Here is a 126034-nt window from a genome sequence, read left to right as displayed (position 1 = left end):
GTCAGAGGTCATCATCCAAGCAAAGGCACAATGTGACCTGACAGGGCTGCAGCCTGCATCACACTCTGATGCCTCACATTGCAAAGCAGAAAGAAAGAAAGAAAGAAAGAAAGACAGCAGTCGTTCTTACACTCCCTGAGAAGCACAGTTCCTCTCATCCTGCTTTAGCGTCTTTTATTGGGACGTCTGCTGCTGAGAACTGAACAAAGTGGATTTAAAATAAAACACATGACATCAGCTCCTCCAAACACTTTCCCTTTTCATTTTCCCAGATTGTTGCGTCTGTCTGGCTGTTGCGTCATGTGACCATTAAATGTGGAGACAGCGTCTGTGCCTGTGGTGCCTGCTGCCTCCTCGGGCCCTGAAGGAATCACCCGGCCCTCATCAATCTGCCTCCACATTCCACAATAGCTGACAAAGGGACTCCACTCTGTCAGCGGCAGATGGCCTCGCCTTGGGCTGTCCACGCCAAGCGCCCATTGTTTAGGCTCCGGGGTTTGATGCAAGGACCTTTGCTCCTCCTCCTTCGGTGTCACAAGAGGATACTGGGGTGCAGAAGTTGAATTCTGGAAATAAACAATGTCTGGATTTTCATGTATGATTGAATATAAGATGCACTGCATACTGCCATAATATAAAGATTTTTTTTTGATTCTATGCAAAATACTGTGGGTTATAAAAAGAACGAAAAATGTCTGTGCTGTGACAAAAAGCTGTGATCTCTGTGGATTATCCTGATTCCCACAGGGATACAGGAGGTAAGCGTGGCCCCAGCAGACGAACAGCTACAGGCCTCCACAGCTCGTTATCACACAGGAAGCCATGTTTTCTTTTGTTGTCTGGAACCAAGAAACACAGAATCAAATTTTAAGAAAAAATAATAATAACAGTGTTTAATGGTAAATTACAATGAGTCAGTGCATGAATTATCTGCCACGAAAGTGATAGGATCAATTCTTTGTATTGATCCATTCATCAATACTCAAAACAAGACTATGTGGTATTGATTCTGGCCTAATATGAAGTAACAGCGATCCAAACATCTCAGAAACAAGGTTCGGTTGTAGTTTTAAGCCCAGATAAAGTTACACACTGGCTCTTTGTGAGATCTGAAGGTGCAGTTTGGTTAAAGGTCTTGTAACAATTTTATGGCCCCTCTTCTTTTTTTGCCGTTCTCTTTTTTTCCTGGAAGTGGAGGGAAGTGAAGTCTTCTTTTATGACGTGAGATTCTTTGAACGTGCTCACCAAAAGCTTGCAGCAGCAGCAGCAGCTTTGACTGACTCCATTCAGCAATTAACATAAAGCTGCCTCTCCATTAGAGAGCATGCAGCCTGGCTCTCTGGGCTTTTTGTGAGGCGAGCTGGCTTGGTTTAACACATCTGTTGTCTCCCATGTCTGAGCAACCCACAGACAGGTCCGTTCACAGTGATCCTTTTATTTGGCCCTGAAAGGACCTATAGGGGCTCCTGATAGATGGCCTTCGTTCCAATGGGAGTGAAAAGCCGGATAATGGAAAGAATGGTGAGCCACCACTCCTGCGCACCCCCTGCTCCAAGCCCCTAAACATCCTTTTAAAGGGCTCCTCTTAAACAGTCTGCTGCTGAGCGTAATCATGTTGGACCAAGAGACCATGTCTAAGCAAGTTTAAATTCCCGCCTTTATAACGAGGCTTTTTTGCGTTTCTTTAACATGTCAACAATTAAATTAAAATGAAAGGTTATGAAAATCTAAAAAGAAAACTGGTCCAAAGTCAATTTTCTGTTGAGATTTTAGTAAAACAAGTTCTCAAAACATCTAAAAACTACAACTTTTCCACATTTGTTTTGTGATATCAGAACTTTTTACCAATATTTGTGGTGTTTTTTTGTTTGTTTTTTGATGCACAAATTAAAAATGTGCATAACTGACTTGAAAATAAAGCACTTAGTTTGCAGTGAGTCAGAGGTTCAAAAGTAAATGTAAATTGTCAGCATGAAGTTTAAAGTAAATTCAAATTGATATCATATTAACCACATATTTTCTATAATGCACTTGGGGCTTAAATCACCGATAGTTGGATTTGAATAGATGAGACGAGAACGTGGAGGTCAGAGTTTCATCCCTCGGAGTGAGGGGGGGGGGGTGTCAGAGGATGTTTACTGCAGTGTTTCAGCATCAGTGATCAGGACAGCACAGGGATGGAAAGACAATAGACAAAACAATGTCCTATTTAAAGATGGGTCACTGCTATTTATAAACCAGTGAAGAGGCCCGAGGAGGTGGGATGGAGAGTGAAGACAACTTTTCACGCTGTCAGTTCAGGAAATGTCTCATTTGTTTTTGTACATTCAGCACTATTTTGGGGTGTGCTCATGACATGTGTCAGGTTCTGTATGGTTGTTGTCCTGTTGTGGCTCTGTCTTACCAAAGACTAATCCAATGACGTTATCAGTGTAAATCCAAGGATCCGGTGCTCTTTCATTCGTCTCACTGAGCTTTTACTTTGACATCTTTAAGAGGCTCAATAGAGCCACTTACATCAGTCAGAAACACAGCGGCCTTTGCGGGACATCTTTGAAATCAGCTGCAGTGGTGTCTAGTTGTGTGGTTTCTTTTTATTTTGCAGAGAGCATGAAGTGTGCCTGCATCTCAAAGGTGCACACTCTGCAGAGCAGGATAACTTTCTGCTGATGTGCAGTCCTCAACCTGTCCTGTGTGATATTCCTGGTATTCCCTCTGCATTGTCTTTCTGCTTGTGAGATCTCTTTTACATCAAAATAGACACTTGTGGCCAAACACAATGGGCAGCATTGTCTGTCCGTGAAAGGAGAGCATGTGCTTTGCTAATGCCGCACTTGCAGCAGCCAACCTCCGGGACAACCTCTACATTCAGCCTTTGATTAAGGAGCGCAGTTATGCATGGATGACTTCCTCCAAGGTGCCTGGAGGTTGTGGGAAAGGGCCAGCGAGTGGGTGTGGCCTCAGTCAGAGGGGGGGGCCGTTCCTGCCTCGGTGAATGGACCACAGAGACTGGGCTGAGTCCAGCTGAGTCGGTCAGCGATGAGGGGGCGGCGGCTACACTGTACATCACATGACCACCACCGTCAGAAAGATTATGCAAATTGTACCTATGTGTGTGTGTGTGTGTGTGTGTGTGTGTGTGGTTTTAAACAAACATGTATGCAAACTAAAATCATCCACATTCACATGAACAAATGTGCAGCGTGTTTCTTCATTTGCATGCGTTGTGATTTTTGTTGCAGCATGTATGTTGTCACATTGCTGAAGCTGTTCTGAGAATTTTCAGTGTGTTTGTGTCTTTTCCTGGGTTTAAAGTTTGTGTGTAAAGTTGTAGAGGTAAATTCATGCAAAACCGCTGATGCACGTTTCCGTCTTGGGCAGTTTGTTCGGCAAGCAGTCGCTCCATTTACCTCTAAAACAACTCCGTCTCGTAACGTTCCATTATTATCTCATAGCGTGGTGAATGTGCAGGTCACAACTTGTCCACGAGAGCGTTTTGGAGTTGTTGGATTGTGTATGTGACGAGTTTGATGAAGGAAACCAAGAAATCCCATGAGCCTCCGTAGCGTAGCTCTGAGCAGCTCGCGGCTCTGCTGCGCCGTTCTAAAAATAGCTTGCACCGGCAATTAAAAGTAACGAACCTACTCCTAAAACTATAGCAATGGGCCAATTTGCCAAAATGTTGAACTATCCCTTTAATTATCTTAAGGCCAAATGCAAGAATAACACATTAATCATAGACTGAGGAGGTTTTCTGTCTGCAGTCAACACATTATCAATATCATCAACATGAAGATACAAACTATGTGTCCAGAAATAGACCCAACGGTGCAGGGCCTGCAGGTCTTTGAGCGGGAACCGGACGCTGATCTGGGGTCAGGGCTGTTTGTGCCCAGCCTGATCTCAGTCGGCACATCTGTGTGGGGCGTGAGGACTCGATCGCAGGCGGCCTCCTTTTAAACAGCAGCGATTAGCGAGGCGCCTGCATGGAGGCCTTGAGGACGACGGCGTCGGCTGCCTTCTGAAGGAGATTAAAATACAAGAGCTCAGGCAGGGAGGAGCACCTGCCGCCCGTCGCCTCAAAGACAGGCGGAGCACGAGATCTAACACCGACCGTGTTTTGAGGTGCAGTCTTCCAGAAGTGGAAATGACATTTAATCATGTGATAAATTCTGGGTTCAGACTTGTGAAGTATCTGGATAACGTCTGAGAGTAAATACAGACAGTGTGCTGGCTGGGTGAACCTTACACTCTTCACATGATCTTTACTGATATCTGTAACGTGATCTCGTCTATCCCGGTCATGCCATGCAGCGTTCATATCCCAACCTAACCTGCTCCTGTCATGGATGTCTCCCATGGGAAATCAAAAGGCCTGTAAAGCATTGCTAATGCTACAGTTTCCCACGGATACTCCAAGAGCTAAAAAGGCACTGATACCCAGAGAGGTCAGCTAAGAATCATGTTTCTGCATGGCACCAGGCTGCAGAGACGATGCACTTACTTTAGAAGTGGCGGTGTGAACAGGTTAAGGAGTAGCCTACATTTCCAATTTGAAATTCAGCCGAAGGGGGTAAAAAAAAAAATGCTAACATGCTAAATCCCTATTCTTTTCATGAGCTCCTGACAGTAGAACAAGGACTCTGCTAATCCATTTAATATGAGAGGATCAGCTCAGTTGGACCCACCACAAGGAATAAACCGCTGCTCTGTGGGATGGAAGCTGCTCTTGTTCCCTCGGCTGGAGCTGGGCCAAGGCCGGTGCCAGAAATTAATCCCAGTGACAAACAGCTCAGCTGACCAGGTTGGACAGTCTGGGAAGAAGGTGTATGTGTGTGTGTATGTGTGTGTGTGTTTATGTGTGTGTTGGTGGAGACGGTAATGATGCGGGATTTCCTGACAGGTGGTATGTTGATTATACGCCAATATCAACCCCTGCTTAGCCTTCATCCTTTAATGCGGTGTCCTCCTGCTATCATTTAACACCGTTTCCCCCGGTTTCAATAGCAATTAACGGATCATGGGAATAAAGAGCAGCTTTCAGAGGTGGAGAAATAATGAGAGATGACAGAAAAATGACAACTTCATGGATTTATACCATCGTAAAGCAACTTTGGTTTAAAATTTTTAAGTAATAATTGAACAATTTAGCGAAGAGGCTCATTTTCAAGGGAAGAAAAACGCATATAATAGCCAGCCAATTAATTTATGCTATGGCTGAGCTAACCACCATATTTATCACACAGACTGAGTAGGGTCAAGAAAGTCATAAAATGGCAGAAACAGCTTCATCATGTAATTTGAATCTCTTTACATTAAGAGAGAAAAGGAAATAATCTGTTCTATCTGCTTTAAATTAAGCACTGTATGCCTCACCAATTACCAGAGTGTCTTTAGCAATTAACCAGGATTTACTATATTGTCTCACACTGTTGTCACATGGGAGTAAAGTAATTTAGCTGCCACATCTGCCGCGGTCACATCTGCTTTTCATTGTCATGGCTCCTTAACTTGTCTGGCCTCTCGTGTTGCCGTATATCACCCTGAGCTCCCTGCAGAGCTGGCTCTTGGTAAACAATAAGCCATGACTGAACTTTGCCACTCTGCATTACCAAAAACAGGGTTTAAAAATCCTCACGAGTCATAAAAGCAACAAGGACAAGGTTTTGGATCTCATTGCGTATGAAATCGATGTTGGGTAACTCATCCTTCGAGTTGTCTAGTAGTTAATAGACCTCTGGGTGGCAGAGCAAACACTCATTAACATGCTAAATAGCAACAGATGTGATGTAATGTATAATATACCGTAGGGGCGGTTGACCAGTGTTGTGGTGTCAGAGGAGAGAAACACTCTGAAATATTTGCCTCTTCGCTGATGGGAGATGTTTGTGGTATATTTACCAGTTCACAACATTAACAATGTGACAATGTGTTACTAGTACTCAGCCTTTTTTCTGAATATTTCATCACAGTGTAATTCTTTACAGCATATTTGTGACAAATTCACATTTGTTGTGTATAAGTGAAGTGAAGGGGGCATCCGGATTTGAACCGGAGACCTCTTGATCTGCAGTCAAATGCTCTACCCCTGAGCTATACCCCCACACACATTGGTGACTGGACACCACACAGAGATGTTGTTACATCAATGACAATGATCTATTGTCACTGAATGTTTTCCTCTTTTTCAGGTTGGCAGTCCATACAGTCTAACTCAAGTCATTTTCTCTGATTCTGTTGTAACATCTGCAGACATCTGGCCCCAGTGAAAGATAAAAAGAAAAAAAAAGATGAATTTCACGGTCAAAGAAAAAGGTCATTATGAAATGATGATGAAGTAAGAATTAAGTGATTAGAGGTGAACTGAAAATAAAAACACTCAAAATACTGTTCTATTGAGAAAATACTAATTAGGGTTAAGGTTAGTAAAACGTTTGGATGAAAAAGTCCAAGTTCAACAGAAAGAATGTCAAACGCTGATTAACAATTGTCAAAGTTTGGACTTGTTTAGTAAAAATGTATGAGCCAAAAAGTCACTGACACAAGATTTAAAACTCAAATGAAAGAATTTAATGTTTTATTTATAAGATTTTTGTCATGAAAATGTCGTGAGTGTTTTTAATCAGAAATGCTCTTTCACAGATCTGCTTCCAGGATAAAGAGAAATTACACAATGTGCGTAACACCCACACAACACTCCCAGAGTGTAACCTCAGCAGTTTCCCACCACAGCCTCTCTCACTGCAAGCTCCTCTCTGCCGGCCGTCCCGTGAGAGTCTGACACATCAGACTGCTCTGTCATTTTCACTGTATCAGATCCCACAGCCCTATTCTTCCACCATAATACACACAGATCATATCTCTGCACCTCTCCACGTTCCACAACAGAGAGCCCTCCCCGTAACGCTGGTGAGAAAGGACACAACAAATAGGAAGCCATGCCACTCCCCCCCACCACCCATCATTCATAATTCAGCCTGTCTCATGCAATTTCTCTCTCTCGTTTTTTTTTTTTGTCCTGTGAGGAGCCACACTATAAAGACCAGACTAGACTACAGTCCTCCCAATTTAATGTGTCAGTCATTTGAAGTTCCCACAACAACAAGGGCCGACACAAAGAGAGAGTGCTGGGAAGCATTAGGCTGACAGAGTGGAAGTAGGCCAGGAGCAGGGGGTGACGAGCAGGTCTGAACAGTTATGCAAATAGCTGGTGTTCGCCTGGTTATAGAGAGGACAGTGAAAGGGAACAATTATGATTTGGTGGTGGGGAGGGGGTCACTTCACTAAAATAGGACATCAGCTCAGCAGCCATGAGTTTCCTGTTTTGGTTGGATACGCAGGCAGTGATGTGTCTCTCTCCTCTATCTCGCCTCACAGCACTGAAATTGTTTATTTAGCCAAGAAACTGAGAATAAACTTTATCGCTACTGAGAGATCCTTCAAAATAAAATTGAAAAAATAAAAAAGTCAACAACTCGAACTCTTGTTATTACAGAGGAAAAACAAATCAGATTGTGCACACCCCCTCTCTGCGATGGCTCACACATTAAACACGTTTAAATAAGAAAGAGCAACAATGAGAGGACACAACACACAATTAAAAGAAGCTCAATGACTCCAGTGTCTTGTCTTTGTCTGCTGGACCTCCCCATGGGACGTCCCAGCAAGGTAGCTACAGGCCACAGACAAAAAAAGATCCTTTTATTTGGGGGAAAATGGCCTTTTAGCCCAACACAAGAGACCTTTTCATTGGTTTGTTTTTGGTCATACAACCACCATCTTCCTCCCTTCTTCACATTTACATTATAATATGGAAATAACTCAAATCTGTCAACAGCTTTTAAAGTTCCCCTGATTTGACTATTTGCCCCCATGAGTTTATTGAGCTCTCAGCTGAAATGGAAACCTGAAGGCTCCTCCAGTGAATATCTAGTTTCCAGTAACAATAAGTAGCTTTGTACAGTATAGACGGGTCCAAGCTGCTGCGGCAGAAACAACACTGGTATATGGGGAAAACTGATCTGATATTGGCTTATGTTGCCGAGCGACTCGCATAAGATCACAAAATTTAAAAAAGATGTTTTATAGGTGGTATTTACTGAACAGAAGAAATTGTGTTCAACACGACCGGGCTCTCCAGCGAGTAACCTGAAACCTTAGCTCCTGGTCGACCACTTAGTCTTTTGACAAAACATTTGTTGAAGGTAATCACATGATGGAAATTATTCTTAGCATATAAAGAACATTTCTTCTCCTTTTATGAATAATGAAATAAAATGTTCTATTATGTTGTTTTCTTTATACTCATATACAATTTTCAATCAACTATTTCTGCCTTACCTTAAGGATTTGTACACTTCCTCTGCTCCAGCAGGATGCCATAAAATGTAGTTCCTACAACTATTTGCATCATCTTTATTTGTCTCATCCATAACAGGAACATTTTGTCCTGTATCTCATCTACAGGTCGGGTTGTGTTCTCTGTGTTTACCTGAGGGAGGTCCATTCAGACCTATGGGAACAGTCCCTGCAGATCAATAAAAAATGGGTCGTATTTATTTGTTTCTCGAGCAGCTGCGGTCTGTGGAAAGTTGTGTCCTCTAATGTTGCATGCGGAGAAATTAAGTCAGGGTCTGAGGAGGCCGCCTGGTCCCCTGGCTCTCGCCTCTGGTCTGACCTGTAGTCCCATCAGAGCTAATGTGTCCATGAGGGGAAAATAAACACAACCAAAGACTGATCCCGCCGCCTGGCTCTCATCCACTGATGCACAGAGCCAGTCTTATTCCACTGTCATTCCAGTTCACACTTAGTATAGTCAGTAAAAGACACAACGAGGACAGACTGAATCTCAATGTGTCTTTAAGACCCAACAAGAGTCCATCATGTTTGTTCTCTTCAAACTACAAGAAAATGAAGAGTCTCTGGAGTGTGGATGGATTACCAAGTGGGCATACTGGGCAGAGGCCCAGGGCCCTGAGAGGTCATGGAGCCTGGGGGCCAGAGCTTCTGCATGAAGTGACTGTTAATGTTTAAAAAGCCATAGAGCTCAGTTAAAAGACAAAAAAAACAAACATGAAGAAATGGAAAATGAGCATAGAAGCCAAACAAACACAAGGACTTACATCATTTATGGTCTTTTTGTGTTTTTTTCAGTCTGGGGATGGGGCGGGGCCTTTACCTGGGGTTGCGTTTGGGGACTATTTTCACATAATCCATCAAACCAATGAATGCTGGGAAGTCTGTTAGTATGCTAATCTTGTGTTGTTGGGGACTGGAATGAATCCTTTATTAAACTTAACATATTAAGCTGAAATAACTTGAACTTAATGAAATCTGGAAACACTCAAACGCCATGTCTTTCTATTTAACATTTAAACAAGTATCTATATTTAATAAATGTTTTACAACAAGCTGTTATCTCTGTGAGTTTGGCAGAAAGAAGCGGTTAATCAGAGGAGAACGAGGGCCGAGGGGACGGCCCCCTCTGCCTGGTTTTGCTTTTCAGCGCCTTTCTATGCACACTTTTAAAAGGTGAACAAAAGGCTTCATCAGGAGCCACAAAGCAGAGACGTAACTTATGTCCCCGTGTCCCAGAATCAAAATGAATAAAACACCTGCAGTAGAAAAGAAAAGAAATGAAATGAAAAGAAACCTTTTCTGGTGCAAATGCTCTGGAACAACATATCCACAAGGAGCTGCAAGTAAAGACGGAGAAGTTAACCACAGAGCGGTGAGTGACTGGCCCTTTCTCTCTACCCACCTTGTAAACAACATTCACTTTTTTGGGGGGGGATTTGTCCCAAAGGTGAAGCTCCCCAACCTTCACTGAAAGCAAAAAACAAGACATTTATTTGATGCTAGACTCAATGTGGTGGTCGGTCGCTGCATGGGGAGGTGGGTGTTTTCTGAGGCCCCCAAGCAGCTGCATGTTTAAAATGCCTAAAAAGGAACCCGTGTCTTTTGGTCAGAGTCCCAGCAGCACCAGACGGCACTTGGTTGTGAGAGCCAGAATTTGAATAACAAGTGTTGAGGAATGACCAACTGTTTGGAGTCCACACAAGGTCAGCGAGGAACAATAGAGGCTGTTTCTCTGGTGAACACCCGGCTCGGGCTCAGCCTCACACTCGGCTGGGTTTAAATGACACACCTTGAAAAAAAGAGAGTGAGTGTGTGTGTGTGTGTCTGTGTGTCTGTGTCTGTGTGTTTGTGTCTGTGTGTGTTGAGTCACAGCGTAGGTGTCGGTGATGCAGCTTTTCTCCAGGTGCACACCTTTCCTTCTGAGCACCTGCAGCTTTGTTGCCTTAGGGTCAATATTTTACTTGTATTATCTGCCAAAGGCAAACTGAACTCTGCAGGGGACACACTCACCCACACAGACAAACACACACACACACACACACACACACACACACACACACACACACACACACACACACACACACACACACACACACACACAGAGCCAGAAGTCTAGCCACGCCCCCTTTTCAGCGTCACTGACATGCAGCTGCATACATGCTGCATTCAAGGACCTCCCACGGGGCGTGGTCAGGATGCAAGCTTATATATGTTCCCTCCTAACGCATCTCTTGTTCAATAGTCGGTTACGCGTGCAACAGGACCTTCCATTCATCCTGTTGTATTTTATTTAAAAATATATATATAACATATGGACTTTGCATTGGAGATTCGCGCCGCTTCATAGTTTATAGTTTTTTTATATATATATTTTTTAAAACTTTTAATCATGTTGAATAACGGGAAGAAAACAGCCATCTCCGTAGCCAGCACAGCGTGTCTCTGCCTGCTGCTGCTCCTGGTCGCTGTGCAGCATCACCGGGTCCAGGTGGACGTGGGGACAGGCGGCGAGGAGGACGCAGGGACGCGGTCTCTCCTCCAGCAGAGCGCGGTGGTGGGGGATGCGGCGGAGGAGGAGCAGGAGGGCGGGGGGGAGCCGCAGCCTGCAGGGAGCGCCCAGGACAAGAAGGGATTCTCGGCGTACTTCACCAAGCTGACCCGCGGACGGAGGGACGTGGAGAAGCCCGCACGCTCCTCCGCGTCCGCCGCAGAGCCGCCTCCAGCTGAGGACATCAGCGCCGATGACATCTTCATCGCCGTGAAGACCACCAAGAAGTTCCACCGGTCCAGACTCAACCTGCTCCTGGACACATGGATCTCCAGGAACATGCAACAGGTAAAAGAAAAGTTTAAAAAAATAAATAAATACTTGATCTTATTCATGCATCATTAATTTGGCTTTTATTAACTCTTTTAAAATTAAAAATCTGTGCTTAGGCCTACATAAGCTTGAGAATGAGACTGAGGGAAATGATCTGCTTGTCTGTGGGTTGATGCCATTGTTGCTGAACAATAAGGCAGTGTACACATGCAGGTGATGCCTGTTTGAAGGCTGCTTACAGTGCTGCATTGTCTCCCTTGTCACCAGATGACACAGAGCTACAGCCACACAGCCCCTGTTAACCATGCTGAATTTCCTCGGCTCTGTCACTTTTTATTCTCCTCTGAGTGATGTCCCTGAGAACGGAGGGAGCAGTTTCAGGACTCCCTCTTCTCCCACTCTCAGCCCCCCTCTCTCCCCACTCTCTATTATTCCTCCTCTTTTTGGGTGTCCCAGTGAATGCCCCTGGTGCAATGGATGCTTCACAGCACCGAGTCCAGCGCTGTCCCCCTTCCAGGACTAACAAAGCGTCTTTCTGAAGGGGGAAGAAAAGCTTTTTCCCAGCCCCTTGTTTCCCCTCTCTCCATGGGAACGTGGGAGCTGAGTCTGGGTCAAGCTCACTGGAGGGATGGGAAAACGGGGGGCTTCGTTAAGAGGATGCCTGGGACAAAGAGGTGCATCTATAGGCAAGTTTGTGCTGGGATGTGGCACGCTGAGGATGAATATGTGGCCTTGAGAGCCAAGCTCCTTTAGGGGTTGCATGGATGTGCAGAAAACAGGCCAGTCATGGTGACTTTATCCTGCACCTTGGGGTGCACCATGTGCTTTTTATAAAAGTCATTTTAATTTGCCTCGGGCACTGTCACACACTTTTTTTGAAAACTTGCTCTATTTAATTTCAAACACCAGGGGAGATGGGGACAAGGACTCTACTCTTGAGATGAGTTTAATGTGAGGAAAATAGTCAAAATAATAATAATAATGGGCTGTCACAATCACTTAGTAATTACCTGCATAGCTCTGGTAGATGTCCAATTATCATCTGTTTTTATGGGAACTGATTGTGCTAATTGGCTGTAATTACTGTGCTGGGTGATGTTAGTTAACCCATCCGACAGAGTCAACAGCAGGGCTCACAGGCAGGCAGCTGGCTGGGTAACTGTGGGGACAATGAGGGACAGAGGGAGCACCACAATGCGGGAGGGAGTTCCTGGAGGACGGGTGCCAGGTGGTCGGGAGAGGGCGAACAAAGGGCGGCCTTAATGCCAGCCATATGATGCTCCCAGTTCCCACCGTGTACATATGGCCATCCTCCGTGTTCAGGTTCAGATTCTCACGCTCAGCTGATGAACATCTGTGGAGTTTGGATCACGTCTGTATAGCTGCAGGCACAAGGGACAAAAGTGTTATTAAGACAAAAGCAAGTAGATAGTGGTAGACTTTTTCTTTCTTTTACTCATGCAGATGGAGCTGCTATCTGTTGGTGCAGATCTGGGAGGGTAGATTATCTCTGTGATAGCTGTGTTGACACAATAGTGGTCATGGATCTTTTTAATCTTTGAGCCCATTCAGAGCATAAACAGCATTTTTTTTCTGTTTGGGGAAATCCAGCATCTTGGTAAATGGGTACCCTTTGTGTATAAATTCAACAACTGTTCAACTGTGAATAGGTGGTTTTGAAATAGAAAGTCTATTTTTCATACATACAGTGCCCTTTCCTGTTTTCTATTATCCAACCCCATTCCTCACAGTGGAACAATGCAGCTGAAAGAGAGGGCTTAAAACAAAAGAACAACTCCTCATAATCACAGCCGCCAGTTTAAAATTTAGATCCTACAAATCTGGAGGATCCAACCCCTCCTTCTTCTTCTTCTTCATCTCCCTCTTCCTGGATTGATTTGTAAAAGTGGCATATAGTAGCTGCTTTTATCAAAACCCCAAATTCCTGTTGCGAGTGTCTGGACAGCTGGCACAGACATCTTCATGGTGGTGTGCCATGCATTCCTCTCTTAAGAGTACGATAATTGGCCCAGCTCTCTGTCCCAACAATGAGCGCTTTTAGTATTTAGGAAGAGAGAGAGAGAGGGGGAAAAAAATCACTTTGGCACAGTGTTTGAGTGATTTAAATGGCTGCAGTGCACACTGAAGCAGTAAAGTACAAGTGGTCAGAAAGTGGTTGGGTATCATTCAAGAGGACGGCCTGCTGTTAGGAATCTGTGCATGCTGTTTTAAAAGGGGACAACTTTCCTCCTTCCTTAATCATCTTCTCCCACTGTGTTCCTCTGAAAACTGCATTGGATGTGTGGGACAGAAGGGGAATGGAGTCAGTCAGGGTGGAGGTGGTGGTGGTGGTGGTGCTGGTTGATGGTGGAAGGAGGGGAGCCTCATGCCCTTCCTTCCGGTGGAGCTGGAGACAGCCAGCCAGGCACCACGTTCGGCTCAGACAGGGCCGTGCCAGGCCTTCCTGTGGTCAACAGTGGACCCCCCCCCGCCCCTCCTCCCAATCCCCCCGCCCCTCACTTTGCTCTCATCTGCACCCCCGTGTCCTCTCGCCTCTTATCTCAGCTTCACAAGCCCATATTTTTCCTTTTTTTTCTTTTTTTATGGTATGAATTAGTATTCCATGAAAGTAACTGTTCTTTTTTTCTTTTTTTAGTTTCACTTACGAAACAAAAGACAAAAAAAGAAGAAGAAAAAAAAGAAATCTTCCCCAGGAGGTTTCTCTTTAGTTAACTCCTGCAGCTGTATGCAAATGCTGGCAAACATATTACGAATTTACCCAGTGGAGACTTTACCCAGCATGAAAACTCACAGCATTGTTCTATTCAAGAGGCTCTGGCCGTGTATGTGGAGGAGGGAGGAGGGGGAGGCAGGATGGGGTGGGGGGGGTGAGTGAAGAGGGGGTGAATGGCCACACACGGTTTTCGATTTACTAATCAGCAGTGAGATTCCACCCCTCTCCTCCATCCTCCTCCTCCTCCTCCTCCTCCCTCCCTCGCTCTCTTTCTGTCAGTGCCCTGGCAGCTCTGGCAGCTGCCTCAGTGATTAGGCCGTCTATTCAAGGGGCTTTAAAAGCAAACAGCGCCAGCCTCTGATCCCTTCACCAGCGAAACCACCACCACCACCCTTCCTTAAACAAATACAGGATCATGCCTTTAGCATCAAGCAACATCTGCTCAGTTTTGCTCTACAAACAGTTCCCCCCCGCCTCTGCCGCCACCAACTCGTGCAGAGAAATAAAATATGTGTCATTCATTCTTGCGAGGCCTGTTTGCAGATGCAGATCAGAGTTTCGCAGCAGGGATGATGTGTAGTTACACAGCGCTCTGTCAGCGAGGGTTCAAAAGGCAGCACATCCTGGCGAGTAGAGACACGTGGCGTAGATAAGGCAGCGTGAGGCTGGGCAGGTGCTGCCTCACCTGAGGTGAAGAGTAAACAGACCTCTGGCGGTTACAAAGCCCCGGGGCCGGCTGCTGCCTTTTACTTTGTTTTTTTGTCATCATCACCATTCACCAGCCTGCACCTGCTCAGTGTGAGCTACCACAAAGAGGAGTCTAATCTTACCCTGCCTCCTTTTAAAGTGTGTTCCTGTGAGGTGCCCTTTGTTGTTAACTCCTTTTATGACCGACTGCTACATTTAACAAGCGCCTGCAGCCTCGTGGGTTTCTGATTCTTTCAACCTGTCGAATGTGTCGGACCTGCAGCGGCGAGGAGAAAAGAGATTTTTTTTTTTTTGTGAGTGTGCTTGGCGGTTTATCAGATCTGTGTTGACTGTTGCGTTTCTGTGCCACAGTTTTAGCTGCATTCAACACGTTGAAGGCCGGCAGCAGGTCCAGCAGAGCGCAGGGGCTCAGCCGGGGGATGGGATACACGGATTGGGGTGTGTGGGGGCGGACAGTCTGCCTCCTCCTTTGTTCTATGTCTGGGATGCTTCGGGGTGGCTGCATAGTTGCCATGGAGAGAGTGAAACGCAGGACAAAAGGCCTTTATTAGAGCAGGGGGTTGTTTAACTCACTGTGTTTTCCACTGCATAAAGGACATGTTGATTGATGCTAATCACACCGGGCTTCATAGGGAGGAAGAGGGGGACTTTGGACACACTGTTGAATTTGATCGTGTGACCGCTTTCACATGATCGGCCAAACCAAAGTGGTAGATCTGCGGTGGGTTTAAAGACCACGATCACTCATCTGTGCTTTCCCCCTTGTGTGTTCACAGACGTACATCTTCACAGACGGAGAGGACGAGGAGCTAAAAAAGAAAATTGGTGAGTTTTATGAGGGGGGATTTCATCTCGGGGAACAGAGATGCACTTTGTTTTATTAGAAAAAGAGGCCGACTCTGAATTTATGACAAACCAAATTATGTTTAAAAGGCCAACAAAATTCAGCTCTGAGCATTTTACATCAGTGAAAGATGGTAATCAAATAAATAGAGCCTCTATTGATGAAACCAACTCTTTTCATTGTTGCCACAGGGAGTCACGCAATCAACACCAACTGCTCCGCAGCTCATAGCCGACAAGCTCTGTCTTGTAAGATGGCAGTGGAATATGACAAGTTCATAGAGTCTGGGAAAAAGTAAGTACCACACACACAAAGACACACACACACACATCTGTATTTACTGTGATGCTGTTGTTGCATCAGTCTGAATCTCTCAGTGTCTAATAATTCTCCTGTTTCTGCGTCTTAGGTGGTTCTGTCACGTTGATGACGACAACTACGTGAATGTTCGGACCCTGGTGAAGCACCTGTCCCACTACCCTCACACCCAGGACATGTACATCGGCAAACCCAGTCTGGACCGGCCCATCGAGGCCACGGAGAGACTGGGGGACAATAAGATGGTGTGTATATATAGAAGATTATTAATTTTATTAATCATTTCAAGGGAATATTTACAGCTTATTTATCAGATAAAACTTTATATTGACGCCATATCTCTGTCTCATTTTATAGAAACCAGTCAACTTCTGGTTCGCTACTGGAGGAGCAGGCTTCTGCGTGAGCCGAGGTCTGGCGCTGAAGATGAGTCCGTGGGCCAGGTGAGACTCTCTATAATTACTTAACTCCTTGTCTGTTGCTTTTCCGACACTGTATTGTATGTTTGGAAATGCTGAGGTACCAAACACTACAGTTACTGACCTAGGTGTCTTTATCTTTCCAGTGGCGGCCACTTTATGAACACGGCGGAGAAAATCCGTCTCCCCGACGACTGCACCATCGGTTACATCATCGAGTCGGTCCTCGGGGTCCCGCTGACCCGCAGTAACCTGTTCCACTCCCACCTGGAGAACCTGCAACAGGTGCAGAGAAGTGAGATTCACAAACAGGTGAGATGGTCACGTGATCCTACATCAGACACTTTTCTCTCTCTCTCTGTTTGTCTCGTCTTTTTTCTGTGTGACTCATGTTTTTTGCTCTAACTCTTCCCTACAGATCACTCTCAGTTATGGGATGTTTGAAAACAAAAGCAATATCATCAATTTGAAAGGGGCTTTTCCTGTGGAGGAGGATCCATCCAGGTGAGAGATCTGTCTCTGTTTTATCCCATCAAACAGTTTCTACGTATATCCGCCTTTCTGCAAAGCTGACTCCACCCTCTTCTTCTTTCTTTTTCTCTCTTTCTTCCAGGTTCAAGTCTGTGCACTGTCTCCTGTACCCAGACACCCCGTGGTGTCCCCCTCAGGTTGCCTTTTAGGGCGACCGCTCCTTTCTCATCCTCGTCCCCGTCGTGCCTCGGTATCTGAAAGGCTCAAGGGGACCAGTGTTTCGGTATTAGACCGTGTGGCTGCTGTTGCTGCAGCGGCGCACGGTCTTTAATAGTTTTACTGGGCTGCTGTGCGGCCCGCCTCGGGACTATTTCTTCCTGTCTGGAGCCAGGGAACCCCCCCCCCCACTCCCTTCCCTTCCTCCTCCCCCCATAATGCTCGGGTGGAGGACTCCAGTTCTCAGCAGGAAGTTGCTTTCAGCGTTAAGCTTTGCAGGCAATCAGTTGAGCTTTGATGTGATGTATATGTTGCTTGTAAATGTATCTGCAATTCTCATAGAATGTATTGTCATATATTCAAGCCTTTTGCCAGCTTTACATTAACCTTTAATTTTGTTTTTGTTTTTTGGCTTTTTAAAATGCAAAGCCATTCAGGTCTGAGGACTTTTCTGGCTTTCAACACATATAATTGGCTTTTCTAGGATTTTTTTTTCTTTATTATCTTTAAATTCAAATGACTCCGGACAAACGCTCTAATATGAAGATGTTGTGCTTTTTAGTTAACAGTGTTATTTCTCTCCACAAACCTGAGCTGGCAATAGGCTGATTTCCAAAAGCTTCCTTTGTTGGACCTAATCTGAGGCATATCAGGATAAAGCACTTTTTTTGTTAAACTGACCTAATATTTACATTCTTTAATGACATGCCTCAGATTTGTGTCTAAACCAACAAAAACTAAACAAAAAAATATGTATAACCCCCTTCAAAATCTCAGTATCTATTCAATCTTATGTATTTAATAACGCTCCTTGCATTTGTAACAATCAGGGAAAAAAACATTGAGTGGAAGAGATTTTGATTTGGGGTTACAATCAGCTTTTGAAATGATTCATTTTTTTTGTTTGATAATTGCACAGTTGAGTTTTGAATTGAAGCTGATGTTTTGCTCCTGAGAAGACGTTCACCTCCACAGACTTCAACAGTGGGGAGAGTTACTAACTTTAAACTTGGGAACGAGAACGCCCAAAATAGCAAAGAAAAAGCTCTAGCAACGGCGTCTAAATAATAACCACATGTGTAATCTGAGCCTCAGTCTATAATAGTTTGCACAAAAAGACTGATGAGCTTCTCTGTGTTATTATTGTTATTAACATGAATGTTCTTTATTTACACATAATATTGGCCGATTACTGTTGAGGCCTGTGAGGTGAAAACTTAACAGGAGCAACGTCAGAGTTTCCACATGGAGGTGTTCGTTCCCTCTGTGTCATCTCTCACCCATATTGGGTTTCGCTGTACATCTACATTACAGTATTGTGTACTGTGCCCTTTGTTTAAACGACTAGCTATTGTATATGTTTAGAATGTAATTTCCCCCCCTCTTTGTGGTTTACATATGCTTTTAATGACCCGGACATGATTTTTGTACGGCTTTGAACTGTGCGACTAAATGACTGTGGTGTTTATTCTCCAGTATCTGGAGGGTTTTCAACAGTTCAGTCCCGACGCCGGCTTCTCAGGGATTATGAGCTGAACGTGGTATCAACTACCATGGGACCCATGGTGGGACCTAAAACTTTGAATAAAAGTGCATAACCACTGAGAAACTTAACATATGTGATGTGTTTTTATTTCACTGTCTTCAAAGTTTAAACTTCATTAGAAAATCTGGTGGAAGTTCATCTACTACAAATATTTCAGAGGATACAGATTAACAATTCACACACAAATACGTTAAAGAAAAAAAAAAAAATATATATATATAATCTATAATGGGTATATACATATCTAATGTCATTATAATACATTTCATTTGACTTCATTAAAGTTCATTATATATAAGAAACTGCCAGGGATACAAATGGCAGACTCATCCCATATATATTTTACTATTATAAAATTAGCAGGACTTAGCGTTTGCTCATTGCGATGCCATTATACACATGGGAACCACTTCACTAAAACCTCTCTGGACGTGACGTAGTAAAAGAAGTAAAAAAAAAAAAAAAACTAGCTTCAACAGCAGCCAGAAACTATGAACACTTTAATTATGTAGTCTAGGGTTTACATAGTAAGTGTGAGAAAGCTGCTTCAGACTTCATGGGAGTGTCAATCAGAGTGAAAAATGTTCAATTCTTTCAAGGAATATTTTGACATTTTAGGAATTTTCCCTATTCACTTTCATTAGGAGAGTGAGTTTTACATGAGTTGATTGATTGTTTGTAAGGCAGCTAATCTATCTTAGCATCCATTCTCATCCGTGTTGTGTATGGGGGCTGGAGCCAGTCCCATCGAGGGTGAAGACATGTAGAGACAAACAACCTCACACATTCACATTCACACCTACGGGCAATTTACTGTCGCCACTTATCCTAATGTGCATGTGTTTGGACTGTGGGAAGAAGGCAGAGTTTTTAGCTTTGCATGAAAACTAGAAACAAAAAAACACCTTGACTGGCTCCACCAGGCACCTAAATCTGCTTTAGATAAACCTAAATCAGTTATCAATTGAGAATCAGAAAGTAACTTATTTCCTCAAGCACCAAGGCTTCAAAAACAAAAATGAAAAACACCAATTTCAGAGATCTATAAAAACCGTCTCATGTGATAATGATAAACTTAGTGAAGTATAAAGTCCTAAATTATCAGCAAAAGTAAGTTTAGAAAAAAAAGCGATGTTATCAGCCTCCTGAAACACATGCTGTCTGAGCGCTGGCAGGCCTGTAGCTGAAGATCCATCACCAAAGGCTTCCTCACATGGGAGACAAACTACCCGCAGCAAACATCCCCACCACAAACCTTAATCATAGCTTTGCCCTCCAGAGATGTATAGTGGGAAAAAAAACTGCACTTCTTTTATGTGTCTAAACCTCATGTTCAAACAGACATCAGTCATCTGCGTCTGCTTTCTTCTCCGTTTGACTCACAAAGTGTCTCCACTGAATCTGTTGCAGAAGCTTCCAATCATACTTTGTAATAAAACAGATAAATCGGAGCCGTTTGACTGGCAGCTTCAGTCATTTAGTCGGTGGCAAACGGCTGCTCCACAGCATCTCTCAGCTCGCTAACAAGAGGAAGAGACAGATCCCTCCTCTGGCTCCGCACCCATGGGAAAAAGAGGGCACGCTGCTTAAGAGCATAACTCTTGTGTTATTAAACTGGCGAGCTGTGAACGCACAAACAGTAATCAGCTCAGGAGCAGTTTGATCTTCCCCTACAAGAGGGTTTTTACATAAATAACAAACCATAAAAGCGTTGGTCTAATCTGTCTCTAATCGTTTTAAGCTCAGACTCTCACAACTCTCACTTGTATGTCACATTTTCAAAGTCATAACCAAAGATACATGAATATAATCACCGCTTTTTTTTTTTTTGCTCAATAAAAGCCATCTTTAATTCAGTGGAAGTCTCCATGTGCAGCAGTGAAGTGGGATAAAATAAAAGTACATGAGTTAAATTTGGCTAAACCCATTTCCTCTAGCTCATTTGTAATCCCTCTGAATCAGTAATCCCCCAAACACACCAGTCTGTCACATCTGTGAGCAACTCTGAATGAATGGCACTTGTTATATGTGATTATATGTCCTTTAGTGGTTTCCCACTGTTTGCCTACCCTCAACATTTGCTATTGCAATTATGTCTGTTCCCATACCAGCAGCTGCAGCATAAGAAAATACAGTACATAAGTGTACGCTATTAGCATTTCAATTTACACCCTGAGCTGGGGCCAAGTTTTCAGCCTTACACTTCACAAGAACGGAAAGGAGGGGACAGTTTGGACACAAAATGTGGCAGCAGACAGAAACTGTCAGACATGTTTTATTTCAGTTTTTATACTGATTTACTATGTTGGTGACCTTTAGATGTTGCAGACTGTTTCCCTCCATTTCCAGTAGTTGTGCAATAACTGAGCTAACCCGCTGTGAATAAGAAGTCAGTTTCAGAACTGGGAAAAGTATAACTCTACTGTTCAACTGTGATTAGCTGGTTTTGCATAAGTATGATGTGACAACAGGTGAGATTACAAGAATGCAAACATCCAACTGCAGCTGCAGACACCCACCGCTGCTCCACCACCTGCCTGTCTGTCTGCGCGCTATGATGAAATACGACTGGAGGCTGTTGCTGCGACTGATGATCTGACACTGATAATAGGCTCCAGTCTCCAAAAGTGTCATCGTGTCCTGTTTACAAAACGTAAAAACACCCGCATAAAGCACCCAACCTGTTTCTGTCTTGAGTCACACTGAAGGAGAAATACAGTGTGCCAATGGCCAATGAACTGGCTTATGACCCAAGAAGGCAGTTGAACGGTTTTATGACGGTTTCTTTTCCATTTCCGTTTGAGGAACTGTTTGACCTTTTATTTTTAATGTTTAAATACAAGAAGAAGAAGAAAAAAGATGGTGTGGCCCACCTGAAGTCGATCTGGATCCCCCGTCCTCTTCAGGGTTAATAGATGCAACATAGAAGAATTACTGAACAGCAACCCTGGACCACAACCTCTGCAAAAAGTGATTCAAACATTTACTTTTGAGAGGATAATCAAACAAAGACACACAAAAAATAAGCACAAACATCTACACAGTGACACAAAATAACAACAGAGATGCAAAATAAGAAGCAAAATTGTTAAAAAGGAAGAAAAAGATACAAACAAAGCAAAAGAAAAGTTGTAAAAAAAAAAACATGGTTATCCTTTGAAGTTCAGAACTTTAAATAGTTTATGTTTCTTCTGTTTTGTATTAACCAACATCTTTAACACACTGAGTCTTCACACGTCTTGACAATGACATCGTTTCAGCCTCGTCTTAAGGTGGAATGACAAGAACAACTCTTTTAAGCTTGTTAACAGCTTGTACCCTGCTGATTGAAACACAAACACCTGGGTGTGCTTTCTTGCACCTCCCATCAGTGTTCTGGGTGGAATATGTGAAATTTCACAACACTGTAAAAATCACTGAGTTTGATGAAACTTGAGTTTGAGTGAAAAAACAAAAACAAAAAAACAAAGCAGCAGCTCTGACTGTCAGTGAAGGGGAAAAGCCCCGAGTGGGAGGAGATGGAGGAGCTGCGAGAGGACGTGTTGAGGTGTGGATGGCTGCCACACTGAGGGACATTCCTCAGAGAGCAAGGGGATTACAGAGACGCTGGCCACTCGCACATTGCCTTCATGACTTCCTTTGCTGTATCAGTCAGTCTCCAATTAAGAGGCTGCATTGTCTGCAGGATTAGGAGCGGCGGGACAAGTCCCACTAGCCCGCAGAGAGATCTCACAGCAACTGGCAAAGGCCTTAATCCTGAGCTCCAAGGCAGACCGAGTGGGAGTTTACCATAATCCAGGTATCACATATCCCTGCTATAGAGGGACTTGAACTTCAGGAGTGAGCAGCACTTGAGTGGAGGACTTGAGGAATTTGGAAGAGGACCAACACTTCTGCCTTGAGCTGACCGGCAGCTTTTTTATCCCTCTCCTCTCAGTTGGGAGATGTGCTGCTGCTGCTGCTGCTGCTGCAGGAAATGAGTGATTTTCACATTAAGTGTTCAGATTCAATCCATCCCATCAGGCTCTAACGCAGAAATCTTAGACTTGTGGCCTTCATTTCAAAACTGCCACATTCATGCTTTTAACAGACTGTCAGAGCTGTGAAATGAGACATGTGCAGCACCCTTTTTTTTTTTTTTTTTTTTAAAGGGCATAAGGAGGATAAACAGTCTCATGTTGTACATTGATGTCAGTCAGTGTTAATTTCACAGACATTAACTGCCTCTATTGTGCAATGCTCCACAGAGTCATGCTGGTTGTTGAGAGAGAAACTGACAGTTATGAAGCTTGTCATATAAAAATTATGACACGACTATAAAGATCATTCAAGAAAAAAACTTGTTTCTTTAGTTCATAAATGTTCTATATAAATCCTTAATCCTATATATGAATATATGGGTAGTATATGTTGTACCATTTACTATATATAGTAGGATACATATTAAAATCAGTTTACTGGCTTGTTTATTGCTGAATAATGTTGAAATTGATTAATTACATAAAGGTTATCTGCCTTAAAGAAAAACGACTGAGTCATGGTGGTTTGCGTTAATTCAAATCAGGATGCAAACGATGGCGTGCAACGTTAAGAAGTGAGAACTAAACACTTCTCTGAGACTTTATGATGAAGAGATTTTAAGTTTCAGCACAGTGAGAGCAGCAGAGAAATAAAAGTTTTAGCATCTCCTCATAATCATTTACCAGATGGTTGCTTCTCTGTTGTGTGTAAAGTGTGTTTCTGAGTGTTTACCCTGTAACCGTGGCAATAAGGACAGTTATATTTCCTGCATGAGAGCTGAGACAATGTGGTCAAACTCTAATGTGGTTGGTTTTAAAGGTTGTGGTGAAACCCAGATCATGGAAAAGGAAAAAAAGAAAAAGAGAGATGACTTCAGATAACTTTAAAAGAACAGGAAGGGAAGTGCTTTGAGAAAAGTCATGAAGCATCTCAGTGAGCAGGAGAAGCGATAAAGGTGAGAGGAGAGGGGATAACCAGACAGCCACGGTAAATCCTTCACTGGGTACGTGCTCCCTCTGACTGGTCCTGGCTGATGTGCACAAAGGAGGTGGTGAGGTGTGAATAACGTGAGCGCTGCCTCCCTCTGAGCCAAGTCACAAAAGACACAAACCAGGCAGGCACCCTGTTTCCTTGACTCCCTTTAACTCTTGGAGCAACAAAGAAGCAGGATTCCCTCCAGAAAACAGGACACAGCGACGCTCACGCCCACGATTCATCATCAGCCTCATCTGTCCTGCAAAGACATGCTGAGAAACAGGAGGGAAAAGTAGCAGTGGAAGGAGTAAATAATAGTTTAAAAAAAAAACAAATACTGGAGCTTTATTTCATCTAATTTTCATCTCCCATGAAACACCTCACAACTCATTAAACATATCTGCAAAAAAAAACAAACTTGCTTGTTGTGGAGTATGTTTAAATTGCTGTTTTGGCACTATTTATGTCAGAAAATGATGTAAATACTTCCCCTCTGTCTGCTCAGCTCAGTCTGATTGGCTGCACAGTCACTCTGAGAAGTCTCCATTTCACTTGCTGGACTATAAAAACACATTACTGCCAAATGTTTCAAAGTATAACCATCAAGTTTAATCTCTTTCCATCTCTTGTCTCGACTGTGTCCAAAATACTCCCTGCTGTGTAAAGTAAAAGATAAAAGTCAATGTAACGTCCACTGTGAGTCTCTGTGGTGGGATATGCATACTGTACTGGGACTAATGGAAACTTCAAGCTGCCCGGAAAAAGCAGGGAAACAATCTAAATATTTATGGTATGTTTTGGAAAATGGCAGTCACTAATGATCCCTAAGTTGCTCAAACATGCAAATCCCACTGGTTTATGTTCTGCTACATCATCTGCACCGGGGAGGGGGTTGATACCAGGCGTGTATTTGGACAAAGTGTATGAAGCTATACATCATTTCTGCGAGACGATGCTGCACGTCCTGTGATTTAGGCTGATAAAACATGTGCGTGTTTAGATGGGACGTCTCGCCTTGAGCAGCTTCGTCCGTCTCCTGTGTCTCCTGGCCGCCGTCGTGCAGCTGCCTGGCACCGAGAGGAGAGAGCTGTGGTCTGACCACCTGGCAGGCAGCCCGGCCAGACTCAGGAAGTGTCCTTGGTGTGGGGAGGAGGAGGAGGAGGAGGAGGAGAAGGGGGGTCAGAGGGTGCAGGCACTCACCCCAGTCCGCTCCGTAACCCCCACACCTCCCTCCTCTTCCTCCCCTCTGTCATTCAGCTCCTCACCTCAAAGCATTAGTAATGCATTCCACCAGTCCAGCAACAAGCAGGGTAATTCAATTTCCTCGACAGTGAGACCGTGTGAAATTTCATTTGCATCTCGGGGGCCTGTGTGTGTGTAAGACGGGTTGTAAAAACCTCTCAGCCTCCGTCATGCTTTGTTTGTTTACTGCTTTGTTTAGTTCAGCCCCCACAATAAACAGCAGGGAGTTCAGGAGATTATGTAATCTTTATATTCAACTGTAGAGACAGAGAAACCTCAACATCTTTGCACAGACAGTCAGGAATAGCCTATACAGCAGTCTGAATTTGTAGTTTATGCATAAAAGGACATATTTTGGATCAATACTGAAATATTTAGCAGCTGTATAATAATAATAATAGAGAAGTAACATGTCAGCCTGCCCGGTCCAAACATGTGAATGTCCAGAAGTTAAAAACAGGAGACCGTCCCCCTCTGCGTCTTCTCATATCCCATTCCAGAAGTCAGTGTTTGGGGCGACGGCAGCTGGCTGGCGGTATGAAGGAAGTTGACAAAACCAGACTGGTGGCCCGGTGCTGACACTGACCTCCCGCCTGCTGTCAACCCAGAGAGGTCACAAACACAAAACTGCCTTTATGCTCCACTCAGAGTGGACTGCGTGCAGGGCCTGTGGTCTGTCACTGCACTGCTGCACCAGAAAATACCAACACGTGTAGAATCTCTACAAAAAAAAAAACACCATCACAACTTCCTGCAGAAATCCTGCACATGTACGAAAGAGAAGGTTTTTGAACTCACTTTAAATCTCTGTAAAGCTGAGGAGAGCTGCAGATTCAGGCACACACCTTCTTTCACATTATCTTATTGTTTCATCACTGTCATTTCTACATTTCTTACAAAAAAATACCCTTTATAGCAGCTTTAAAACTATTTGTGGCAAACAACTACCAGGCCAAAACAAACGTCTGTTTCATGAGGAATTTATCCATCCATCTTCCTCTGCTGAGGAAAAGGACGACACAGACAGTCTGGGTTGATGTCCTCAGATTCAAGGCCACTGGTTGTACTGTAATAATAATTATTCAACATAACATTACCTGAACAAGCCACCATATGCTCTATACAAAGAAAAAAAATCTTGTTACCTGCAGGAGTCTTCTGTCATTTCTTGTCTGTAGAAATTCTACAGATAAATGTCAAAGGGTCTGAATGAAGATACACAAGTAAATCACGAATCATCCCATCTATACTGGTTCTAATGTTATTTAATTAGAAACTATTCTGACTCGCATGAATTTAACTGTATATAATCACATACCATCACCTATGTACCTCCTATCAGGTAAGAGATCACTCTGTTTCTCGGGTTTTACTATGTGTTTGAGTAAAATGAACACTTCTGTTTTATTCTATAAACTACTGACAACATTTCTCCCAAATTCAAAAATAAAAAATATTGTCATTTAGTGAATTTATTCGCAGAAAATGACATCTGGTCAAAATAACAAAAAAGATGCAGTGTGCAGGAAACAAGTTCATATTCATTTTTAAACAACACTAATTTTTGAACCTGGGAAGAGTTCAGAAATCAACATTAGTGGAATAACTCCAGTTTTTAACCACAGCAGCGGTTTTCATACTCTTCCTTGTTAAATAAGATCAGGTTCAGGTGATCACCTAATCAATGCCTCATTAAGTAGAACGATGTGTGCTTCTGTTGGAATTCAATAGACGCTGGCTGCATTACACGTGGAGATGCTGATTTATTTATTTAAATTTGGAGTGGTCTCTTAATTTTTTCCAGAGCTGTATATATATTGGCTGAAATTATTGTATATGGCTCCACTCAGAAAGAGCTGTTTTCAGAGTAAAAGTAGTGCTGAACAAGGAGAAGATGACGAGTACCTCGGTCCTCTGGCTGACAACAGTGGCGCTTTGCTGCTACCTAGTGTCTGGTCCTGGTCAGGATCAGAGCGCAGCTTCTCTACAACACACAGCAATCCAAGGAGCAGATTCACAGTTACAGTTAAGGTTTGTTTAATTTTAAAACACAGCATTCAAGCTCCATATAACCACAGGTTTTTACATGTACACATTTTAAAGATTGCAAAAAAATGATGTACAAAATAAAAAAAACACGATTAAATCTACAGTGATTTTTTTCCTTTACCAGAAAACAAACAAAAAAATGAAAACTTAAAATCTATTTACCATATTCACATTAATGAAGCAACACAGATTCTAAAAATGAAAATTTAAAAAACAAATCTAAAAGCAAATCAAATAGAAAAAAAGTGTTTAAAAATGTGAAATAAGGATTTGAAGACAATTAAAAATGAAACGGCAATTTCAGCTATTCTTTTTTTCTTTTTTCTCCGTTTTGTAAATGTTTACAGTTTTACAAACAAAGAGAATATGACCACTACGAAAAACAGAAATAAGACTGCATAAGTGTAATAACGTCTTGCAGAGCATAAATGTTTCATTTTTTTTTTTAAGTCGCAGACGCAAACCAGGAGCTGTCAACTTTACAAACAGGCCTAAAAGTAAAGACATTTAAAAAGATCATTAGATAGCAAGAGTTGTGCTTAACTTGTTGGCACAGACTAAAAAAAAAGAAAGAAAAAAGTAAAGAAGAAAAGAAGAATCACCTGTTGTACTGGTCACAAAGCACATCTAAAGAGAAGCAAGCAGCAGAAGTACAAATATATCATTCCACATTTGAAGGATGGTCATGCTTCAACAGGAACAATTTCCAGTTCATACAGAGAGCAGAGTTATCACAATCCCTTCACAGCATCCACTCACCCTTTTCTACTGCTGTTATAAATGCTAAAACACATTTGTGAGACACACTGCATTGCCAATGCATCAAGTTCCTCTCGGGGGGGAATAGGGCAGGGGGGGAATTGTCTGAGGAACTGTGATATGCATATTTTCCTTCCTGTTGAGATAATCAGTGAGTGGCATTTTGACTCTGAACTGCTGCGTTTGGTTGAGGAGATCGTCGCCTGACGGACTCAGAAGAGACACGAGGGTTTAACAATTCCCACTTCTGTTGAGGGAGCCGAAGCCGAGACGTGGAGAGAATTACAAGCAGTCTGGTGACTTGAGGGCACTGCAAATTATCTTAGAAAAGTCTGGAGTAATGATGCACGAGACATCATAATCTTCTGTATTTCAGTGCTTCACCATCGTCTTCAAAGGGCGTTTAAAAAAAAAAAAAATCAGCTTCCAGTAGTATAAAAACTTCTCTTCAAATTCTTTTTTTTTTATGGATCAACATCATCATCGTCATTCCAGCGCATTTCATTTTCTCATCTTTGTCCTTATCAAATCCTCTGAGAGTATCAAGTTCACAGCTTCACAAGTTACAGTCACTGCTGTGGAAAAAGTGGCTCAAGAAAGTCATGTACTTAAAAAAAAAATGCCACAGGAAATCAAAAGTGTCCCAAGAAAACAAAAATATTTCGATTTCAGAATTTCAGACCTGTACGACGTGCAACGCTGCAGGAAAACTGGTCCCAAACGTCTGAATTAAGACAAAATGCAAACACGAGCCGATGTACACGAGTGATATACAGTATGTCAACATTAAGAGGAGAATAATGCAAATATCAGCTTTGCATTTTTGTTTTTTAAAGTTTCCACGAGCTGAAGGAAAACCTGAGCCACTGAGTTGATGCATTGTGAAATTTATCTACACTACGATGGTTTGATCTATGGTCACTGTGTGGTGTGTGATGTAATGTAATATCTACTCCTCAGCTGGGAGGTAAACTGTCGACTCCTCCTGGATTTATGTGTAAGGCAATGAGGGAGAGGTTGCGGTACAGTACTGTACATAACAAATCAACAACCAGTAGTAATCAGTGTTAGTCTATGAGCACTTCCAGAGTCCTCAACACTGCAATGCCTTGTTAGCTGTGACGGCTATGGTGTCACGGTGCGTTCATGTGTAGAGAAAAATAATAAAAAATAAAAAATGAAATTGGAGTGTGAGAGTCAGTCCAGGCTCTGTCACATCAGAGTGCAGATCAACTCCAAGCACCAGCCGAGGACTGTGGGAACTGGAGGAACAGTAATCTGCATGAGATAACTGAGATGAGCTGTAAATGAAGTCCTCAAGTTTCTTTCTTTTCTGTTTTTTTGTGCTTTAACCAACCAGCACGAAGCGCGTTTGGTTAAAGTCGAATGAGAGAGTAAACGGTGGTGTTGTGAGGAATGAGCGGAGGAGGAGGAGTGATCGAATGTGACTTTAGAGACGTCGGCGCTGCAGGAAGGACGAGTCCAGTGGCGTCTAGTGCGCTGGAGGGGTGGTGTTGGGTTCTGGTCGGCTGTTGGCCAGGTACTTTGCTCGCATGCTGGAGGTGTACTGTGGGAGAGAAACAAGTGACACACAGAAGAAAATGAAAATCGGGATTTTGCTATTTCTAGCTCGTAAAGGGGTAAAATCACTCTCGTCTTTTTTACATTTTTATTTTAAAGACACACAACACAAACTCCATGTAGGATTTGAACTGAAACTGAAAGATAGAGGTTTTACAGCTTTAAAAAAAAGAATCCTCTGTCTGGAATAGCAAACAGATTCAAAGGACCAGCACTTTGTTGAGTTAAGACGTTGGTAAATAAAACATCAAACGCTGCAGTGAAGCAACATCACAGTAAAGTGCCACGGAAAACAATTCACCCGACAGATCAGAGAAAATCCTACACAGATTACCTTCCAAACTATGAACTCCACTAAAGGGGACGTCAACGATTCAAATACAGAAACAACATCACAGCGACAGCTGAGGACGACAAGGACATCAGAGCACAGGGAGCTGAAGAAATACACACCAACGCTAGAGTTGAAATAGTTTCACGTTCTGTGGTAAACCTTCGTGCACGTAAACAGGGCAGGGCATTCATATAACATGTAGGATGCACCCATGCATTTTTTAGATATACACAGGCGGCACAAGCACAAAAGGCTGCATCTCAAAACTTGTGGAGACACTACGTCGACTTTTCAGCTGTTACGTTCTTGTGTTGTGATGAACCGTCAGAGCCGTTCGGACCGGTCAGAGCCTGTGGACGGCTCAACGACACGACTCGACTTACCTGAGAGAAACTGACCTCAACAACATGCTAACACACTGTGGGTCTCCCCACGCACAAACTACAGACCACCGAACCCCCACGCTCCCCACAAGTGTTATTTTAAATTAATGAAATTAGAAGAGCCATGTTGAGTTACTATTAATGCAAAATACATGTCATTTTTATGTGTTGAACTATCAGCACATGTGGATTTGTTTTTACTCTTTCAAACAGGAAGTACAATGTATAAAAGGGCGCCACTAAAACGTGTAATGAAATTCACAAGCTACCATTTGATGTGCAGGTAACTCTCTGGATTAGTCTCCTTCTAAAGAAAAAGGTTCTCGAGTTGTATGTCTTTTGTGTCATGGTCAGCTGGGTGTTGACTCATCATAGCTAGATGATGTATTGTATGTGTATTCTGTGTCTTCTTTGTCCCCTCTATCCCAAACCATCAGGTCTCTTTGCCGTCCTGGATAATCACACTTCACATTTTGAAAACTAGAATATTAAGTGTAAATTTAATGACTCTTGATTTAGAGAGCATAAAACACTGAAAATATAACTGTGCTAACTGTGTACCATTTCCTCAAATATGGCAAAATATATATATATATAAAAGTATATTTATAGTTGAAAGTGGCAGTTGAGAGACTATTGGGAAATAAAAAAGACATGTGGTAACCAGGTGGAATTACAACCTGCTCTGTGTGTATTAAACTGCCTTCATAACAACTAACAGAAAGGCCGTACAAAGAGTGGCACCTTTTTAAGTCGTTATTTCTCTATCACACACCCAATAACTGAACCAAACTAAAGTGTGTCATATCTTGGACCCCCAGAAACAAGACAAAGCAGTTCCACATGATCAGAGAAACACTTCTGGATCTGTCAATTTGTACCTTTCATTTGTTTATGTAAATTGTTGTTGTTTTTTCTTTCTTTCTTTAATTCAGTATCTTTCATTTTGCCATGTTAATTTGTCTTTTTTTCTCTTCTATTTTTTATGTTATGAATTTCTGTATTATCTTATTACTTTAAGACCACCACTGTTGTTGTTTTTGACATAAGGGAGGTATTTTCATAAGCCTTTTTTGGCTTCCACCTCTCCTGCACAATGTTTAATTTCACTATTTTCATTGTTTATGCAGGTTATTTAATGTGCAAATTAAAAAAAAAGTAAAGTAAAGAGAAACAGTTTAACTGCTCGGTCATTTGATAATGACTCAGATCTGAACCGGATCACAGCGAGCCTCGGGGCGGCCTCACGTGTTCCTCCCAGTGCATCTGTGGTGCAGGGGGGGTGTAGGGGGATCATGCAGCCCGGGGCCACAGGAAACAAACATCAGGTGAGACACCAGGTGGGACAGGAGTCAGGACAGAGGGAGGTTGAGGTTGAGGGTGGAGGGAGGAGGGGGTCCAGCAGCCCTGTAAGGACCTGAACAGAGGGTGGAAGTAGAGCTGGGAGTTTGGGAGGTGGTACAGAGGAGGAACAGGCCAGCAGGTGGAGGAGGCGGGCATGTTTTTGTACCTGATAGCTTAGCAGATGAGGTTACCAAAACGATCTTGAACTCTCCGAAGGCTTTAACTGCCAGCAGTGACCGCTGTTACTGTCCGCGGCAGTCAAATACAACTGTATGGATTCGCAGAAAAACAACAAAAAAAACGACAAGAAAGAAGAAGAGGGTAGAGAAGTAACACAAAGCAGCGTCTACTGTAGGTCCCAGCTGACACAGACACAAGGGAAGGCAGGAGATCTGGTGGAGGGGGGTCAGGCCGAGGTGGTGGTGGGGGGAGGGGGCAGGGGCAGGAGGGGAATAACTTGGTGGGCTCTTCATACATTCTCTAACATTGTTGTCAACATCTGCAAACTGTGTCAAATTTGTCGATAAAAAAAATTCTTGCACATCACAAAGTGACAGCTGCATTAGGGTCAAAAACTCTGGACAAACAAACCTGCACTTGAATTCATCCTGCTGACAACGTTTCAGTCCTCAGATTCACATCAGACAAAGTTCATGAAGACAAACAGCAACCAGGAAGTGAAAGGATTTTTTTTCCCCTTACGTACTATATGTACAGTCCTGTTTATCTTTAAAAAAAAAAAACGTTGCTTGCTGAACATTTGATGACTGAAACATCACCAACAGAATGAGTACGAGTGATGGACATGGTGCAGATTGACAAAAAACACTACAAACAAAGCACTTTCAGCTGTCAGGACTGAGTGAGATCATACTATGTTTATCAGAGCTCTGTACGATGGATCTCTGTATATACTGGTTACCCAAATGCCCACTCTCACACTCTCATGGTAGCAATTACCGTTAAAACTATGTTGACATGTTTATGTGTCAGTAGCTGACGAGTTAAGTTTCACAAAAACACACGGTACAGACCGTGGTTCTGTGTTGTTAAACAGGGTGTTTCCCCCACTGGAAATTTCCCAGAGAACCAACAACCTTTAGAGGAACTAAGGAACTAAATCTTTGTTTTTCATTGTTTTTTCATTCTCTACGTTTGTTCCAAGTGCAAAACACTCCCTGGTCTCATACTTTTTCTTTCTGTTAGAGCTATTAGGGGTCGACTGTCACTGACAAGTCAAACACAGTCAGCACGGCAGCTTCAGGTGCAACAGTATATTTGCTCCTCCTTAAGTCATTTGTTCCTTCTGCTATTAGGCTGTTGAATTGAGAGTTGAATTTAAAATTAGTGCAATACAGTAGCCTGCAGCAGTAAAAGTAATCTATGGTGCAAATACTGTTTTATTCATCTACATACAGTATATTTGGTATGTGCGTATTTGTCTTTATGTATGTTTTTATGAATTTATGTTATGCCCTTAATGGATAAATAAAGTTTTCTGTATCTCTATCTGTTTCTGTATCTGTAAAGACAAAAATGAACTTGACGGCGCTGCCGTTGTTTAACTTGCCTGTTCTGTCTTCCTTTGGATGTTTTGGCAACGTAAATAAAAATGTGTAAAGTTTCTGGTTCAGTTCCTTAGTTTAGTTCCTCTAATTCCATAGTTGCCGATTTATTTTGTTCATCAGAAAAAGGGCAGAGGTGCTCCGAAAGTGCTCATATTCTCAGAGGGGTGGCGACACTTACAGAGGGGGGAGGAGACTCTCGTCCGATCAGGGGCGTGTTTTCACAGCGGGAGTTCTGGAAGTTGGCGTTCTGAGCCCTGTTGAATTAAAACACAGTGAGATCAAACACAACGAGGACACAAGTGCAGTGTAAATCCATTTTTACACTGCTTTCCAGATGTGAAACAATATACTGTATACATGAAACTCTCCAAGTCAGCTTTCAGCATACCAACACAGGGCCAGAAACTAGGGGGACAACCCCCTCCCACACTTTCCCTAACAGTGGGCTTCACTCATCTGGCAGAGAGATTTGGGTTTCACAGGCTTCACAACTGGAGAGCAACAGCTGCATCTGCTGGCCGAGCCTGTAGAAGAAAACCGAGCTTCTCTCTGGGGAAGTATAATCTGACTCCTTAGTACATGAAGTATCTAATATCAGCCTCTCTGCCACCAACACGGTCGGTGTTGTGAAAATAAATTAACTGCCTCTTCTGCCTTTCACTTAGCGCTGCTTTCTCCTCGGATGAATCACAGCGTGAAGCAGCCGTGACTTACATGTACTCTGTGACAGGTGCGTTGCTGACGGTGTGGGCGGCGGCGGGGATGGAGGTCTCGCTGCCGTAGCTGCTGCCACAGCTGTACAGACTGGGCATGTGGACCCGATACAGGTTGTCGTGGTTTTGCCGTCCCCCGTGGCTCAGAGACTCGTCCTCGCTGTCCTCCTCGTTCCTGCAGAAACAGACAGACCGCAACACTGTAACACCACCACCCAACACCGCCACCAGAGGGACCCCCTGTCCTAACTGACTGATGATGACAAAGGAGCATTAAAAATGCCATGTGGTCACGTTTTGTGTTTTTTCTCTCAGTCACGTTTTGACTCAGTTTCTTCACCGCCGGAGGGAGAGGAAACAAGATTAATGCTCCGCTGAAACAAAAAAAAAGATGCAGTTTTCCACTGACCTAATGGGCCTGAACAAAGACTGTATAAATAGACTCATCTTACTGGTTCCCTCTCTCCAGGACAATTACTGTTGCATCTTTACAATAAATACATTTGCTTACTGTAAAATAAAGAAAAACTGTATCTTTCATATGTGATTTAACATGCAAATATTGAGGTTCAATAGTGAGAATGAGTCTGGTAACAATACAATAGGCAACAATGATGGAGCCTGTCTGTCTCCCCCTTGTGTTCATGGGAGGCACAGTTCATTTCCGGCATGTCTGATCCATGAGGTCATAGAGTTACATTCGGTGCAGCTTGCAGAACATTTTCAATTGAATATACATGACCAACAAAGTGACCAACTCCTTAATGACTTGATGAGATCAATAAAACCACCGGAGATGATATCATCCATTGTAAAACATTAATGACATGCCATATCAAGCAGTAATTCCAGGTAGGCTCAAAGGCATTGGCTTGAAAGCAGCATAGCAGCCGTACAACAGGACGGGCTTAGCAGCAACCACTGAGAAGAACAGACTGGGAGCGTGTAAGCCTTTGCTTTATAACAGGAAGCTCCAGCTGAGATCAAACTGATCAACATCAACACCCCCTCCTCCTCAAACAGCAGAGAGGGATCAGTTAATTACGTGGTGCAGCTGAGCTGACGGCAGCGGCTGGGAAAACCACTTTTCCTCCTGGGCATCCTGGAAACCCTTATCTGCTGCTGATACAGAATCGTTCTGATTTCACCCCTCTGCCGCCGCCGCCGCGAACGACACCAGCTCAGGCGGTTGGTTGTGATAGATTTAGGACAACCCCTGTACAATTAGTGTGGATAACGGGAAGTAATCTATTTGAGGAAGCAGCTGCAGCCTCCTGGACTCGTCCCACTGGTAAACACAGCCGGTCTTTGAACAGCAAACAAACACAAGTCTTACACAAAAATATTCATGTTCCCCCTATCTGTGTAGAGGTTTTTCTTTTCTAAATTACTTTGTCTTCTTCCCATGTCGTGTCAAAACAAAAGGGTTAGAAGAAATGCTCTGAAGCCATAATTAATTGATAAGCTTATCCTCTTGAATTATTTCTTACTGTACACACGGTCCCGTACACAAAGTCATGTTAAAAGCTTTTATGCCGGCTCCCGTGAGTTTAAGGAGGGTTTACTGTAGGTTCGCGCTGGAAAAGTCTTACCTCTTGCCCCGCCAGGTGTGAGGAACGCTGCAAACAATGGAGCTGAACATGAGAGCGGTGACGAAGGAGAAGAGCACAAGGTAGATGAGGCCTTCCAGTCCGTCGTAACACAGACCCGTCATGGCCTGGACGTAGTCCTGCAACGAGAGGGGGGCACAGATTTAATTATGGCATGTAGAAATAGATCAGAGTCAACATTAAAAGATCTAAAGCATTTTCATAAACATAAGAGGGAAAAGAGCAAAACAAACACGTAGAAGTTGTAAAAAAGCTCGAGCTGCTGTTTCTAAATTTCAGTGTGTGGATTCAAGGGTCTTTAAAATGCATCCGCTGTGAGTTCTCATTTAAACTAGGTCAAACCAATGAGCTCACTGTTGGCAAACTACAGGGAAAACAGTACAGCTTTACCTAGCTTTTGAAAGAAGCACTACGCTGCCTCCACTATCCATTATCGTGGCTGAGAATCTTCATTCTGTATGCACCGCACGGCGGAAAACACATTTCGCATTCGACTGAAGGTAGTCTAATTTTCATGAAATAATAAGCTTCGGCATAATAAAGGGGCAGTGGAGAGAAAGAGAGAGAGAGAGAGAGCAGGAAGAAAAGAGCTCCACTAAACACGTGTGCACTTGGAAGTTTGGAAACCACTGAGGGAAAAATCCTCCACAGCGCAGCGACAGCCAAGTACTCATCATTCAGCCCAGCTTCATAAATGGTACACTGCCAGCACCAATTGGACAAGAGCTTGCATACAAGGAAGCAAATGTTATCTGCGGTGACAGGTGTAGTCAGCTGCACAAGCACAAAAGAGGGGTTATTTTGTAATGCAACTAAGCTGCGCCACAAACATGTCACAACAAATCAATCTCCGGGTCTTTTCTCGTCAGACGTGGTGGGACACCGCTGTCCTCCCTTGTAAGTTTTTCCCCCCTCTCCATGCTCACCATGTGCAGGCTGCGACAGTCCACCAGCGCTGTGAGCTGATGTAGGCTGATCTCCGTGGTGTTCAGTATCCCCTGGATCTCCTCCAAACTTCCCTGGAATTGAAAGAGGAAATAACATTGTTGAAAAAAGGCTCAACTTGAAATCCAACTTTCAGATACTTGGATGTTACAACCACCCGCAACAACAACAAGAACATTGAAAATGAAAACGTTACAAAAAAATGCAACTACAGTCAAGTAGCAGTTTCCTGCTCATGTCAAGAATGAGCTGACATGGTTGCAAAAAAAAGAAAGCAAGCATTTTTTGTTTTTTTTAAGTGATTAATTCACTTATTATCAAGTCTATGCATATTCATCAGGGATGCCTCTTTCATCAATATGCAACAGGACACAGCTGCTCCAGCTGAAAAAGCAGATTTTCATGTCTGATACTGTCTCCCGTCTTCGTCACAGCTTCGGCAGAAAATACGTCCGATTTACCTGATAGGAACGTTTTCCACAACTTCAGCACATTTTTTCTGTGTGGGCATGTGAAGAGAAATATGCCCCCCTCTCCCTCTCTCTCTGTCTCTCTCTGTCTCTCTCTATTCCCAATGTCAGCTCTCATTTGTGCCTCTGTCAACACAGTGTAAGAACCAGCGGTGGACAATGCCACAGTGTTGTATTGACAAGAGCCAGTGAAAGGCCTAATGCGGCTAAATGGACATAAAGCAGGTCCCAGGTGTGGGCTGTCAGCAGATCTTTATGTGGACAGGTGCGCTGCACTCCTCTGCAGCTCAGTCGCTTGGTCCCATTCATTTGGGATATTCTGTCATCACAAATGATACAATAGTACAGGACGGGACAGCTAGTGGTGGCCTGGGCATGAGAGGGGAATAACAGACACCCTGTAACGTGCCATTTGTAATGACGAGTGTATTGATTATGTGGGGGAGAGGGGGGGCGGTGGGTGCAAGCCTTTACCTTGGTTTGCTTGTACTCTCTGGTGGCAGAGCGGAGCAGTTCGGACACATCATCCTGCATCTCCACTAATGCTTTGTGGCTCCCGGAAAGCTTCTGAAATAAAAACATAAATACTGTAGCAGCACAGAACATCTCAAATGTATTTTCATTTTTAATCATTGCCCAGAACCCTCAGCTGATAGCTTCCTTTGTAGCCGACTGGACGTGTGGTGAAAGCACGGCTGACAGCTTATAGATGCGAGATGAAAGACTTTTTTATACGTATCACTTCTTTGTCTATAGAAGTTGTACTAATAATAGACGCCTGGACTTCAGCAGCACTCAAAAGTTTTGATTTATTCATGCAGCTTGAAAGAAAAAATGTAGGAAGTCCATTAAAGCAAACTATGGATTTCCCACTAAAATGTGACATTCTGCTTTTACACAACATCAGCGACACAAACACTTTGAAGTACACAGGCGCATGCTATCAGCACAGAGACACTAAGGAAAAGCTGCTCTCACTGCATCACTTTTTCCTGCAAGGCAGAATGGGAAGTATTGTACTATTGCATGGGAAAAAGGCCTTTGGGGCAATGGGAGTGACTCATTGTGCCCACTTGAATTCTTACCAGCAACAAAGTCATTAATCATGCAATGGATATGTCCATGGTGTGTGGAGTCTACCAAGATCTAAGCATTACAGATGCTATCTAATAACTGAAAACTGGTTAGATTTAACATGTTGAAAAGCAAACAGAACAGAAAAAAACTTGCAACAAACCTGCTGGAAGGGGTTGGTTTGTTCCAAGCTGCAGCCAAGGTAGTACCGCAGGATTTCTGTGAGTCAAAGGACAGGAGGAACAGAACAGATCATGTAAGCAAAGTCATATAAATTCCCATGTATGGCTGAAAGTAACAATTATTTAGTTTTATTACCACATTATCTGCACATCATCATTTTGTTCTGTTATTCCCTAAGAGGTCAGCATCTTTCAAACTGTCCAAACCCCAAAATAAATCAGGACATACGGGGCAAAGAAAAGACAGCAAATACATAAATGGTCCAACAATTCGTGAACTGCATCAGGAAAGCCGTTTACTTATTTCCTGTTGATTAACAAAGTGATAAATAGACTAATTGTCTGGTGAAAGCCAAGTCAAGCCTTAGTCAACATAAAGCTTGTTTTGTTTGTGCAGTCTTAACTACATGGTTGTTTGGATTTCAGACGGCAGCGGCTCAGCTCCAGACACTGGACTACTTTGAAAAGCAGAGGAGGGGGCTGGCTGGGGCTGAGAGGAACACAGTGTGTTGGACCAGGGTGAGCAGAGTGCAGCAGCGGAGCTTCACACAGCAATTAAAGGCTTTTTTTTTTTTTTAAGTTTTGTTCGTGGTACATTCACTGACAAATCATCACCTTTCAAGTTGGTTTGGTGGTTTTTGTTAACAAGCACTTGCTGATGCAAACATTCAGCAACTACACAGCGACATTATTGTTCATTTAGAGATGCACTTTCATCTTAATGGCAAGTGTAACTCCAATATTCCCTTTCATTTAGCTCTGTCTTTTTTGGGTTTTTTGTTTTTGTTTCTACCAACTCCTGAAGGACGTATCAGGCTCTTTAACTGCTCAATGCTCCAATATGTTCACCAGCTGGCTGTTGCTGGTGTTTGGCTCCGAGCAGGTAGAGTACAGAGGGTTTTTATACCATTTTACTCTGACTGCAGCTGCCTGCTGAGGGTGAAATTAACACTACGAGAGCAGTGGGAGTGAATCTTAACAATAAACCTGTGGCTCAGGCTCACACCTAAACAATGAGCTGAAACTCACTGTAAAGCTCTGTAAAAACCAAAGGGAGCCGCAGATCCAGGTGATAATTCTCTGTAGATCCATTATCTGCACTTTAAAAAGACAAGCGTGATGTCTATTAATTCTGGCGCCTCTTATTAAACACTACACTGTACACTGCTTAAGCTATTGCTCTTTTGTTCTTGCAGGCAAGAATGATTTCCATTTTCTTTTCTACATCTGTCTTGTCATGCTACCTGCTGAGCTGTGAGAGCTTGATTGCTGCTGTAACCGTGCGCCCGCTGAGCTAATCCTGAGCTCCGAGGTGAAATGTTCCGAGAGAATAAAAAGGTTCACGTGTGTCGTAATAGAATGAATGAATTAATGTGATTTTCCCCTTGACGCAGCAAAAACTCCAGCAGCGACCATCCAGTGGAGCGGCTTAGGTACAACCCTTCTTACTGCAGAGCCTCCTGCAGAACTCCACAAACAGCGGTTACATCATCTCTGGAGATATGGTTAAATAACGACATGACCGAACTTGTTCGCCGCTCAAGAGTACGACGCCACAAAGCTAAGGTTTGGCACTTTCACATGATATTGCTACCCCCACTTCAATTATTTCCTCTAAAATATAACACTGAGTAGGAGTGGATGAGATGGGAAGGCAGGCGACTACAGAGCGACAGCAACGTCCACAAACACAAGCTGTGAGAAAACCACCACCACCGACCTAACACATGGTGCATGTGACGTTGTCTACACACAAACACACACACACTCTGCTGTGTCAGGAGCTTCTTTCCCACACAGTTGAGCATAAGAGGAGAATTTCCGCTGCAGAAAAAAAAAGTATATCAAGCAAGCTTCTGTCGATCCAGCTCTCATACATCCACCCACACGTGCAAATGTCAGGAAGAGCAGATTTCCTGTCGTCTGACTTTTGGTAATGGATGGAAAAACTGATGCTTCATCATAGTTTTTGTGCTACTTGGTGTCGAAAGTATTTCTTCTTTCACTGCTGTTCAACGTAGCAGAAAATGAAGACTTCGCTCTGCCCAGGACTCGGTGACGAAAACCTCAGAACGAGACAAAGCAGCGGACAAGACAGGGACATTGTTCTGTTTTACGATCAGATTGATTATCAGTGAGCCATGGTTCCAGTCACAGGGAGCCTGCTTATTGGACAGAGATTTGGCAGCGCACTATCCCAGCAGGTTAAAAAATTTCTGGCAGGGTTAGAGAGTCAAAACAAATCTGGTTCCGGTGTTCCCTGGAGCTTTACAGAAAACGCTCGCGGAATATTTTGTTATCATAGGTTTTCCGAGCACGAGGAACTGCTGGCTGCCATGTTATCAACCAAACTGAACAAGCAAATGTTCTGCAGAGAGTCTGGCCTCCGAGTACATGCTCAAGTTGTTCAGATTTGCATATTTTACTATGAAGTCGTGGGAAGAGAAATGTTCATCATTTTTCAAAAATACAGGTTTTACAAAATAAACCAGCAGAATAGCAGAGAAAGACTCGCACTGTCTTATTACACTGATGAGGAGAAAGGAGAGGGCTGAAAAATAACAGCCAGGGTTGTTGAAATGATGCATGTTCAAGAGAATATAACAGCCATCCAGGGGAGGAAAGTAATAAATCCAGTGTAGTAATAACACTCTTTGAAATTGCAGCAGACAAACCTCTTGATAACACAGACAGGAAAGAGCCAAGAAGGAAAAATAAGAGCTAAGTTCAAGTTATCTTTTCTCGGCGGATATTTGTTGGTAAAAGTAAGTATATATGTATAATATATATTATTAGAGATATAGTTCCTTCATTGAACCAGATAGAGATTTATTTGAACTGCTGAATAGTTAACATGTGACTCAGGGGGAAAAAATAGAAGTGAAAACCCCCATACTGCATGAATCAGCCCCCGGGGGAAAAATACAGCTTCACAGCAGCAGAATAATGCAGTCCAGTGCATAGAAGAAGTTGGTGCTCATGGATATGGTGCAACATCCACAGCTGATGTCCCATCTTCTGCCCAAAAGCTTGAATTGTGTATTCAAGAAAATCACCCCATTTTGCTGAGAAAGGACAGAAAGGAGGCTCGGGGGGGAGAAAAACACCATCTTTTCATTTGGCTTCTCCAACTACTAAAGAGGGATGCATGCAGGAAATATATTGTCTCCGACCCCCCTCCTCCCCTGTCCTTATCTCCCTCATACACTCTGCCTCGCACACACACAAACCCAAGGCACCATTTTTCCCCTCTTACACGCATCCCATCATGAGACAGATTGGGCAATTACTGAAATGAGATGCGACAGAGAGACTTCTGTACTGTTTAAAAAGGCCTCCCATCGCCCCCTTGACCCTGCTGCAGATGTGCCAGTAAATTTAGAAGCCTTTTTATGGGCCGTGAACAAGACCGAGTCCCCGCTCTCTACAACAATGCCGTCTCACTGCAGCACAATAACGCGTCCTGTGCAATTTTAGATGACTAATATTCGTCATTTTGAAGAGCTGCCTGAGTGAACACAAAGCCCTCTCTTTACAAGATGCATGTGAATAACACTTATACCTGTGTGTATGTGATTCATACCTTGATTGACGACTCCATACTGGGATGCCACTTTTGTAACATATGTGTCAGGTGCGACACAGAAATCACTGGAGGTCTAGAAAAAAACAAAACAAGACAGTCACACATTTTCACTTCATGTTAACAACAATAGTGTGAAACGGTGGCGTCGCAGACACGACTGTGGATGCACCGTCATCTTCCATGTAACATGGGAGTAATTGATCACAGCTTTAAAAACACTCCCAACGCCACAGGCTGACTGTGGCTCAGCTGAGACGGATCGCAACAACTAAATTAAGCCCATTTAGGTGTGAAGACTGATTCATCTGCAGGGGAGGAAATCCCGCGCATCAATGTTTAATTTGCATAAATATTCACATTCATCAATGTTTTTCATCCTCCTGGAAAATAAACATAATAAGAATGTGAGTTTGCGTTAAGTCATTAAAAAAAATAAAATGCGAACATTGTGGATTTGTTGTCTGGATTTAAATAGTTTCTCTGCCCTGAATTAGCTGCTCTGGCCCCCTGAGAACAAGGGCTACTATGTTATGGCTACAGAGCTAATCCCAGTTGTTTTTGCTTGTGATCACAGATCTTAATCACCATCATTAGACTTGAGGATTTTTGGAAAATGCTGAGTAACCACAAAAATAACCCCCCACTTCCATTTTACTGCACTGCCTCATTCAGTCTAATATATTATTTCCTCAAATATTATACTTCCCAACAAACACATTGTTGTTACGGTCTACTTCAGTGGGGAATGATGCTGCACAGAAAAGCATCATACAAGTGTTTCTGTTTTAATGATCACCCAGTGTATTTCAGCACACATTTAATAAATATTTAAACTCGTCGACAGATTAAGAATGAAACAAAATTCACCGTCCTTCGTCATTGGCTGTGCACACAAAAATTGTGTTATCCAATTATACGCAATCAAGTGTGTAGCTCTACCTGGAAAACAGGATCATGCTCTGATGGAAACACTCACCGCGGAGACGGCCAACTCCAGCCCCAGGGAGAGCCAGCTGATAACCAGGGCCACTACACCAAACAAGCACACCCTGGGGAGACCAAGAGGAGGTGTAAAGTGTTTTCAACCTGCAGCGTCATTTATGTGCACATCAACAATCAAACACACAAGATGACAAGTTTCATATTATTCTTTGTAGGTAAAACAGCACTTTAAACCTCCAATGTCTTTGTTTTAGCCAATGGAAAGCTGTGATGGAAAGTTGATTCATTGAAAGGTTTTTATTTGTATTACTTGGTTCAAGACAATTTAAAGTAAAAACTTCATAACTTTGGTTTCTCAAATGTCGGTCAGACTAAACGTCATATTCAACGACTCAGGCTTTGGGAAAGTGTGTTGGTCAATTATTTTTCGATTCATGCACAATGAAAATAATTACTGATGTAAATGAAAAACAGAGGGGGAGGAAAGGACGGCTGTGGAGCTGCGTAGGCCCATCGACACTTAATGACTCACACCACAGACTGCATGAATTATTTAAATTTAATGCAGCTAAATACTGTCATTATGGAATCTCAATGGGATAGGTGCGGTTTTAAAGAAAAAAAAAATATATATATATATATATGAAATATATATACACTGATTTGTCCACAGAGGAATAAATTGAACCACTGCTGAGAATAAATACATATAAAATTGATAATAATAATCATTAATGTGCCTTTATCTGCTATTAAAGGAGAAAATATAATTGTCTACTGAATTTACTGGGTTGCATTTTGGTGTATATGATACAAAATAGGGATTAACCAATTGGGCAAACCTGTGGAGAGTGTCACAAAGATTCATTTAAGTAATCAATATACTGAAGATATTATGATTTGAGGTGGTGCAAAATGAATTGTGACCTGGCCACTGGTTTTAAGGACACAATTCATCCTGGCTCTGATGAGTCAGGGGCTTCATGTACTATAATTTCTGTTCATTATATGACCAGAGTTAAAATCGTTATCCCTCGAGTGTCTTTGTGGCCATGATCTCACGACGAGACTCACCCTATAAGCGTTCCCTTGGAGTTGCGAATGAGGCCGAACAGCACCAGAAGGCAGATGAGGACATCGAACAGTAGCAGGCCTATGTAGCCCAGCCACCTGTGCAGACGAAATGCCATTAACAACAAATGGCTGAGAGCAGCACAGAAAACCATCTCTCTGTAGAGCTTCCTCCTGAAAGCAATCTTAATGATTTCTACTAACACTGTTCAAAGGATGTCACAATATCACTTTTGCTATGTAAAAATGTGCATGTATAAAACATGAGATGAGAAATTACACAGATCTGGACAACATGAATGACCTTAATTTGCATTGATAATGTTCATCTCATGTCATTTCTGCTTTGAATTAACAGCAGTCTCCCAGACTGTGAAACTAAAAACTAAACTCTGAGCCACTTGCATATTTATAATTTTAGGCACATGTAGGCGAACTCAGCGCGGCCCAGAGGGACTGACACAACACTGTCTTCAATATCTTTTAATAAACTGAGAAACTCAAGGCAGGATTTAAATTCTTCCTGCTTTGGGTTCACTCAGATATTTGATTGCAGACAGATATCCAACAGAGTACTGTCGAGGGAAAAAGCCTGACTAACTTTCAACCTTTCAACATTATTTGAACTTAGATGAGTGACAGTCAAGTCTTCGCAGGGATGTAAGTTTAACAGTGGAGCAAATGAATCATGGGTGTATCAAGTTTATCAACACTGCTGCTGCTGCTGCTGCTGCTGCCACTCGCAATTGCATGTTGTGTTATTCTGTATGCCTTGTTGCAGACATACCTGTACCAGTCAAACAGCTCGATCTTGACGGCAAGCTCCTCCAGGGAGATGTTGGTGTTGTCCCAGAAGGGAATCTCCACCATCTGTCTGACCAGCTCGTCCAGCTGGCCTTGCAGCTTTTGGATGATGGACAGGTAGTCTGCATGCTGTGCGTACTGGGCCTCAAGCTGTTGCAGATCGCTCTCTACTGTCTGGTTCAGTGAGGACGTACTGTCATACACCTACAATCATCGCAGGGACAAAGAAGGTCATGGCTGAGGCTCAGATTCACTGCAACAGCTCTAGTGATAGTGGAAACCAGGGCTGCTCGTGGCAGAAGGCTGATGAATTATTGATTACGTTGGTATAATTTCTGCTTCCAGTCTTACCAGCTTGTGCACTCCCGTGATTGTACGGTTTGCATGGCGCAGGGAATACGTCAGCCGGTTCACTCCATCACAAGTCTCGCCGTTCCCATAGAAACCGACAGCAATGCCAGCGCTGAGGGGAGACAAAAGGAAAAGGGAGGGGAGACAGGGTGGTGGTGAGGAGGAGGGATTAGCTAAAAAAGACACAGAGAGGAGAGGAGAGCGAGTGAAGGGGGGGCGCAGCAGCGAGGCAGTGGGAGAGGCGTGTGAACTCTACGTTAACCCTGTCGGCGCGGACCCCAGTCAACAGGCTCCTTTCAGCTTCCAGCAGAAAGACTCCATACAGAACCATGGAAACACAGAGGAATGGACCAGCTATGCCCCAAACTCCTCACTAGGGCTGACAAAGGCCGTACTGAGGCAGGGGATCAGCTCTCATTTGCACAGACAGGCCTCAGGTTGCAGAAAAACAGTTCCGGCAAATGCACGGGCAACAGTGTCTTGAGGTACATCCACAGGAAAAACATGCTGGAGAATATTGATAAATTATTTGTTTACAACTGTCAATCTTTTCTCTTGATATGCAGAGGAGAGTGGAAGCTATTCAGAGTGTGAAAGCTTCCTGTTTTCTTCCTATTTTAGCTACAAAAATAATAATAATATATCTAAAGTTATCTCTTCTGCAGCTGTTGGTCTTTTGGCCAACTTCCGTCTTATGCCAGGGTGGATTTCATCAAGCGCGATCATGATAAGCGAGTCGCTCCAAGTCTAACAGCGCCCAGCCTGCCATCGCTGGGGTTCCCTCTTCCTGGACGGCTGCTAATCTCTTCCTCTCACACTCTGTAGTGTGAATAAGGGTGAACAGAAGCGGCCGTGTCATCATCATAAAAATAAAACCGAACTCCCTGCTGTGATGTGTACCTGTGGAAAAAACTGTGCTGCTCACTCTGCACTCTAAAAAAAAAAAAAAAAAAAAAACAGGAAAAGAAAATAAAGGCAATCCTAATACCCTTAAGAGAAGTACAGGGCTTTGTGTAGTGATGCCAAAGGATGGACTCTCCTGTCAGAAGAACAAAAGCAAAACAGAACAAAGCCCTGAAATGTCTCCAACTTGGATTTACTTGCTTCCACTAAAAACATTTGTGCGTGGGTACCAGTACACACTGATACAGTGATTATGATGCAGTTCTTGTACTCATCAGGTCCCCAAGCTCTTTGTGCTACTCCGAATCGACCGTGATGGCTCTCCAGTGGCCCATCAACAGAAGGAGGAACAGGATACAAATGCAGTGTTCAAGGATAGAAAGCATGTCCAGATGGTTCAGTTCTCACACTATCGCTTTCAAAATTAAAAAATAAAATAGGATAATGTAACACTGAAGTCAATGTAATGTACATAGTGTTCCTATTGTGTTTAATTATACATGTATAAATTCCCTCAGCATTAACGTGCAGGGTTTGTGTGACTGAAACAACCCAAGATACAGTAATAGTAGTAGTAGCAGCAGTTTTCTTTTTATTATGGGATAACTTAAATTTACTTGTAAATCTTTACGATAAAAGTGGGGCTGTCAGTCTAGATGTTAGTTCTGCCTTAGATGTGCAGTTTTTGGGTAGCAATTACACTGTTAGGTTATATAATATGTTGTGTTGTTGAAATGTTATTCAAGTTCAGCATGGGTACACTCTGTGTGTGTGTGATGAAACTCGGTCAAACATTGCAAACATATTCTTCTGCTTTGGTAAATTTACACTTCCACAGTATTTCACAAAAATACTGAGAAAACTGAAAAGAATCTCAAACCCATTGTTGGCTGTTTTTTTTTTCTGTACCCTGAGGACAGAGGGAGACGGGTTGTTTCTTGTCGTCTAAGGCTGCTTCTTGCCTCTGGTTTTAGTGCTGACCACACAATTTAAATATTCAGCCAAGATTGTCAGGCTGATGTTGTGCCTCTTCCTGTGTCTTTGTGTTTGTGTAAATGCAAAGTGGCTACCACCAAAAGCACAACTGGGACCTGACATTCGCAAGAAATGCAGACAGTGTGCATCTTGAGGGTTTACTCCTGAGAGCTGCTTTGCCTTTTTCCTGTTGAGGTCTCTCAAACACATGCAGAAGAAAATGGCGGGTGACCTACAGCAAGACCATGCGCTTTAACTCACTACTCCCATTTATGCCCCAACACTCGGAGAGTTCAGATACAAATTCTCTGAAAGATGCACCAATTTGTCTGATTACAACATTCAAGTTTTGTGATAAGAGAAATCAGTATCATGTGTTTAATGAAACAGTACAACACAACAGTAAGTAACCATTCCTGAGGATACATTGTGACCTTGTGTTCATGCTCACCTGCAGACAAGTGTGGCTATGATGACACACCAGGCCGTGCAGCAGCAGTCGGCGTTGGGCTGCTGGTCCACGTTTTTCTTCCGCTGGCAGCAAAGCCAAATGGAGTAGAAGAGTAGAAATAGGAGGTCGAGGGCCAGACAGGCGAGCGCCACACCTCCCAATAACAGGATGGACTGATGGGACAGAAGGAGGCGGTTATGGAAAGTCCAACTCTATAACACCACTTACATGTCAATAACGATGAGGATAATGGCCTTCAAAAAGCTTTTCTTGATTTGTGTCCACGACAATCTGTAATAATAAAAACTGTGTGCAACAAGAAGCTTACAGTGGCCTTCCCTATTGTTCTGAATTAAAAGCTGCAGTTATGTTTTTGTGCACAAGCACCCTGAAGCACACACTATAATAGAGCCCATCTTCCCTGTGATTTGACAAAGAAAAAACAAAACAATGAGAAGGCCACTTTCAATTTTGATGAAGTACAGAACAGCCTATTCATTAAGGCCCCAAGACATACAGAGCTAATTGTGGACTTTAACTGCTTGAGACAACTGAAAAGCCCACAATGAAAGGCTGCTTTTAAATGAGAGAGAGAGAGAGAAAGAGAGAGAGGGTGTTACAAAATGATGTGTGAAAGAAGTGCAGCGATAAACACTCGTTATACAACTCTAAAATGAAAGACTGGTATTATCTACTAAATATTACCATTGCCATCACTCTGCACTGGCAGAATTTAACTGACCAGTTATGGAGAAATATACTGTAGTGTACAGTGATCGTTACACTTCTCAGCCCACAGCAGTACTTCTTCTTATGTAGGTCACACAGAAGGCCTCTGTGCTCACTGTACACTCTTGAGGATTTGGGGCTGGCGCAGATTTCCATCCTGCCACTTTTGTTTTGGGGAAAAAAATCCAGTGTTGTTTGCATTTGCTCGGTTTTCCTCAATGAAGCATCGAAAGCAGCAACGGACACTAGACACACCCCGATGCAGTGGTTATCGAACTGTTTACACCAGTGTGTGGGAACCAGTGAGCAGTTGCAGGCTCAACAGCATAAAGTCTGGCCAGTTTAATGTTGACTGTGAGACAAGCAAGACAGAGTTGCTTATCAGACTGAAATGCCATTGAATGATTCAGTTCAGCCAAGCAGGCAATCCAGGAGTAAGAGGCTATACTCCCACTGCGTGTTAGGTTTGATGCATCACTTCCATATAAGACAAAAGTGAGACACCATGACAGCTCAGCCATCTGGACACGACAAGACTTCCCCTCAAGCCTGACTAAGAGCGCTGTGTAATTAGCAGCCTGTCATCTGAGGAGGTTAATAATTATGGTTTAGCGAGCTAGCCTAATGATGACCACTTTTATGTTGCCTTTGTCGAGATAAATGTGTGAGAGCCGTGAGAGATAATGCGCTTGAACAGCTGAACTGGCTGCACACACGTTTTAATAAAATGCGCATTAGGGTTTAATCGAATACATCAGGCTTCCTCCTCTGAACACTCTCATTTTTACACTGGTGTTGTTTATGCTCAAGTTCTCGCTGTTCACGCTGAGCGTCACACAAACACAGCTGTAGCAATTATCCAGTCAATGAACCCGTCCCATATTCCACCAGGATAAAGATTCACAATCATACTCCTGAGAGCTACACACTAAAAGTAAAGTGGGACAATCATGGTTTTTCAGCAAACAGACACAATACGTTCCTTTAAAATGCTAATTTGTGTCTGATTAGCTCCAACTAAATCAATAACCAATTGAAGACTGTGAATTACCAAAGTAAAGGGGAGTGTAAACTTAAACCACTTGAACTAACTGACATGAATGTCTGTGCAAAGGGTTAAAACATCTCCACACGCCAACACAGCTGACGCGGACTGTCTGGATCGGTTCCCTTTTCTTAGGAAGTGTGATTCACTTCTGGATTTTCAAAATCACACTTTCATAGCAAAAGGGAAGCGTTGTTAACACTATAAATTCTTCCATGTCTGACAGTTTTCACTTCTGGTAAGAGCTCCCTGTCAAGCTATTGTCACTCCCTCCGCCAGCGCTCTCTGAAACTGGCATGCTACACATTAATCACCCTGCCTCACAGAGGACTTCTAAAAACCACAACGCCACAGAGGATTCAGTAATGACGCGTTTTTTGAAAGGGGAACACAAAGTCTGTTCATTAACGAACTAAAGATAACGACTTTATGATCAAATAATGTCGAGATATTTTCCTCTTTGATGTGTCCATAACAAACAACAACAACAACAACAAAAACTCGCTATCTTACCAGACATAGGATTAAGTTAATTGAGCTGTTGAATCAGCTGTTTCCACAGAATTTAAGTATTACCCAGCTTTCGCAGATGGTAAGGGATTTCTTTGTTGAACATAAAACCAAAAAGAACGCAATGTAATCTGAAGTTAAGGCTGAGCCATCTGACACTGGACTTTTCGGTTTTTCTGACTTTTAAAGCAGGATGCATGCACAGTCTCTCTGCAGAGAGGAGTAACCTGCACCCAGTCGATGGTTAACAGAAACCAGCTGCACCCGGATAAATAAGTAACTGCAGTAAACTTGATACTAATGCTATTATAAAACCTGACCCACAATCAGAGCTTCTATTTAATATTAACTATTTGAAGCAAATGTCATGCTGATCACCCCTCCCCCAGTCTAAGCTGTTCACCGGGCTGTGCAGACGCCTTCTGGACCCTTGTGACCACTTTGACCTCTTTAATCTGAGTATAATACGGATCTTTACCACAAGTGCACGTCAAAGTCAACATGTTACTCATGTGGAATAACATAAACTGTTTGTTATTAAAAGGAAATAAACATTTGAGGTCACCGTCCTCGGCCAACCTAGGTGGCCTGGCTCAGACTATCCAATGCCAGCTGGTTGGTGTCTGGAAAAGGTCAAGGCATGGATAAAAGGGCTTCACACAGATGGCGACATGGATCAAAAGGTGAAGCGGAAGAACAGGTGGAAAGAGGTCATCTGTCACTGATCATACGTATCTACACCATCACAACCACACAGCCCTAAATAAAAGTGAGCACACTGAACTCACAAACCGCTCATGTACACAAGCTACTAATTAAAACATTTAATCACCAAAATAATGTCTAGGTTGCTCAGGGTCACCTGATAACAAAGCAATGGAGTCAGTTAAGGTGTTTTTTTTTTGTTTTTTACCTGTTGATATGTCCAGTCCTCTGGTTGGAAATCACTGCTGGTTTGCTCAAATTTGAGGTTGAAGTGGGGGAGTCTGTGGAGCAGGTTCACCCACCACGGGGGAGAGTAGCTCACCACCGCTGCCATGACGAGCAGCTAAACGTCAATGAGATGCGCTCAGCAGACAAACAAGCAGCAGCGATGCTCGAAACTGTTTGAAACAGGCAGGGGAGTCCTCCTCCTCTTCATAAAGCCTGTCTGTCTGCCTGCCTGTCTGTCTGTGCCCGGGTCGGGATGAAAGCAAACAAAACAAAACAGAAACAAAACAAAACAAAAAGAATCATTATTGTTGCGCACGAGCACCCGGAAGCTAGCTTATCTCATAAAACATACCTGTTAAAAGTTTAAAGTGTCATTTCGCCAATGCCAATTAGAAATATTTAATTATTCACTAAAAATACACAATATAAATGCTGCATATATTTCACTACATTGTCAGTTTCAAACACAACCCGCTCGCTAACTTGACAAAACTAGTAGCTTAGCATAGCTAGTTAGCTTGTTAATCTGTCAACTAACTAACAGAGTTGGGTCATTATTTGGGGGGGTGGTCCTACTGTGATGTTAACAGTCAACACCCCCCGACTAGACGAGAACTGTGGTCTGTTTCACAATTAAAATTTTTGATAATTAAAGCGATTTACTAGTTGAAGCTGGTTAACTGTACCCGTAGCGTGGCTAACGTTAGCCCCGGTTTAGCCGCTGGTTAGTTGAATCCGCTGAGAGTCGAGTAAAAACAACAACAACAAGTCTCTTTTGTTCTTCTTGACATCCTCCTCCTGTTCTGCGGTTTTTTTTTCTTTTCCACGTTACATCCTGTGTTGTTTTTTGTTGCTTTCTTTGTTTCTTTCAGCGTGTAATTCCTCGGCTCATGTCTTTCAGTCCTCTTGTTCCGCAGCAGCAGCAGCAGCTTCAAACGAGTTAAACCTCCTCCTCCATCCAGTTACCATTGGGAGACTGTGGCGGCGGAGCAGCCAGCACCACGGTGACTGTTCACGGCATTAACCCAGCTGGCAAGCCGCCCAGCCCCGGCCCCGGCCCAGCACACAGCCCCGTCGGTCTCACCGGTACAAAAACAACCCGGCAGCGCCACCTAGAGGCCAACCAGTGTGACGCCACTCAGAAAATCCAGTTAAAGCAGATATCAGTGGAATGTTTTTGTTAATATAAGTCCTAAATAGTCCTATTTTCCGTCAGCAATCACTTACATGAAGTATTTCAGCCTAAACACGAGTCTCTCCGTCACTCTGCTCTGCTGTAACCCGAGGAGAAAATTTTCCTTGTGGGATACAAGTGTTATCCAATGAGGGGAGAGAACGGCATGAAGGGCTGTGTGTGCAGCCAAGGGATGCGCGTGAATGTGGTGACGTAGCACGAGGACCAATTGATGCCTGACAAGGGCGGGGGCTGCTAACTCATGGTGCGTTCAAGGAAACTCGTACTTTGTGTTTTTCCTTCCTGTGAAGTCATACCAGTTCGATCTGGTACGAGTTCACGGGTCGGAAGTTACGAGTGGCCGTTATAGGGAACTTTCACAGACAACAGGACGGTAAAAACACGAGCTACGGGTTACCTGGAACGCTACCAAGTCGTAGTTGTGACTTGAAGCTGTAACTTACGGTTTCAAAAGCCTGCCTTGAACACAGCATTAGCCGAAACGGCCGTGCCGATGATATCTGCTTTAATGTTTAGGCAAAGATACTCTGGTTTAGGTTACTGTTACTTTTGATGTTCAATGTTGAAATTACAGGTGGTGAACATGACCAGGGGCCCCAGAGGGGGTGGGTGGGGGGTAAATGCCCCTGGAAGTAGCAGTTTATTATAGGGGGGGGGGGCAACAGCACACTCTGAAATTATAATTGATAAAGTGATTGAAAAAAAAGGAAATTAGGCTACAACCAATAGGCTTTATGCACAGCACCACTACTTCCTGAAATAAACCACCTCCTTTATTTCCTGTCTTACATTATTGGACCAACTGATTAATCCAGGTGTGTCTGACCTCACAACAATGGTCAGACACACCTGGATTAAGTTTGTCCAGTAATGTAAGACAGGAATTAAAGGAGCAGCATTAAGTTCAGGAAGTAGTGGAGTTGTTGCATAGAGCCCATTGAACTGTTAAGGTCGCTTTCAAAAGCAGAAAAAAAAAATACAAAAAAATGTGAGCATTAGTTTCCTCTTTTTTCAAGGTATTTGGGTTTTTAATTGTTTTGGGGGGGGCAAACGAAAAACAAAAACAGTTGGAAGGTGTTTCAGTGATTAATGATAGATCATTTCTTCATATTTTATACACAGAACTGGCCTATTTGATTATTATTAATTGTCAGACTTGACAAATAGGTAGATAATGGGGATAATTGTAGCTATGTCATTATGGAGATATTCAGCCATGGAAGACCTGACATAGATAATATGATATTTAAATGGTACAAATTACAAACCAATCAATCAAATTGTGTGGATCCAAAATTGGAAAAAACTTCAGTTGCCTGCTTTATCCAGCTGGTCATGTAACTTTTGGTGTTAGCCTACATGAAAGTTTAACTCTGACTTGGGTTAAAAAGCAAGATACTGTGTCAATGTGTAGACTATACCAAGCTTTAATAGGTAGTAAATAAAAAAAATAAAGAAAAACATGTTGTGCCTCATCGATTCTGACGTCATTGACTGAAAAACTAAAAATTACGAGGAGTCATTGAAGGCACCATTATTTATACCCCTGGTTGGATTTGAAGAATGAGGAACAGAGATATTAAACCGAATAAACTTGCACATGTGAAACCAGGAAACAAACAGGTCTATACAAGACAAGACAATATTCCCCTGTATTCAGAAAACCGCAGACTTCATTGTTAGAGCTGTTGATGTCACGTTGGAGACTAAAAGCACCTTCAAACTATATTAAGCCCTAAATTACCCTAGCCTACTGCATTTTGGACACACTCGGTATTCACCGGGAACACGTGAATATCTGCATAGACTCGCTTCGTCTTCTCCGGACTTGGACTTTACCCAGCGCCCGCTACAACTTTAAGAAATAAGTTACTTGTTTTTTCTTTTCTTCAGGAAATCACATGGAGGTGCTCTTGTGCTCACATGACACTCTGAACCATGGCAGGAGAGATCAATGAAGGTACAGTGCGAACACTTCTCACAGTCTTCTTTAGCCTACCTAATCGCTTCTTGGTTATTTTCTTAGCTGTCTGTTGTTGTTGTCGCAGTGTCAGGGGAGTCAATAATATTTTCTTATACGCGTTAAAAATGGGGATAATCCTGCTCGCTGTAGTCGCGCTGTGAACTGACCAATCAGAACTTTTGGGTACACCGAGATCTGAATGAAGTTGCCCCATCTTAAAAGCACCGATGAGTGAGCAATCCTAATTTAATCCGCCCTCTAATGTTATCTTAATGGACGTTAGTTGTGTTTTTTACTTTTTAAAGTCGATGTCAGTGCGGTAGACGGTTTATGAAAGTTTTGATGTTTTTTTTTTTCCTGCCACGTGAAAACTGTCAGCTGGTCTTTTCAGTAGTGGACTCACTCAGCACTACATTATCAGGCCCATACTGAAATAATAAGATGTATTATCTACTTCTTATCTGCTACACACTACTGAACAGCTGATAATAGGGGTGAATCTGTAAGTCTTTTTTTTTTTCTTATCTTTGAAAATATTCAATTTTTAATGCATCAGAGCAAAACTGCATAATCTGTGATGGGATGATATGAAGTCATGTGATAGAAAGTAAAACCAGTGGGTCTATAAAAGTTGATAGGCTATGATCATAATAAAGTCAGCTCAGTGCACCACAGATGCAAACTGTGGCGTTATATTACAGTGATATTTGTTGTATTTTTGGATGGTGATACTATAGGTGTTGTTCCTCTTTTAGGCTCAGTTCCTGCCTATTACAGGGAAGTGTATGAGGCCGTCTGCTGTAGGACAGATGAGAGGGTGCAGGTGGAAGTTTTTCAGCGGTTGCTCCAAAGGACCGATCTCCCCAAGGCTGTTTTAGGCCAGGTGAGGGGTTCACACTACTTGAACTGTCAAGACGCTGCAGCCGGCAACAGTTTGTGATACAGATACAGGCTGCACCACGTATATAAGCACAGCATATTGTCAATTAATTATTGAACTCCTTGTCTTTTATGCACATAATAGAGGTGGATCTAATACATCCACCCACCATCCTCTCATAGATTCACTTACTCATGTGTGGGGCCGCAGGGGTTTGGAGCTAAAAGTTTCATTTACATCCATGAATTAATATGAAATAATAATTACTGATTGGTTAATTAAAAAAAAAAAGGTAGAAGATTATGCTGCTGAAATGAGAATGGATAAATGAAACACTCAAGCATATGGTATCCCTGCTCAAATATTAGTTTGGTCCTGATAAGATGTGTTTCGTGAATAACTATTGGGCAATATATAGATAGAGTAGATACAGGTGTAATGTCTTATCAGAAGGAAGCTGGCTAAGGCTTTGTGTAAACTAAGTTGTTTAAGAACGTACAGAGGGTTTAAATAATTGGCATCAGTCTTATTTCTTTCATCAATACTCAGATATAAGTTCACATCACACAGCACAGTGTTATGAAATTGCTCAGAGCGTATTTCAGTCGAAATTTCTTGTTCAGTTGAATTTCCCTTTCTCTGACCTTCTAGCGTATCATCATCGCCTTTGTGTCTAGTGAGCATTTTTTCTTCTTTTTCTTTTTTTTCTTCTTTTGCATAGAGGAATGCAAACCACAGTTGAATTTAGATTTCAGTCTGAGAAACGGTGACCTTTAGGTCATATTGTCTTTGTCCTTCTCAGATTGCTGAGCATGTTGACTCCGCTGATGGATTCCTGAGCAAGTTGTCCCTCTATAAAGCTCTTGCTTTGATTGCTCTCGCTCAGCAAGGAAAGCAGCCAAGCCCCAAACTCTTGGAGAATTGCATACAAGGTAGGTGACGGTGTTATAGTGTTAACAGTGTTACAGTGACAGCAGTGCAGTAAAGGTTTTGTTTAATGAGTAGCTCGGAGATGCTTCAGCTAACCCTCTGTGGTTAAGATTTTCTCTTTTATTGGCCTTTTGTGACAATATGCCACAGGAATACACCCACCTACTGTTCTCAGTTATATATAGTCATAACTCAACAGAGGCCCTGTTTGGCAGTACAATAATGAAACAGAAAAAGGAAAAACGTGCATTTTGTTATAGTTCAGCTTCAATTGTTTGATATTATTTTGGTAGAGAGGCCTACGCTATGTTTAAGTGTTGCATTCTTTCACCATCCCAGAGTGGGAAGATGATAGGGGGGGGTTATGGTTTTCATAGAGGTAGCCATTACGCTGACTTGACTTGACTTAGATCCATTCACAACCTTCTGTGATTTTTCTTTTTTTTTTTAAAGGCCCTCTCTGTTATTTCAGGTGTGGCCAGTACAGCAGCTTGCCGCATGCCACTTCCTCAGCTGTGCAAGAACAAGTTTTGTGCATTTGTCGCAGTACATTACACTATTCATTTTGTGACCCTATTGGAATGCACAGGAAGAGATAAATCACAGAGCACATGCACAATGCTTTACTAACTTAAAACAAATAAGAGTCAGATAGCCTACGTAGTAATCTGTCGAAACGTAGAAAAGCGGTTTTAACACCGGCATTCCTCCCAGTTGGGAAATTCATTTACTCCTATATTGATTTAATCATGAAAAACAAATTTTAAAAGCTGGTTCTGGTTGTGCGCTTGCTTTACAGAGTTACCGAAACCTCAGCTCGGGGAGGCCAAGGACCTGAGCGCACTGAGGATGCAGCCAGCTCAGGAGGACGCCCTGATGATGTCCCACACGCTGGACAAGCTGCTGGTCATAGACACAATCCAGGTGGAGCTGATACCTGAGAAGAAAGGGCTGTTCCTCAAACATGTGGAGTACCAGGTCACCAGCCAGGTAAGGGCAGCCTTTAAGATCTACCACCACACATACAGTACATGCCTGTATGAGAATATAATCTAAAGTGAGAAAGTGTTGTTATTTGATGACTCTGATGATTATATATATATTTTTTGAAAGCTATTGCACTGTCTTATTTCTGCTAACTTCCTTTCTTTCTTTCTTTGCTGTCTCTTAGCGTTATAAAATATCAGTTTACCGGCGCTATAGCGATTTCGACGTCTTCCATGAGGTTTTGCTACAGAGATTTGCCTACAGAGTGGTGCCGGCACTGCCGCCTAAGAGGATGTTAAAGGGAGGTATGTTACCGAAACCTATAAACCTATGAATTATTTACAGATGATTTTATTTAATGATTTGGGTTTTATGTTTTTACTCAGAGGTCAGTTGCAAACCTATAAATATCTATGATGTTCTGGTTGCTGAACATTTTTCTTAATGGTGAGGATTAAATTTGTTTCACTGTCAGTTTTAAAGCAGACTGCTATTATTGTAGCTGCTATTGTCTCACGCAGACAGCTGTTCATCAAGATAATTGCCTTGAAGATACAAGGAAATCAGTGGTGCATAAAATTAGTACGTTTCACTTCACACATGCAAATGTACCGTTGGACCAGTTGTGCTCTTTTTCTCATATCTGTGGAGCTTCCAGATCCACTTCAGTGCTGCACATGGCTGTGCACACATTTTTCAGTAATAAGTGCAGAGGATTTTTCAGCCTTTTGGGATATCAGTAAGATTTTGACAACATTGAATTTTCTTGCTGGAAATTGAAAGAGTGCTCCACTGATTTCAGCCATGAGCTCCTATTACACTGTCGAACTCCTGACGGGCAGATAGGGGGAAAAAAAGCAGTGAGAGATGTTAAAGGAAAAAAACACATATCATTTCTTGTCTCTTGCATTTTTCATCATTGTGCCTACATTACTCACAATGCAACTCAACCATCAAGAGTTTGGTCAGAGATTCTCATTTGAGTCAGGACCGGTACAGAAACAGAAACTAATGTGAATTTTCTTCTCTTGGGGATGATGCATTGTAGGCAGTTTTAATACGTATTTTTACATTGACAATTACACTACAAAAATGTGAAAACAATGACAATATAGTAGTAGGAGCATATGCCAATAAAGAGTCAGTGTAAACCACTAGGGACTAGTGTTGTGTCTGTATATAAATAGGTTTCTTGTGCCATAAGCCACTTGCATCAGCACAAGCAACAGCTTGCAACAGCAGTCAGAGTGGCATACCCCACTAAGGCCTGACATACTGTATGTCACTGAGGCACAGGCACATAAACAGCAACAACAACACTGACACAGGTGACTGGTTCTATTGTTGTGGCTGATTGGCGCTCATCTGTACCCTGCAATAACAATATGTTATCATAACATTATATAATAATAATATAACCATGATAGAATAATAATCAGATACTGAGTTGGTATATGCCGATGATGAACTTGTATACAACAGAGGAACCTGAGTGACATACCTTGCCGCAAGCTAATAAGCACATATCATAATATAATCCATGTCATAATACTGAGTGTGGCATATGTTGCACTTATTCCAACACTTATTGTTTTCTCTGTCTGCAGTGCTGACCTCTGTCTCTGAGCGGGAGTTTATTGAGGGGAGGAGACGCGCTCTCGGCAGGTTCATTAACTTGGTGGCACGGCATCCCGTCTTCTCAGAGGACGAGCTGGTTAAGACCTTCCTCACCTTCAGCGGCTCCGTACGTAGTTTCTATCTCTTGCACAATACGATACACAGCACTATAGTCACACGATGACTGACACCGAGATGCATCCTGTTCCTCCTGTTACTCAGTCTTCCTATTTTTTTTTCCTCTCACCCGCTCCTCACCCCTCTTCCCAAACAGGATGTTCAGACGAAGCTGCGTGATGCTTACAAGAAAACTGGTGATGAGTTCATGACCAACAGAATTGCAACCCTGGCAAAGGTTCGTCACACACACTGTATATACGTATGATTGAAAAAACCTTTGCACAGTCAACCTGCATTTCCAATTTGTGTTCAACCTGTCCTGTAGGAGTACCTCCCTGCTGACATTCAGTCTCAGTTCTCAACAAGCAGAGAGCTGATTAGAAACATCCACAACAGCTTCCAAAAGCTGCGGGACAGGGCTGAGAAAATGGCCGAGCGCTCAAAGGAGAACGCCACTGATCTCCTCATGTTTGGCAGAGAGCTCAGGTATTTTATTATTATTATGGATATGAGGTTAAAGTCTTTCTCTCGGATCCAGAGGTTTTGGACTGAGTAAACAAATGTTAATATGATTCAGAATCCTCTGCGTTGTTGTGTCTCTTCATGGTAGTGAGCTTGAAATGCATTTGGCAGCGAAGGCACCACCATATTACATTCTGTCCCTGTTAATATTGCTGTTCTCTGCAGCGCGCTGGGCTCAGATGCTTCATCTCTTCCCGCCTTGGCCTCCTCACAAAGCACCTGGGGGACACTGCGTCAGTCACTGAAGAGTCTCTCTGTGGAGTTCGCCGTGCTTTCTGACAAAGCTACTCAGCAGGTAACGGGCCCTCGGTCCTTCGTCCCCCCACCACCTGCTCTGCCGCGCTCGTCCAAAAGTAGCAGTGGGTAATGAATGTTGTTTTGCTTATGTCTTCAGGGCAGACGGGAAGAGGATGATGTTGTGGAAAAACTGAATCTTTTCCTGGATTTGTTGCAGTCGTACAGAGTGAGTCAGTTTCACTTTTGTTTTGTTGTTGTGTTCTTGCCGTGCTCACTTAACCTGAATTCATCTCCTTTCATAACTGCTGATTTCATTTTTTAACATCTTTGACATCAAGGCAATAAAAGCAATCACCTTGATTTCTGATAGGAAGATAAGATAATAAGATCAACTGAAAATTGAAAGATGCAGGTTCAGTTAGAAGCTAAATTCAGGTTGTGAGTTTTTACCCAACAAGTCTATCCCACTTGGAAGTGTAGTTTTCAGTAGTGGGAGGATTGTTCAGATTTGTCAAGACAACTGGTGGGCAGATTCAGTGGCATTTCTTTTTCACAGCTCAATGTGTAAAAAAAAAAAAAAGGGGAAAGTATCTGCAGACTTGGATAATGCAAGTTTCAGTATTTTAATAAACAAGCTTTCGGTCAGGGGACCTTCATCAGTGTTAACAATCATCAGAGTCTCTGACTCCTCTGAACCCACAAAACACAACTCCGCCCACACCGGTACATCTTTCCCAGAATGAGGGAATAAATTAGCTCCATAAAAAGCTTCTTTATAAAAGAAAAATAGATATTTATATAACTGTACACCTTATCCATACAGCATAAAGACAGGTCGCACGGTAAGAAGGGACATTATCTCCAGAAATGAGACAGATCTGGCTCTAGCACCCTAGTCTCTGACTCCACTCAACCCATAATGTGCTGACCGAAAGCTTGTCTATTAAATACTGAAACTTGCATTATCCATGTGTGCAGATGATATCCCTTTTTTATTACACTTTTTGTGGTTTTCTGGCACCTTGGCATACACTGGTTGCAAGTGCAATGATTTATTTCAAGTTTTCATAGCTCAATGAAATCTATTAAGAGTAATGTATGTGTTACCATTACCATCATGATTTATACAAATACCTCTCCTGTCATCTTTGGCTCTTATGTATTAGTATATATTGCTATTTTGATATGTGACTGTCTGTGACCATGTTTTTCTCTAGGATCTGTGTGAGCGCCATGAGAAGGGCGTGCTGCACGAGCACCAGAGAGCTCTGCACAAGTACAGTGTGATGAAGAGGCAGATGATGAGCGCCACCGTTCAGCCAAAAGAGCAGGCATCTGTGGAGCAGCTTGAATCACGAATTGTTCAGGTGATCAGTCTCTTTCAGTCTCCTCTTTTTCCTCCCCCCATCCACATTTTTAGCCTCTCGGGTTTCTTCCTCACTGATTGCATTCTGTTTCCACTCATTTACTGCTTAGATAGATAAAATGCTACATTGACTGGAGTGTATTGATTACTAATCCACTCCCCATGAAACACCCAGTCTGGCTATATCTTTTGTGCATGATGCCATAGCAACCCTGTCACAGCAACTCACAAACCCTCCCATTAGACAAATCCAGCTTTCCACATAAAAATGACACATGGTGAAATGTTTTTCTTGTTGGGTAAAAATAAATAAAATTAATAAATAAACATCACGCTGTATCTGGAGAGGTTAGAAATTCTCACACCAGCGCCTCTTTTTTTTTTTTCCAGCTCTGAGGTGTGAAATCAACAAGATTTTTTCTCTTTTAAAGTCAATCAAGCCATTTCACATAAATAAGCTGCCAGTGTGTCAGCGCAGTATATTTCCTTTTGCAATGTTTCCTGCCATCAATATCTGACAGGATTAAACCTCTAATTTTTTCCCAAGCAAGCAATCTGATTGTATTGAAATACGAACTGCAGGAGGTGGGCGTCTAGAATAAAATAACAGTGATTAAGAGCTTCACTTTGAATGAACCAAATCACCATTGCAAACACAGGAACAAAGCCCAGTCACAGTCAGTTTTCTGACAGTTCACAGAATCTGTCATCTCAACAATCATATCACTGTTGGTTTTCATCCTGTGACTGAACTTTCTCTTAGCCTTTATGGTTTTATACATTACAAGACTGTGTCCCAGCACATTACACAGTGCTGCTGTATTTTCATAACCAATCTAATATAATTACATAGTAATATATTGGGAGTTCTGCGAGTTGATTCACATTTGTGGCCACATTTTCAATCAATTCAGTTTAAAGCTTTGAGTTGCCTTTAAATGAGATCATTACATCCACAGACAGTCTTCTTGCCTTTATCGCTGATATGCTGTCAGGAATAAGGAGCATCTCCTGTTTAAAGAAAATCATCTATCTATCTATCTATCTATCTATCTATCTATCTATCTATCTATCTATCTATCTATCTATCTATCTATCTATCTATCTATCTATCCATCCAAATGTCACTGTTTTTTTTAGGTAACAGTACAAAATTTTATTTCAATCCATCTCAACTAGTATGTTTTTATTTGAACTTGTATTATAAGTATTTTATTCTATTTATTGCACCCCGCACTTTCTTTCTTTCTCTTCTCTTGGATACAGTATGTTTGCCTTTGTTACTGTTTTAATGTATATTATGTAGCCTACTGTGTATGGATGTTTTACATGTACATGGCAGCTATTGCAACTCCCTTGCCCAAGACAAATTTCCCCTTGTGGGACAAATAAAGTTTATTTGATTTGAACAAATGTGCAAACAGATGTACACAAAGTCAAAGCATCATCATAATTGGTGGGATTCATCATCTGTAGACCGTAACTCCTCCCAGCAGTTGCCGACATATCGATCTGGACCCAAACTAGCATGGTAACTCATTGTGGTAATAGTATAGGCCTAGTATAATGATGAGATCCATGCACCCTGATTTGTAAGTCCTTAAAATCTTTATTACCCATAGGAAAAGTTTTTTCCCCCCTGATTATTATCATCTCTCTTTAAGTGGTAACAATGTCACATTGTATTTTTCTCTTTTAGCAAGAAAACGCCATTCAGACCATGGAGCTGCGTAACTACTTCTCCCTGTTCTGCCTTCATCAAGAGACACAGCTTATCTTCACCTACCTTCCAATCACATCCCACATTCTCGGGGCTTTTGTTAACTCCCAGGTCCAAGGACACAGAGAGGTGAGACAGCATGTCTGGAAATAATTTTTCTTCAGACCCTCCTCTGTATCGACACAGCACAGCTCGCTTCGAGGAGGGTAGAATCAGCTTTAAATTGGCTTTTAAAGTCCAACAAAAGAACTAATAATGATGGATGGTATCACTGAATGGATAATCTTCTCATCTAGGATTTGAGTTGGCTTCCATTTCACATGAACAAGTGAATCTCTTACTTACCATTGCCTGTTAGAAAATCAAATAAAGTGCCCAGCTTATAATTCTTTAGTTAGATACCTAGATCTGAATAGTTGACATTTTTTGGAAGATTTCTGTTCAACCCAGACCTCCTGAAGATTATTTCACTACGCTGTTTGTTTTTCCTAAACATGAAGACCACTAAGCAACATTTAGATGTAGTGTATTTTACATATATGCACAGTATATAAGAGAGTTATTCCAGTATTTGACTGTTGTGCTTTTATTTCCAGATGGGAGAGGTGTGGAATGAACTCCAGCCAAAGCTCGGATGTCTCTTTGGTGGTAATAATGGTTTGAAGACCTAAGGGAGCTGCAAAGGAGAAACACTGACGCTGATGAGGATTACAAACTGGAAAATAACTTGCTCTGTGAGCTACAACAACAAAAAACAAGAAAAATATAATGCACAACTATTTTTCTTTGTACTACATCTTCTGTAACACAATACACATTCCATTCAGTGAGAGGATTTTCATTTTTGAGGTTTTTATTGTCATGCATACGACCTTTGACTGAACAATGTTGCATTTTATGTTCTGCTTTTTATCATTTCTGAATCAACTTTTACAGCTGCGAACAAGGAAGCAAAATCTTCTGAGGTGTTTTTTTTACAAGGGACAGAAGAAGGTTGACTATTTCTATACATAAAACTTTTTTAAAACTTAAAAAAAAAGTTTTATACACTAAAATAAAACTGAGGGACAGAATATTTGACTTATAAAAAATAGGATTATTTTAAATCCACTAGTCGTCAACATTATGGTTTTACTTTAATATTTACTTTAATAACTTTAGACCAATGTATTTTTGATACAGATGTTTAGTTCATAAGGATGTGTAGCAGCATACATTATATTTTTTATAGACGTATGCTATTTCTCATGGTTTACTTTTACTTTTTCCTTTATCTGTTTGCAAGACTTACTTTTATTTTATAAGCTATGATCTTGAAAAGCCTGAGCTCTGATTGTAAGATACTATTAAGGGCAGAGATTTGAGATGTATTGATAAATCCTTAATTAAGACCTCCAGCACTAGTGGCATGATACGTCAGTAATAACACTATAAGCTACTGATTTACTACCAAAGATAAATATTATAAATTTACTCAAATACACACCTATGGTGACAGAACATCCACAATTAACACTTTATATCTAATTTTACACCACATCACTCCATACTTGAGGAATTTGAATTTGTGTAATTGTGTGTATGAGGACAAACACAATGTGGATGTTGTTAAACTCCTTTTCCATGTATGATCAGACTTTCTACTTTTTCAGATATTTGGCATGAAACAATGATACTTAATGTGTGTCTTTATGTAGATTATATATCATATGAAGGAATGAAAGGAATAAGTTGACCAACATTCAGGCTTACATTTTACCTCACAAATTGTCAATCATCTGATTTCATCTCATCCCATCCTGAACTGACTGCGTGGAAGTAAATGATTCCTGTAAGCAAATCAAGAGTATTTTATGATGGATATTTTATTACGAAACTACAATGCTGTATGAAACACCTTTGTTTTGGCAACACAAATGTATTGGGAATCAGCACAGAAAATTCAACCCAATAGAATTATTACTGTAGATACTGTAAATATTTAGATAAAGAAAAAAAAAAGCCTTGCTGAATGGTGTTGAATCAGTTATCCCGAGAAATAAACATATTTGGTCAGTAGACAGCTGCTTTGATTTTTTTTTTTTCATTATGTCATGTTTTATCCTGATGTTTAATTACATGTAAAGACTCTACATGTACAGTTAACAAGGTTCTTCAAAGTCCACAGGATCATCTCAGCTCCCACGAATAAAACCGGATGAGAAACATTGAACAGTGTGACAATAATGGAAGTCAATGTAAAAAAGTATCAGGCCGATGGGTTTTTTTGCCCAACATCAGCAACAGCCAGGTGACCTCAGAGCTCCTGCACCTCCTCCAGTTTGTGGCTGAGGATCACGTCGTGACCCTGAAACTTAAAGTATCCAACAAACTTCTTCTTCTGGAGCATCAGAGGGAACCACAGAATATCATCAGCCCACATTTGACTGAAAGGGATTTGGTCACATTTGAACCACTGAGGCCTCATTTCTAGAAAAGCAAGACAGAGAGAGAGAGAGAATAGATTAGTCGACCTCAGAAGAATGGAACAAATTTTAATCATCTGCATTGTGACGTTAACAGGTGGGAGATTTGTTGAGTTTGTCACTTATCTGAGTTACTTCTGAACCATTGGAATCACTGTCCAACACATAGTGGAAATTATTAATGAATCCAATGAAGTTGCATTAGAATTTAGAAATTAGTTAGTGATAAGTAGCTGACAGTCTTTATTATTATTGCCGGGCTGATATCAGCACTTCCAGGCTCCTTTCCTGCGTTATCTTATCTGTTCTCTGTGTCAGTGTGCCTTTAAATTGAAAAAGGGGAAGAAAAAAAAACTTTCATATCAGTTGAAGTTAAGTTTGGTGTTTTCTGAAGTCTTTCTATACCCCTATGTTCACAAGCACACTGAAGAAATGCTGAGTAAAAATACATACCAAAGCAAAAGATAGGGGAGGGGTGTCATTATTATTCAGGGGGAAAAAATGCAAAGCTCATCTGAAGCTAATGTGAGTCTGGGTTAAACAAATCTTTTTTCTTATAAAGCCACAGTCATTTTAGCAAAAACATTCATCTTTGCATTCCCCTGATGAGCTGCAGTGGAGAGAATCACAAGGAGAGACAAAACTTTTCCCCTTGATTTGTCCAACTCTGGCATATAAAGGCTCATTATAACTTACATTTAAAACGAAGTGTTGCAAAGAATGAGGATGTGTCCCCTCATCTCTTATGTATTAAGTCTTATGTATGTGCTCAGAGGGAATTAATTCTCAGCCAGTATGATGAGGACAAATCAAAACAGTAACCAATTATATTCTCAATACACAGAACAGTCTTAAAAGTCTTGAAAAAATGTGAGCCTGCCTTTTTAGGTGCATATGAACCAATATTTCACTGAAATTCGGTTTTTCCCCACGGATAAAATATGCTATATTCTTTCAACTTTGGATTAATTTCTATACTAAAACTTTTTTAATACGGAAATTAAACTTTTTTTTTTTTTTTTTTTTACTTTTCCTGTTTTATAGGGCTGTTCTTGCACATGTAATTTATGAATAAATAAAAAAAATTGTGATTTCTTATTTCTCACACTGCTTCTAAATTAAAGCTTATGCTTCATTGAACTCCTACACTCTTCTTATCTCACAGTTTGTTTGACTCGTTTTCTTTCCTTCCAGACTCTGTGGTTCACAGCTGATTCCTCACTCCTCCACGAGCTGCGGTTTTCTATTTGCCATCTGTAAACTTCACCCAGTTGACCTTGACTATATTCTCAGGAAACACAGATCGGTGCAGCATTCCCCCTCCGCTGACGGCCCCTTCTCCCTCTCTATTTACAGTGTTTTCTTTTACTTTACCCCTGAGAGAACACTTTTAAGATTCTCGCCTTTCATATGTAATCTCTCTTCCTCGGGTACGTCTGTGTCTCAGTCAATAAACCTGGAGCCAGTGGTGATAAGTAACTAGGTAAAGTGCATTTACTGAAGCCCTATATATTTTATACTTATATTACTTTCATTTTCCTGCTACAGTGCTTTTATACTTCTACTTTACTACATGCATTTGACCTCTGACCCCTAAGAGGAAACGGGAGTAAAATAAAAAAAGAATCAGTCGCTTATTTTCTCTTCACCTCCAAGGTACATGAGTATTTGTGGCTCTATCTTTACCCTCTATTCATTCTGTAGGCTATAACTGTTTCAATTCAGTTTTATTTTGGAGAGTAAGACCCCTCCCCCTCTTCCTGCTCCGTCTCACCTCCCGGACATCCTCTGATTATTCCACTATGGTTATCAGTTTTATGAGCACACAGAACACAGGACTGATCCTTTACCACTACCCCACAGTTCAGTGTGAATGTGCAAAATCCTACCATCTGACTCTGTTGGATCTCCGTTATAAGTGTCAGCTCTGAAGATGTGCACGTCGAGCAGCTGCGTCTCTCCGACAAACTCAAATTTGATGTTTCCGACCTTCTCGAGAGCATCCACCGTGAGCCCGCTTTCTTCCTGCAGTTCTCTGTTTGAAATGAAAACATCAAATGCGGTTTTTGATCATGAGTATTTCAAAAAAACAGGCTCACAGCACACTATCTATTTGTGTCGACCACCCAAAGAGACGGAAAATCACTCTCCCTCTGAGTCAGCTATATTCACTTATGAAGACAGTGAGATGCGTTTGGCAGGCAGCTGCAAAAAAAATCAAGTGGAGCGGCTCTCTGATGTCACAGATTATTATTTTTCTCACCCTTACAAAAGTCAATGTCACAATAAAACTGCACAATGACTTTATTTTAAATATGCCAGCATGGTGCATTCAAGAACAAATATCTTTTGCCAAGTCTAAATGCTAATTGATCATCAGGACAGGCTTTTCTAAAAGTGTAGAGAGAGTCCCACTCTTTCCTGCAGTTGTTACAATCAAACTAACACCGACTCCTCCTGAGTGTTTTTGTTTCCAACATGAACATGAATAATTTTGATATTATTCATGTATTTAGCCTTCCAATGTCCCTCCGACAGAGCAGGTCTCTTTTTCTCATTTGCGACAAAAAACAGCTCAGGAATGGGCCTGATTGCCTTCAGGGTTTCCTTCCTCCAGCTTTGGACTAAACTTCCTGCTGCTGACTGATCGCACATTGTCCAGAGTCAACACTCACTTATTTTTCAAACTACATGAAGTCACAAAAGCTGTGTTTCCACTTAACATTTGCAGAATAAACTTAGATTGCTTCTGCTGTGATTTGAAGTGTAGCCATGTTGTTTGATTGCAAATGTCAAAACTCATCTTGTGTTATTTTGTTTTTTGTAATACAAGAGATTCTAAGATCCTGACTTAAACACTACAAAAGCACAGCAGCAAGCTGGGGATTATTTGTTTTTGCACATTGAATCTCTTGAGGGCAATTTGAGTGATTTCCTAGTGCTTTTGTTGCTGTTTTTGTGTATACTTCAAACCCTGGCCTGAACAATACAGGTTTTACTTAAGACGAAGAATTGCAACAATAGCACATTTTGGTATTCAGCAGCAGCATATTTTTTGTGTTTACCTCCTTGCAGCATCTTCAATGGTTTCTCCAGGCTGGACTTTGCCTCCAAACCCGTTCCACTTCCCGGCTCCAAACCCTCTCTTCTTCATGCCCAGCAGCACTCTGCCCGGCTGCACCACCAGCACCAGGGTCAGCAGCTTGGGGCTCAGCATCCCACCTGTCTGAAGGCGGAAGTTAGAGAGTAGGCTACAACGTGACACAAACACAATGTAAACACTGATTCAAAGTAACGCTAGCTGCCAACAGTTCAACAGTTTGAAGTCACCGCTGCGTTTGCGTTAACATCTTTATCTCACCCACCTATACCTACCTGCCTGATACCCGCTTTGTTAACCGTTAAAAAAGGGCAAAGCACTTTGAATCAACCTAGATGGGTAACTGTATAGAAACAAGGCACGCTGAAGACTCCCGCGTGCAGGTCTACGTCACGTGGTGCGCTGTGTACGCCAGAGTGTGGAGCGGTCAAACCGGAACTGAAAGTGTCACTATCATAATATAATATAATACATCCATGTTTACCTTTACAGTTTATGTGTTTACCTCATGGATCTATTTTAGTTTACCTAAGTGAAGTTGTCTGCCACTTTACATTGCTCTATTATTTAGCCTGTCTGTACTTTTTTTCCCTCTAATTTTATATTTGTTTTAATATCTACATTTTTTCCTTCCCATATTACTTATTTATTTTATTTTATGTTATTTCTTTATTTGGAATGTTTTGTCTTTTATGCCATCTCATGTCTTGGAATGTCTGTCATTTTGTATATTATCTGTTCCTACACTCTTTATGCTGTTGAACAATAATAAAGTCCCCCCCCCCCCCCCCCAAAAAAAAAGTGTCACCATTTGTACTAAACACTAGTACTGATCCATTGTATCTATTTATTCTTTTTCAATTGTATTTATTGTATTATAAGCATTTATAATCAGGGAAGATGAATTGGGGCAACAATTTCAACATCAATGGTAAAAGTACAAAACTTAAAAGGTTTTGACAGGTACAGCAACAGTAGGCTATATAAAGTGATTTAAGTAGAAGTATTTAAAGTGCCTGATTTCTGTGGTGTTTCAAGGATTATTAATTAATACAAAAGGGGCTTTACAGTAGTACAGTCCGAAACTCTGCCTCTATTATTTCTGGTAGGAACCATTGTTGTCGTTGTGTTGCAGCACGGTGACTTATCCACGCCGCGTTGTACTTCTACGCATGCGCAGTTAACCAAGCGGCACCTTTACACATGACATGACCCCGCACAGTGACAACAACCACAACAATGTGGTGTGTGTGGTCTCAGAGGAGATGGCTACACTCCTCTCTGTGTCTCATGAAGAAGCTGAAAACAAGTAAAACCCCCGCGGAGCAGCGCTGGGTCTCGCGGCAGCTGAAGGACCCGTATGTAAAAGCTTCTCACGTGCTGAACTACCGGTGCAGAAGCGCCTTCAAGCTGCTGGAGATGGACGACAAGTTCACTCTGCTACGGCCCGGAGACGGCGTGGTGGACTGTGGAGCCGCACCTGGAGCCTGGAGCCAGGTGGCCGTGCAGAGGGTCAACGCAGCGGGGACAGGTGAGAGGACAGACCGGGGTGAATGGACACAGATGCTCCGGTTCAATGGAGAGCTTTGCCTTTTAATTGATAGATGACTTTTAATTATCAGCAAGGTCCCTGTTAATGTCAGTAGGTCTATATTCGTCCAGTGATTTTGACTTTAACAAAATAAAAATGATCATTTATACTCCCCATTAAAATAATTAACTGCTGTTATCTTAGGAGGAAATATATCAGATCAATTTGTTTAATTTTTAATCAGTAATGAAGCCAGAAGCCACTGTATGCAGATAATGTTTTATGTCGTTAGTGATCAGTGATAATCTATCTGAATGCAGTAATGACTGAGTATCCATTAATTAGATCAAAGTGATATAATTTATTATAGTAATTATGAATCAATACAGCAGCTGACTGTTGGATTAGACTCTGAACAAGACATTTGAGTATTTGCCATCTGGGAAATTGTGATGGGCATTTTTCACTGTCTGACATTTTATGGATCACAGCAGGACTAATCAACAAGCAAAGAGACAGACAACAAAAACAAATTGACGACCACACAGCTCTCAACCCTGCATGAAGGAAACAATTCAGAGACAATGTTGCAGAAAGGCAATTTTATAATATCTCAGCTACACTTCTCCTGCTGGGTCACCAAACAGCTATTGATCCTCAGCAGCCACCCTGACATTATCCTGTAAGACATCCGTTTTCAGGTCAGAACATACTGTGTTTTTACACCAGAAGAATCAACCTCAGTTTCATCGATTCATGAAATATTTTTTCCAGTAGGAGATAGTTTAAGAAGAGTCGAGATCCAAAAGACTCCTTGAAGTTCTTAGATGCTTATATAGTTGCTCTGCCTTTCATTTTTAAATCAGTGATCATTCTGCATTTTCATCTTAGTTGACATCCACTTCTCTCTGACAGAGGACTCATGAAGATCTAAGCTGTGTGAGATGACTTTGTAAACCCTTCAGCTTCATGCATATCGACACCTGCTGTTCGAGTCAGAGTAGCTCTGACCTGTACACCTTCAAACTCAGACTCCAGCTTTGATATCTCCTGAGTCCTGACTCCAGTTATCTGCTGTTAAAGCCATTAGCTGACAGGTTCACATACTTTCCCATGCTTGCTTTCATGTATTATTTATTTTCAATCATGCATAATGTATAAACACTAGTATGGTAAATCCTTTTATATTAATATTAAAATAACAATTAAGTAATAGAGGCATAATTAGACCACTAAATTAGGTTGGCAACCACTTCCTGTTTCCCAGGTTGAGTGTTTCTGCTACTGGACTTAAGTTCTGATTAATTGATGCTTTTACTTGGACGCACTTTCACATATTGATTTCAGTGTCTTAAAAGGATAGTTCACCCAAAATTCAAATTGCACTCATTATCTACTCACCCTCATGTTGACTGGGAGAAGTTTCAGAGTCCTCCGTGGCTTCTCTGAGTTACAGGGGGACTCGGCGTAGCAGTGCATGTCCATATAACGGTTGCAAATGGATACCAACTGTCTTAGTAACAAAAAGACACACCAAAAAACATCCAATACCTCCATAGTGCTCATATGTAATGTCCGTCTTGTATTGAAGCCCCGAAATGCGTTAATTGTTCCGAAAAAGTTTCGCATTTCGGGGCTTCAATACAAGACGGACATTGCATACGAGCACTATGGAGGTATTTGGATGTTTTTTGGTGTGTCTTTTTGTTACGAATACAGTTGGTATCCATAATGAGTGAAATTTGAACTTGGGGTGAACTATCCCTTTAAGGTTTTCTTCCAGTATATATAACTACGATGGCTTGTGATATACAAAGTTTCCTGAGAAAACATAACACATGGGACGGTGCGTGGCGCAGTGGTTAAGGCGGCCGCCCCATGTAGAGGCTACAGTCCTCAACGCAGGCGTCCCCGGTTCGAATCCCGCGTAGGGCAGACCCTTCCTGCATGTCATTTCCCCTCTCTGTGCCTCCCCCTTTCCTGTCTATCTCACTATGCACTATCAAATAAAGGCAAAAATGCCAAAAAATATACTTAAAAAAAAGAAAAGAAAACATAACACATAAAACTCTCAGTGTAAATCTTTTCTTTCATCCTTTCTAGAACCAGAGCTACCACGTGGTACAGTTGTTGGCATCGATCTGCTGAACATACCTCCCCTGGACGGCGCCCACTTCCTGTCTTTTCAGGATGTCACCGACCCCGCCACGCACGCCAAGCTGCTGGAGCTGCTCCCCAACGGCCGGGCGCACGTCATCCTGAGCGACATGGCACCGAACGCCAGCGGCTTCCGAGAGATGGACCACGAGAAGCTCATCACGATGTGTTTGTCTTTGATAGACTTGGCTGAGAGGATTTTACAGCCGGGCGGCTCTCTGCTCTGTAAGTACTGGGACGGGATCCTGGCTCAGAAACTCCAGGGGAAGCTCTCGAGTGTGTTCGGGAGCGTTCGGACTTTAAAGCCAAATGCCAGCAGAAAGGACTCGTCTGAGAGGTATTTCCTCGCTAGAATGTACAGAAAGCCAGTGAGATGATGGCGGTTGTCTCTCATTTTCTTAATATATGTCTTAGAATGAAAAAAAAACAAAGGTTTGACTTGATATGTTTTGTTGAAGTCCCTCTCTGTGTTTTTGGTCTGAGGAGACTCACTCTATACGTTTTGATCAAAAGGTGGCACTGTTGAGGCATCGGTGAAGGCTCAACGGCTGCAGGCAAAGACACATCACATGCTGCTGGTGCCGATTTCCATCCCAGCAAACTTAACACAGTGGCATCGGTGAATCGGTGATATGTAAACCTATGCAAGAATCATCAGTGTGATATTCCTCAAGAGCCCGATGCTGCGTTTTTCTCTGAAGATATTGTTTGCCCCACAGTGTTTGTTCTACACACTCAGTTTGTTATTTGCTTTGTTACAGAAAAGTCATTTACCAGAGCTGCTTATGCTAATAATGTGCACTGCCAGCCATGTAGAAATATGTAATCATTCTCTCATTCAGAGTTTATGAAGGGAAAACCTAATACATAAGAGTCACATACAGCATGACTAATGGGAGGTGGGATGATACTGAAGCTTGGCACGCTGCGAGCGTTTGCTGGGCTCTGCTCTCTGACAGCGGAGAGATGGCCATTTCCTGGGGAAATATTTTCAGGCCAGCAGACACATTTTAAGATTCTACTTTAAATCACTGTGCAGGACACTTTGGAAGAGCGTTATTTATTTTGTTTGTGTCTGTGATTCTGTGCCGCTGTGACGAGTGTGTGGAGCCATCGGTGATGAAATAAAAGGATGTTTCCATCAGAGATTCAATATAAAACACCCAAGTCGTATATCGATGTGAGAGGAATTCATATAGAGATTCAGAGTATACATCTTGCTGGTATACAACAGACGCTGTCTGTAGTGTGATGTGCATAATTGTTGTCACAGTCCAGTGAATGCAGTCTGCAGGGGTGTAGCATGACAATTGGGGGCTCTGTGCATGTGAAGTCTCAGTGGGGCCACTTTAATACATCAGCTCTCATGCATGTACAGATAGCTGTCATTTTCTCTTTGATCATTTTATGGCTGTGTTAAAGCCAACAGTGGACAGAGATAGGGGAATGGCTCCCAGCAAAGGACCCTAACTGCACCGCGGATGTTGCAGTTAATGGTCAGCAGCAGCACCTCAACCCCGAGGCCAGCAGGGTGCCCCCATGTGCAAATAAATGAATAACAAACAAGCACATGCGTTGTTAATGGCTGTTAGTGTAGCCAGTACTGACCTCTTTGAATCAAATGTTACTCAGATCAAATCTGTGACAGTTTTACTTAGAGCTTTGCTCAGAGAGGAGTTTTATTGTCAAACAGCATTTCCCTCATCGTTGTTTATATAAAGAGCCAAAAACTGGAACTTTCCAGGTTTTGTTCCACAAGTAGGAAAACCTCTGTACTTCACCTTGTCAGAGTCTTGTGTGGCTCGTAACACGTAATAAGTTAAGGACAGTGGTAGTGTTATGAAATACAATCAAATTTAGTTTTAATTTAATACTTTTTTGGTGAACATTGTCTCCAGTGAGCCCTGGACCAGAGGACAGATGGGTGTAGTTAGCTCAGACATGTCTGATAGAAAAAGTCAAGAAGAGATCATTAGTGAGTTTTACAGATATGGATGCAACTTTCTGCACTGCAGCACTTATAAATTCATCTTCTGTGTGAACAAATTGTTGTTTTGAACTTTGTTGAAAATCATTAATCTTTTGATGCCAATCAAGGACAGCAAACTTTGGAAACTTACTTCATTTAATTCAGAGGCTGTACAGAGGCTCACCTGGACGTAATGACCTCAGTTCTTTGTTCTTGGGGTAGAAATGGAAAAAAAAGTTTAGATTCTGCCCTCTACACTATGAAAGGATTACTGTGTTTGATAATAAAAGACGAGTAAATCAAATTTCACTGTAGTCGTGTTCTACTTTGCTAACTAGCAGCGTTCACACTTGATGTTTGAGGCAAAGGCTGCAAATAGTTCCTTAATGATTTCTACTAACAACCTCTTTATGAGCTGATATCCACACTTACATTATAAGATGAAGGGGGTTTATCCACATGCTAATCAAAGCCTCTATGCAACTGTGTAGCAGTTTTAAACTGTTCATGAGCCACAGTTTTCCCTCATATTATTTTCTCTGAACCTCCTGCAAAAACATTAGTGCAATTACCATGCGTTAGCAATATTGTTATTGGACTGAACCACCTGCAGCTGTTAGGGAGGTGGGAGGCTGACTCTTCGATACTTCGATATTGCTTTAAATACAGAGAATAGATAGTCATGGCATTGATTTAGTAGGTGATAGTAATTACTTAATTAATTAGGGTAATAAGGTGAAAATTGTATGAAAAAAGGGACACACTGCAGGCTTCTTGGGGGACCTCTGTAAACTCTGGTAATTAGCTCCACCATGATGCCCCTTATTAATAACACACCTGATTAGATAAGATTTCAGTCAAAAGTTGAACTTTAAATTTTAGGGTTGGCCATGTTCACAACAAATATTTGTGATGTTTTTATTAATTTCATTTACTTTTTCCAGCTGGATACACCTCCCTTAAAGCGTAAGTGGGAACTCTTCATTTCTCATGAAAATAAACTCCTTCAAATTACTGATGAATCACCATTGTTATTAAAATCTGATTAAATCTAAATTGATTTTTTAAAGTCTGATCATTTCACAAAATGACAATTAGAAGCCCAATCAAGCCTGAATTTGCATTTATGGCTGTGAGAGGGGGAGATGGCTCACATGAATAAATTAATAAGGCTGCTATTTGGCCTCTCAGTCTCATGAGTGATGAGTAATACAGTATGAAGTGAAACATTCATGTCTCCTGGTAGAATTAACTGCAGAGAAGAGGGACTGACCTCTAAAGATGATTGTTTGGAAATGAATGGGAGCAGCCGTGTCTGTTGATGGAGCTGATCGTGAAAGATGTGAACAGATGACCAATTTTACTTCTCATTACTTGTTGATTATTCAGCCCTTTGCTATTTAGATTTAAATGACTCTAAAATTACTGTGGGATTTATGTATATTCCATTGGAGCTGAGCGCTCGGGCTCAGGATGAATGATGATTCATTCACAGGTTAATTCATTCTTCTCTGGCCAGCTGCAGGTTGAGATGTAAATATTAGTAAATTAAGAGAGACAAAAAAAAAAAAAAAGCAGTTGGAGAGCCACAGATTTTAAATTCAGATCTCATTCAGAGACCTGTGATCGCTGTAATCATGTGAATTTTGAAAACAAATCAGCCTGACAAAGACCTCTTTGAACTGCCATTAGTAGCTGGATGCTGTTCAGGAAACCAGAGGTTACACATCATATCCTGTAACAGTTTAGATACTCTAGATTAACTATATATAACATATTTGAACATCTGGTTTGTGTCAGATGTAGATAATGTGTACATTAATACAACTTCTGCCACTTAGTGTGACTCTGATAATACAGTATCACCTGGAAACCTTTTTATTTCAATCATGACTTATTATGAAGAAAAAATTCACTTTCCCCTGCGCACTCTCATGTTATTTGCTCAGGTGTCAAAGGTCACAGCAGAAAACCTGCTGGACTTCAGAACGATTTAGAAAATGTCAACCATATTCAGATTGGGCAAAGTAGCGAATGTTGTTCATGGGATACAACAAAGCAGCAAAACTTTGCTTTTTTTTGGAGAAGAATAAGGAACATTTCCTTTTTAAATTCGGCATCATCTCAGCAGCTAATGAAAACAAACATGCTTCCTCATATTACCACAGTGGAAGTCTCAAATTGACAGGAAATTAAAGAAATGGTAATATCATTTCTAACCATCGTGCCATTCATTCCCTTGGCTGACCTGGGTTGCCAGAATGAATTGCTCGTCTGACAACATTCATCACTCCCCGAGCCTGTCGCTGAATGTTCGCAGACTGAGCCAAGCAGGCATTCACTGACACAAAGTAATGACTACTATTATGATGATAATTTCATACCGTCTTCACAGAAAAATGAATCTGAAATCTCAGGACTGTGTGACGTCTGCAGCACTTTTTTTTTGTCATTATTATTATTATTATTGGTGCCACTTTGAGTTTATGATGTCAAAGTGTTGGCAGGACATAATGTAAACAACTGAGTGCCACCGAAAACGTAGGAGTTTAAAATGAAGCATGCAATTAAAATATCTACGCCTGTCCAAACACAGCCAACAGCGCTCCAGTGCATCTCATGCTACAGGTAGTTTTCTTTTTTATTCCTCTCTGACACTATCATGCAAAAGGACACACGCCAGTGAATGATCAAACAAACTCCTCTTGATCTTTGCTTCTTCTTTTTTTTGAAAGAAAAATGTCAGGGACATTATTGCAAACAGGGCCAAGCAAGGTTGTGGGAGGAGGGTTAAAGAGACACAGGGAAAAAACAAAACATAGGCCACAAGGAAAGCATTTTGCATCCCGGTATCCACTGACATTTACTGGGAGGAACGGAAAATGATTCAAGATGGAAACACAGAGCTCGTAATTTCACGCTTATGTTCTTATTGCTAATATGGATTCCCTCCAGGGAAAAGCCTTTTTTTTCTTTACCAAAACCAAAACTTCTGCCAAAAGGTTTGAGCACATAAAGAAGAAAATGGATGTCCTGTCCGCTTGATGTCCTGTCTTCTCTCAACACCATCATTCTCTGCAGCACTGCACCCGAACGCAGCTCTTTCTTCCGCTCATAAACTATATAGTCACTGAGCTGATGCCAGTGGCCCAAAGAAAAAAAGAAAAACCTTTGTTCGTGAGGAAGCTCATGAATGAAAAATGCTTCATTATCAATCTCTGAAGACCAAAGAGACACTTATCAGTCTTTATAAACACTTCAAACGCCTCTAATGCTCAGATCTCGCGATAATGTGTTTCCTATGAATCAGCTAATGAGAAGATATGGATTTGATTTTAAACCCAAATGATCAGTTTGCATCATTTACAGCCATTTGCAGCATGTGAAGGGAGAAAGGCAGTGAAACTTCTAGGTAGCATAAGCTTAAAGAGTAACTAAGCCCAAAAAACACTTTTTTCTGCTGAAAACAAATGTATTTGGGTATTAAAAGAGGTGCAACCAGTTTGGGCATCATCAACTCAGAATCAGACTTGGGAAATTCACAAGTCTGATATTATGAGTTATTTTCCAGCTATGTCATCAGAGATGCCATCAGATATATTATTATGTTGCTTTTATGCAAACTATCAGTCATAGTGTGTTGTTGGTATACTAGCTAACGATGCTAGCATTATCGTCATTGTTGAATTAGATTGTAAATGTTGTCTTCAGTTCCCCATCTGCCGCTTTGATTTATGTATTATACAGAATGTCTCTGTATAGTGTAGCCATTATATAGCTGCCCACCAAAATAAAACTTGGTAATTCCTTTTTAAGATGTCTGCAGATCAACAGCAGATCTGTGATGTGCAAACTTAAAGATCCTGTTTCAAGTGACATGATGTGTGACATTTCAAGCTGTAGTCAGTTCTGGTCAAACTATCACAGTAAATTATATTTCAAAACGGCTACAGTCTTTCTTCCCCCACAAGATCTAAACATCCATAAATCAAATCATCACATATCTAATTCTCTCTGCTCTTTACACAGGCCAGACAATAACTCAGAGATAAAGGCTTCTCAGAAGAATCAAGTATCAAATCCTCCAGAGTAATTCAAACTCCAAAAGTGTCATAGATACATAATATAAAAAATATATTATGATTATCATTTTAACTGTGAGTCTCATTGCTCAAAATGAAGGTTGTCGTATTCTTTTAAATTCCAAAAAGTATCGCAATAGTAGAGTGTAGTGTTCGGTTAAAATTTGATTATTCCATGTCTCTCAAAAACACACCTTAATAAAATAAACAAGGTTGCACAAATATGTTGAAAAACTATTTGAAGATGGGGTGGTGTTTAGCTCAGTTGGTAGAGCAACCACCCCATGTGTTGAGGCTACAGTCCTCGCTGCAGGTGGCCCCCGGTTTGTATCCAGCATCGAGCAGCCCCTTCCCGCATGTCACCCCCCCCCCTCCCCTCTCTGCCTTCCCACTTCCTGTCTCTCACTGTGCTTTCCATTAAAAAGTCCACACAAAAAAAAACTATTTGAAGATTTAAAAGTAACTGGTTAAAGAGCAAAGTCTTTTCAGACTGTGTAGCACATCACGTTCAATATTTACATCTAACAAGGCTAACCACAGCTATGACCTCCCAGGGATTCAACCCCTGTATTGACCTGAGGACAGCTGCTGCAGACACAGCAGCTATGAAGACTCTGTGGTCTGCTGAATCTTGTCTTCTCCTGTATCTGGATGGTCATCTACAGCCCGTAAGTCACTCCGAATCCTCCACAAGACTCCCTCCTGCTATGAAATACACATTTGTGGCTGTTGGTGGCTGCGTTTTCTCTCCATCGCTGTTGGCATTTCTCTGCATCTCTGACAGGCACACCATGAGGGCTGGCCCGGGGCAGTGCTGGTGAAGGAGCAGCAGGTACCAACTGGCTGATGATGACGTCAAACATCAGGCTGGGGCCCCACGCCAAACACTGCTGTAAAACTTGGCTTGCCTGATGTAAATGTTGAATGTGTTTCTTGTAATAACAAGATACATAGTGAAATATTACATATATTGAGGCTGACATCAGCAGACTTACATTAGATGCCAAGGGAATTGCTTATTTTTAGAAACACACAGTTACTGCTGCAGCTACTTACACATTCATGTAATGCAAAGTCTTTTCTCTGTGTTTTTATAGGGGCACCAGCATATACTGTACCTCAGACCAGTACCACACCCTATGGTGCCCCACAACCAGCCAAAAATGGTTAGTCATGGACATGACAACAGCCCATATCTGAAGCATGTGGCCTCAAATGATGGACAAAATTATTCTGAGCTTGTAAAATGATGTTACCAAATAATTCTTGTAAAAATCTAGTAAAATAAATCAGCAAGTTTGTGCTTTTGTAGGAAAGTTTTGAAGACAACAAAACAACAACAAATTATACAGGCTTGTGTACAGATACAGAGCAACTGTGTAACTGTGTCAACCTTGTTTTTACACTTGAAACTGATTGGACACTGACAATCTAGTCACAAGACAGAGTCCCAACAGAAGGCAGGTAGTTGTAGTTGTTGTTGTCATAGCTTAAAAGTTAAAACCATATAATAAATATGTGCTTTTTGTGGCCATTCAAGGTCATAAACAAGGAAAACTTGATGATGCAAAGCCTGATGGTGAATCATTGTTGTTTCAGAGCAGAACTTCATGTGTACAGTACTCCTCAATTGAAGTCCTCAGTGCAGAGAGCAGAAATCTAAGTTTTAATTGGATTTTTGTTTTCTTCTTCATTTAATTAACTTGTCAAGGGACAGGTGGGGAGCTACCTATCGGGAATCATGGGGCCGATCTGCTTGCTGGTGGGTAGAAAAATGAGGGAATACAACTGGGAATGAAAACTGGGCAGAAGACAGATGGTGGAAGGTCTAATTGTATGACATCTTACTTTATATTGTCGTTTACATATTGGTCGGAGGACTTTACATTATCTGTATTCCAACTCCACTTCCAAAATTATTGTCATTAATAATAATAACTATAATAAAACCACTTTTTATTTACAGGCAAATATTCATATGATGAAGTAGCAAATGTTAATGTTGGAAATGTTTTAGTGGTTGGGGTAAAATTATACTTGTGTTGCCAGCATTTTGCATTTTTTTTTGGAAGTCTACTAAGTTGTAATTATATAAATTAGGGGTGTTTATCAAATCCCAGACTTTGAAGTAAAATTCACCCACTTAGCATCTCAGGTAATGGCTGGAACCCCCGCTGGATTACTTAGAAAGTGAGAGAGGAAGCGGGGGAGTCTTTTGCAGTGCGCCTGCTCATTAATCTTTCTAAAGATGCTGTAGGCAGAACTTGACATGGTTGTACAGTAGGTGCCCCTTGGGTTCATGTCAGCACTGTACGGAGGGAGCCGGTCGTACGACCAGAGGCGCTGTACAGGGTTGTGTTTTTCTTGAACAGAACGGGAGACGGATGGGGCGAGCTGTCTGCCGGCTCCCACAGTGCTCTACTGGTTGTTATGGTTGACTTGTCTTATTCCTGGAAGCTGCACAACTTCACCTATTGGGGGAGTTGTCATTCTACCAGCAGGAGAGGAAGACAACACTTTTGGCAAGGCATCTAACATTCTCTCAGAGTGGAGAGCAGCGGGAGGTTGATGAATGTAGAGGAAAAAAAACAAAACACATCCTCATTGTTATGCAAGAGGACTGAATTATTCTTGTTACCGGTTTAGAGCTTCGGTCGATTCAAGCTGTGATTGTAAATGTTCACACAATTTACAAAGATCCTGTGTTACATTGGAGGACACTCTCAGTGTTAAGATGGTGTGGATTACCTACACACGTGTCGACATGTAGTAAACTAGTTTCTACACAGACAACACATTACCTACATGCTGATGTATTTTTTCAAAAAGTGCTTTAATCCTGCTCTTCATTTGGATTTTAGTCACTTATTGTCTCTGTCTTGATCTGCACAACTGTGAAATGAAAATCAATGCAGTGTTCGTCTCCAGGGGAAATCGTCAACTGGGATTTATGAGATACATAGGATATGTACAATGATTGCACTGGGGATGTTTCTTGTTTTGCCTTTTTGCCACAGGAACCTGTAAAAAGCCTTTGAAGTGAACTATATAGGACACATTTATTCTACGTATGCTGTGCTGAGCGACAAAAAAAAAAGAGGCTTCAGATGTGTTTATTTACATTTTACAGCTATGAAGTGAAATAAGTAGATTTTATATGAGAAATGAGAGAAAACGAGAAAAGAAAAAGAAAAGTCCACAAGAAGATGGATGTCTGTGGCAAGCAGGGCCGAGCAGGGTTTTCGGTCAGGAGGCGGAGAGAGGTGAGGGGCGTCCTGATGAGACAACAAGCAGCACCTGAGTCCCATTAACTGTCTATATCTGTCCCCGGCCTTCTGCACAGTCACAACCTATTCCCTTTGCCTCACCATATGGTGGCTTCACCGTTGCGGTGCACAGGTTTTCATTTTCATGAAAATAGCTTTTTGCTGCCATCTTTTCCTTTTCATTTCTTTCTTCAGATGCAGGAGAAGAAGGCACCATTTTGCAAACTTCTCCACAGTGACAGGACTCCCCTCTACCTCAGCATGATGAGCAGCAGTCTCTTTGTTTCCGATTTTATTGTTCTGATTTTGTCGCATCACCCATTTCCCTCGGCCTGCTGTTAAATGAATGAACATCTCTTGCCATGGGCCTTTGGTTCTGTGAAGTAAAAAGAGGAAGGAGAGAATGAAAACTCCGGCACAAAGAGAACACGGTGCCTGGAAAACAACTCTGGTATTTTGGGGCTTGTTGTTGTGCAGCTCTGTTCCCAAGGGCTCCATCGTTGTCTTATTGGGCTTAGCCAAGGTTGCTGAGATGGTGGGCTCAGGGAAAAGAGGAAAAGCCAGGCACGAAGCGTTTAATGTCAGGGCCGTTTATGAGTCTGTGTATGACACGATTGAATTTAAAGTCGTGATTGTGATGAAGCCAACATACTTACAGACTAATGGACCAAAACATGTGCGTCACTTCTCCTCTAAACTGTGGCGATAAGTGCTAATAGCCAAAGTCAAGAGTCATTGCTACTTCATTATTGCCTGTGCCATGTTGATTGTGTAGACTTAAGGTGCTGCAGGAAAACTAAAAACCAGTTGGAAGTTGGAACAATGTGTTGTTTTGTATTTGAATACATTTGTAGTTTTAAGGGGAGTTATGTGATTTATCCATATGACCAGCAGTCAGATGTTAGCCATCACAGTGACACACAGACTGCATAGAAAGTAACCAACAAATCATGTTTTGTTTTGTTTTACATTAATGATTGTGTTTGAATTCAACGATTACGATGTTCAATATACAATGTTATCTGATGAGCTTTAGCAGTGTGGGTAGGCTTATTTAACTTTACACTAAGCCAGGCTAGCTGTTAAGCTAATTGCATTCAAGCCTGCTCCAAATTCACATACCAAACTCAGACTTTTCAATGTAATTTAAAGGCCATCAATAGGGATTATACCTTGCCCTCGTGGCAGTGTGCATTTAGGCGCACATAGGCCTACAGTAGCTACACTACTATGTATCACATGCCTATGTATTTGTGCAATATAAATATAAATATAGCCTACATTTTATATCCAATCCAATATTTTTCTTGCAATTCATCTTAACCTTACATTGATTGGAATATTAACATTAATAATGCTTTCATTCACATTGTCAAATCATTCCTTTTAATCTCAGTACCACATGATGGTATTAAAATAAAAGACCAGTCACCCTTAATGTGACTGTCTTGTTTCTCCCGTAGTTCAGAAACCGTAACCACCTCTGTTAGGACTCTTGTGTGACCAGCTCACCGCCAATATTTTACACGCTGTAATGGCAAATTATGCCAGATTATTTCCTTGATAAAGTCTTAAAGAAAAACTAATGAATCCTAACGGTGAAAAATCACCATTGTCAAGGCTGCCAAAATGAAATGATGATGATAATTTTGCAGGTCACTCTGTCCTTGTCTTTTGTTGCCTTCGGTTTGTCATCCAGATAATGTGAGGCACCCCCCCACCCCCACACATACACACAACAGTGAAACATCCTCTGAGACTGTGCAAGCCTAGTAGGCTGCATACAAGTGGTAAGTGACTTGAATATGTAATATCATGAAATTGTTCATTTTGAAGTCTTTCTTTGATGCTTTATTGTCCACTCTGGTTGGGTTGATCCTGTCCTGGTAAATGTAAGGTAATCGTCCCTCAATTTTGACCAGGACTCTTTTAGAGGGAAGATTTCAATCTCACAAATAGCCTTGGTTAGATGAAGGTCAGCAATTTCAAACAAAGTTTGAAATCTTCCACAGCTGTCATGGCTGAACACCACGGGAGGAGGTTTGTTTGCCGCAGCAGTATAGCAGCATCACGTCATCCCAGTCAGATCACTTTTGTAATCAATGTTTCAGACTTGCAGAGAGACTACAAATGATTTGTGCTGCTTGGTAAAAGAGTTGGCTCATACACGTATCTCAGTTCCTGATGAAAATGATCTGAGTTGGACTCAAGACACGATAAACTCCCTCTCTGATGAGAATTCCCTGCTGCTTTATTTAACTGAGCTATGCAGCAGGTGTAGTGTAGAGGCTGAACTCCCTCTCTGTCCTGAAGGTTTAGTGTACACACCGCCTATTACAACAGGTCTGATTTATTATTCATAAGAGTGGTCTGCTGTGACACTGTGGCAGTTTCACATAATGCATCAGAATACCTACATTATATTCATAATTAATTCTTATTTCTTAGTGCAGCTACTCTGTTATATGATGCAATGAATATTAATAGCCTTGTTAAATCAACCTATGCAACTTAAAAGTAACACAGTTTATGCAGTGGGTACTCCAGCGGCTATTGGATGTATGGATGAATGATAATGACTTTGGTGAATCCCACTATTTGTGTAACAAAAATCTCCACATTTTTCAATACGATAGAATACGATTGATACAATACAGTACTGTCAGGACCTGTCAGTAGTTGTTATTGATGTCGGTTGTCTGTCTTTGTCTTGTCACCTCCTGTTTTATTTTTTAGTCCGCATCTTACTCCTGTCAAGTTTCCTGATTTCATGCCCCACCCTAATGTGTTTTGCCTTTTTCTCGTTATCCCTTCTCCCTTGTGTATCTCAGTTTTTCCTTATTTGAGTTTCTTTGTTTTTTCGTCACTTGTCTGCTCAATGGGTTTCCACAAAAAGATTTACATTTTTCTTCCAGCTCAGCTCACCATTATGCTCATGTTTGGTTTTACATTATACCTGCTCAACATCAGCATAGGGAAATGCTGTGGTAGCTATGGTAGCATTGCTGTTGTGGGCTAATTTTAGCACTAAGTACAGCTTTACCTATTATAATACTGCACCCCTCAAAGAGCTGCTACCATGCTAGAGTATAGCCTTGGTTACTGCACATGTTAGCCTTAGAGATAACTGGCCTGCTGTGTTGGTTATAAAACAGCAAAAAGAAAACTGTAGCCTGCTTGTCACCCACAGCCCCAAGAGACCGGAGAACAATACTGACCAGGAAATGGGGGTTACACTGGCATGGCTGATCCTATTTAGGCTGTAACAGACCGATCATCATCATCATTATCATCATCATCATCACCAGGATTACCCCACAGCATGCCAAGACGAAAACGTCATCGCAAAGGTGAAGTAGCGTCGGGGAAGCATCGTGATTTGAGCCAGAAAATTATTTACATATTTAAGTCTCTCACAATATAAGGGTGTCTGTCCACATGCTGAAGCTCAGTAGACGCTGGGTGATGCAGCAAGACCTCAAACATCCGAACACATCTACTACAGAATGATTTCAGACATAGAAAATGCACCTGTTTGAGTAAGAGCCCAGACCTGATCCCAGTACCTGAGGAGAGCCAACATCAGTATGTCTGAGCTGATGGAAAAATGGTCGAAATGTCCTCTTAGATGTTTTGCAGGTCTGATCAGCTGCTACTGAAGAGCTGGTTTGAAGTTATTAGTGCCAAAGGAGGTTCGTCCACTTATTAAATCCAAGGGTTCACTCACTCTTTCCACCAGGAAAGTTAGTGTTGATGTCTGCACTCAATAAAGGCACAAAAGACTGTAAGTGTTTGTGAGATATTAGCTTAGGGACGGCGTGTTTGTCCACATTTGTGACACAGATGAAGATCAAATCAATGCAGGAAACCAGGTAATTGCTCTTGTTCCAGGTTTTTTTTTTTGTCGTTGTGGTAAAATCAACAAAAGACATTTATCCCTACTTGAAAGCCAGTGCTGTTCTTTGGTTGTTTTTCCTTTTAAACTGTGCTGGTGCTTAAATCGACAGTGTCAGAAATAAAGTATTTGCTGTATTTTGTTGGTGCTCAAGTGGAACAACTGTCTGTTTTTCTCAACAGGAGAAGTCTATATTAATGAAAACAAAAAATGACTAATGAAGCCAAAAAATTGACCTCCGCTGAGAAAGTCTCTCTGTTCTTCTGACTGGATAAATGATCAGTGCCGGTCTATTGTCAGTTTGCTCCAATAGAGCTGATAGCACACTGCTGGAGACCAGAGCATTGATGTCTTTTACCACAGTTAAAAAGTTGAACCCAATTCCAATGCTGATGCATCAGACTTTATACAGACTTTATCCTCACTCTGACATTTATATGAGCCACTTCTAAAATATGGCTTCAGATTTAGGTGTAAATACCATAACATTAATATATATGAAATTCTTCACCATACCTTCGACCCTCTCATGCTGCACTTTGGATGCTTCCATCTATCACATTAACTGTAACTGACAATCACTGTCAGTGCAGAGGCTTCGCAGTCCTCATGAGATTTGTGACTCTGTTGTTTCAGCTACATATGAAAGGAAAGCGGGCCACATTCACACAGCAGCACTGGATCATTATGAAGTGAGCTCAGACTGAAAGTCATGGGAATAACATGTCTCGATTGTGAATGAGGGTGGATTTTCTTTTTAATGAAGGGAGCTTGCCAAAGTAATTGTTCTGCTTTATTTCGTCTCTGCTGTGATGGCATGTGGTTCATGAGGGTGAATACAAAGACAGGAATTGTGAGATTTGAACAGATATCTGAACTGGAACACAGTAGCTAAGCTTTGAATTATGTACTTAAGTGAACTGAAGCCACTTTTGCTTGTATAAGACTGAAAATGTGAAGTCTGACTGTACGGAAACATGACATTCTCATAATAATGTGTCCCAACCGCATGTGCACAGTTTACCTGACGCTGCTGTTTTTACATTTTATAGCAGACATAAGGAATTTACCACATAATCTGGAATCAGCGTGGCAATTCAATAAATGATTATGTTGCTGGTGCTAAAAATACAACTCAGGATCATGTGACTGTTTAACAAACAGAGTGGGCATCGATTGAAGTTGGGACTGAAACAAGCCCATGAGAGTAGATCCGAATGAAGTGAGTTAATCAAAGGAGCAAGTTGCAGACAGATTGTCCATATTATTGATGTTCCATAAATAAGAGGCATATATTTTACCTTTTGACAGGCTTCCTAGTCGCTGAGCCTTTTCACATCAGAACGTTATTACAGCTGCACTAACTATAATGGGACTGCTCCTTAATGACAGGAGTTCTAACACTGACGCTTTTTCATTTAGAGCTCAACTTTCTATGTTTACTGGCGTGTATGTGACACAAAATAATGCAATATTTGGTTGAAGTGCAGCAAATACCAGCATGGCTGGATAATGAGACACTGGGCCCCCTTGGTACTGGCATGTTAAAGGCCCCGGACCCCTCCTATACAGAAGAAAGGCTCTCTTTGTGGTTGTTCTGCATCTCTCTTTGTGGTTTTGTTTCGCTCTGGGCTGGTAAAGTGACCAGCATCCATTACTGGTGCCAGTGTTTTTCATCCTTCTCTTATCACTTTCATTATCTTTTTTATTTAGTAAATTATTGTTAAATTCCTACTATTATAGACAGAAGCTTTTAGGTTAGATAATAATAAATACTATAATTATGTGGTTAAAATCCAACAAATGCAGGCCGTGGGCTACTTAGCACAGACATGTAAAAGCTCAACCACTTCTCTCACATTAGTGCAACTCTTTCATTATTTGTTGTTTTGTGTGTCTTTGTACTTGCTTCTCTCTTTGTGGTCATTTTGTGTCTCTGTGTAGTTGTGTTGTGTCTCTTTGTGGTCTGGATCACTTCCTGCTCGATTGTTCCAGTAATCCCGCCACTACAATGGGTGGCATCTTTTCCTATCTTATCTCTTTAATAAATTATTGTTGTAGTCATAATGTTATAATAACATGGATATAGTCTTTTTTAATCATTGTTATTATTAAAGTTTAAGCACCCCATACACTATAGGCTACTGTAGGAACCAGTCCTTTAATTATTTATAAAACAATAAAGACACACCAGTTGCAATCTTCACTCTCACAGATTTGTGTTGTGGTGGGTGTGTGGACAGTGGTGCACCTTCAACCTTATTGTTTGTTTAGAAGATGGTTCCTGCTCTTTTCCTTTCATCAGATGTGACCAGCTGAGGAGGGAATGAGGAAGCAAGAGTCCTCTGGGGCCTGGAGCCTCAATTTATGTTACATTGTTGAGAGCTCTGCTAAAGCCTCATTCAATCCCTCATTCAAGACGTGAAGGAACTGTTTCCAAACAGTGGCTGTGCTTTCCTGGAAAGCTGCAAGTATTGGCTGGCCGTGTGTTAAATGAAACATTGCAGTCTGGGCCTCTGATAGGAAACACAACAACACGATTTGCCTGATTAATTCAAACAGTTAAAGTTTGTATGGCTTGCAGTCATGGTGATAACACAATTGCTTCACCGCTGTGTGTAAAAATGGGACTTTCCAGTCAATAATGCCACATTTGCTTCACATTTACCTCAGGAAAACGCAGTCAACAGCAGCAGACAAAACATGAACGAGAGACAAAACACAAGTCAAAAAGTAAAAACACAATCAACGTAGTGTAAAAAAAAGAAAAAAAAAAGAAGTGAAAATACAATGTTCATCTGCAAGAAATGACAGCTGGCAAGTCAACCTTTTCTCCGCAATTTTTTTTTTGTACGCTTACACACATAGACTGTATCAGCGAGTCAGACACACACACACACACACACACACACCTGAGCCTCCTTGCTGGGCAGTTGCCAGCATGAGTCATGGCTCAGTAGAACGAAACAACAAACAACAACAGGCCATTTTCTCACTGTTGATTTGCAAAACCATTACAATGCTGCAGGAAACAGTTGTGTTTCATACAAAGGCTACACTGTTGGGCAGGTGTGAGATGTTTGAATTGTCATGACCAGGATAATGTTGCTGTTAACTGAAATGTCGAGGTTAAGACTCAACTAAAACAACCAGTAACATACATTATTGAGAAAATACACAACTATTCCGGTGAGCTTCTGTTATCATGGCAGCAGCTCTCTTACGTTTTGTCATGGTGTTCACATTGTAAAGTGATCAACCAGGAAAATGTTCTGCTGCAATGTACTCGATTAGCCAACACTGAATGTTTTTGCCAGATCACGTCATGTTGTGTTGTGTTGCAGCAAAGGTTGAGCCTGGTTCAGCCTCACAGCTGGAGCCTTCTGTGTCCTGGCATCATGATGAGAATCCAGCCAGCGGTTGATGGGATATTTCAGTCTGAACCAAAGTGGTGGGCCGACTAACTGCCAGCTAAAAATGAAATGATTGCATCAAGGTTGTGACTCTACAGCGATCTCCTTTTTGAAATATCAAAATGTATCATAAATTGTTTGGTGGTTGATAGGCCATGGTCCCCTGGCACCATGAGACCCACCATTTGGGGAGGCAAACCAAGCAAATGATTGAGTCCTTCAGGGGCAAGAGGGGTCAACCACAGCCCCTTATAGTGACACATTTTGCCATGACAACAATAAACCCCCTTAAAACACCCCATAAGCAGTTAGTGCCTCTTTGCCCGGGGCTCCCCAGAGTTGCCACAGCTTGGTTTTAATATCAAACATGATGTGCGCTCATTACCTTGACCTCCACACTTTCAGTTTCGCCTTTGATACATAAATGTCAGAGACTGTCCTCCTACAATAAATGACCCCATATGTCATTTGTGGAGGCAGTTTATTACAATCTGTACTCCGATTTTATTGTAAAGCGACAGCTAGCAGTCGTTTTAGACACCATCGGTCTTTTAAGGGAACGCCCCAGTTTACGATTAAGTGACAAGAGGGGGACTGAAATAATTACGTGGCTATGGCGACTCAAAGGCGTCCACACAGGGGGGAGTTGGCAGTGCTTGTTTCATACTTCAAACTGATACTCATCTTTGTCTATTTCATCTATAACTTACACCATGTGTTTATCATCGTAACCAGGGCAACGGATGGCTCGCAGATGAGACTTAGAGACAGATGGTTGGAGGACTTGTTGAAATGTCACCCTGCTTTTCATATTGGCAGTCAATCACCCAATCAGATTGGTCGTTTCTCGGTTGCTGACTGAGCACCACATGAAAAACAAATTCTCATCTTGGAAAACTGTCCATTGGCACGTCCCAATATGACAGTCAGTGTCGACCACTGGGATGAACAAGGCAAAAAGCTGCGTCGGGCTCAGCAGGAGAACAGGTGCATTTTTTTGGGGCTATCTATTGGAAACAGCAAAGTGAAATGAAAATAAGTACCACAAGTGCTTCCTCCTCTGTAGGACACCTGCATCTTTTCAAGGCAGAAATGGCAGAGTAGATTCATTGACTATTCTCGGTTATAGTCTGTGCTCTCATGATGCTCGGAATCTGTCTCCAAGCCAGTGGTGCATCAGCGCTCAATGATAACCTGATTCTGTGTGTTCATCCGAATATGTGAGTCACGCAACTGAGAGTTGTTTCTCATCACAGTGACTGGAGCGGCCCACTCGGATGGTTACCTTGATACACAAACACAAATGTACGCAGAATATTGTTGTCCATCTTGTTTTGTGCTCTGCATTTTATTGTACACACTTTCATATTGTGGCACAGGAAGCAAGGTATCAAGCAAGCTATCAAAGAAATGGAATGAAATGTCACTATTAATCAATGTAATAGTGGACATTGATACAAGTAGAAAAACACAGTAAGTGATGATGTGGTAGCAAGTGTGGGTCTGTTGCTGAGTTTGAGTCACAGCCAAGGCACTGTGTGAGTGTACTGATGATTTTTAATGTCTATTTATTTTTAAATACCATGTCAGGGATGATTTATGTGAATACTTTGATCGATGTTTTTTCTTCAGAATTCGGCATCAGAAAATCAGGTGGCATTATCCATGACAAAATTGAAATTAGCTTATTCTCCATCACCACACTGGATGTGCAATTACAGTACCGACGGATGAGCAACCTATCATCAGGAGGCAGCTCTTAAATTGTGAGAGACAAAAACAAATCTACTCTGGTTGAGCAATTTTTATGTATCACCTTAATTACATTTTTAAACCTTGCAAGAAGGCTGGAGTCTGCACCCAAGACACTACTGGTAATAACTCATCAAAGAGAGTTTAAACTATGAAAATACTCCTTTATTGAAGTGTAATGAAACTATTTACTGACATCTTGATGTAAACTTTATGTATGATCGATATACTGTATGAACTACACTACCTTTTCAAATTTCATAGGTGTTTATACAGTAGCAGATCCTTGGGGCTTATGAAATCATATAGACTTCATGTCAGTTCATGTTCAATTGTAACACGTTCTTCACTCAGTCTCAGCCTATGCTTTCCTATCTCCCACCTGAGGCGGGTGTGAAACTCGCTGACTGACAGTCCCTCTTCAAAGTACAGACTGTCCTTTTTCCTATGGCACAGCCACAGGCATCAAACAACTAATTCAGGTCAGTAGTCAGGCACTCGTCCCATGTATCTTTGGCAGCAACAGACTGAGTGGAGCTTTGTGTGTTTAAGGGCATGTTTAAAACTTCACCAGGTTGGTTTCCTCTGCAGGTGACCTTTAATGACTACAGTTTACTACACTGGGGTGCAGAGTGACTGCATATGTTGACCATGTTTTTGCAGCACTGTATGTCTTCAGAATCTCACTTTCAAATTCAAAGATCAATTTTAAAATACTAACAAAGCATCAAATAACTACAAATATACTGAAAGGAGTTGCTTGAAATTATATTCATTCCTCACTCTGCAGTTTCCCTCAGGTCATCTGAGCATTTCAGTGTCCTTTTAACTCACTGGTTTAATTTTACAGCTACAGACTCATTTTTTGTAACAAAAAAAACAAAACATCCGCACAGCCTTGCACCAACCAGCAGAAACACTCAGTTAATGATGAGCTGATGGAAGATTTAGCAACTGAAGAGTCAAATATTCCCTCAGGAGATGGTAAAACCAGAGCTAAATCAAGGTTTGGCTTTATGGATTTCTTGTTCTTCTTCTTAAAAAAAAACTATCGAACTAACTCTAAGGAACTGATGTGTGACTGTGTGATGTTTGTTAGGTAATTGAATCAGTACAATAACATTTTGCTTTACATCTCTCATCAAAAACGTTCAAATTCAAAATATATTCTGGGGTCAGCTGGGCCCCTGCAGTGATTATTTGTGCAATGTCTGCATCTAAAGGCTTTGGGAGATCTGAAAGTCAGTACAGCATCACAACATCAGGGGAACTTACAAGACACATCACCTAACTTCATTATCACCCATTTTACAACACTCTGTGAGTCTGTTTGGATTCACTGCTCCTTCAGTAAAGTTATGAAACTCATCTGTTGGGCAACAGCTTCATTATATTTAAGTTAACAAAACAGTAATTGTCGTCCTTCTTAATGTCATTTTTGCTAAGGTCTACCAGTGGGCAAGGTGCTGATGCTCATATTGGAGAAATATGTTTGAATAGCTGCCATGTATCATTACAGTGAAGGTAATGGTCATGTTATCTCTGATTATGAAAAACTGGAAGTCTGTTTTTGAGTTTTCGCTTTCAATAATGCCGCTGCTCCTTTGGACATGGAAAATTATAACTTTTATGTTTTACAGCAAATCCAATAATGTTCAAGATTCATTTTTGTAATAACACGAAGTGCACAAAATGCTTCACACAAAATAATCTGTGCCTCCATTGTGAAACATTTAGTTACTGACAATTTGGGCTATAGACAGAAAAATGAAACTGCAAGTTTGTCAATATGTGGTCCTGTGCCATAAATGAGAGAAGGACAAGAGTACTTTGAATTTATTTTTTCATTAAATATCTTCACAAACAAAGGCAAAGGCCAGTAAACATGACAGCTAATTTAAATTCAACTCACCACCACCCACCTATTAAATCTGATAAATCTGCTGCAAATGGACAAAAACAAAGAGCAAAGAGGGAAAAGCAGTGTCCTCAGGTTGAGATTATATTGAAAAAAAGAAAACCTCATTAAAATGTAAAATAATGAACAACTTTGAACTGCTCATGGAAAAAATGCTTTAATATCTACCAGTTTTCTACCACATGACATAATTACCTTTATCCGTATTAGAACTGACACAACAATCTGCTGTTCATTAAAAAATAAAACCGCACCATAGTTAGTTATTATGTTCATTATGTTCATATTCTTTCTATGAATTGTTGCAGGCTGCAACACAAAACTGCAGCTGAATTAAGACACTGTTGTTAAACATGGCTCCATACAACATTTTTGTCAACTAAAATATTAATTATTTATATTTAGAAATAATTACAATATTGTCCAAATGTTTTTTTCTTTAGTTTTTTGGCTTGGGATTCTTCACAAGGCTTTGCTCAAGTGTTACAGATTGGTTGGTGACTGTCTGTATAAAAAGCCTGCAAACAAGTTCATACACCTGGAGAGGTCTGGGGGCACTGAGGAGTTTTTACCTTCTTTTTTACCTCCTCCCTGTGTGCCTGTCATTCATGCATTGAGAGCATGCTACTTGCATGTTTCAAAGCTGGGTTTACATAATGTTAACAACCAAATCCGACCCCCCTATAGTGGGAGCTGGCTAACTACAGCAGCTAATGGTGTGGAGCAACATGTCTCACCTCCATTATGGCAAATAAGCAAAATTTGTTACATGCACCATTATCGCTAAAAGAGGCAGAGGAATAACTAAACATGACATATCTACTGTACACTGAGCAGATAGAGCAGGAGAGTGGGAGTGGGGTAATTAATAAGAGACAACACCCTCATGGCAGCACAACACAACAACAAAAGTCCTTCCTGAGGATTTTTGAACACTAAAAAGTTAGATGACTTTTAATTTGAAAAGTCTACAGGAAGTGGTGAAGGCGAAAAGGAAAAGTTCAACCCTCAGCTTATCATGGTGTAATTTCATATCACTCCTTTTTTCCACATATACATTTCATTTAGTATGTGCCTATACTTCATATATTGTTTCTCTATAGTGTTAACCTGTTTTGACCTTTTTTTTTTTTTTTTTTTTACAGTCGGTTTTGACACAGGTGAATAGGTGCTGCTGCGGGAAGTTGTGTGTTGTCCGACTGACCGACTCCGCCCCTGAAGTTACCAGCAGCTCACGTGACCAAGACAGACGAAGTCAACGAACGCACCTGCAAAGGAACTACAATTATGCTAGTGGCGACCGCTGGAGAGAAAGAAAAGGAAGAAAAAAGAAGAAAGGTTTTAATATATCCCTTCCCAATTTTAACTCTGAATCACCATGTTTAAGTAAATATACTGTTGCCTATACAGAAAACACAGCTCAGTCTTTGTAAAGGTAGGTGCTCGGTGATGGCGTCGAATGACATCATAATTAGAATTAGCAGAATTCCGGTTGACATGTCGTCATAATGGTCCGCATTCCAGTTTGTGCTTCGGACGTGTTGCTGGTTTCACGACAGAAATGGGAAAAAAAATGCTAACGAGAACAGCTTACAGCAAAATGCAGCTCAAGCTAGCCGCTCAGAAAACCGCCTTTTTTTTTCTTGAGGACGTCACCTGTTTGGATTCGTCGTGGGCCTCAAACTGTCACCAACTATGATGGGAGCATAGGATGGGAGTCGCAGTCTGTGAGTCTGTGTATGAGGAAAACAACCTTCACTTCAACAGGGTAAGTGCCTGTATGAAATCACTTCTTAAACCCACTTTTACAGACTTTTATGTAATGTCACCCTCTTCTTTCTATCTATTTTATCTCACAGTTTTACCTTCTTCTGTTTTACCTCTTTTAGCATCTTTTCTTATAGTATCTCATCATATCTCCCTTTATCGTGTACGGTAAACCCCTCTTTTATTTATTTTATCTAATTAACTGCATCCTTCATTATGTTAATTTGAGTCCTCCAAGTCTCAATTTGTTGTTGGGTTCTGGTGCCTGTGTTGTGGCTGTATTGAGTTGGTCTCTTATGGGTTTATGGGACTTGTAACTTATCTCTTAGGTTGTTTTATCAAGCACTTTGTAAACTTGTGTTTTTAAAGGTACCTTATAAATAAAGTCATCATCATCATCATTATTATTATTAGCCTAGCTGTTTGAGCCTATGGCCACACGTCCATGTCTTCAGTGCTCCAGCTAAAACACATTTATGCTACCTTTGCATCCTTTTTAGGGCATAGAAAATGCCACCGTGCATTTTTTGACCGGAAACAACTCCATTGTAACTTAATTATTACCGTTAGCTTCTTTTTCTAAGGTCTCACTCTCTAATTGAGCCAAGCTTAAGATGCTGCTGTTGTTGCTGCTGGCAGTGTGTGCCAGCTTTGGGCAGTGTGTGCACTGCATTTGCTGGCCGCAGATTTTTTTGTGTTGGGTTTCTCTAGCTGGTGGTTATTGTGAAATATTTTGTTATGCTGGAGTATTTCCTTGTCCTATATTGGTTTTGTCTTGGTTATGATGTGTTCATTGTATGAGTGGTGAAGCTGAGGTTTTGCCAGTGTTTTGGGTTCATTGGCATAATTTACAGTATTTCTCTTGCTTTTGAGTATGTGAGTTTCATGTGGTCTAGCACTGCACCCTTGGGTTCTCAGTAGAGCAGCAGTGATAAGCCAGTTAATCAGTTAGTGAATAATGACCAACTACTCTAATAATTGATGATTATGTAAAATATAAATATGATCTCTCCTCGGTATCTGAAATGAGAATATTTTGTCTCTTTGTGGACATATTTAAGACATTATGTTCACTTGAAAAGAATTCATACAAATACATTTCAGCATGTCTGATGAGTGAACAGATGTAGAGGTTGAGGGTGTTGCCGATCACAAAGGCCTTAAGTGTCCACCATTTGAATGTTGAATCCCAACTTGATACACTTTTTGACCTTCACCCTTGACCTGATGTGCAGCGTCTCATAGATGCAGGTATGAATACAAAGTGGAAGATGTATTGTAAAGTGTTTTGAACAAGGTACTTCATGCTCTCTCTTACTGTGTGACACATCCTCCACTCTCAGCTTTATGAAAGTAAATTTTTCCACAGCAAAAGTACAAACAAGGTTGTGTACAACTCTGGTTTCTTGAATGGAGCCGTCTTAATGCTTTCATCATGAGCTGCTTTTGGCTCAGTGAGAGCTGTCACAAAATTGGTCCATTTGGTTCTTTGAAGAACAACAATGTGTCTGGAAATGTGACCCAAACAACTTTAAACCCTCCATCAGATTTTACAGTCAGTGGAAAATAACCTGCACAGAGTCTCAGAAGTTTGATAATGTGGGATATTACTCAGAGGTGACAGACATTAGTGATTTGTGTTTCTTTAAAGCCCCTACAAGGAACTTTCAGTTTGCGTTGATTTTGGCGACCCCTGTGGCCAAAAGCGGTAGTGTTTTGTCTGAATGAAGACTGCATTTCCCATGAGCTCTAGTACGCTTATAGCTCCTGCGTCAGGGCTCAAGACTAAACTTTCACTTTTAGGCAAATTACTTTGGAAATGTATTTAAAATACTTCAGAACAGCCTCTAGCAGGACAGTGGAGCAGGCTGACTTTAGGACGGGTGCTCTGTGGGTCAGAGTGGAGAGACTTGGCTGGCTGAAGCATGAACCAGCCGCCTTGCTTTCACCCACCGGATGTTTGCAACTATTTTACGTCTCCCCGGAGGACTTGAGGTCTTGAGCCCTGCATGCCGCGCGTCCTGTCTCTGGTCTGAGTGCTGTAAATCGTTCTGTCCGTGGTTGACCTGACCACTGCCTCCCGGTTTCACTATTTAGAAATAGCTTATCTTCACACCGATGGGCTCATTTACTGTTGCAGGTCACACAGAGACATCCGCAGAAACGAGAGACTTTTGCATATCCAGTTAAAAGTAGGGGGGCTAACTTCAGGGAGCATTAGGGTAAAATTCCTCTCAGACTTAAATGTTCTCAACACCTCCACCACATTATCTACAGAACGCATAATTGTCAAATTTGGCTTCTGTGGGATAGCTGCCAGAAACTGCATTTGAATTACTGTTAATCAGACTAAGAAAAGCCAAACAGGCAAAAACATTTTAATGTGATATCAGGACTTTTTTTTTTTCAGGCCCTGAGCATCTTTTACTCTGTTTTCTTTTTAACTGGACAGAAGAGGCTATCACTAATGGATCCAAGAGTAATACAGTATTCAGTACAGCTGCAGAAAACAGAGAACAGCCTGAAGGATTGGTTTCCATAATTGCCTCCCAATTAATGAGTGAACTAAAACAGTGTGTCCTGCAGCAGTTTCTTTCAGCTTTGTCCTCAGACTTGAGCCATATTAGGTTGCGCCTAAATTCGAATGACACATGTCCTTTGGATGATAAACATTCCCTTCGTTAGTTTATGCTGCTGGCCCAGTAAGTCTTGCATGTTGTGGTGTAAAACAATCCCCAGTGTGTTGCCCAGGCATGTCATAACCATTTTAAAATTTTGAAATACAAAATATTTAATCATATATTTGCAATTTAACAAAACAGTTCATTGCAGAAGCCTGTGTAAGCCCCACAGTGTGGGCCTGGAAGTTAGAAAAGTTGTTCTTGGGGTAAATGCTTGAAAAAACTGGGCAAGGAAGTGAATGAACAACTCCCTCATTATGGACTACAACCACTGAACTGCTACAGACCCGAGGTGACTGGAAGTGACTGCTATTTCAATAAGAATGACTGAACCAGTCCTTCTACCAATTCCCTAAAACAACGTCTGTTGACGTTGACAATGGCCTCTAGCAGCCGTAGTAATTATGGCAGGAGGAGAGAGTAGGAAATAAGGTGAACCAAACCGTGACGTTTCTCTAAAACAATCCAAGTTGTTCTAAACCAAACAAGTAAACAAGTTTTTTTTAAATAGTGAACATGTTTTTTTTGTTACTGCCTCTGTGATAAGAGTGATTTTAGATAAATATATAATGAAGGATTAGGAGTGATGAAGGATGATGAATTTTACTGCCACTGGCATGAGCTATGTAATCAGAGCGGCTTCCTGTGTGATTTTTTTCTTTCTTTTTTTTTTTTTTTTAGAAAATGTGGTTGTTTGTGGTACATTTTAATTATTTACTCTGACCTATAATTGATATAATTATAATAATAATAACAATGATATTTATAATTAATTGTAATTACCAGTGCATTCGTTTTAATATCTCACTTATATACATCTTTCCTACGCTGCACAGCTTCCCTCATTGTGTGAATACATTATCTGGAGTAAACACCCAGACTCCTGAGTCTTCACAGAGATGACTGTAAACTTTTCCTGCTTCCTCTCATGTACGATCAAACTAAAAGCAACAGTTACTACTGCTACTACTACGATACAATCTTCCTCTATAAGATGATAGGTTGATGGTGTGATTAAACCATTTGGTCTCGCTTGTGGATCTATTTTGCATCTAAATGTTTTAATAGATGATTTCTAAAAATCTACAGCTACATTCTCATTGAATCCCCCGTAGCATGGCTGTGTGCTTGTGTGCTGCTCCTTTACCAAATTTATTTGTGAACTGTGATATTTGGACGCATTATCTCTACTCTCATCTTATCCGTTGGCTGTCATTGTTGGTGTCTTGTTAGTAAAGGTGACATGGTGTCATTACTCACTTTGGACAGTGTGAAAGCACATATTTCAAATAATTGAGCTAGGGCACAGGGTGTTGCACCCTACTAGATCTTTGTCTTGATGTAGTGGTTTGCTGGGGCCTGCAGGACAATACATCTACAGCGTGTGCACTCTGCAGGATGTGCTTCAAGTAGGTGTGTAGAAACCTGAAAGGACTTCTAGAAGGGCCGTATGCAATGTAGTAGAAGGAAGCAGGCAATGTTGTATGTTATGTGTGTTTAATGATAGTATAGTATAGTATTGGTATTCTGTAAGAAATAGCCTAGATGGTATATATCCTTGTATACCATCATTATGCAACATCATTGTTCCCCAGGTAGAGCTGGGTGAAAAGGCAGCAAAAAAGTTACACAACATTTTACAGTTAATTTTCATTTTTTAGCTTGTTTCCAAAAGAAATGTGTCATTTTCCTTTTTAATTTACCACGAAGTTGAATTAAGCACCATGTTCTCTCAGCGGAAAAAATATCTTGCAGGCAGTCTCGACTGGAGTGAGAACCTACAGTACAGTAATCCCATGAGGTTGCTGCCTGTCATATTTCTGTAATTCTTGGTAGGATTCACATGCTGTAAACTACTCAGATTCTGAAAAATGGCAACATCAAAGCTACATGTCTGGTTGCTTCAGCTTCAACACATACGAGTCAGGGTTTGTCCCATCCCCCCTGTGATGTTAAACACTTCTGCCTGCGTCACCTTTTCCCAAGATTTTAACGGCGAATGTGAGAAAAACATTAATTATGGCTTCAAGCATCTTTAACAGGACCTGTTCAGTTGTGCCTAAATACTTCCTCAATTTATATGACACCTTAAAAACGCAATTCAGAAAAACAAAAGGGATCAGATGAGAAAGGACCTGACTGGTATAGCGCCCTGGGATGTAAATGACTTTGGCTAATTGCTGCATTTAGACACCCAGTGTGGTTGGAAAAAAGGAGAGCAATTGGGAGGAAGACATAAGCTGCAGGTGCAATGGAAGATAGAGTAGAAAAATAAAGTGTGACACAACGCTGCAGTACGGACAGAAAATGCATTGCCTCGTTTTCGTTATGGATAAGATGATGTTTTTATCATCGTAAAGATCTGTTCGGCAACTACAGTCACCATTACCACAGCAATTCTCGCTTTTAAACCTTCACACTATTCACCTCAGATGATGCAGAAAAAACCTTCAATATGTCATTTTGTGACTGAAATTGTACTTGATTTTTGTCAGAGATGGTGTGAAGCCTTTCACAGTCTCCTGTCTTGTGTTTGTCAAAGTCTAACATGAGCGCCAGAGAAAATCCTGTCAGCTGGTTTCGGAACGCAAAATGTTTGTGCAGAATGAAATGTGCACAGATGTTTCGGTAATACATCATTCAATAAAACAGCCATTTCTATTCATACAATCTTCCTGGCACATTGACTGTCTAATATTAACTCATTTGCTGCGAGCAGGAATACAATGAGAAACACACAGTGGAGCTTTTCTGTCTTTTTTTTTCTCTCTCCCCGCACATTATTGCAGTGTTTCATTTGTAGCTGTTTTCAGTTCACTGCAGCAGCTCACAAAATTACAACAGGTATCAGCGAGCTGTTTAACCATTGAGGTAAATCACTGAGTCGTACTGAGTGGACCCCGGAGGTTCAATTACGTAAATCTATTCATTTTCTAAATGGAAAGTATCGATTGAATTGACGTTAATACATGGATGTAAGGATGTCCTCTAGGAAGTTGCTTTCAGAGGCAACTCGGTCTTTAGCTTCACATATACCACTTATATTCTCAGGTCTTTTTTTATTCTTTTCAACGTTGTAAACATAGTGAAAGAAATGAGTTGTTACATACAGCAATACTCTTATGACACTTCTTAACTTGCTCAAATAAGTTTGCAAATTTACATTGGGCTTAAACATAACAAATTTGAAAATCCCTCATTTGTGTCTCTGGAATTTGTTGAATGAAAGAGGAAAAGCTGCAGGCTGTGCTTTTAAGTGAAAAGAAAATGGTTTTTGAGGCTTTTGATAACAAACAAGCTGCATAATCTCCCCATTGTTTGTTAGATTCTTAGACATAAAAGGGGAAAAAGCAATTTGTTAGACTGCAAACAGTTGAACAGTAATTTAAGCTGTAGAAAAAAAAAGCAGCTGTTTTGGTAAAAAAAAAAAAGAGTAATAACAAGAAAATAAAAAAAACACCTCCTCACTATTTCAGACTGTCATCAAATTATTAAAATAAAAGATTAAAAAAATAAAAGGGTACAAGCTTTTCAGATTTCTATTATTTCCTTTAATCTGAAGGAAGCCTGCTTTGTTCGCTTTTTCTGACTCTGACGGAATTGAAAAGTCGGCTCATTAAAGACATAAGCTGTCGCTTTAAGCTTGATGACTAAGTGGTACTCAGCTTTGTAAATTGAAAACTGGAAATTTACAAGGTTGAAATCACAGCAGTCGGGAGCTGTAAATTGATAGAGAGAAAGTGCTTCAGGTGAAACAGCGGCCTTCAGAGATTCCCAGTTTCAGTAAATCCTTGGTAAAAAAAATCAAAAGTTTGAAATCTATGAGTTGAAATATTTTTTGCAGGATTTCAGCAGCAACTTCAGCCTCAATATCAAACTAATGTCTTTCAGCTGTAATTGTTCATCCAACATCAGAGAAACCAATCATAAGGGTATATTGCCTTTAATGCATTAACAGTGCCAGTTTCCTGTTCACAACGGTGGTGATGGGTAGATAGTAGACGCATGTCTGATTATTTGAACCCCAAAGGAGGAGCAATGCGTAAATATGTGACCAAGAGAAATGTTGCAGTGTTTCTCACACGCTGATAGTTTACTCACGGTGCTTGGTTGCATGCTGTGTGACCAATGTTCCTTAGGGCCCCATGTGCAGGCCTTTGGTAGACACTACAATTTACTGATGTTCCCTAAATGCAGTTAGTGACCAGCTGGTGGACTCAATGGAGCATTTTAGCAGCTAAAGGGACAGATATTTTCCACAGGAGCTGGTAGAGACCAGACACACACAGCTAAATCATGTTGAGAAAGCGTGAATATTGGACTTAACTGTAAATAAGTGTTCAAAGCTTGTTTTAGCTGCTGCAACCCAAACATAATAACCATGATGATAATTAAGTAAATAAAATAACTTATTTCTAAAGCACTTGCCCAAACATGCCCAGTTTAAGCACCTAAAATAAAAGCATATTTTGAATATATTTATCCCAACCAACTACACAGTCTGGGGTAGAAAATGACTATTCTCTGTCTAATATACACTGTTCCCTGTAGTCAACCCACAGAAAGAGCTGCATAACCTGCAGCCGTGTTCGTTCCTGCTGCTGTTCAAGGAATGTGTAGGTAGAGTTTCTTATCTAATAAAACGTTGGATGCAATCAGAGGTTGCGCTAGACTTTTTCGTCGCCGGTCATTTTGACTGACGGGGTCATAAAAATTCCGTCATAATCCATTTTTACCGGTCACTTTATTTATTTTTTTAAATGATAATAATGCCATATTCAATAGCATTCAATTTTAATTCATGTTTAATTCATATCAAGTCCAAACAAATTGAACAGAGAATGCTCCGGAGCAGAGTCTGCGTCAGAGCACATCTAACTGTGGGTCAGTCAGTGAATGCGGGGGTCACTTTCTGCCACTCAACATCTAAATACAACGTAAATACCTGATGATGACATCAGTTTTCTGTCAACAATCAACATGCTAACCCATGTGTTATACCAAAACATCCAAAGGAGCACGTTTTCACATAGGCACCGCATAGTGCACCGGCGTTAGCTCTCTCTCTCTCTCTCTCTCTCTCTCTCTGTTCCTCTCATCTCTCTTTTACGCACGCACGCACGCACGCACGCACGCACGCACGCACGCACGCACGCAGCCACTGCGCATCACTGAAACAACTGAAGCTATAGACCACACAGCCAGATGCAGCACAAATTCAGACAGGACAAAACCCACTCAGCTTTACGTGTTATAAACAATGCCACGGCGGGCAGAATACATTAAAATAAGGCTTAACGTGACCTTTGGAAGAGTTGTGTGCGGCGAGTGTGTGAAACGGTGATGTCCTACCCCCACTGCTCTACCTGTACCGAGACACACCGCTGTGTAGCTACAGCTACGTAACTCAACAGCTGACTACTGTCGGTCCCTCGGACACTGCAGCTGAATCTCGCCCGTTAAATCATTATCGACCGTCATATTTGCACTGACGCGACTCCCATCAACATTTAATCCACTTGTAATGTTTGGAGTTTGAATACTGCGGGAAGCTTTCTGTCTTCTTCTCTGTGTGGCAGCGCTACAGCGCCACACACGCTCCACACAGGCCTGGGGTATGTACTACAGCGTTCTACTGAGCGCACCAGCCAGCTGTGAGTTTGTTTGTTTTTTAATCTAATTCTCACCATAGTGACTTTGAGACATTGTATATCGTTATCCACCGCTCCATTTATTGATTATCCGCCGGCTTCATTGTAAACAAATGCACATGGCCAGACGGCCATGGCTGTGAATTGCAATCTGTCAAAATGACGGATGGCCTCAAAATTTTTCCGTCACCGTTTTAAAAAAACGGTCAATGACGGAAAATATCCGGTTAACGCGACCCCTGGATGCAATAGAAAGTATGTTGTTGGGTATCTAGTACTGCATCTACTGTATCTGAACCTTGTTTGTGGAACAATAGTGCAGAATGCCTCAGTGTCAAACATGCACTCCGCTAACATAAGAAACTTTGTTCATGGTCATGCTCAACTGGAAAGAAACATTTCAGACAACCAAATGGTGTCCTTCTAGTAGGCATTTCCTCAGAGTCTGTAAACCTTTTATGCACAGAATCACAAGTGTATCATTAACTGGCAGATCCCTCCAACATATTATCACACTGGTGGAGTGCTCTGAATAGATTATTCATAGTGCCTGATAACTGTGTGGGATGTCTGTGTAGGAGTGGGGATGGAGGCAGGATCCACTGAATTATCTCGGCGACAACCAACAGCTGATGTCTTCATCACAGTTACAGCAGCCGGCCGTTACCTGAACAATCTTACATTTAAGCAGAAACTGAAGGTGGTGCAATGGAAAAGTAGAATAATGAAAACTCATCCATCGTCCTCAGGGTAAAGTGAGCTGACTGAAGTGGTCTGAATCATTCTTCCCACGATGAAAATGGCCCTTCCCTGTCGGCAAATCAGCAAATCCATACAACTATCAGCAACCAACCTGTGTGTGTGTGTTTGTTAATGTTTTCTCAGAATTACCACTAATGATTGTTACTTTTTATTAATTGATCAGGCCAACTGCTATGGTGATAGACACTTTAACAGTTTTACTTGATAAACAACTCAAACAATTCAGGGGCCTTTGAAAACAGCATTAAATTGGAGAGGTTTGTATTACTCGGTGAATTTATGATTTTAGTTTTAATCCTGTTTTATGTCTGAATCCATATTTACTTGACATCACAGTCATGAGTCTGAATCTGCTGCATACTGTCTTTTGAAGGCTGCTGTTTGGCAAGTACCTGGTGGATATTTTTTGTAACACTGGCTGGTAAAAATCGCAGCGCTGCACAAACTGACCAGATTATTTTACCATTGTTAAATGGCCAAGTCATTACATTCATTCAGAGCTGCTTAAACTGAAACTTCCTGCTCCTTCGCCTTTGTAATGGTCCAGTTACTTCTCTTAGGATCCTCAGGATTAAGATTAACTGGCATAGCCACGAGTGCTATTACGGTTCAACTTTGAAAAATGTACGTTTCTGTTTTAACCATGAGTGCATAATTGCACATGATTAAGTTCATATCATTGTTGTCATTGTCATCTTTATTGGCTATGTTATGGTGTAAGACCAGAAGAGGCCTATGCCATTGTAGAGAGGTGAGGGAGGACTGTGTACTCCTAATTATCACTAAATACAAACACAAAACAAGCTGTGAATGATGAGAGTGTCAGTGGTTCTGCAGGGATTCCATGGCAAAACAAATTAGTGGGCAAATGAAAAATTTGTCCCAATGGGAGTGTCAAAGAAAAAAATGTGCCAAATCTTGTGCTGCTCCATGTAGTAGCTGTTTATTCTGCAAGAAACTTACATTTTTCACCTTGTGGTAGGGCTAGAGGAAAAGTCAGGGAAAACTTTGGTGAGATGGATCCATCACTGCCTGTACAAGTCTTCATGGCAATCCATCCAGTCGTTGTTGACATACTAAACCTGTCAGTGTTGTTTATTTTCTGTTAGTTTAACAGTTAAACAGTTCTCAAATTATCTCCAATATTTGTATAATGTCAGCATTTCTTTGCTCATTGGCTGATACCAGTATCCTTGCACTACACACAACCCTGGCCAGACTTCTTTATTGATGTTGTTGTTAGGGCCCGACCGATTTATCGGCGAGCCGATTAAATCGGCCGATTATAGCCCGTTTGAGACTAATCGGTAATCGGCCAAAACTCGCCGATTGTCGCCGATATTTTCAGGAATAAAATGCAGGGAATAAAACTTGGTTTTACTTTGAAAAGATTCCCCCGCACCGGCGCCGACCTCATGACAAACTCCATCCACTACCACCTCAGTCACAGCACACAGCAGAGTGACTGATCTGTCTCAAAACCAGTGTTGCCACTGGCTTTCTGTTTCCCTTTTTTTTTTTTTTTTTTTTTTTACCGCGGTCGGGTTGTGAATTAATTAATTAATGCTCGTCTCCGGCCGTGTTGGGTCCGAGATTCAACAAGCCGGTCGGGGTCGGGTTTTACCGTTATATACCGGCAGGCAGTATGCTCATTTATCACCAATAAACACAGTAGATGAGGGTGAGTGACTGAGCTGAGGCTGTGTGACGGGTGGGGGGGGTCCGCGGTGTGGAGCGGTGCTGGACTCTGACTGCAGCGGGGACTATCATGTCTCTGCTCCGTGACACTGCTGTGAGACTGACCGCCGGTGAGCGCTGTGACACGGTGCCGGGCACGGCAGCAACCGCTGATCGCTTTTGATTGAAAAGAGAGAGAGAGAGAGAGACGCCGTGCCGTGTAAAAAAAAAACAACAACAAAAAAGTATCACGTGTCATGACTTCCTGTATTTGGCCCTTCAAAATAAAAGCCCATATTGATTTTGACTTCATTTTGACAAGACAGGGCTTCAAATGTTTTTTTTTTTTCATGCAACCAATCGACCAATGAAATTTTAGTCGGCTAATGATTTTTTGGTCGACCAGGCAGCCCTAATTTATATATTATATAATATATATATTTATATTATTATAGTAATACAATTTTAAAACTTAATAAAAAAATAATAATAATCGGCCGATTAATCGGTTATCGGGTTTTTTTCCCCCTAATAATCGTAATCGGCATCGGCCCCAAAAAATCCATATCGGTCGGGCCCTAGTTGTTGTAATCCTGAACCAATTTTAATGGATATATTAAAACCAACTGACTTATTTGTCAAGAATATTTATTGACACTCAGCTGGACTTGTCACCGATTTTCTCTTTTCAATATGTTTTGACACTCAGCTATTTTGTACTTTGTTTTGCCAAGACACTCAACGTTCAGGTTTTCCTCATTTTAAATTCATTACAATGTCTAAAGTTTATAAGTTTTATGTAATAAGGCTAATCAAGCCAAAGATTAATTACTCACTGCTGCATCATATGCACCTACAATATGGCTTATTAGTATTCGTCAAGCACTAGGGGAAGGTAAGGCTTTGTTTGAGATGTAATCACGTTTCAAATTAACACAGTGATAGATTTAAGCATGATGCTCATCGAAGGTCAAAAAGAGACACTTCCTGAGGAAGAAACAGCCAGGTAGAGGAGGCAGGTGACGGCAAGAGGACCATGTAGGTGCATAAAGCCGTATATCGGGAATACTAATGTTAAGCAGTGTCCTGAAATTCTAATTGCATTCCTGTTAATCAACAAGACTGACAACAGGCCGGGTGAGCTCTAGGGGCCTGGGAGGAAATCTATTAACATACAATATGTTGCTGTGCTTGTTAAAATAATGGAAAAGCTTTGGGGTGGGGGTGGCTGGGGTAGGTGCATTGTTCTCCTTGCTGTCGCTTTAGTTAATTGCAAATCTGAACCCTTTAAGGCCGGATGGAAGTTTGTGCAGTTAGACAAGCTTCATGAAGACTTGAACTCCACAGTCTCAATGAATTGTGTCTCTGGGTAATCCTAATTGAACATGTACTGGCCATGCAGCTTACATTGTTTTGGCACTTATTAATAGCATGCTGAAGGAGAATTCTAATGTGGTTTCTACAATTGAAATAAAAGATAATAAACAAGAGTCCAGATCTCTTTGGCCTGTGGACGCCAGTAATGCTTGACTTGTCACCACAACTCCTCTAATTGGGCCCTAGGTGAAAACTGGATAGGGCTTAAGGGACTGGCTGGCTTTATATTTCAGATCTGTTCTTAAAGAAGTTGCTGTTTGGATTTGAATATTATGCCAACTTGGGAAATCTGTTCTTACCTAACATGGTATTGGCATTAAACATGCACATCAAATCAAAATGCAAATCTTAATGCACTGAATTTGGACAACAGGCCTTAGAGGGTATTAACTCTTTATTTTTAATGCTTTCTTAAATGCTGTGGTTGGTTATTGTCCATCATACATCAACAGTATAAACTTAAGGTGAGACTTGGCATAGAATATACAAGAGGCCATTTAATCGCTTTAGTGGAGTTGAAGCTTTCACCATCAGACCTTTAGCAAACACAGTTACTGCAATGCTTACTGACTCACAATGGAGAAAAAACTGACATTAACTTTGGTTAACTTATTTTATCATTCCTCTGCAACTTATCTGGGTCTAGGTTGAATTCTTTGAGAAATGAATTGTTAGGACATTTTGATACAGTTACGAAATACTGACAAAATGTGCTGTATGCATTTGATAAATATCTGTCAGTTGCTTTTTTTTAATCTACTGGTTTTCCATCATCTGGGACTTACAGTATAAAAAATCACGTCCTGTATCTTATCAAATAAAAAGTCTTAAATGTAATTTAGTGAGCCCTATATGAGGACTGTCATAACAATATGCGCCACAGTGAAATAATGGTACACATTCGGGTTGAAATGGCAGGTGCAAATTTTCTAGCAAGTGACCAAAATTTGGTTGATAAACTAAAACACATGGACTCATTAAAGCCTCTGCTGGAGTATCTGTAACAGAGCAAACCGAGCCTGACGTGGGTGCTCACTGCTTGTGACAGAACGTTCACAAGCCTGGGTCCCAGGGGTCCATCGCAGATAGGCTTCACCACGGTGCCTCGTCCCCTCAACAGACAGCAGAGAGTGGCAGCCCCGAGGGAGGGCCACTCAGTCCTGTCTGCTCACTGGCTGGGGCACAGACAAGTTCTGTCAGATACGTCCTTCCAGTGGGTAGCCAAACTTCTGTGGTTACATGAAACTACATGACCTCTTTACCCCTTATCTCAGTAGAGATTTTGGGTTGGTTTGGAAATTATTTCCTGTTTCTGTACCTGCAGGCACAACCCCCAGACGGTGAGTGTCTCAAAGGTTGATTTGAGGCCAATAATATAAAAGGGGTGATGATGTGCTCTCCCAGCAAATCCAGAAACCTCCTTGAGTGGACATCCAACCCAGTGGCTAGTGACTTTTTCTAAATCATGTGAAACATAGTTTTCCATTTTGTCATGTTTGTTATTTTGTTATCAGCCAACATTTATACCAATGTGGTATCTACAATAAAACTAATATTGGTCTGGCAGATTTAACAATGTGTTTCTTCTAACCCAGTTACAAGTTGGTGTGTATTTTGCGACTCCCCTATGCTTTGGATGCTGGGCCTCGCACAGTTAGAAGTGGACATCCATGCTATGTTGTGCATTTCATTAATGTTACTCTAGCTGATTGAATTGCCCCTCTGTCAGGTAAAAATAGTAATTGGACCTGATACGACTGTCTTAAGTGCTGTAAAACTAGGGCAAAGGCCCGAGGAGGCAAAGCGTTTCATTAGGGTTGTAAAGTTGGCACCTCCAGTCAGAGACTGTTCATTGACATGGACCCAAAAGCCTCTAGGAGACTGACCATTTAATTATAGCGTCCCACAGTCACAACCCTTATACCTGTCCTGGCACTCATTGGAGTTGTGTGGTACACTGTATTTAATGCAGTATTCAGTCCTTAAGGTTCAGACCTATCCCACAGTATACAAAAGTAATGGCCAAACTTAACATCACGATCAGCAACATCTTTTTGATGAATAGTGAGCTAGTGAAAGCATACAATCAGCGTAAGGCTTTAAAGTGCTGTCACTCCAGCCAGAGGCCTGCAGTATTATACTGTGGATGACCTTGCTTGGCATATGATCCGATCCACCTTTTTTTAGTTGTGGATTAAATCATTAAAAGTAAGAGTGCTGGAAAAACATTTGACCGAGGCGTCAAAGCAAAGAAAAGAAAAAGAGAACCACAACTTCCAGGTGACACTTTTAGTATAAGATCAGAGTGAAAAGAGGATACAAAGATTTGTTTGTTGAGCCTTTACCTTTGAGTCGAAGTGACAGGTTTGTGATCATGCGGTCATATGTTTTCAACTGAATTTTTATGAGTACTTGAGTTTCAGATCATGGATTGCAATTCTACCCCAAAGGTTAATATGGTTTGATCAGGTTGCCTATTCCTATTTCCAGCCGTTGCTACCCTTCTCGGTCCAATCGTGGATCCAAATACCATCAAAACTGAGCATTTCATGTAGTGCTTATAAATATTAATGATATAGGTAACTCATGTAGTGCAGTATCATATAAGAGTGTGCATTTTCAGCATTTTCGGCCTTTCAAATACAGTGTCTTGATGTCAGTTTAAAATCTGATATGTAATCTTGCCAAAGCCAATTAAGCTACAGTAAATCTGCATCAAGAATTCCCACATCAAAATGGAAGCACTCCTCTGAGACACACGCTAGGACTGCAGAGTTAATTAGTCCCTGCAATCAGAGGTCTGATGAAATAAGAGCTGAATGTTGCCCCTCCCAAGACAACTGTTAACAAAGCTGTTCTGCTGTTATTACTCCTGCAAACTGCTTATCAGACAGCTCCAAATCTAAAGCCCAACATGCCATTTTCAATCAAGTGTTGCTCCTAGGAATTGAGCCGAAAGTATGATTGTGACCCAAACTAATCACTTCAGAACCATTGAACTATTGCCTCATGGGAAGTGAATTGATCAAGGCAGAAAATGCACTACCTACTGCTAAGTAAGATTGGAAAGATCTGGAAAGGAGGAAAGACCTTTAGCCTGTAGCATTAATTGAGGCCTCATGCGATTTCTAAAAGAAAGATTTATCTGAAAATGTTCAATTTATAACTCCTATTATTTTATTGTTTAAGTACTGTGTACAGATTGTGAAATGGTGTCAAGAAGGGTGAAAACACTTCTCTATAACCTATGATTAATATTGTATGGATAGAAATTTAGTAATATACGTACAACTTGGAGGAGCTAAATAATTTGGAACATTTCAGGCAAGAAAACTCTGAACCAGCTGCAGAGATGTTCCAAAATATATCCTGTGTGTTTGAAAGTCACCTTTTTAAAGTTGTTTGTTTTTTGTCAGGTGTCTTTTGGTTATGTGTGCACTTTTTGCGTCAGTCTTCTCTGTATTGGCAGACAGTAGGCCTACAATACATTACATAAGAACAGAGAAAGATTTGGCAACAGTGGGGTGCAGTGACATTTTTAGTCATAGACAAGCAATTTAATGTAATTGGGAGCTGTGCTCAGTATTGCTAATCACCGTTTTAAGTCAGTGCTAAATACATTTGGACAAAGCCGCAGTAGTATCTGCAGCCAGTTAAGTAGCTTGTAAACTTAATTGTTTACATTTTGGAAGTGCTCCCTTATGTGTAGTGTCATTCAACCGTGCTCTCTGTAAACTGCACTATACTTACAGTTCTTCCAGTTTTAAGAGCAGCAGCCTCATTATATTAGACATAACCATTGTCTTTTAAAAGAGCAGTGAGCCTAATTTATTAGCCAAATACAGTATGTGATGGATGTTCCCATTGCTTGCTAAACTTTTTTGTATAATTATTTGTGTTAAATCGTTGTATCTTATCTGTTTCATAAAGACCCGCTGGAGGCATTAACAGGCAGATAAAAAAAGACAAAAAACAGCTAAATGATCATTTTAGCCCAAATAGGAGTTTTTTTTTCAGTCTTTAGTTGTGTCTGCACTTCTCCCTACACGCTCCACACAACCCCAACAATCACCTCCAGGAAGACAGACTACTTAACTACTTCTTATTTATCAGTCAAGCCAAGTTTGACTAGCCCATAATATTACCCAGCTTTGCAACAATGTTTGAAAGGATGGTCAAGTTAGTGTTCATATTAATTATTCTACACACCTGTACCAGTAATGCCACAGTCCTCTCCTGCCGGCCACTGAGGGGCTTTAGATCTCTAAATGTGTGTGTTGCTCAAAGGCACCTTGATGGCCCCGTTGCTCCAGTGTCCCTTTCACTTTCACTACAACTTTCCCCTGTTTGGGATGTGTTGCCAATGCACAAAGCAAATAAATAATATAGCAAAAGGCAAATTGCTGCCAGTGGTGAATATAAAAAAAGCCTACTGTTTGTAAATGACTATGCACTTCTATCTCCTTGACCAGAAGTACACATCTTGGCTATAAATTACAGGACCCCAGTGGAAAGCTGCTGATGACTATGTTTAGTGTTGTGCTCCCATAAGGCCATGCTTTTCACGTGTCAGCAAGCTATTATTATGAACGTAATTAGGATAAAGGTGGATGGACACATCAATATCGGGTGTGCATGCTGAGAAATTACAATAGGGCTCAATGAATAACATGACAGTGATAATTGCTTCTTTTATTACACTGCCACTGTAACATATTTTGACATATCAAGCTTGATTTTTCCCTATATTGCTATTATAGCATTATTATTGGATATTTTTTTAAGTTTTAAAATACGTTCCTTTTTAACCTTCCCATTGTGTAAGGCAAGTAAGAATTAAAATACAACATTTCACAGACTGGTTTGTGGCCAGCTTTTCTCAGGTGTATTGATTTGTTTTTGCTGTTGGAATTTTGTATTTAGTATTTTCCCAAAAGACTTTTCATTGCTCATGACATGAAGCTAAAGACGGTTATTTGTACCATGAGAAGAGTTTGACAGGGGAATAGCTTCTGAGCTTCATTATTGCAGAAGATGAAGTGGTATTTGTTCTGACGCCACTCCCTCCCAAAAATGATTTTGATATAGTATATTGGCTGGCTGGAGTCCTGCATTAAGAAAATCATGTTAACAGCTGTATAGTACTGTCCCTGTGTCGATATGATTGCATCAGTTCATATCATTGTTTTATGGCTCAGGTAAAAACCTTTGTAAAACTTGAAAATGTGTTGTATACCAATTGATAAATCTTTGGCCACAAGTTTTAGTATTACATGCTTTATATAAAATACAAACCAAGAAATAAATAACAATTCTTAGGACACTAGTTGTCCAAACATTTGTGGCACCCCATGTGGTTGTAACCTTGTATTCTGTGTGTTGCCATATTATCGTGGAGCTTTTTCCAGTTTGGCATATTGCCATATTTCTGACATTTTGCTAATGGATAATTCCTTTTTTCCTTTTTTCCACTCTAAAACTGCAGTTGTAATTAGTTGCAAAGCTCAACTTTTTGCGTAGGCAGCAAAGATCATTTAATGAAATTGCTGTTTTATTCAGATGTAAAACTTTAAAATGTATTGATATGTAAATTTGTATATGTTTTGCTGTGAATAGATTTGTGTGTACATCTCAAAACACGTCACCCTGCTGGATCATAGCATAGCCTTTCAATCTGTCTATTGTGCACAACACTGCCATTATAAGGCTGTTCATTAACCTCCAGCTTGGTGACAAAGTTGGTGACTGGGACAAAGATTTATCTTTTAAAATTCACATAGCACTTACAGTAGTGCATAGGGGTGCAACGGTAGGCTACAGGCAGCCCACGGTACAGTCCGTACAGTGGTTTTCTGGCCACAGTTCTCGGTATCGTTTCGGCATGTGTTTTGCGCAGAGAAATTTTTTTCTCCCAAAATAATGTATAATAATACAAGTAATATATATTATAAAACAAATAATATATATTTTAAATATAAAAATAATCATATTTCCTTTTAGAGCTTTCCCTCTCTCACACACAAACACATAGACAACACAGCTGTCTGTGAACAGCCCCTCCTCTCTGTGCACACTCTGAAGCCCCCTTCAAACAGAGATCGCCTACATTGCCAAAAACCCCTCACTATGCCGGCGGCCGCCACAGTCTCTCACAGAAAAAAACTAAAAGAAGTTGTTTTTTTTTAAACAGCATTTCACCATCTCTCATCTCTGTCAGTCAACTCCTCCTCCTGCTGGACTCTGTCTCTCTATTGCGTGCGGACACGCGGACACACACACACCGCTGGAGCGCTAAATCACCCCACGATTGCGATCAGCGGCCGCTGGTGCTGCCATGCGTGTTTGTTTTCTTTTTTCCGCTTCTGTGTGTGAGCTGCACTTTCGACGGGCTCCAGGCACGTGAGTGGGTGGAGGCACAACAGTGATTAGACATTAACTCACTCACACACACACTGGCACACACATAGTAGCCTGTAAAGCAGTAAGTGCTAATGCAACCTGAACTGTACCAAAAACCTGCGGTCCATAAGGGCGTATTGTCCCGTGCAGGGTAAACCGAACGGTTTGTTTTTTTACAGAGTACCTTTGCATCCCTAGTAGTGCACTGTACATTGAGACACCAGATGATTGTTGAAGCCAAGAATTCTTACGAGCTCTGCTGCTCTTAATCCTTTCCACCAATATTGGTTGTTAGTGAGTTGTTTGTTTGCCCGTTTTTGCACAGTCATAAATCCATTAATTCTGTTGTTATTTTAACCTCAGACTCAGCTGCTCAATCATGTTGTCAGGATCCTGTCATTCAGCAGTACTCAAACTCTCATTCATCTTAGTATGGTTTGTGTATTAAATTATCTCCAGCCTGGATTGATTTGTCATCTCTGTTTAGTTTTGACATGGCATGATAACCGTGACAAAACATTGGTTGTCCTGTAAATTAACAGCCGGTGCTTTACAGACAACAACAGTTTAAGGGCATGAATTCTACAAAACAGCTGCATGTCTGCGGGCTCAAATTAGGTTCAATATATTTCGAATTTGGTAATTCCAAAGTCAAGGTGCAGAGCCACCTGGAGTGAGATTTTTGCGTACCCTACGCTCACGTTCAGATTTGGATTTGGTGTACACCCATTTTTTAGGTGTTTGCACGTTTGATAAATGAGGGCCAGTGTGTGACACTGACGTTTTATAAATAAGAGTTTCACTCTGTTTTCCCACCTGCATCTGGTTGGCCAACAACAACAAATCAAATCAGTGTCCACTCATTTCCATTACCTGAATGGTTGGTCAAGATGGGCGAACATACAAGCTCTTCTGCAACCCAGGTGGTTTTAATTATGTTTGATGATGGTGTAGAAAATAATTTACATTTACCCTCGTTGGTCATGGAGGTGTGCATCATGTTATTTTTGCAGTCACTACAAATACATGTCTTTTCTATAAATATACATGCACAGACTTAAAAAAAATGCTTAAAATTGCTTGTTGGCCCTAATTTGAGCCCATCTCATACTGGATGTCGGTACTGACATTTAGAATAAGATCAGGATGTGTAGGTTTTGAGTGGGAAAAAGTAGCATACTGTATGGTGAAATAGTTTCCCTGACGGCTATAGTTTTGAGAAGCATTTGAATGATTTAAATGTTTGTTTTCCCTCAGTATAGCTTCGTTCTTCAATTATCCTCATCAAGTAATTATAAATCTGAAACTTAAAGCCTACCACATTGCTGTTCATTTACTCTCTTCATATTCTTGCTGCCAGCTGTGTGAGATCCCAGTGGGGGAGAATGCATTGAATTCACAAGTCCCACCTACGCTTTGAGAAGGACGAACATCAGACACTAAAGACTCCCTCAAATGCTGATCCTGTTATTCAATAATCATCCGTTTACACCATATAGAAAGATTCAGCTAAACCAAGAATACTTGAAGGCACCCTGAGCTTTTTTCTATGTACTCATGCTATGATTGACACTGGTATAGGCAGAAAACATATATGGATAACAATTAGTTGACAATCTTTGGTATAGTTTTGTGTTTTTTTTTTACAATTCAGTCCAATACAGTCTGCTGCAAAATGTATATGGTTTGGCTTTTGGGACTGTTCTGCAGCTGAGGAGTCTTAGAAAAGTGACACAATGAATATCAACAGATAAGAAGGGGTTCAAATGGACAAAAGAACTATTATCTAATATATTAGATTTCATTAGACATAGATGTGACCTGTTTATTTCTTTTTTCACAATTCACATCCTTCAATGAATCTGAAGGCCCTGCCAGTCAAGATTTGTGGTTTGACATGATAACCAGCAGAGCTAGTATAGGGATGACCTTCACAAATGCTTATCCAGGGCTGCTGCTCAGGGCAACCTTATATTGGCAATGGATTATTCTTACATTCTTAATTAGCGTGCTTGGGCTTTGGATCAGCCTCCATCAAGCAGCACCCATGCAATTATATTTATCACAAATCTAAATCTAAACAGGCCTGTGGACAAAAAGGTGGTGTTGTAAAGAAAGGATTTGGAAATGTATTGATTCTCTTGGTGAAAATCGTGCCAGCAGGGAGACTACTGTAAGTACTGAAAGATAACTCATTTTCTGACCTGGGCTCCATTTCCTTCTTTGTGTTTTTTTATTTATTTTTTTGGACATCACACCATCCAGAATTTTTGTTCTTCACTTTAAAGCTGCTGCATCTTCAATTTCTTTGAGAGAGAGTGTATGGCTCTCAGTGCCATCCTCCAGGGTCTGCACCTTGGCAAGCAAAAGACAAGTCGCTCTATAGTGGAGAGATGGCGAGACTCTGGCCAGAATGGCTCTGCAGGATGGGTTGGGATTTACTTCAATAAAAAGCAGTGCCACTGCCATAAGTATGGACTATTATCATCCTGTACTTTCAGTGAGTCGGAGCTCTAAATCTGACAGGATCTTCCCTGTGGATGAGGAGTCTAATGAGAGAGGCCTAACTCACATGTTGAACAGAGCTGAATCACATACACTTGACCTTGCGGGGCCATTGTAATGAGTAAAACCTTTGAGTCGACCACCACTCCAGTATTTCATTAAACTTAATGATTTCCTTTAATTGTTCTTAAAGGTTGAGCAACAGCGTGTTTAATCAAAGTGGGATAGCTTACTTTTCACCTGTTCACAGAACATGATGAACTTGCCCCTTGAAAAAGATGCATATGTCTTCAGCAGATGCTAATGACGCTAAATGAGTAGAATTGCCTCAGCAGAGTCACTTGAGATATTAAGGTAATTAAAAATTCAAATGGCCACACTTAACTTCTTCAGCTCCCTGTTAATGACTTCCTTCAAACGTATTTTGAAATGTGACCGATGCTATTTTTCACATGTGATGTTTGATGTGCTTTACATAATCCTCATCAGATTTGCATTAAGAAGGAGTTAGCCAGTGTAATTAGTGGTTAATTTTGTAAATCAGAAGGTGCTTGAATACGAACATGCGTTTGTAAGACAAGGTGGATGCAGTTTCCCACAACACACACACGGGGTATGCTATGTTCTCTAATGGCAATTTAGTAAGCTGTGGGGCTTAAAGGCCTCAATTTCAAATAATTTGCATTGATGAAAATACTGTGGCAACAATTTAAAACCATTTAGTCTGCTCTTAACTTCCTGCAATAAATAATCACAGAGCTTTCTGAAATATTAGAAGACAAGTCTATAGTAAACAAACACACTACCCCACACTAGATTTGAATCCTCCTCTCTGTGTTTGGTTTTACTACTGTCTGTGGCAGTTATGCTAGTATGTCCTCTGGCCACCCACAACATTACGGATTGAATTTAGCCGGGGGGAGGGTCCAGGAAGATTCAGGGAAGAGTAAATATTATATGGTGGCTGTACACTGAGAGGCGAGGTTTGGGAGTGCAGATGAAGTTCATTTGAGTAAATATCCACTCTCACTCAGCATTTGATATAGGAATGCTGTTTACAGAAAATGGCTCCTTCATTTCATGAGTGATGTCTTTTCCATCTGAGTGACCCAAATGACTGTGCGCTGGCTGTCAATATCAAAGCACTGACGCAGTGATTCAGTTTCAACTTTGACTCTTCATACATCTCACTCGTGTCCCTTGGCGGATACGTTGTTTAAAGCAGCTTCAGCTCCTCAATTAACTTTTTATATCCACTTTTATCTGGCAACTGTCCCCTTGGGGTAATTTACAGGCCAAATTCTTATACAGTGAGAAGAAAATGCCTCTAGTTAAGTTTCTGTCGCAGGGCTCTCCTTTGTTCAGTGCAACACTCTGACAGGTATGCCCTTCTTTTAAAAAAAATGTATTGAATATGAAGCTTAGATTGTTAGCAAATGCATGAGAAAATATGTAAGCGTGTTTTCCATTGTTTGCTTCAAAACACCATTGTGGGAGGGACCTTTGCAAACCACCTTATGTGTCTGCTGTTTTAAAACTTGGTGCCACCCAGCCTGCATCTGTTTTCTGACTTCTGTAACCTCTCCAGACTCTAACATCGGGTCAGATTTATAGACATGCTTTAAAATGCATATTGCTCGTCCATCAATACTTGAAAATAACTGACAGTTCCCATCTCTTTCGTTATGTTGCCTATACTGTGAACACTCAAAAAACAGAATCTGGCATAAATTAAGCCCCAAGACTAATATTATTAATAGTTTTCTCCATTGAACAGTGTCTGATCTTAAGTGGTTTGCTTCATCGATTGACTTTTTGGACCAGTTTCATCACTTGGTTTAACTTGTGATGGATATCCGTCTGCATCCTTAGAGAAGCAGTGTTGTATGGGATCTTAGCTACACCTCTCTGAGCCTGTGTGCTTTTGATCAATGTGTGTCAGATTGACTGAGTTAACAGTAGCCTGGAGTGTGCACCTGCGACCTGGCTGCAGAGATTATTCTGTGTCGCTGTTCATTAAGCCAGAACCGTTTGAAACAGCAGGAAGTTGTTTCTTGTGCAACTCTGCCTGCTCGGAGAAAGACCAGTGGACTTAACATTTTGCTCATGCATTCAGCCCGCCCACAACAGTTTGCACAACACACAGGAATGTTGCATTGAAATTACACAATTCAACAAGCACTCTAATGAGTTGAATTTCTCACTAGGGCTTTGCATTTTCGAGAATAAAATGACATTGGACTGAGCCTTTGGGCAGTATATTAGTAGATCAATTGGCTGAAGGTTATGTTATTTCATGTCACTAGCTTGATGAACAGCAATCGCCAGTTTTGGATGCCGACGTAATCCTCCTGTGCCAGCTGCCAAAAGTGAAACTCATTACATAACAGTGTGTAAAATGATCATGTCGTCTCTAATATCTGTTTTTATGTGCTGTCTGCCCTGAACATTTTCAAACAATAAAAAGGGCCAAAAATAAAAATTCATATATTGAATTTGATATGTGCAGCAAATCGCACATATAATAATATACGTCTTTAACCTTCGCGGTCCCTTGATTTAAAGAGGAACAACGCTGATTTTTACACCAGACCTTGACACCTGGACTTAAGTCACTCTGGACGGAGCAAACAGATGGTGTTTGCGTAATCCCCCATGCCCTACTCCTGTATGTTTCTGCTAAGGCCTCTCGGTAGCTTTGTTCACAGACTTGTGTCTATTTGTCCATCATCTATCACACTGTTATTTCACTTGAGGACGATGCTTTCACTTTATTTTCAACTCCCACAGACTGTCCAACACATCTTGTTGTTATCTCTCTTTCCCCTTCATAGCGCACTCTTCGATTGTACCCTTTGCCTTGTACATTTCTGAGCTGTAACTTCAAGCCTCTGCTCTTGTAATGTGCAACCAGGGAGCAGCTCCAAATTGCTATTTTAATGTGATTTTGAAACATTATTTACTAAGGATATATACAACCAATAAATGCAATGTCACCAAGAGTAATATCGTTATTACATGCTTATAAATATATAAAGAGATGGTAGCCTTTGATTTATTCAATTAATTGTCTAGAGTAGATCTATTCAACTTTAGATTACATGTGAAGAAATAAAAGGTAGGACTTGGGTATGTCCTTGTTCCCAGAGCCGCTCTCAGTGTTGAGAGTTGCCTCTGCAGCAGCTGAAAATGCATATTTGAACCCACATATTACATGACCATAAACCTGTTGAAGCAGCCGCGCCTGTATTATCATGAGGTGCGCAGTAACAGCTAAGCATATGTTGTTTGCACATGCTTTGGAGTATGATATCTAGAGGCCTTGTTCCAAAAGATTTGAGTACCAGGCTGCCACAACCCCTCTGGCTGTGTTTGCTGTTGGATATAACTCATGTGAAATTGATGTGTGCCGGACACTGATCCATGCTGAAATGGGACAACACCCGAAACAAATGTCAAAATCATTCTCATCCATGGGTCCGTCTATGCGCGACCATTTTTCTTGCCCATGCACATCTCTGGCAGCTGGGGGAGGCCAGGCATTCAAATTAAAGGGCCACATAAAGAGTAAAGGGCCAAGTTGTGAGCAGCGTCACATGCTTCATAAATCACGGATATGCCAAGCACATAGATGGAAAGGGGTTTGCTTCCTCCCTTCGGGGAAATCTGGCATGAATGTGAAGCCATACCATTCCTCCCAGAGGACACTCTCAGCTCAGACATCAGTATTACAGTACAATACAGCTAAACGACAACATGACATGTTATTTTTTCATAGCAGATCATGACTGTCCTCACGTGGCCTCTTGTTTCACAGCATGTCTGAAAGCACAATCCAGAAACATGTCTGTGTAGATTCTCATTTGTCCAGGTACAAGGCATCTCTAGGCAATTGAATCAAGTCAACTGGACTTAGTTTTGTGCCCCTTATCCAAGTGGCTTCATCAGTTCGTGCAGACTAGACTGGCTAGACAAGCCAGATAAGGGGCGAAATGTCTTCAAGACAAAAACTAAGTCCAGTTGACATGATTCATTTGCCTAGACACACAATCCAGAAGTAGGACAGTTGACACCATCCATGTAAAAACAAATGTCAAAAGTTTTTTTTTAGGACATTCAGCATGGCCTCAGTCATTCATAGACATCTATTCTTTCACTTGTACAGTTTACTGTTCAGCATCAGAAATGTGCTCTGGTTTGACCTGTCACCTTTACCTCTTCAAACTGACACGACCCCATCTGACCATATAAATAATAAATAAATAAATACCAACTCGTATCTCTAGCACTATTATTTATTTAATTGCTTTTAATATATTTGTGTCATAAGCCAAGCTCTATTAGAATGCTGCTTTGTCCTCTTTTTCCCTTGTGTTTCCATGTACTTTGCCGCTTGACTTTTCCATCTCCACCTTTGCACCACTGCTCACGCTCGGTGACCCATCGAGGTCCCTGCATCTCTGCATCTGAACTGAACTTTTACCACCCGACCCCTTTTGTTTAACCAAGTCTCAATTTCACTGCGGCTCGGTATCACTTAATTTGATACTTGGCCCGCAGGCACCCACTGGATCATTGTTTATAGGAGCAAATGATTTTTATCATTCCTTTGATTAACCCTTTATTTTTAGCTGCCTAAAGGTCACAGGTCATAATCGGCATTAGCTCAAAAATGTTGGACCAGTTGCGAGTACAATGTTTTTCTCAGCCACACTTTAGACCTGCTAAGACCTATGTTTTCAAATTATGTTTTTTGCCTTCAAAGAAGACATTAATAAATAATATGTATGTATAACACTCTTCATTATGCATTTATCCTATGTACATGATGACAAAGACATGGATATTGACAACAAGCTCTAAGAAGCCAAAGCCTCAGCTGTATTTTTTTGAGAGAGGGAAAAAGCCGTGTTTCCAAAATGCTGCTTGCTGTGTGAAAGCATTATCACCTGCTATCTCGGTGCATGGTTGAGTTTTTTGATGAAGCTGCCATTGCCTGAGAGCAATGGTGCAGTTTGCTGGAAAGCAAGCTTTTATGTGATGGCCGCTGTATCAGCGGGCAGCAGATGATAATCTTGCAGAGTTGATATTGAAAAGGATAATGAACTCGCTTATGGCCATCACGAGAGGAACAATGCAAGAGGAGAGACACAGAGCCTCTTTAATTATTAATACTCTGGCAGCAGCCTTTTCCATGTGGGCAGCGTTAACCTGCTGCTTGGCCATTCACAGACAGAGAGACACCATAGGAGGTTCTCATGCCCTAATGTGCTCTGTAAAGTGGCACTGCTCAGACGACAGAGAAAACCCATCTTCATCATCATTATGACAGGACTCATGTAAATTCTGGCTGGGAAAAATTGCCCCAGACACTTGTAAACTACCATCTGGCCTAGTTGTCAACAGCACAATGCATAAATAAGAAACTCATTCTGATTTCCTGTGTCCTTTGTTGTGGTCTCTTTGTTGCATTTTGTTTTGAAGCTTGTGACATGCCATCTTAGCAAGTCTACAAATTTACATAATAATCACAATATTTACATAACAGAGCTTTGGTGAGTTTCCAGTATTTGATTTTTTTATGCAAAGACCCTTGTTTAACCCCAAAACTGCAGTACAAAAAAAACATCCAATAAATAAAGGCAACACTTAATTGAAGAGCAGCTGCAAATGACAAATTTGATGTATCAATTTATAAAAAAGAAAGAGCAAGAACTGATACAACTAGGCTAAAGGACTGATTAAGAATCTAAATGTATTACACTCCAAACACGAAAATACTTATGAACCAGGCTGTTGCTGCAAAATATTGAAAATGTGCAAAAACGAATAACTACACAATTACGCCTGCAGTGAAATGAGTGAACAGATGGTTTTTATGCAAATAGAGAAAGAGTAAAAGAGACAGGAGGTTATGAGTTTTTATTGGCCAGGACCTAGAGTGTCATGGTGTGGAAGGAATAGTCTGGCACAAAAAAAACACAAAAAAACACAAAAAAACAAAAAACAAAACAAACCCACCTTTCAGTCTTTATGCTAAGCTAACTGACACCTCGCTCTAGCTATATTTAACTTCCAGACGTGAGAGTGCTATCAATCTTCTTGTGTTACTCTTGGACAAAAAAATGCATATTTAACAACCAAAGCTGCCAAAAAGTCAAAGTGTTCCTACAGTATAAGGTGGATTAACGCAACAATTTGATGACTTAAATGCTTTTATCACAGCCATCGTGGTGAGTAAACTGTGGTGGTAAGAAGGAGAAAAGAGTCAGTGGCTGTGATGTGGGGATGAAGCAGCTGCCACAGTGGCTGACCCCGCAGGGTGGCAGGAGGCCTGGCCCCTGAGGTTAATTAGCCTGGACAGGCTTGTGGTCTATCATGCCTGGTGCAGGAGTTAACATCTTTCTTTCTCCCTGACAGCGGTCTGGCAGAATATTGACATAAATACACATCAGGATGTCCTTTGTTGTAAATGGTGTTAAAGTAAAATACAATACAATTCCTAAAGTCTGGAACAAGCTGGAGGAGAAAACATGAAAACCCTAGCGACAGCTCAATTATCCGCACATCAATCAGCGGGGGTTGTGATTGGTTCTGTAAATGGAGCTGGAGTGATGTGCTGTGGTAGATCGATGGCCCAGCAGTCCACTCCTCAGACAAGTCCACCGCCATCATCATCACCTTCACCCCCCACAGATGCGTGCATCCTGTTTCTTAACATGCTAATATCTTGAAAATAATGCAGAGTGTGCAGACGACAAAGCTTTGATCATGTTGTTTTATGTCAAATTTAGACGTGTGCACGCAGAGCATTACAGATGTGTTGATGAAGCTATAATTCAACGCAAAGCACCCATGTGCTGCACAGTTTACATGCAATATAGTTTTTTGTTAAAAGAACTTCACTTATAAATATGCCTTGTGTTGAAAATACAAGAACAGTTTAAAAAAGTTTGAAAGTGTAAAATAAACCATCATGTCAAAATACTGTCGAACCACACTTGTGTTGACCCTCACCCATCATCTAAGAGCTCAGTTTAATCCTCTTAATAACTGATTTTTGTCTGGCCAGAATCAATGGTGAACTTGTCAGGATAGAACTTGGCCACAAATGTTATCACCGCCCATTAGTTCAAATCAGTCCATCACAATAAGTATCAAATCATTATTTCTTTCACCTCTCACAAATCTGAACATCCAGCATTTATGGAGCAACATTATCGTACCGTGTGTATTTGTGTTGTCCACCAGATGGATGTCCAGGGCTTGTTCTCTTTCAACTCTTATCTGAGAGAAACATCTTGCTAAATAGCTATTAGCTAAGTATCTGGTGGTGAATGTAGTGGAACCGCTAACTGTGTTCGTCTGCTGTTTGGTGCTGCTGAGCAGTGTACAGTGAGTTCTCAGAGCTTTTCTGTAAAAGTGGTGTGCTGTGGCTCAAAACGACACCATCAGAGCCGTGAATGTGAATCAAAAGCCAGACAGCAAAACAATGAGCTGAAACTCATTATAAATCTGTGTAAAGCCGAGCAGAGCTGCAGGTTTGGGTGATAATTCTCTGTAGCGTCATCACTATGAGCACATTGTTGCATTATTTTCACATTGTCATTTGACACATTGTTATTACAAAGACATAGATTATAGCAGCTTCAAAGCCAAAATATTCCATTGGTGTACAGAATCCTCATTATCTGTATTCAAACTGCAGCAGGGTCTCTGTGGCCTCTGACTGTGTGACCTATGACTGATGGGGTGTAAATAAAACACCTCAAGGTTCAACATGTAGTCTTCACAAAGTTGTTGTTTTGTAGTTTTCATTATTACCAAATTAATTGGCTTTAGTTGACTTTCCTGTCACATCTTCATTACGATCTGTTGGCTATGTGATGATGTTTAATATTGTTCAGAATGATGTTTGTACTGTAGTAGCTCATTTCTTATTTCTTGCAGTAACCAAGGAGCTGCACCAGCAGGAGCCTTTCTCATGTCTTCATGAGTTTGTGTGTTTACTGTTCTGTTGAGAGGTTTTCAGACAGCATAAATATGATGGCGAGCATCACATAAAAGCCATAAAAGCCCAAAAGGGCGTTCTTAACGGAGGCTCTGAGTGTGATGTAATGGAATAGGTAAGAGGCAGCGCTATACATATTAGTGATGGGAGGTAAGTAGAAATGCCATTATCTATCAAGTCTGAGAACGGAGAGCTCTTGCACCCATTTCTCATATTATCAGCACAGAGTCCCCTCTGAATCCTCAACATCACTCTGATGTCCTCTCCTCCTGTACATCACAGAGAAGACAAGGGGGCTTTTAAAGGAGTAATTTGCTGCCCCTGCTTTTTTGTTATATATCTTGGACTCTGCTGATAGTGACCCAGGGCCCACTACCACCGTCATCCACATTGTCTTTCTGTTCGTGATCCTCTCTGATAATAGGGGGCAGTGGGCTTTAATCTAAAACTGAAAAAAATATAATTCATGTCTCCCCACGTTAGTCATCATGCTCTTGCTTTGAATGCAACTCCTCCCTGTTAATCAACCTTGTTCATGCATGACGCTCAATTACTCATTTGCTGAAATAAGATAGGATGTGTAGAAAATGGCCTCATTAAATGTTACAGCAGTCTCCATCACTGGCGAAAAGGAAAAGGGAAAAAAAAACATCCACAACCGATTTCAAAACTTTGTTCTTTCTTTAGAGAAAATAGCAAGTATCTACTCAAATAATGAAAACTGTTTGGACAAAAGTGTCTCTGTCTGAGTTGCCACACACACATAGTGTATACCTGTTTGAAAGGTTTACAAATTCATATTTTGATTTGAAGTTCAGGGTGGCGTTTCCGCCTTTCTGTCAGTGATAATCAAATGCAGCAGGTGGTGAGGAAATGTGCATCTCAGCAATCATCTCCATTGACATGTGTTAATAGCTCATCAGACTAAATTGTACTAATAACTGCTTTCAGGAATCATGATTGCACATACTTCAAGGTCTTGATGTCTAATAGGGCTGTGTTTAATTTTTGAGATGTGCATCTATAAAGTGTTTTCAGAACAATTGAAATATAATCATATCCACTGAAAAGTGAATCTGGTGCTATTTTGGGCAAATGGTTAAATTGTTTCTCTTTAGCTTCTGCATATTGTAGCTGTTGCAGTGGCAGACGAATGCTTTTTCATGCCCAACAGCTGTCTACTGTATTATCATTGAATTTAGTGACTGTTGCACCTAAATCTGAATTTGGCTTCAACCTGGCAACCCTGGCTGGAGTTGTTGGCTGCAAGCTTGTAGCTATGGCAATGAATGTCACACATGTGACACAGGATGCAGAGCTGTGGCACTGCCATATTTTATCATTTCAGTCCCTTGGCGTAACCCTTTAGCTTTTCTGCCAATCTCCACCCAGATAGCTCTGTACTGATTTATTTATAAGTTGATTTAAAACATGCAGATTTTGAGGAAGGCTTTATTTATCATCCTGTGGATGTTAGAAACACAGAGAGCTTTATAGCAAGACATGGTTCTGTACATAAATGAGGATAGAGATGAGTTGTGTAAATTCTAGATAAGTTTCACTAATAAAGACTGAGGTTTGGAGGGATGAAGCAGAGCGATAGATAAAACAGAGTGGCGACACTCCCATAGGACTCCGTTGTAAAAAATGGCGGGCCGACTTCCGGGTTATGGAGCCCTCAATAGTTCCAAACATTCCTCCCGCGGCGCTGGACCACGTCTGTTTCTATGGCTGCACAGCAAGAAACTACTGAGCTACGTTGACGAAATACCGACCAATTTTAAGTTATAAAGTGGTAATAATCTTTCCCAAGTACAGTAACCATGTTGACTTAACAAAATAAAAATTATTAGACTGATCGGTTCATTGAAAAACATTTATTTATTTACGTAACTGTGGTGATTTCAGTCCGTAGCCCAGAAGCAGCCCTGCTCACTTTTCATTCAAACAAACTAATGCCACTGCCACAGTTGTTAAATTTCATCAATGAGACCAACATTAATCTCTTCAAAATAATTTAACAAGCCAGCGGTAAACCTCTAAAAGCATGCGGATACGTTACTTGGCTCGTTTTCTCCGACGGGAGGACGGACGGTCGGCCCCGGCAGATCAGCTCAGTAGAGCGGCTGCTGCTGCTGTGACAGCCGCTGCCCCTGGTCCCCGGTCGGGGCTCACACAGACTCTGCACTTCTCCCAGAACAAACATCGGTGCAAGTTCCTAACAAACGTTATGAACTGACCACAGACTCCGGATTAAACGGTGACTTTCTTGCATGAAAAAAATATTAAAACTGTGACGTGTTGACAGCGCTAAAGCCAGGTTTTGGCAGCTTTACTGCTGTGGCTCGGTTGCCGCAAAATGGCGATATCGATGCTAATTTCTGTTAGCCCGTCTATGAGGTTTTGCATTATACGTTAGCATTAAGCTAGCGGGCTTTATATTTAGGTGATACTGGCTGTGTGTGTGTTTTGAACGTTGTTTCAAACTGTGTGGGTTTGATTGAACATCTTTTATGCTTAAATATATATATTCCCGCTTAATATATTGCTTTACTCCTCTTCTTATGCCATTTTTACTGTAGGGCAGGCTAATCTTCACTTTAGAGTGACAAATAAAACCTTGAAGCAAGAAGATTTTGCCTTTTGTTTGAAAACTGACATTGATGTACATACAGTAATTCAGTAACAGTTGTAAATATACCTTTGTACGGTTTATTTTTTAATATTTACCGTCCAAAAGCAAGCTCAGTGCTGTCTGTCCCATAGCAGAACATGACAGCGGCAGCCTCGTTTGGAACTATTGGGAGCTACATGAACCACGTGACCGCGCTGGCGGCGACATCAAAGGCTGTCGCCACTCTGTTATATCTATCGCTCTGGGATGAAGCAGTGAGGATCCTTGGGTGGAGAAATGGGCGGGTGGGTGGGAAAGAGATGAAGGGGTGAGGGTGAGGCGCTGGAGGATGAGGGATGAAGGAAGGAATTAGGAGGCAAAATAATGGACTGGTGTTTGCTAGTTGTGGGAGGATGACAATAGAGAACCAGGTAGCGCTGCCCCGCCCAAAGATTTTGTTCATCGACCAGTAGTCGTCATTTATGGCGATTAGTTGACTAATCACCCTCCTCAATGTGAGACGGTGAGTGCTTTGGGCCGGGGCTGCGGCAGCACCCGCTAAACGTTACACCCAGCAGTGATACGTGCTTTCACGTTGGAGTCTCCAAACCATCGGAAAAAGTCGCTTTTGCCAAAAAAAACAACAACAACAATAAAAAAAAAACTGACAGCAAGTGAGTGCCATGACTTCCTGTATCTGGCCCTTCAAATTAAAAGCCCTATAGCCTTTCAGTTCAGTAATATTGATTTTGACAAGACAAGGCTCCAAATGTTTTTATTTTTTTTCCTGTGACCAATCGACCAATTAAAATTTGGTCGGCTAATGATTTTTTGGTCGACCAGTGCTTGGTCGACTATTTGGGGGCAGCCCCTGAAGCAGGAGAGTTGGTGCTCTTGAGCAAGGGAGCCATCTCCTCGTATACAGTATAAAGTGAATTTAGACCTCAAAATGAAACTTGAGGTGGTAAGATGCCATTTTTGCCCCTTTGTTATATCAGTGAAATTGCTGATGTATGCAAGGTGTGCTGGAGAAGACTTTGTGGCCTAGAAGATTATGAGTCCTGTCTGGAAGTGGTAGAGGTGGCCTTGATGTGGAAGAATGCCCAGAGTATGGCTTGGGGGACTATTCCTGATCTGAATAAGAACAACAGAAGTCAGAGTTTAAAGAACAGCAAATGGAAGAGACAGCTTCCTCAGTATGTTCCCTTACAGTGTTGCTGCAGGCGACTGGCGGCTGTTGTTGCCGAGTTCAGTGGGACAGTGAGTTTCCTGTGTATTTGAGAATGCATTAATTATGTGGATGGGTGCAAGTTTGGCAAGGTCAGCATAGTCACTGGCTACGATTGGTAGCCTGAGTGTGGTGGATGGACACCAGACGTGATGCTGTTTTTTAAATAATGCAATAGCTGTATCTTTATCAGCTTAAAAATCAGGTTACATTCAGGCCGTAGTTAGGAAGTCAAAAACTACACAAAAGATTGTAGAAACTTGCTTGGTTGATGGACAACTCAAGGGCATTGT

At 41.3% G+C, this 126034-nt stretch overlaps 5 protein-coding genes and 1 non-coding gene across 10 annotated transcripts; 3 read left to right on the top strand and 3 right to left on the bottom strand.

The window, feature by feature from the left end:
* Positions 1–6031: 6031 nt before the first annotated feature.
* Positions 6032–6103, bottom strand: trnac-gca (transfer RNA cysteine (anticodon GCA)). Its single transcript has one exon. It is a non-coding gene; the product is annotated as a tRNA-Cys (tRNA).
* Positions 6104–10591: 4488 nt separating this feature from the next.
* On the top strand, positions 10592–18503 carry lfng (LFNG O-fucosylpeptide 3-beta-N-acetylglucosaminyltransferase). Its single transcript, XM_085783858.1, has 9 exons — positions 10592–10909; positions 10955–11194; positions 15398–15446; positions 15657–15759; positions 15875–16028; positions 16141–16226; positions 16349–16514; positions 16621–16706; positions 16816–18503. The coding sequence occupies exons 1-9, from the start codon at positions 10748–10750 to the stop codon at positions 16880–16882; spliced, it is 1113 nt and encodes a 370-aa protein (XP_085639984.1). The 5' UTR covers positions 10592–10747; the 3' UTR covers positions 16883–18503.
* Positions 18504–26692: 8189 nt separating this feature from the next.
* Positions 26693–50968, bottom strand: ttyh3a (tweety family member 3a). 3 transcript variants are annotated; one of them, XM_085783854.1, is made up of 16 exons: positions 50671–50968; positions 49965–50213; positions 46768–46940; positions 44439–44550; positions 44071–44291; positions 43287–43382; positions 42247–42319; positions 41268–41343; positions 37666–37721; positions 36903–36995; positions 35940–36032; positions 34996–35132; positions 33405–33578; positions 32869–32944; positions 31289–31390; positions 26693–29047 (listed from the first exon to the last, which is right to left on the bottom strand). In XM_085783854.1, the coding sequence occupies exons 2-15, from the start codon at positions 50088–50090 to the stop codon at positions 31310–31312; spliced, it is 1587 nt and encodes a 528-aa protein (XP_085639980.1). In that variant the 5' UTR covers positions 50091–50213; positions 50671–50968; the 3' UTR covers positions 26693–29047; positions 31289–31309. The 3 variants fall into 3 exon arrangements, with proteins under 3 accessions (XP_085639980.1, XP_085639982.1, XP_085639981.1); XM_085783856.1 differs by lacking the exon at positions 31289–31390 and having other exon boundaries at positions 50671–50966; XM_085783855.1 differs by lacking the exon at positions 50671–50968 and having other exon boundaries at positions 49965–50217.
* A 2126-nt stretch (positions 50969–53094) lies between these two features.
* Positions 53095–62347, top strand: snx8a (sorting nexin 8a). 3 transcript variants are annotated; one of them, XM_085783868.1, is made up of 13 exons: positions 53095–53139; positions 53898–54025; positions 54825–54954; positions 55752–55942; positions 56124–56244; positions 57547–57683; positions 57831–57911; positions 58002–58162; positions 58364–58493; positions 58593–58661; positions 59653–59802; positions 61501–61650; positions 62118–62347. In XM_085783868.1, the coding sequence occupies exons 1-13, from the start codon at positions 53118–53120 to the stop codon at positions 62190–62192; spliced, it is 1545 nt and encodes a 514-aa protein (XP_085639994.1). In that variant the 5' UTR covers positions 53095–53117; the 3' UTR covers positions 62193–62347. The 3 variants fall into 3 exon arrangements, with proteins under 3 accessions (XP_085639994.1, XP_085639995.1, XP_085639996.1); XM_085783869.1 differs by having other exon boundaries at positions 53103–53139; positions 53880–54025; XM_085783870.1 differs by lacking the exon at positions 53898–54025 and having other exon boundaries at positions 53103–53139.
* A 1234-nt stretch (positions 62348–63581) lies between these two features.
* Positions 63582–67491, bottom strand: nudt1 (nudix (nucleoside diphosphate linked moiety X)-type motif 1). Its single transcript, XM_085783872.1, has 4 exons — positions 67362–67491; positions 67052–67212; positions 65876–66021; positions 63582–63990 (listed from the first exon to the last, which is right to left on the bottom strand). The coding sequence occupies exons 2-4, from the start codon at positions 67201–67203 to the stop codon at positions 63818–63820; spliced, it is 471 nt and encodes a 156-aa protein (XP_085639998.1). The 5' UTR covers positions 67204–67212; positions 67362–67491; the 3' UTR covers positions 63582–63817.
* A 765-nt stretch (positions 67492–68256) lies between these two features.
* mrm2 (mitochondrial rRNA methyltransferase 2) lies at positions 68257–73045 on the top strand. The gene is made up of 2 exons (XM_085783853.1): positions 68257–68617; positions 70721–73045. The coding sequence occupies exons 1-2, from the start codon at positions 68326–68328 to the stop codon at positions 71149–71151; spliced, it is 723 nt and encodes a 240-aa protein (XP_085639979.1). The 5' UTR covers positions 68257–68325; the 3' UTR covers positions 71152–73045.
* Positions 73046–126034: the final 52989 nt, after the last annotated feature.

Source organism: Trachurus japonicus, chromosome 8, assembly GCF_045865225.1.
Source record: "Trachurus japonicus isolate A0001 chromosome 8, Traja_1.0".
Classification (NCBI taxonomy): Eukaryota; Metazoa; Chordata; class Actinopteri; order Carangiformes; family Carangidae; genus Trachurus; species Trachurus japonicus.
The sequence above is the reverse complement of the archived record's forward strand: the minus strand, read 5'-3'. Positions and strand labels throughout refer to the sequence as shown.

What these genes read in the sequence shown, in the direction of transcription:
- lfng (XM_085783858.1), top strand. Translation starts at nt 10,748, where the DNA reads ATGTTGAATAACGGGAAGAAAACAGCCATCTCCGTAGCCAGCACAGCG. An exon ending in CTCTCCTCCAGCAGAGCGCG is followed by an intron (nt 10,910 to 10,954) that starts GTGGTGGGGGAT and finishes GGCGGGGGGGAG; the next exon opens with CCGCAGCCTGCAGGGAGCGC. An exon ending in GTGGAGGAGGATCCATCCAG is followed by an intron (nt 16,707 to 16,815) that starts GTGAGAGATCTG and finishes TCTTTCTTCCAG; the next exon opens with GTTCAAGTCTGTGCACTGTC.
- ttyh3a (XM_085783854.1), bottom strand. Translation starts at nt 50,090, where the DNA reads ATGGCAGCGGTGGTGAGCTACTCTCCCCCGTGGTGGGTGAACCTGCTC. An exon ending in ATAGCCACACTTGTCTGCAG is followed by an intron (nt 44,551 to 46,767) that starts GTGAGCATGAAC and finishes GTCTCCCCTCAG; the next exon opens with CGCTGGCATTGCTGTCGGTT. An exon ending in ACTGTCGCAGCCTGCACATG is followed by an intron (nt 35,133 to 35,939) that starts GTGAGCATGGAG and finishes CTCTCGTTGCAG; the next exon opens with GACTACGTCCAGGCCATGAC.
- snx8a (XM_085783869.1), top strand. Translation starts at nt 53,118, where the DNA reads ATGGCAGGAGAGATCAATGAAG. An exon ending in GGCAGGAGAGATCAATGAAG is followed by an intron (nt 53,140 to 53,879) that starts GTACAGTGCGAA and finishes GTGATACTATAG; the next exon opens with GTGTTGTTCCTCTTTTAGGC. An exon ending in AGTACCAGGTCACCAGCCAG is followed by an intron (nt 55,943 to 56,123) that starts GTAAGGGCAGCC and finishes GCTGTCTCTTAG; the next exon opens with CGTTATAAAATATCAGTTTA.
- nudt1 (XM_085783872.1), bottom strand. Translation starts at nt 67,203, where the DNA reads ATGCTGAGCCCCAAGCTGCTGACCCTGGTGCTGGTGGTGCAGCCGGGC. An exon ending in ATTGAAGATGCTGCAAGGAG is followed by an intron (nt 66,022 to 67,051) that starts GTAAACACAAAA and finishes CATTTCAAACAG; the next exon opens with AGAACTGCAGGAAGAAAGCG. An exon ending in AGATCCAACAGAGTCAGATG is followed by an intron (nt 63,991 to 65,875) that starts GTAGGATTTTGC and finishes TTGCTTTTCTAG; the next exon opens with AAATGAGGCCTCAGTGGTTC.
- mrm2 (XM_085783853.1), top strand. Translation starts at nt 68,326, where the DNA reads ATGTGGTGTGTGTGGTCTCAGAGGAGATGGCTACACTCCTCTCTGTGT. An exon ending in GGTCAACGCAGCGGGGACAG is followed by an intron (nt 68,618 to 70,720) that starts GTGAGAGGACAG and finishes CATCCTTTCTAG; the next exon opens with AACCAGAGCTACCACGTGGT.